Here is a 107,409-nt window from a genome sequence, read left to right as displayed (position 1 = left end):
AAACTTGAACCCGTATATTGAAGTATAACATACAAAGCAGTGCATGGGAAATAGAGCAATTGGGCACAGATAGGCAAATACACACTTATACGCACATATCACTACAAAACGTTAAGAAAACGTTCAAAAGTGAATGAATAAAGTCTGTGGTAATGTCCCTTATTTTATTCGGTCCAACGAGCACAAATTAGCAGAGCACATGTCTGGTCTTTATGAAGACGTATTCGCTCGTGTGTACATATTAGTCGGCTCGTCATTGAGTTCAGAACACAGATATGATGGGTGTCACATGATACTGGACATAATAAGTACACGTGTTATACAAATGAAAGTTCGTTATTTCTTAGTACTTGTCAGCAATTCCGCTGTTTTTGTATTAAACGTGTTAATGCTTTCAAAGCGTGCGACTGTAAAACTCTAGTTGCCCATGGACCCAGAAGTTTTCATGCTAAACGTTCTGCGGTCTAATGCCAACAGTTCCGATTTAAGACGACGTCTCGACGTGTCATGATGTGGACAGTCCATAAGAAGGTGAGATACGTCTTCATTTATAAATCAACATTCGCATTCGGGAGTTTCAGCTCTGCCAATTCTGCGCAAAAATTTTTTTTGTATGTGGTGCCTAGCCTCAACCAGTGAATTATAGTTTCCATACTTGCCAGCGTGATTTTGAATTCGATAAATGGATCGGTGGTATATAAGTCACAGTTCTCTGTATTTTGGTCAAACCAAACAGTTTTGCTCATTCTGAAAGTTGTAGTCTTTATAATACTACGCGATTCATTTTTCGAGATTGGTAAAGAAACCGTAACATCCTTACGATGTGCTTGTCGTGCTGCTTCTTTGGCCAGGTATACACTGAAATTTGATCTCATGTTGTGCCTTGTTTGCTTTGGTGAGCTCTTTCAGCGTTTCGTATGTCATACTATCACTAATTACTGTCGTGTTTGTACTATAGAATGATCTTAAAGCGGCCTGTGAATCACTGAAAGGTACCCATTTTCTCGTGTCTGCTGCCGAGTTTAACAACTTTATAGCATACAGAATAGCGAAAAGTTCAGCTGTAGTAGAAGACGTCGTGCGACATATTTTAAAATATTCCGGAATATTGAGTTGTGGTATAATAAATGCTGATGTTGAAGACGTTGTAATATTTGAGCCATCTGTTTAAATGTGTATTTATCCTGGATAACGCATGTGTATCTGATAAAGCGCTAATTGTTGAGCAGCTTGGATGAACATGTCTCTTTTTTTAATACCATCTACTGAGAATTCAATGCTTTGTGTTGCAACCAGCCATAGAGGATAGTCCATTTCAGAGCTCCAAAATTAATTTCCTGGTAGTATATGTATATTACTCTGCATTTCTTCATGAGCATTGCTTTTATCCCTTCGTAAAATCTCAAGTGCCAATGGGTGGTCCTTGTGTTGCGCCTGTAAGCGAAAAAAATGGCGGCATGTTTAGATTGTTCTCATTACTGGAAAGGATGGTTGTCGAGTCTCTGCTATGACAAGGCTGTTGGAAGTTGCTCGTGGAACACCTAGACAGACGTGCAGTCCCCTAGCTAATAGTCTTTGAAGTCGCTCCTCTGAAGTGCGGAAAAGGCCGTGTAAGTGTGTTGCAGAATATGCAACAATTTGTCATAATAAAGCATTGTAAACAGCGAGCATCGATGACACATCCATGCTCGCATACCTCATTAAGGTTCTCATCTGCTAGGCTGGGTGCCTTGGCCCACTCCGCTGGTGGTCTAGCCGCTCGCTGCTGTTGTAATAGTCGGGTATATTCGGCTTCCAGCGTGGTCAGGTTGTTCTACATGCACAAGCGTCTCTCATAATCAAATAGTGGTTTTGGGACGTTAAACCCCACATATCAATCAATCAATGTTCTACATGCACAGCGTAAGTGTCTCAGCCCCTTTGACGATTCTAATCCTGCGTACCGTCTCATTGATCCTGGCTGTGATACGCCGCTTTCTCTCCCTGTCTTCGTCTTGTAGTATTGCCTTCCACTCAATTTTTAAAGTGTCACGGATACATGGGGTCATGCCAGGCGCAGCCGCCACAGATGCCCGCAGTCGGTTTCTAATTCGCTCGACGCTTTCCTCATCTTGTAACAAAGCTGCATCGAGGCGCCAGCCCTGGTCAGTTCTGCGGGCTCCGGAGGAACCGCTCAAGGCGGTGGCGAGCGGGAGGTCGTCGGATTTCCTTGCTAGATCGGCGGGGGGAGAGAGGACCTCGCACGCAACCACCGAGGAGAGGAGGAAGTCGGGCAGGTAGGTGCAGTCTAATCTGCTCGCCAATAGCTGCGAGGTGCATGTCGGGATGAAAAGATCGCCGCGCGTGAGGAGCCAAGCGTCTGTCAGGCTGAGGTGTGTCAAGACCTTTCCGAGTTCTCTGGCGTCATAAGTGGACCCGCATTGACCGGGCCCCCTCACGTCCCACTGGGATTCGATGACGCAGTTGAAATCGCCAGTAGTACATGCGAAAGCGGCTCCAAGAGGTATGGGCGTAACGCTTGAAAAAAAGAATTGGTGTCAGCCCTCTTTACCGGGGCATAAACATTCACAAAGCGGCGCCGCTTTCCGTTCACGAAGAGGTCTAGTAAGAGTGTTCTGCCATTCGCGCCGAAGGTACAAAACGCCTCGTAGCGTAAGCGGCCTGAAACAAAAATGGCCCCCACGCCACTGGCCCTCGCGTTCGTCAGAGAGAAGGCGTCAACCTGGAACTCCATCTAGAAGGCGGCAAGGTGTAGCGGCGACCAGAAGTTTGTCTCTTGGATGAACAGGACAGTGATCCCCTGAGCTTGGGCGAACGCTAGAATGCTCTCCTGTTTTGCTCTGTCCCGGAAGCCCCTGATATTCCAAGAGGCGAATTTAAGATGAGGCATAATCTGATAATGTGGACGCTGGGGGGGGGGGGGGATGGGATGGGTGGTGGTGTGATGGCGAAAAGGGCACAAGAGCTTTGAAACGCATGCCTAAATCGGAGGGAGGCGGCTTGTTCAGCCTCTTCAGGGGAGTCACGGAGTGTAGCGAGGGGCGCAGCCATCATGCGCCAGTTGAAGGGCGAGAGCAGGCTGGAGGCGAGGAGGGAAAAACGAGAAAAGCGAGGGTATAGTGGCTAGAAGGCACGGAGGATGGAAAGGTAGGAGAGGGCATGCCCAGCCGGCGCGTGGCGTGAAAAATGTGGCGGAAATGACGTCATAGTGGTCATATTCACTGGGAACAATGGCGGCGTTGCTATGGTTACGTATTGCGCAGTGGAGCTGGTCTAGCAGTGAGGGGCCGCGGCTAGCGGCGGCATGTGTGCCTCCCCAGGTCTCGTGCTGAGCAGTGGCGGACAATGTCCGTGCGTTATTGGTTACGCAGCGTTCTCCTGGCAGTTACTGTACTCTTAGCAACGTTTACAAATCATGTTGTTTAGCACGGGGTTTCAACAGTGCGTAGAACGAGTGCATATTGATGTGTCATGTGGCGGATGACACGGATGAAGCAATTATTGTTCAGCGAAATTGCGTTGGGCACCATGACGAAGCGAAACGACGACGAACGCTTTGCAGATCAGTGACGGTTGGGCAGTACTCCTGCTTGTGACAACGAACGACGCAGTTGAGCCCAGCAAGACGCAATGAGGACCATGTGCACATTTGTAGTTTCGTGTTGTGTGTGTACAGTAACAATTTGCATGTGCGTATTATAACACCTTTTTTGTTCCGCTTCGTATACTCTCCCCCAGCATTGCATGTAATCTCAACGTAACAGCAACCGCGTTCAAGTGTTAATTGCACCATGCTCAAAGTTACCGCGGTCGCAGAATGCTGATGCCGGGGAGCTCCACGCGGAACACGGACACAGTTGCGGCTTCCCACACGTCCTTTATGAAGGCTGAAGGAATTTCGCTATTTCTTCCCAATTCTCGTGCCAGAAATGGCAATGGAATCTTTTTGAGGATGTGACTCTGATCGAACGCCAGAAACAAACTGCGGCTTGGGTCAGTGGGTGAGGCACTCGGGTTTCCGGTTGCCCACCTGATAATATTTCCATTGCAGCGACGTTTACTTTGTGGTTGTCCGTCACAACTAGAACTATCTCGAATTTCTTCAGTTTTTTTGACGACGTGCTTGGTCATTTCCGCAAGTAGTTCGCCAGTGCATGATCTGGTAAAGGAGTATCCCACTGTGATCCGAAACTTAGCGTGAAGGGCACGGATCAAAAAGCACAAAAGCGTGTTCGCAAGTTCACTTCTTTCCGAGTCTGACAACACTTGGTTGAGAGCACCCATGTCTATGTCCCCCAAGAAGGCGTATCGTTGTTTCTGGTATTCAAGCCTTTGCTTTGTTCTCGTTTCGTCTACGATGAGGCTAAAAATTTCGGCTTGCTCCGTCCCGAGGCACTTGATTTCAATGTTGAGCCTGTGCTCCACTAGCTCACTGAAGCCTACTTCTCCGGCAGTTGTTCCCATGTATCTTTGTAGCGTAGTTCTGCACGGGAGTACGAGGAGCTCAGTCGTGATATACTCGTTCGGCTTTGTTGAGAGGCTTCTCAAAATCACGCACTGCCGTATAGTGGTTTCGCACTACTTTGATTTTTTCATCTTGTAGTTTAGGTGTTGGTCGCTTATCACTCTGGCTTTAGTGCAGCCCTGATCACAGTCTCTGGCTACTTGAAGAAATTTGCTTCCATTGCACTCTTCCTTTAATCTATGCAGCTCTTTCAGAAATCGTAGGCAGCTACTGTTGCCTGCAGCCTTTCATTTCGTTGCTTATATACCATATACATTCGGACATGTGCTATTGTTGCATGCCAAAGTGCAGGTCTGGTCAGTGGCGAAAACAAGACGGTGTATCTTTTCATGAGATACCGGCTGAGAGCACTTCACGCGAGCGATGGTTAACGGCCATTTCAAGAGAAGAGTGGGTGCCAAACAGTACCTCAAACTACTCTGTGGTATGTAGTCTGCACTTTCTTCCATCTGACTTCAAAGACGGTTGCACAAGACGACTTCTAAAACCGGGTGCTGTTCCATGCGTGTTTGACGACCCGACTCGTGAGACTGTGGACATCGAAAGGGTCGCAGTAAAGCGGGATAGAAGAATACGGAAAAGAAAGCGTGAGCCTTCTCCAAGCAACGCCGACAGCCACGACGACAATGATACCGCAGCCTTGTCGACAGGAGGAAGCGAGATGGAGGCAAGTTTTCCTAAAGCTAACGAGTCTCCAACAAGCGAGAACATGAACCTTAGTGAACCCGGGCAAGAAAGTACCAGTTTATTGAGTGGCAACCATGACGTAGGTTTGCTCGCCATGACAGGGCCTGCAGTGTTGACGAGTTTAACATGCACCCAGGATGCAAACAAGCAAGATGTGCTGCTTGTCGTGGTTAGCACAAGAAAGAGCGCCAGAAAAAAGTGACCCAGCCCAGCAAGCGCTCTGTGAAGACTCAAACAGCCCTAAGTGAGCCTTCATCGCATTTTTTTGTTCAGCGCAAGCGATGACACGAAAAGGAACGCACTCTGAAAGCTAAAATTGAAAGGCTGCGAAAAACTGTGGACGCCTACAAGAACGAGCTCCAAAAACTTAAAGAAGAGTGCTCTGTAAGCGCATTTTTGGAAGTTGTGGCCGGCGCCAAACAGGGAAGCACAAAAGCTGTGTTACTGTTAGATCAAATGAATTACAATAAGAAGAGACCGTCCTGGTCAGAAACAACGAGGCACTGCATTGTCATTCGACATTTTTCTACCAAAGCATATGAATACATTAGGTCTGAAAAATTACTAACTTTCCCATGTCACACTACTCTTCAAAAGTATATTGGCAGCAGCTCTGGAGAAGTCGGTTTCAGCGAGCTTGTTCAACTGCGCCTCCAAACAGAACGGGAACGTTTAGACACGCCCCAGTCAAAAGTTTGCCGCCTCATTGTTCATGAGATGAGGATACAGCAAAAACTGCTGTATCACAAGCAGCGGGATGACTTTGTTGGCGACGTGGACATGGGTCCTGGATTTGAACAACTAACTCCCAAATCAGGAGAGTATCTGGCCAACTCGCTTTTGTGTTACCTTCTGTGTGGCCTATGCGCCAGGTTTTTACAAAGGGCTGCACCGGTCAGCAACTTGCTCTGGTCATAAGCCACGTGCTAAAAAAGACAGCAGATGCCGGTTTTGACGTTGTCCACCTTGTGACAGATAATCACAAGATAAACGTGGCAGCCATGGACATCATGTGCAATGGCGAAGCAGCTATAAGAGCTCCACATCCCGCCGATTCTTCTAAAGAAATCTACCTCTCCTTTGACCAGAGTCATATTATAAAAAATGTCAGGTCTCAGTTCTTGGCAAAGGACTTCGTAGAAGTAAGCAGGTGTCATCAAAGTATGTTAAACGATTGTATAGGATGCAGAAGCATTCTTCAATGAGGCCCGTGAGATTTTTAACCCGCAAGCTTGTCTACCCTTCAAATATCGAAAAAATGAGCGTTAGGCCTGCTGTGCAGTTGTTCTCGGCAGCAGTGACCGCAGCTGTCAGCTATCTTAAAGACCAGGCCGGACACACCTGTGACTTGGAGTTCGCGTCAGCGGGCCCTACCATCGAGTTCATGAAAATGATGCAAAAATGGTTTGCCCTCATGGACGTGAGCAACTTCCAAAAGTATATTCACTGCAACAACAAAGGCTCTCGGCCGTTCACAGACGTCGAAGACCCGAGGCTTGAATGGTTGGAAACTGTCTTCCTCGATTAAATCGATGATTTGAAGAATGAAAATTTGACAGGAAACTTTTTCAGTAAAGAGACGTATCATGCCATTGTCTTCGCAACTAAATGAAACGTGGACTGCATACGCCATTTGCTCACCGTGAAGCATTTGAAGTTCATGCTCACGCGAAAGTTGTCAAGTGATCTAATCGAGTCACTTTTTCGCTTTTTACGGCGAAGAGCCGGCAGCAACGACTTGTTGGACGTGAAGAGCACTGCGTGTGGTCTAGAAAAAATGTTGAAAACTGGCATCATTGCTGCTTCCAAAGAAAGCAACGTTCAAAGCTCGACGTCCTTTGCATTGAGACAACTTCTTCCTTCTCAATCAGGTCCTACTACCAACCCGGGTGCGGCTGAAAAGATCTTAGACATGACAGTTGCCACAACAAAGGAGCACTGCCTTTCGGAAGGACCATGTCGTTCGAATCCCGATGTTGCAAGCGTGGCAATGGTGGGAGGGTTTATTGTCCGAGCTGCAAGCGAGAGTATTTCCTGTCAGAATTGTGTCGCACTGCTGCAAGGGCCCAAAGCCAACACTCCCCTTCTTGGGCTTATCGCGCATCAGGACCGTGGTGGACTGCTATATCTAAGCCAAGAACTCTTGAAGCTTTTAGTAGGGCTCAGGAAGTTTGTAGACTGTGTTTTGGCGCACAGAAGAGACATCACAAAGCCCCTTGAAGTTTGCGTGAAGCGCACTGTTGAACTACTTGTGGTACTTCCAGTTCTGAGTTGTGCGAACGCAGACGTCGACCACCGAAAGCAGCTCTTCGAGCTCACTTCAAAAAAGTTCATAAAGCCAATGCTCAGTAATTATGCACTCGGTGTGACTGACAGAAATGCTGCTGTGAGAATATTGGAGAACAAGCCTCTCTTTCGAAAAGTGCTAAAGTTGTAACACAGCTTGACTCATTACCTGTGCGCAGGGCCGTACCCAGGAATTTTTTTCGGGGGAGGGGGGGTTCGCGTGTAGAACGGCTGCCATTTTCAAAGATTTATACTGGCTTATTTTCGTGAATAAAACAAGTACGTCGCTTACTTGTAATAATGCGATGGTACTTTTCAATTATTTGTACCCAAATAAAGAAATTGGTATGTCAACCTCAAAATCTGGTTCAAGCAAGAAATAAGTTTGGACAATAGCTCCACCAAAGCCGGGGACACCGCGACCAACGGCTCCTGATGAAGTAACACAATGTAATCGCGGTACAAAAACGGTGTGTATGTGTTACAAGCTGCCACTCTAGCGTCGCCAGCGCGAAGTCGGCGACGGGAATGACAGCAGATTAGGTCGTTCCGTACGTAAGCAGAGACAGTGAAGAGATCAGAGTCGTATGTGGGGAAAAACAAAACTCTAGTGATATTGCAGCACTGCAGAGGAATCTAGGAATATTGCAGAGGAATCTAGTACAACACTTAATACCAACTAACAAAATACATATAAAATCAACAAATCAGCTTACAACAGAGAAGTATTACAAACTACACAAAACTAACCAACAATAAAACTACAGATGATAAAGTCCGAAGGTATAAACAGGTGAAGGAATACCTGTGATGACCGGCAGCGTTGAGTCCATGACGATCGGATGCGAGAAGTCAGAGAGTTCTGGCACAACTGCGATGTCGGCGGTGTTGCAGCGCTGGTGTTTCCGGGAGGCTAGTGCTTGAAGCCGATCTCGGGCAGGTTGAGCTTACTCGAGATTCAAGTACCGATGCCTACGTTACAGATGTTAATTTCGCGTCACAACTAGACGAATGGCTAAGTTTAGGTGGCCAGCCGACACCGAGCCACAACCACTTAAGGAATACTTTTTGATCTCCTTCTACACCATGTTGGTCAGCAACAAGACTGCTTAGCAAGGCGAAATCCTGCTCTTAAATCGACCTCCGTGTCCCCTGATTCTCGTCCTGGAGGAAAAGAGACCTCTACATGGGTCCGATCATGCACGTTTCATTGTTAGAAACTCCACTTTAAAAATATATTGACCCCGTCTCTTTTTAATTAGGAGAGGGTCCTCAACTGAGCGAGAGTGACAACCTATTGGGGTTCTCTCATACGGCTTGTCCACAAGCAGTTTTGCCTGTGGGAATGGTCAGTTTCCTTGGTTTCAGCCGGTGTGTCTTGCAGTCTACAGCTAGTTCGGGGTGCATCGCGGCCTTTGACGACCCTGCCGACGCCGCCGTAGGTACAAAGGATCAAACATCGGCGACTAACGTTTCAAGAAGAACACCCCATTCAGTACTTCCCTGCACTAAAGGCCAGTCTTTTCATGAGTGAACGGTTCCACCGGTCAGCGGGGGAGTGTGGCGCCCGTTAATTTGCCGTTACGCCGGGTCGCAAAAATGGCAGTCCGTGACAGCATGTATGCAAGCAAACAGACAAGTCCCCCGACATTCCGATCTTCTTGTTACCGTTCACACATTCTGCTTGCTGGATAGTTTCCTCGTAATTGCGAAAGGATAGAAGGGTTGAAGCTTGGGCTAGCTGGGTTTAGCTTTTAATCGACTCTTGAAACATAGAGGGAAGTTTAAACGAGGAAGTTTTTCCTTCTCGGCAACTTGCAAAATTCTGTGAGGAATTGTTCTGGGGTCACTTGAAGTTCTCGATGGATGCTGAGCAGTGCTAGTCCGGTCGATCTGTCGTTGTTCATATGATTTCGAAGGTAGCTCTTCAGCCTTCTCAGTGTGGAAAAATTCCGTTCCGGGGTCGACGTCGACACGGGTAAAGTCGCCAGGATAGAAAGTAGGCTGTGGATGTTCGAAAAAAAGTCGTGGTTGCACATCTCTAAGGCCTGTAAAGCACAAGCTGGGCGATTCTTTTCTTCGATCTGGCAGCATTTGTTCACCCGCAGTGTTAACTATTCTTCGATGACATTAGCCGAAGTAATGTCGCCAAGGTAAAACTGCACTGCATCATCAATATCAGAAAGGCTAGCCGATGCGCAGAATTTCGGCAGCAGCATGTTAAGGCCAACCACGACCTTCTTATGGGCATCGAACCGGTCTCTTAATTAATTTTCGAAGTCAGCCAGCAAAGGCAAATACACATTCTTCCGGTAGTACTCTTCGGGAGTAGCAGAAGGTACGTTGCTTCTTTGCATCTGCCTTCCAGTGATGCGTGGTAGGGCCATCTCAACATTTGTGATCTTCAGCAAAGAGAGCGACTTCAGAAAAATTTTATTAAATTCCGTTTCCGCACTAGCCCTTTTTGGGGGAAGAACGTCTATAACATTCTTTACGTGATGGCACGCTTGAGCCAAGTCACAGTCAATTTTTTGAAGAAACTTGCAAAGTGGCAGTGTCAAAGAGAAGAGGTCGCTACAGATCTGAAGCGAAACGACAAACTCGGGCTTCGTAATGGCATTGAGCAGTTGAGAAGCTTTTGATGAAGTATCAGATGACGCGGCCTCTTCTTCCAAATATTTGAGGAATTGTACAATAGGCACGTACAGTTCAAGGAAACGCTAAAGTGCATCGTGACTCTCTACCAACCTTGTTTGGCAAAAGGAGAGAACTGATTTTCTTTTTTTGTGTTAAATCTTCTACTTTGTCTCGCAGTTGGTTCGGCCTCTGTGGCGAAGCTCTCATAAACGTACAGGTTAAGGATACAGTTCCCAAACAGTAGCGGATGCTGGGGAGTTTGCATGCGTGAAGCAGAGCAAGGTTCAACGAGTGGGCGCTACAATGCACGTACAACGCTTTGGACGCTGTTTGACGAATGAAGGCTTGAACACCGTTAAGGTGGCCGCTCATTGATGCCGCGCCGTCGTATCCTTGCGCGCAAAGTAGGTTCAGGTCAAAGCCATGACCTCTAAGGCTGTTCAGGATTGTGCTCGCGAGCGCCTTGCCAGTGAGATCGTACACGGGAACGAAATCTATAAAATCTTCTTCAAGAATGGGCACTCCTGACCTGTCGTGTCTAACGTACCTTACACATAGGGAAATGTGGGCGGTGCGAGATATATCAGTGGCCTCGTCAGCTAGAACTGAAAAACACGAACCTGAGTTGACGTTTTCCACTATCTTAAATTTCTTTGTATGATTTTACCACACAGGGTGATCAACTCATTTTGAATTTTTGGGCTCGTGTACAGCGCATTCGCCGGAGATGTTTCCATGTGAGCTCTCCAGGTGGCATCTCCACATTTTGCTCTCATCCTAAGCAGTGCGCGGAAATTGCCATCATTTTTGAATGGCAGCACTTCAGACATATTTATCGGACCAGAGTCGTCTGTGCCGTGAAACGGTACTTCTTGCCTGCCACAGAAAAGGATTGTTTCTATTATTGGCAGCAAGTTCTTGCGGTTTTCTTCCACCTGCTTTTTAAGGCCGTGGTCAAGTTGTGTTAAGATATCATGCTGTGAGCGGTACCGGACTGCTAAAAAGTTCTCCGATAGCGTTGTTGACAAGGCGTGATAACTGCTGCATGCGTGGCTCTTAAAGGCGTCCATGGCTTTCTTGTAATTGGTGAACTCCTTAGTTACAAAACAGCCCAAGCGCTGGTGCTCCGCTTTTCCTGCACACTCGCTTGCGAAGACTACGCAATATTTGCATAATGCTCCTTGAAGCTTCTCTGAATAAACAAGCCATGGGGGACGATCTACCCAGTGAGGTTGGAACTTCAGATTCCTTTTTCCTGTGGCTGGATAATCATAGTTAGCCGGAGGGGTCCACGGATTGAGCAGCAGCTCCTCCATCGTCTATGGATCATTTAAATTATTGCTTTTCGAGGCAAACAGTCCCAAGTCGAAAATATTCGCACTCGTCGTACAGAGGGAAGGTGAACCAGAATGTGTAGGTTCCATGCCACTCACCTTCCTTGGGCATTGCCCAGTGGTAAAGGCGTCACTTTGCCCAGCGTTGACTGTAGAACAAAGATCACTTGGAGTTGCACTGCGGCCACCATCATTTCCCGGCGGCGCATGGGTGTCCTGCTTGTGTTCGTTCTCAGGTGATTCATATAAACCGGTGCATTCTCCTGAGTCGCTACAGAAGTTCGGACGCGCTTGGCTTTCCACCAGTGCTGAGGAAGGCGAAGTTTTATCCTTCGAAGGAGGCGGTTCTTCTCCGTCCGCTTCATCGGTTCGAACTTTCTTGAAGTAAGACGCAAGAATCCTTTGCTTCGTTGTTGCAGAGTGTCTTTTCATTTTGCTGCCGCAATCCTGTGCAAGCACACAGAAGTGGCCAGTAGCTCCAAAAAGACGTTTGCGACTGATTCGACGGCCTGGCGTGAACGGCGAGCGATGTTTTCTTCCTCTCTTATCCACTTTACAGTGGCTATAATGTAGAAGTGTGATGAACGTGCCGGCTCCCGCGTGGCGAATGTGTTTTCTGAACGCCGCTACAGCTGGTGTGCATGCAGGCCCATTATTGTACTCCAGCTACCGCAAACTGGATTAACGCTACTTAAAGACCTTTTCACAGAAGACTCCATGGGCACTGCATACTCCCCTTAATATACGTGAACCCCCAAGAATGCACTGCCGAGACATTTGCACTCCCGTGGTACAGTCCAGAAAGGAGGTGTTGCTCCGTTCTTGTGAAAAAGTCACCTTTTCACAGACGGCTCCCTGGGCGCCTGCATAATTCTCTCTGGGCTGCGCTAATAAAATAGCCGTGACCCCCCAAAAATGCACTTTGTAAGCTGTGACGTCAGCCTCTGTACTCCTGCGCGCAGCCCAGCTTGGCGGCGTTTTTTTTTCTCCTGTGAAAGTTGACCGCTGGTGCCGGATTGTGTGCCGGCTGTATCCTCGCTTTGTGCGCTTTGTAGGGAGGCGCATATACCTTCTGTGTTCAGAAGAGGTAGATTTCCTTGCGTGTGGTTAAGGTTGTTCGAAGTTGCTCGGATATGCCAGTCTTTCAGTAGATGTCATCTTCGATGATTCGTTTCGGTGGCGAGGACTACAGTTTGAGAAAAGTTTGCCCTGCAGCCTGCGTCCTCGGAATGCGCCGCTGAGTTTTTCCGCTTAGGGGTTTCGTTCCCTGGCAACTTTGCGCACATCGTGTTGGTGTTGCCGTTGCTGTCGAACTGTTTACCTTCACCGAAGTAGACGCGCTTTTCGTAGGAACCCAAAGCCGACACGTGCGGTCCGCACAGACAGATAACTTCTCCAGCGGCAATGCACAAGGAAAGCATCTGGAATCAATAAAGGAGATTCTACGGCGTGAAAGACGAAAAAAAAAAGACTCGAAGGAACGCGAGGGCGAAGTGCAAAGCTGTACAAACAGGGCAGGTGCGCGTGCGGCAGAGGGGGCGCTGAGGCGTTCTGGTAAAAGGGTAGGTTTGAAGAAAGGAAGAAGAGGGAAGCAATGCCAGGGAAGTTGCAGTGCAACTTTGACAGCTGGTGGTAGCTGTGAAGGCGTGTAACTATTTTAGTATCACCCGAAAAGGTAAAGCCTCAAAACAATTTCGGGGGAGGGACGTCAGAACCCCCTCAACCCCCCCCCCCCCTAGTTAGGGGCCTGCCTGTGCGTGTTAATTTATGTTGCTGCTTGTGTTCATTTTTGCTTGTGTTCATTGCTGCTTGTGTTCAGATTTCTGAACATTCATATAAAAATCATTGCTCTCGTTTTTGAAGCTATTTATTGAATCTACCCAAATTTAACCCGGTGTAACAACTGAAAAACATAGGCACAAATACGTTCACTCCGATGTTCATTTCAAAGCAACGCGTGCAGGCATTTCGAAAGGAAACCTTTTGGCAGTGACGCTGAAAATACCAACGCGGTTGGCCTAGTCTGCACGTAATCTTCAGTGCGTTTTTGGAAGTTGCGTTGATTGTCGCTCCATGTACTATTTCACCACGACCGAGTTCTCGCTGCTCACAGTATGCCATTGCTTTTCTAGACACAATTAAGCAACATTTAAAAACGCGCTCATACAATCGTGCAGAGCACAGCGCGCGCCTGAACGTCAGCAGCAGCCGACGTGGTGTGGTACCACCCGCTGCCGTGATAATGGATGGATGGATGGATGGATGGATGTGGCTGTACCCTTTAGATCGGGCGGCGGCTAACGCCACCTAGCCGTAATACTTAGTGAACTAACCATTACATTTATCTTTTTTTCCTTTAAATAATAAAGTTGAGGATTCGTACTGCGCAGTGAAGGATTTAATTTTCACTCGTGCCTTGACTTTAGCCACCAATCAGATAACCTCCTTCTAGTTAAGTCTACCCGCTTAAAGTCTATTTTGCCCTCGCTGTCCCGAAATCCCAGTGCTTTGAAAAACTCTGCGCCATCATCCTGAACTATAGGGTGAAGCCCTTTACAGAACATTATCAAGTGTTCGGCAGTTTCTTCTTCCTCTCCACACGCACTGCATACTGTGTGTACCCCTTCGTATTTGGCCCGATATGTCTTGGTTCGCAGTACTCCCGTCCTGGCCTCAAACAGTAGAGAACAACCCCGAGTATTGTCATAGATCCTTTCCTTGGCAATTTCCTGCTTAAAAGTTCGATAGATCTCTAGTGCGGACTTCTCTATCATGCCCATTCTCAACACGTCAGTCTCCGTTTCCTTCACTTTCTTCTTAAACGATAGTTCTTTTTGGTTTGGCCACCTGCTGTTTTCTAAGTATTTACCAGTCAACTTTCTGGTTCGCTTCCTCCATTTTGTATCGACATTCTTCATGTACAAGTAGCTGAAAACATTCCTAGCCCAACGCTCTTCCCCCATTTCTCTCAATCGCTTCTCAAATTTTATCTTGCTGCTAGCTACCCTGCCCTCAAATGATGTCCATCCCATATCACCTTGTACTCCCTGATTTGGTGTATTCCCGTGAGCTCCTAAAGCAAGCCTACCTATTCCACGTTGCTTAATTTCTAATCTTGCTTGAATTTCTGATCTCATGCACAAGACCGCATTGCCGAACGTCAGCCCAGGAACCATGACCCCTTTCCATATTCCTCTCACAACATCATACCTATTGTAACTCCACAGTGCCGTATTTTTCATGACTGCTGCATTCCTGTTACCTTTAGTCGTCACGTATATTTCGTGTTCCCTCAGATACTCGGTCCCGTTGCTTATCCATACGCCCAGATATTTGTATTTTTCTGTTATCTCTAGCGTGACCTCCTGTATTCTAAGCTCACTACTTTCGTTGTCATTGAAAATCGTGACTGCCGATTTTTCCTTACTGAATCTAAAATCTAACCTATCTCCCTCATTACCGCAGATGTCCATCAATCTCTGCAATTCTTCCTTGTTGTTGGCCATTAGCACTATATCATCTGCGTACATTAATGCTGGTAGTGCCTGATCAATAAGTGTTCCTTGTTTGACTAAAGAGAGGTTGAAGCCCAGTCCACTTCCCTCTAATTTTGCCTCTAATCCTTGTAGGTACATCATGAATAATAAGGGTGACAGGGGGCACCCCTGCCTAAGCCCCCGGTTTACCTCTGCAGGCTTGAATACCTGTTTTTTCCACTTTATAACTACCTTGTTACCTTTATAGATACCCTTTAAAAGATTAGTGACTACATGTTCCACGCCTAGTGTGTCCAGTATTCCCCACAATTCCTCTTGAACCACGCTATCGTACGCTCCCTTGGTATCCAAAAATGCTAGCCACTGGGGCCTGTGTTCCTTTTCTGCTATTTCGATGCACTGCGTCAGTGAGAACAGATTGTCTTCCAACCTCCTGTGTTTCCGAAACCCATTCTGCAGTTCCTTCAGCACCCCCTCATCCTCTATCCACGCCTGCAGTCTTTCCTTTATAATCTGCATCGCCAGCCTGTAGACCACTGATGTCACTGTTATAGGCCGGTAGTTGTTTATGTCAGCTTTGTCCCCCTTTCCTTTATAGATCATGCTCATCCTTCTAAGTTTCCATTCATCGGGAACTTCACCATCGATTATTATTGTGCTCACTGCCTCTCTCAAAGCCTGATTAGACTTTGGACCTAATGTCTTTATCAGCCTAATTTGAATGCCATCTGGGCCTGTTGATGTACTACTAGGAACCCTTTTCTCTGCCCTTTCCCACTCTTGTTGTGAAAATGGAGCCATTGCACCACTTGATTCGTCTTTGTCTATTGTGGTGCATAAAGTACTTCTTTGTTGAAATTTTTCTGTCACCCCTGTTCTTATATATTCAATAGCTTCGTCCCCTTCTAGCCTAGCACCTTGGGCTGTAGTTATAAAACTCTGCTCTAGGCTCGTCTCATTTCTTAGGGAGTTTAGATGGTTCCGAAATTTCGCAGCTGCCTTTCTATTTTTTTTATGTACTTCTGCCAGCCACTGAGCTCCCTTCCTTCTAATCTTTTCATTGATCAGAAGGGATGCATCCCTTCTACAGCTTAGAAAGGTTGCCGATTGTCTTTCAACATCATCTGTCGGTTCACCCCGCTGCTTAGCATGTCTGTGTTCCCTAGAGGCTTCCTGACGTTTTGCTATGGCTCTCTTAACTTCCTCATCGCACCAACTTTTGGGTTTGTGTCTTCTTTTCCGGGGTGACTTGCCACGCGTCTTAGCAAGCTCTAGCTCAAAGAGTCTAATTAGATTCGTGTATGTCCACACTGTCTTATTATCCTCCGTGATTACTTTCTCAATTTGTTTAGTGGCTATTTCAATTTGCCTTTCTGGATAAAAATTTTCCTGTAGTTGCTCATCTTGTCTCCTTCCCACTTTCACTGCTCTTCCAAAACTTAGCTTGATACGTTTGTGATCGCTACCCAGACTTCTGGAGCCACCTTCATCTATGTGCATTCCCCTGAGCTTATCATACATGCTATGTGACATCAGTGCATAATCTATCGTCGACTGAAGTCTTCCCACCTTCCATGTTATTTGCCCTTCACACTTCTCGGTACTGTTGCAATTGATCAAATTAAGCCTTTCACACATATCCATGATCATTTTGCCTGTCGGATCGGTATACCCATCTATATCTTGCGCATTCATGTCTCCTAGTATAATTATCTCGCACTCTCTTCCTAACTCCTGAATGTCCTTTAATATACACTCTACCATTGCCTGGTTTTCCTCTCTGGCCTTTGCTCCCGTCCACAAGTACACGAAACCAAGGAGTGTCATTTGACCTGCCACTTTCCCTTTTAGCCATAAATGTTCCTTGCACTCCTGCTTGACCCTTTGCCAGTCTGTACTTTTATGAATGAATGCCCCAATACCACCTCCCTTTCTGCTGCCTTCTGTTCTATTACAATATTCCCACGCGTAGTCCGGATTGTTCGGGGGTTGTTCCATGTCCCTGAGATGTGTTTCTACAAAACCGTATACCATCGGCCTCTCTTCCCTTAGCTGTTCTTCTATCTCTTCCCACTTCAGCCTGTTCCTACCACCCTGCATGTTAATATACCCTATGTCTGAATTGGCTCGGCGCTCGTGGCTACGTCTATTTATGCCCCGGACTCTACCTATCTTAGATATTGGTGCCACTTTGGGATCGTATCTGTCCATACTACCTGTCGAAGAGTCTCCCTGGTTGTTTTCCCCGTTACTAGCTATCCTGCACCCCGAAGGGCTCGCTTGCCCCCCAAAAAAGCTACTGCGCGTCCTGCAAGTCGCCAACCCCCCTCATGACCTAGCCGCCCATCGAAGTGAATTCTGTCTCGTTGAAACCCCCCCCCCCCACCTATGCACCTCTCTGTTTATTTCTACCACCTCAAAGCCTTTCTCTCGACTCATCCGCCATATCTCTTGGTTTGCGTTGACCACCGCTCTTTGCAGGTTGTTATCAAGCACTGGTACCTCCGGTATCGTGCATATCACTACCTGCACCTTAGGAGAAGTGGCGCGCATGTCATCGACGCCTTTCGCCAGTGTGGCTGCTAGTCCTGCTGCATCTTCATTTAGGACATCGTTTAAACCGCCTGAAATTATCACGAGGTTTCGTCTATCAGCTGTCGTTTTGAGCTTTGCGCTCGCTTGCTTCATGACTGCTTCCAGCTTGCGTCCTGGGAACGCCCCTACTGCAACCCTCTTGTCACCTCTTACCCTCTCTTTGATGGCTTCTGTGCATCGATTTAAATTGGAGTCTCCGGCGATTATCACATGCTGTGACTTTTCCGGTGGAGCGTTCTGCACCTGGGGGCTACTTGCACCTGTGACGCCGGCTGCTTTGTCCCTCCCTGCCCCACCACTACATCGCTGAAGCTGGGCCTTGCGACAGTTGAACCGGCTAAACCTGTTTTTTCCAAGCTTGCTTGCTTTTCCTTCTCCACCGTTCTGGTTGCCGGTTCCCTACTGTTCTCTCGGTAGGTCGCTTCTTTGTTCAGCTTCGTTAGCGCTTCCTCGGCGGACTTCAGTCTTTCTCCCTTCGCTCTCGTTTTCTCTTGCTCTGTCGCCAACGCAGACTCGAGCTCGTCGATTCTCATCAGCAGTTCACTCTAGGCAACCATCACTTTCTCCATTTTTTCCTCGACCTCATATTGCCTACACTTCGCGTCAGCCTCTTCTCCATCCACTTCTACGTTTGGGTCCACTTTCAAACACACTCCACATCCTGAACACTTTACGGTCTTTTTAATCATGCTTTTCTGACACCAATTGTCCCTATACTCGATAATTACTAAACTCGAGCCCTGCGCTACGAGAAAAAAAAGAAAGTCCAAGCTCTACTACAAAAATTTGCGTGTTCAATGTACGTGCACCTCCCCCACGGGGTGGCAAAAGAAAAAAAAACAGCAACAAAAAAATTCAAACACACACACTCACACTAACTAATAAACACCTGGTGACTGGCCCCCGAAAAAGCCGTACCATAAAATAAGTGCTACAAAGATTTCAACCGCTGCCTTATAATTATAGAGACAAGCTCAAAACATGCAAAAACACTTATCTGCGCAGCCGATCCGGAGCGCTCAAAAAACACGTCCATCCACCTTGACATCCCGAACTGAACCGCCTCAAACCTGATGCACCGCCTCAAACCTGATGCGGTGCCAATAGTGTCGGTCGCGAGCGCCACCTCGCGGCGCTTGCTCAAAACTGAAGGCAGGCCAACTCCGCTGGGAGCGCGAGCCATTCCTCAGGCATCTTCCTAGAGGAGGTGTTCATTAAACTTTTCTGCTAGGTGACTTGGACGCGAATAATCACTTCGGTAAGAGGCATATTGACCGTTAATTTCACCTTTATTATTTGTTACGGCTGAATACTGCTTCTTTAAATGCGATAGCTAGAACTCCGAGCAAGGTTTGCGATTACTGTAAGCAGATGAGAAGAAAAGTGCCGAAAACCGGCGCGCGAGCGGCGGCGAGTGGCGTCTGCTAGAGCAATAGAGTTACTGTATATGCAACCTTTAGGTAGCAAAGGTAGCATACACAATAACTATAGTGCGTAGAATATGCTGGCGAGGGTGCCGTTCGCCAGCTTTTTTCAACGGAGGAGGGTGGCACAGATTTGGATGAATGCCCGCGGGGCGCGCTGCAAAGCGGGAGGGTGCTGACCGCATGTGTCGTCTGCTTCGCACAGCCGATTTACCGGGGTCGCGTGGATTTCTGTGTTCGTATTTTCAGTGATATTACCAAGTAGTGTGTTTGTTGTTCGCGTTATCAAAGGGTGAGTGAGAAGTTCTCGTGTTTCTGTGCCTGTTACAGAGGGAACTATGACGTGAATGATCGAATGTCGAAGTTAAAGCGATCGAAGGAAAGGACCTGCTTCGTACCGTTCTGTACAACTGCATGGTTACCGTTCGAACAAACATCAATTATCATTATTCATGGCCCCAGCAGATGAAGCAAGTCTCGGGGATTGGGAAAGACTAATAACTATAGGCGGACAGGAGACTGACTCTAACTGCTGCGGTTTGTGATAAACACTTTGATGAGAGTTTTATCGAGCGTGCGTTCACCATCACCATAAATGGCGTCGTCAACAAGATCCCCCGCGAATAACCGCGCCTCAAACCTGATGCGGTGCCCACAATATTGCCTGAATATCCTCAGTACCTCGTTCCGAAATCGCCAACAAAACGAAAAACAAGAAAGGTTTGCCTTCAGCATGCAGGCATTGCAGCAAAGCACCACAGCGCTAATACCTCGGAAGTGATTTCTACCATTAAATAATCATGTGCTGAGGATAAATCTTCTGTGCTTGAAGAGTGCGCCACATCCCGTGAATCAGAAACAGAAAACGTGCAAAGCACTGAAGCTCGATCAGCACCCACAATGCACCCATCGACACCCACTCTGAGACCTCAATATTCCTTTTAAGGTGCCGTTTCTGCCAGCAGAAAATGCAGGTTATGCCTACTGTGAAAGTGAAGTGAATAATTTGTCACCTGTTTGTAAAAAAATAACGGTAAACTTTGAAAAGCTTTGGCCCGAACGGCAATCAGTAGTCGCAACACTATATCTAAGAGGACAAGAGAAATCAAAGCAAAAAAAAAAATGCTCACACGTAGTGATGAGGCTGAAGCTCTCGTCAAAGATGTTTCAGTGACAGCTCTTTGTGGTGGTTGTGACTTAAAGCCAGTTCCGCCAAAACACAACTCATTCCGAAACAAGTTTTTTTTCTGAAAAATTTTTGTTGACAGTGCAGTCAGACGGAAAACCTTGCGTTTTTTCGAAAGTGCCGAAGGGTTCTGGTTCAAAACCAGACCTACAAGAGAAAGAAAAAGGCAAAAAAAAAATTCGCGAGAGATGATGCCGAAAAGAAGCACTGTAAGAACATTGCTCGCCTCTAATAGCGGCTTTGTTTGTTTGTTTTCTCGGACTCATGGCTCACACCCACTCAGGGGTATTTGCAAAGAAAGCACGGTGCATTTTTTCTGTGAGCATTACAACAGTGTGTAATGAATTTGTACTATATTATGACAAATGTAAAGAAGACCACATAAAAAGTGAGCAAACGGAAAAAAAAAAGAAAAGTCAAGTTGAGAAATTCAGAGATTTCAGATGTTGTGATTACCACTCAGCTGCGTTTACTTCACATCACCATTTAGAATTTTTGGTAATAAATAATAGTTATTTGATAGAAGATCACAAAGGTATACGTTTAGATGCCTGAATATAATCGCAAACGGCATTGAAAGCATCCCTGAGGCGATGTTCCAAAACTGAGGCACCAAAGCTTAGCGCAGTTTCCGCCGTCAATGTAGCGCCTATTTTTAGGAATGGAATAACTAGAAGCCTTTTTCTAAGTATAGCGTAACAGTGACAATACAAAAAATAACGTTCAATCGATTCCATTTCTCCGCAGAATTCGCAGAGGGGGGATATTGTCTGACCAGCTCTGTGTAGATACAGGTTTAGGAGGGGGGCGACATCGGAATTTGGTAATTAAAACTTCGAGCTTTCTGGACTGGCTCCAGTGGGGTCGCCATGGAACCTTGAGGGGGTTATATTTTGTCCATGTAGTTACTTTTTCATCATATCAGTGCAGATTGCTGATTTTCGATCTTTTATTGCCGTAATATATTCAACATCTGGCAGTACGGAGAACGTTGGGCCATCAAGTGTGGCTCGGCTAAGGAATCAGCCAGTCCATTTCTTCTTAATCCACAGCGACCCAGAACCCACAGTAACCTCACGAGTCACAACTGCGGTGGCACTAATGTTCTGAATGTCCTTAAAATTCGAGAGTTCTCAGAAGTTGTCAGTTCTGCACAAACTGAAAGCGAATCCGTCATTATGATAGCGTTGTTTTTATTTGACGGAAATTTTCGAAGAGCTAAAGTAATCGCCGTGAGTTCAAAAACTGGAGTAAAATCAGGCAGTCTCACTGAGAAGGACCAGTCAAGCGAATCAGAGACAATGCCTACACCTGCCTTTTGATCATTAAATGCGAAGCATTTCTTAGCATTTATCTATCTATCTATCTATCTATCTATCTATCTATCTATCTATCTATCTATCTATCTATCTATCTATCTATCTATCTATCTATCTATCTATCTATCTATCTATCTATCTATCTATCTATCTATCTATCTATCTATCTATCTATCTATCTATCTATCAATCTATCAATCTATCTATCTATCTATCTATCTATCTATCTATCTATCTATCTATCTATCTATCTATCTATCTATCTATCTATCTAGCCGTTTCCGTTGTGTGCATTCGTGGTCACTCCCTTAACTTGGCGTCAACCAAAACTAGCATGGGAGGGTAATATAGTTTGACACTTGTGACACGCTGATCAAGACATGAATAATATCACAATCCTGTCGCGTACGTCGTCAAACACTTCCCGTCAGACAGTGGCATTTACTCACGGGTGGGTATGTGCCACTGGTAAGTGGGTATGTACCACAGGTGATTGACACTTGGTATCTACCCAGAAACGACGAGAACTCACATGGGTAATTTTAACGCTTGGGCATTAAGCAATACCCGACATCGGTAGCATCGACCCAACGAAGGCATAGAATAAATGTCAGCGTTAAGGAAAACCTGACATAGGCAGCGTTGGCTACCCGACAAATGCAAATAATAAATTTCAGGGTCCCAGCAGGAATCGAACCCAAGAATTCTGCGAGGCAGTCAAGCATTCTACCACAGAGCTACTGGAGGTCTCAGAACTACTTTCCAAATAGACGCTAATCTTCGTGAAACATCAATAGTGGTTGCAGTGCTGCCTACCCAATTTTATAAACATTGCATAGTACTCCTCTCATACAGCCGTCACGTTGGGTTAAAGTATATTGTGTACGGTGCCATGTGCTGAAATTGATTTAAGTAGCAGTGTCAAGGGCCAGCATCATGGCGACCATCAGCGCTTCATATCAGCTTCTGTTGTTGCTAAAACACATTTCCAGCTGACCTCGTTGTCCAAGTGGAAAACTGGTTATATAAACATCTGAAACTTTTCAACATGGGTCTCTGCGTGCAACATTTGTACATATATCAAGCGTAACTTTATGATGTGTCGCTCAAAAGAAACATGCAAAATGGTCACCTTCCCTCCGCGTGCTTCACATAAAGTAGATTGCCAGGTACGTGGGATCTGCCGAATTTTTTTACTGAAGCATCTGTGGCTACTATATTTTGCGTTTCTGCATGCTCCAAGTAATCTAATAATATATTATTTAAAAATTTGAGAGATTGTGACTTGACGTTTGGGGAAAAATATCATTGGCACAGATGGTACTTCGTTATTCTCGTATATTTCATAATGAAAGAACGAAGATACATACAGACGCCTCGTGCACGGAAGAAGCGTCAGCCTATGCGGCCTCTATATCCGAAATTCAGAAAAAGAGAATGTACAAATTATTGCACATTTTTTATCGACTACAGCAGAATGGGTGGCTATCTTTGAAGCAGTGAAGCTTATCTGCGGGAATTCTGAGCCACGAAAGTGGCTGATATACACGAATAGCGAACTTGCCCTTCAGCTAATCAGAATTGCGAGATCACTTTACAAAAACGGTGAAATAGCACAATGTATAGCAGAAACTGTGGAATATGCCTCAGCGCAGGGTCACCACATCGTATTCCGATGGATATGCCCAGTCACATAGGAATAAAGAGAAATAAAGAGGCTGTGAGCTTGGCGAAGAAAGCAATCAAAGAAGGACGGGATTGCGCAACACCTATGTCTGGGGTGGATATTTGACATTTTATTACGCAAGGAGCTATATAACCATTGTTAGATTGAGAAGTAGTTTGATAGCCCTAAATAAAGGAAACAGTACTTTATGGAGTTGATCTACACAGAAAATTTTTCATAGCGACAGATTTCCCACAACACTTAGAGACATTAATCCCCAGACTTCGATTGGAAGTAGCACACAAACAGCTTCCTGCACAAAATGCATCGATCCAACTCACTGGAGTGCCATTGTGGTCATGCAGAAGAAAATGTTCGCCACAGTCATTTGGAGTGCGTTTAATACGCGAATGAAATAGAAAAAATAAAGAACAAATTAGCAAGTTTGGGCAGACAGCCCCTCACTATAAATAAATTACTTGGACCATGGCCTGAGATGCATCTTCAGAAAAAGGCGAACACCTTCCTGACATACTTTTTAGTTGATTGATTTGATTGATTTGTGGGGTTTAACGCCCCAAAACCACCATATGATTATGAGAGACGCCGTAGTAGAGGGCTCCGAAAATTTCGACCACCTGGGGTTCTTTAACGTGCACCCAAATCAGAGTACACGGGCCTACAACATTTCCGCCTCCATCGGAAATGCAGCCGCCACAGCCGGGCTTTGAACCCACGACCTGCGGGTCAGCAGCCGAGTACCTTAGCCACTAGACCACCGTGGCGGGGCGACATACTTTTTAGTGGAGACTAGACTGAATAAGCGCCTGTGATAGACAGCCAGGAATTGATATATATGAAATGTGTTAGTGCATATACTGACAGTAGAAAAGGAAGGTGTGCGTGTAAACAGTTACTGACAGTGTGAACTGCTGTCAGCAAACTGTGTATTGGCCTGATATTTGAACTGGTTTGAGTGTGCTATTATGTTTTTTTTTTGGATTGTTCGATTTCGAGTACCGTTCAGTTTTTTTGCTGCAGAACTTCGTGATATATTTTCACGGTAATAAATTCAGTGCAAGTAACAGTGTAGCAATCAACGGAACAGCTTCGATCGAGCAGCGCGAGTTCGTCATTGACTTGCTGCCGAACAAATCCTTCGACACACACAAGTAATAATGACACTAGCCACGCAATAGCCAGAAACCCACTACATGTTCGTGTCATTACTCCTTTTCTCGAAAAACATCGGCTCGATGCTTTCAAATGTAAGAAGGCAAGAGCAAGTCTTCAGCGTGAGTAATACGACTTCATCCTAACTGCGTGAACGATGCCTGGATGGGCACCACGACGGGAGGACTGCACGCTGGGCTCTGCGATAACTTCAAAGTTTAAATCAGTGAGGCGCTGAAGAACCCGGTAAGGGCCGAAATAACGACGCAAGAGCTTCTCAGAGTGGCCGCGTTGGCGTACGGGACTCCAAAGCCATACTTTTTCTCCGGGGTGGTAGGTGACTTCTCTCTGCCGAAAGTTGTACCTATGAGCATCGTGTTGTTGCTGAGAGCGAATGGGCAAGCGAGGTAGTTGTCGAGCTTTTTCGGCGCGCTGCGCATACAGGTCAGCATTTTCGGTGGTGGTCGTAAATGCGTCAGATAAGAGCATGACGTCTAACATCGTAGTAACTTCGCGGCCGTGAAGCAGGCGGAAAGGTGTAAACCCTGTAGTTTCTTGCACGGCGGTGTTATATTCGAAAGATATGAAAGGGAGGACACTGTCCCAGTTCCTATGGTATACGTCGACATACAAGGAAATAATGTCTGTGATGGTCTTATTGAGCCGTTCTGTTAATCCGTTATCTTGTGGATGGTAAGCTGTCGTTCGGTGATGTACGGTGCCGCTGAGTGTCATCACTTCTTCCAGTAGTTGGGCAGTGAAGGCCGTGATTCTGTCTGTTAGAACCATGGCCGGTGCACCATAGCGGAGGATGACAGCATGAATTAAGAAATCTGCGACATCGCTTGCCGTACAACGCTGGAGTGCTCTTGTTTCAAAGTAACGGGTTAAATAGTCAGTCGCAATTATTACCCAGCTATTCCCCGCTGTTTATTTAGAAAATGGACCTAGCAAGGCCATGCCAACTTGTTGAAATGGTTCTTGGGTAGGCTCCACAGGGTGTAAAAGACCAGCAGATTTCATGGGTGGAGTTTTGCGACGCTGACAGTCTCGGCAGGTTTTGACGTAGTGCTTCACGGTACGGGGCAGTTTGGGACATTAGTACGTGTGGTGGATACGTGCCAGAGTACGCGTGTAACCTTAATACCCGGAAGATGGTTCGTCATGGCACGCTTTAAGGATGTCGTCTCGCATCACAGATGGTACGGCCAGTAGGGCGGTTAGAGCGTTGGGATCAAAGCTCTGCTTGTACAGGACGTTGTCACGAAGGAAAAATGATGAAATTGTGCGCCTGAATGTTCGTGGTGGCTGTTCAAGCATGTCTTCGAGATTGTCGGTGATCGGGTGAAGTCCTGTGTCATCACGTCGTTTTTGAGCCAAGTCGGAGGCTGTGACGGCTATGAGGAAACTTTCGTCGTCAGTTTGGTCAAGAGGAATCGACTCGATTGGGGCACGTGACAGGCAGTCAGCATCGGCGTGCTTGCGTTCTGAGTTGTAAACCACCGTAACGTTAAATTTTTGTAAGTGGAGACAATATCGAGCAAGGCGGCCTGAGGGGCCTTTGAGGCCTGCAAGCCAGCACAAAGAATCGTAGTCAGTGACTACTTTGAACGGTAGCCCATACAAATATGGTCGGAACTTGGCTATTGCCTACACGACAGTTAGGCATTCCTTTTCTGTGGTGGAATAGTTCGTTTCAGCCGATAAGAACGTACGACAAGCGTAGGTGATCACTCGCTCGATACCTTCCTGTCATTGCACAAGGACGGCTCCGAGGTGGACATTACTTGCATCTGTATGCACTTCAGTGTCGGCATTTCCGTCGAAATGACGCAAGATTGGAGGAGTTTCGAGGCGTCATCGTAGCTCGCAAAAAGCTTCGTGTTGTTCTGGGGCCCACACAAAAGCAACGTTGTCTCTCGTGAGTTGGGTTAAGGGCACTGCTATTTTGGAAAAGTTTGGAACGAAGCGACGATAGTACGCACAAACGCCCAGAAAACGGCGTACGTCGTGTTTGTTCGTCGGAGTTGGGAAGGCAGTGACAGCCAGTGTTTTCTCGGGGTCTGGGCGAGTTCTGTCACTGTTGATGACATGGCCGAGAAACTTGAGCTCCTCGTAGCCGAAGTGGCATTTTTCGGGCTTGAGCGACAGACCAGCTGTTCGTCGCACCTCAAGTACTGGACGAACACGCTGAAGGTGTTGCTCGAAAGTTGATGAAAAAATGACGAAGTCGTTTAAATAGACAAGACAAGGTTGCCACTTGAGACCAAACAAAACTGTGTCCATCATTCGTTGAAACGTCGCGGGAGTAGAGCACAGTAAAAAGGGAAGCACCTTGAATTCGAAGAGCCCGTCAGCAGTAATGAAGGTGGTCTTTTCCCGGTTACGCTCGTCGACCTCAATTTGCCAGTAAACACTGCGTAGATCCATGAATAAAAAGTATCTGGCGTTTCTAAGGTGGTCAAGTGAGTAGTCGATGCGAGGAAGCGGATAAACGTCTTTCTTTGTCACGGTGTTCAGTTTGCAATAATCAACACAGAAAGACAATGTGCCGTTTTTCTTTTTCACCCACACAACCGGTGATGCCCATGGGCTTGTAGATAGCTGAATGATGTCGTCCGAGCAAGCATTTGTTGTACGTGGTCGTGGATGGCGTTTCATTCTCTGCGGGAAACTCGATAAGCATGTTGTCGAATAGGCCTTTCGCTGGGCTCTGTTATGATTCTGTGCTTTGCGACGGGTGTCTGTTTGATTTTAGACGTCGTGGCAAAGCAATCACTGAAGGAAAGCAGGAGGGAGCGAAGACTCTCTTGCTGTGAAGTCGACAGGGCGCAGTTCACATCAAGTTTAACCGGAGACTGTTTGTCATCGCGACGACCGGAAGAGAGTTGCGCGAGTGAGAAGCTGGCTTTCGGGCCTCCGATTTCTACGAAGTAAGCGATGACACACTGCCTCATGAAGTGCTTGTATTCATGACGGAAATTTGTTAGTAGAATTTTCGCAGGTTCTTGTGTCAATTCTATGAGACCACGAGTGACGCATACTTGACGAGACAAGAGCACGGACACATTGCCTTCCACAACTCCGAGAGCCGTTCGGTTGATGTCACTCAGCACGTTAACCTGAACACTAGAACGGGGTGGTACTGTCACTGAATCGTCGTATACACGTAATGCCATCATACGCGATTCACAATCCCGAGAATGTTCGTTACGTGAAAGCGTCACCTGCAAGTCTTCGAGATATAAAACAGCCCCATATTCTCGAAGGAATTCTAATCCCAAGATGACCTGCCTGAAGCATTTCCGCAGTACGACGAAAGTCCCAATGAAGGTCGAAGCGCCAATATGTACTGGGGCAGTGCAGCTCCCAATCGGCGCCACTAGACGACTACCCGCGGTACGGAGCTGCGGGCCGTTCCATGGCGTCAGCACATTTAGAGAGCAGCCGCGAAGTTACCACTCATAATGGAGTAATCGGTGCCAGTATCCACAAGTGCGGTGGTCGAGTGATTGACGACGGTTATAGAAATATCGGCGGAAATTGCTGTGTCACGTTCAAAAAATTTCGTGAGAGAAATATCGGCGTTGTCAACGTGTCACGGCAGAGGATGTTTGTCAGTTCGGTCAACAGCGGCCCTACCCCCAGAGGCCCCTGCCTTCAGTTTTCCTGGCGTGGGCCAGGACTCGGGGACTTGTTTCGTACACCAGAGAACGTGGCGTAATGACTATAGGCGAGCCGAGGCGCCGAATAGAAGGTGAGCGTGGCTAGTGGCCTCGTGCAGGAGAAAATGGCTTCTGCGCTGCTAGGTATTGCTGACACTCGCGAGGACGCTCCCCGTTGCTGGGTCGACGTGCGTTAGGGTGAAAGCCCTCAAGGCCCATGCTGTGATACGCACACTGGCGGTACAGATGGCCCGCTTCGCCGCAGTTGTAGCAAAGAGGCCTGTTGTCAAAGGTGCGCCATACGTCAGATTTACGGGCGACTTCACGGGAAACGTCATACCAGAAAGTGCTTTCGTAGTTATTCGCAGGTGCGAATTGACGGGGCGAGGATGAAAAAGTAGAGGCTGACCAGCGTCCGGTAAAGGGTTGAGGACTCCTCAATGCTACGGCGTAAGACAGAGCAGGAGATTCCGCACGCATTGGGAGCAATGGTTGGGTCACATTCGTCTGTTCTGCGCGAATAATATCTCCCAGAATCGTTGCACTCGGTTGAGCAGAAGTGGGACGGACTTTTTCGAGCTCCTCGCGGACCACGCTCCGCACAAGCTCGCGGAGTGCTAATAAATCCTGTCCACAGGTGAAATGTGACACCATGGCAACAGAAGCTTGGCAGTCGTACTGTAGAGAGTGTTGCTGAAGTGTCCGTTTCATGGTAGTAGCTTCCGCGATGAACTCATCGACAGTAGTTGGGGGCTTCCGTATGAGTCCAGCAAAAGTTGCTCTTTGACGCTTCGCAGGAGGAGTCGAACTTTATTTGTTTCATCCATCCCTGGGTCAGCGCGCTTAAACAAGCGTGACATGTCTTCGACAAACGCCATGTTTGCATTTGACTTCTGAATCCGGCTCTGCAAAGCCTACTGGTCCTTTTTTCTCCTTTCGGGATTTATGAATGCCTGGCATAACTGTCGCTGAAATTCTCGCCAGTTGGTGATAAACGGCTCATGGTTCTCTTAGCAGATGCGAGCACAATCTTCAAGTGCGAAACGAACGTAGCGAAGCTTCTTGGTGTCGTTCCATTAGTTGGCGGCTGCGACCCGATCGAACTTGTCTAGCAGTCATCTACGTCCACAAATACATCACCGTGAAACGGCTTCGGAGTGCGTGCTGTGTAGACGACGCTTGGGGTGGATACGAGTTGGTGTACGTTGCTCTCTTGCGTATGACTTGCTGTTGTGGTAGTCAGTCTTGCCGAGCTCATGGAACGAAATGCCGGAGGTAGTCCTAGCAAGTGGCGGCTGAGGCGAAGGGCCAGGTTTTCCTCCGGAATTGTTGAAATGGTGGCACAAGCTTCAAGCGGCTTGAGTTAAAACTAGCGAATTGGGATTGTACCCAGCACTTACACCAGTTTGTCACGGTTATAAAATCAGTGCAAGTAACAGTGTAGCAATCAGTGGAACAGTTTTGATCGAGCAGCGCGAGTTCATCGTCGACTTTCTGCCGACCAAATTCTTCGACACGCACAAGTAATGATGACACTAGCCACGCAACAGCCAGAAACCCACTACATGGTCGTGTGAATATATAGTAGCCGAGGCAATATGGACCTCAACATCTCCACAACAACAACAACAACAACAACAACAACAACAACAACAACAACAACAACAACAACAACAACAACAACAACAACAACAACAACAACAACAACAACAACAACAACAACAACAACAACAACAACAACAACAACATTTCTCCAAATTTGTTGAGAACCAAGAAGAGACTCGTGAACGCAAAAGAGAAGTTGTATGAAAGTGCAAAATGAGTGAGCGAAGAGGCATTCGAAAGTATTATTAGGTCTCTTTCCCCAAAACAACAACTCGCTGTCAAGAGCTTGCCGCATGACGGTAGTCACATAAAGACATGCAGGACAACGATGAGTGGATTGTGGAATGCATAGTGAAGATGCGAAGCCCGAAGTTGTGTGAACATCTCCGCTAAGAAGTCATCATGGTACTGCGTGGGTGAAGTTGTCTGCGAAGGTACGTACCTGCAGAGTTTCGAGGGTGATATTTGGCCTCAGTGCCAACTTTTTTTAATGATTTGAATGAACTATATGTGCTAACATAAGCTAAAGAGAAGCTTGTGCAAGTACTATTCGAGGCAGGGCATGCTAGCATCCAACGCACGCCACGGCTGTGCAACGTGCGTAGAAGACATTAAAAGCTTTCGGTTTAAAAATTCTGCCGCCGTCATGTATAGCGGCACTATTGTGTTTCATTAAAATAAATAAGCCTATGGTTGCTTCACTGAACAAAAAATATTCCGCTTCTAGCATCAAAACGGGCAGCGGCTCCCTTGCCGATGTGTGGATACATGGCGGGCTATGAGAAGTGAGTGGCGCCGCGGCACCCTCCCTCGCTGCAGCGCTCCAAGCGGCAGTCACCGACATTCATCCAGTCTGGTGCAACCTAGAAGGCCGCGGACGGCACACTAGCCAGTGTATTCTAGGCACTATACAGTAACTCCATAGGATGGATGGATGGATGGATTGATAAGGCTGCACCCTTTAGATTAGGCGGTGGCTCACGCCACCAAGCCGTAATACTTAGTGAAACAAAAACTAGATTTATTATTTTTTTCTTTAAACAGTGAGGTTGAGGAATCGTACTTTGCAGTGAAGGGTTTAATTTTCACCCATGCCTTGACTTTAGCCACCAATCAGATAACCTTATTCTTGTTAATTCTACCCGCTTAAAGTGTATTTAGCCCTCCCTGTCCCTAAACCCCAGTACTTTGAAAAACTCTGCGCCATCATCCTGAACTATAGGGTGAAGCCCTTTACAGAACATTATCAAGTGTTCGGCAGTTTTCTCTTCCTCTCCACACGCACAGAATACCGTGTCTATCCCTTCGCATTTGGCGCGATATGCCTTGGTTCGCAATACTTCCATTCTGGCCTCAAACAGTTGAGAACTCTCCCGAGTAATATCATAGGTCCTTTCCTTGGCAACTTCCTGCTTAAAAGTTCGATAGATCTCTAGTGTGGACTGCCCATTCCTACATATCGGTTTCAGCTTCCTTCACCTTCATGCGTGTAGCAATATTTCTGCATGGTATTCTTTGTTAGAAAGACAGAAAGCTTCAAACTAGTACATTTTAAGGGATAAAAATATTTTTCACCTTAAGAAGGTTACCTTTGCCCTGCCTTTACTGCCAAACACGTAGCACTAGGGCCCAGCGGTGGCTTCGCGGTAGCGAATAATGCATGTCATGCAACTGCGTGTCACTTTTTAGTTTTATTTGTAGAGAACATAAAAAAATAGAAAATATATCTTCAGCCTTGTACCAATAAAGGCCAGGTTATATTCAAGCGCTTCTTAGTCCTCTTGAGCAGAGTTATAATGTTGTCGAGGGTCTGCAACACAGAATGGGGTCTTGTGTGTCACTTATAATAATAAATACGCACATTCCTTATAATTATTACCGATATAGTTAAACTATAGTTTACCGAATTTTTTTGCTGTTGTTTCAAGGATAGGCTGACGCGTGATCGCTTACTATTGCTGTGCATGATGAAATGATGTATGCTAGGCACACTTGTTGGAGATCATTCGATATCATGCCCAAAAATGACACCTATTTCACATTGCCCGATCTGATTTAAACTTTGCTTGATCTTTTTTCTTAATTGTCTTATGGTGTTGAAATGGTTGAAAGCACATCGAAATTATGGCGAACGCTTTTAATTAAAACATCTTCAACACCTTCAGGCCATTAAGGAAGAGTAGGATCAAGTTGTTGGTATCCCACTGGTGTCCTTTTGTGGGGCAGGGGAGTAGAGGTATAAATATTGAATATGAAAGAAGTCTCTGAAGTGAGTAATCGATTCTTGACCAAATCCCCCTAAAGGGTAAGAGCCATGGCTGGGGATTCATCATCATCATCACCGCCCACCGGAAATGGTGACTTAAGTGTAGTTTGTGGGCCTGATATCGAATCATCTTGAATGTGTACCCCTAGAATAGATCATTTCGTCGTGCACAGCAGTCGTACCAACCTAACCTGAAACATCATAAATATGCCTTAAGTAAACTACACCTAAACTATGACAATAAATAAAATTAGGAATACGTGTATCATTATCAAAAACCAAACACAACATCATAATACTATGTTGCAGGTCATCTACTGCATTATAATCCGGCCCCTTGGGACTACGAAGCAGTCAAATATAACCTTACCTTGGATTGTTCAAAGAGGAGATACACCGTATTGCCCCCTTTTCACGTTTGTACAGCTGTAGTCATATGAAATATTAACAAAAGAACTCGCACGCAATGTTATGCAAAAAACATGCACTGAGACCTGGCGCTGGCATGCTATAGAGTGAAGGTGAGGCAAAGGCAAGCTTTCTACTACCTTGTGGTTGTAGACAGACAACTCCATACTCCCACAAAACAACAACCACAATTTTAAAACATTCTCAATATCTTAATAAAAAGCAGACTATACAACAATAAATAATCCAAATTTTCAATTTTATTGGTACACTGCGAAAAATGAGCCACAATGTGAGTAAAATCCTAACTTTCCGCAACTTTGTCACAATATATTCGCAAAGGTTTTGCTGGATTCACTCCCGCAATATTTTAATCACTGAATATGGAAACACATAAAACAGAAATAGTAAATATACTACTGGCAAAACAATTTCTGGTTTTTATGAAAATTGTTAAACATGCAGCATTACGCAACTTTTCACGATGACAAAAAAAAGAGAAGTCAAACAAAACTTGATAAACTATCATAGTAGTGAAATAGTAACACCTTGAGGTTAAGCAAAATTTTGTTTCGCAGCAATCGCTCAAACAAGTAATAGCATATAAATGTTTAGCGCGACACTTTCACTCTTGTGCTCAAAGTTTGATGTGCCCTCTAGGCAGCAAAACGTTACATGTATCTTCGATTTTGCGCAGTCCTACCTTCGACCTACCGAATACTTCATTTTCGGCAAGGGAAGATATCTTAAGCTGAATCAGCTGCTGACACAATCATAGACGCTGTGATGTACCCAACGCGTGACAGGTGGGCAATTTCAAACTACTCTGAACGTGCCGAATAAATCATGATCAGCAGCATCAGCCAAACTACGCCCATTGCAGGGCAAAGGCCTTTCCCATGATTCGCCAATCAAGCATGTCTTGTCTTTTCTGCAGCCACGTTACATGTGCAAACTTTTTTATCTCATCGGCCCACATAACTTTGTCTCCCCTTTCTGCGTTTGAATTTCCTGGGATTCCAGTCAGTTACCCTAAATGACAAGTGGTTATCCTGCCAACGTCCTTCGCCATGTCAACTACAGTAGTTGCCTCCCAATAAATATTGTTCGATTACTCAAATATATAGTCGCCTAATGCAAATTAACAGGTCTGCTTATTTTGTAATTTTGTACCACTTATCTTGTACCCCAGGTTCCACATAAGTGGTAAACCGTTTTTATACTACTTACATAAGTTATCTTGTACCGCAGGTCATATTATCGAGTTGTAGAGGGCACAGGTTCACTGGGACATTCTAGCCATTGAAAAAAGCAGGTAGGCCGAAGAATCTACAAGCGAATTTATTCGAGTCTTGTACATTTAGACATGTTTATGCATGCCGAAAAAGAGTATCCGACATTCAGGGACGCTTCCTATCACACAATCGAGCCACTTCCGAAATGAAAACTCACATCCAGCGTTATATAACACCTGGCAAGTACCATAGGCTTTAGCACATGGGCTCGTACAAGCGCCTATATAGTGTTATTTTCTTCGGCAGAAGCGCAAAACGTAGGGTGAAAGCTTTGAGAAAACCGTAAAATATTTTGTCTGGTGCATTGAAAGCTCGAGAATACATGTACCAGCACGTGCTTGCGCTCGTCCAGGTAAAACATCAAAGCATCCTTGCGCTTTATATTGAAGATGTATATTCTCACTCAGAGTGAAATATTCTTATTGGTTATATATATATATATATATATATATATATATATATATATATATATATATATATATATATATATACCGCAGGACTAATTTATTCGGTACCTTACATAACGCTGATTCTTTTTCAACAACAACCAACAACACCATCGCAGACGCAAAGCCGGTATTTCCGTGAAACGAGGTGTAATGCTACAGCAATAAAAGTGGGTGTGTTGATATGATGACCCAGAAACAATTCATTATCTACACATTTGTCCAGAAGCCACGAGACATCTCATTCTTAAGATCACCCCGCCGTGGTAGTGTAGTGGCTAAGGTACTCGGCTGCTGACCCGTCGGTCGCGGGATCAAATCCCGGCTTTGGCGGCTGCAGTTTTGATGGTGGCGAAAATGCTGTACGCCCATTTGCTCAGATTTGGGTGTACGTTAATGAAGCCCTGGTGGTCGAAATTTCCGGAGCACTCCATCATGGCGTTTTTCATATTCATATGCTCATTTTGGGACGTTGAACTGCACATATCAATAAATTGCAATCTCAATTTTAATTCGCGAGCATAGCTCTATTCGTACATATAGGTAAAACTCGTCAATCAGAGTATTTGGAAAAGCTTCCTGCACAAAGCAGTGACGTTGTAAGCTGGTAAAAAATTATCGAGGGCACATTTCTGAAATAATACTGCTCATTTTATGGCAAGCACACAGCATGGATAAAAAGTTCTTTCGCACAGAAACAGTATGACTACAGTTTTTTCTTTTAGTTTATTTCTTGTAGCTTCCTAGCTGACTTGTAAGCCTGTGCTTTTAAAAGACGCTGCTCGATATAAGGAGTAATTGATAGGCAGGAAAGAAATAAAAGCATGTCGAATAAAATCACCATTCGTTGATATCGCAAACAGAGTGTGCAACATGAGTATGCATTGAAGCAGGAGACGATTAATTATGACAGTATGATGAAATGGAATTTTTCAGGAAGCTACCTCGGTTATGTCGTTAGCTTTATCTCGATCAGCATCTTTTTGTCTTGGCAAAAGCCCTGATTGAAGATATTGATGTCTGCCAAGAATGACACGTGAGCATGATGTAGCTTATCAAGACTGCGCTTACAGCTACAAGGCAGGTCAGCGACTTCGAGTAGATCCCATCTCCTTCCGTTCGAATGTATCACGGTAACCGACCGAGAGGAAGGCAACCACTGAGCACCTTCACGCAAATCATTAAACTCGATCTCTATCGCGAAAAGCGTAGCGCCGTGAGCAACGTGCTTTCCGACAGTGACCACAAAGTACGTGTCTCTCATGTGCCACGTGGTCACATCAGCAAACGTACGGTCCTCCATCCCACTCGAAAAGATTTCGTCGGCATTTTTAAGTGTCAGATTATAGGTGACGCTTGGTATTTCCGCTCCAACTTGAGAGTTGGTTGGTTGTACTTGAGTCAAAAGACGAAGCCTATCGCGACTAGGATGCACGGGCTCACAACGAGCAATTACAGCAGGATGATCAAATTGACGCATGTTCTGACGTAACTCTTCGAGAGTGCCGAGCGTTACGTTGGCGTAATGTTCAAGCTTTCTAAGTATGACTACCTTCTCCGAGGACAGTGACAGGGCCGACGATGTGGCGTCGTCATCCGTGAAATTTTTTGACTTTGGCTGTCGTGGCAAACTTTCGGAAATCGCTCTTGTTACGACCTCGGTCAGGGTATCCCTCAGAGTAAGCGCTACTACTTTTTGCCCGTCAATGACTTCCTTTAGTACGGCATGCTGATGAGCGACACGTTTTATGAGCACAGCCATCTGGTCCTGAAGTGCAGACAGCTGCATTTCTTTGAGAATGTCTCTTAACTGCGCCTTATCGTGTTCCACATTGACGCTGGTACCTGCAGAAGCAGCAGCTGTAGTATGCGAGCGGTTCTCGTTGACGCTGGCATCTGTAGAAGCAGCAGCTGTGGTATGCGAGCGGTTATCGTTGACGCTATTATCTGCAGAAGCAGCTGCTGTAGTTTCCGAGCGGTCTTCATAGACGCTGGTATCCGCAGAAGCAGCAGCTGTAGTTTCCGAGCGGTCTTCATAGACGCTGGTATCTGCAGAAGCAGCAGTTGTAGTTTGCGAACGGTCCTCATGGACGCTGGTATCTGCAGAAGCAGCTGCTGTAGTTTGCAAGGCCGAGTGATACAACTCGGAGCACGGAAGTCTCTTGTCACACATATTAATGAAGTGCTCTACAGCGAGTTCGCGTGGCAGGCAGTGCCTTCCTGTTTCGCAACGCAGCAAGTGGAAGACGCAATCGTTCTCGTAGTGCTGCACAAGATCCTCAATGGGGCCCTTGAACTTGCAGCCCGATCTGTGATTCCAACAGTAAACCTTCAAACAAATAAAAAAACACACAGCGTTGGTTATCCCATCAACTTGGTGCTTTTTAAGACAACATGACTGGCCACAATATTTTGGATATTGAAAGAAAAGGGTTCTTTTTTTTCCACAGGTGATTGTCCATCTGAGTCAATAGTGAATGCTAGATAAGCAATGTAAATGTTCGCAAGAAAAGCTTGAATTTGTCGCAGTTTAGCAGACTATTTTCGGCATAAGGTTTTTTAAACTGCATGGTAAGAAATAACAGCTACAACTTGCATTATCAAAGCCCAGTCCTATACATGCAGAACCTATCACCCGGTCGGTGTGGTCTTGCAGACCTACAAAAATAGAAATATTGGCAAGAAGGCTAGTAAATATATTCGGAGAGCTATCGTAACGACCAGCCCATTTTTACACAATCATTGCTTGAATAAGAAATACTTGGCTTATGCCTGTTATAAAACTCTGTAAAAATCCGAATTGAAAACGTGTTTTCAATGACGTAGTGGAGCATTGATTGTGTTTTGTTTTACAACACGGATGGAATACTGTTATAGAGATCAATTGCAATGACACATGAAGAACGTGAAGAAAAGGACGCTGCTGTGATCTTGCAGTGCAATCCACAAGCGAAAACCAGGCACGAAAAGAACTGACAGGATAAGCGTAAACCAACGGACGTCACAGCTTGACAATTAACTTTTCTCAATTACAAAGAAATACGCAGCCAACTATCACACAAGTATGCATGAGCACTGACCAAGAACTCTCGCTCTTGTTGCTTCTTCGTGGGCGAGCGGCTCGCTATCTTCGAAAACGCGTCTGCTGGAACAAATGAAATGACCTTTGCGCTTTCTCTATATTCGACGCAAATTCGTGCTGAAAGCAGATGCAGAGCAAACCATCCACATCCCGAGATAAGTAAATGCGCGGACGATTGATCTTGCCATGTTGAGGCGCGTGGGCATCGGAATGAGTGGGGCGATGACCCTTAGAGCTCAAATAACGCGCTCTTCGCGCTATCTCTATTGTGATAAGAACACGCTGAGGTCACGAAGCTCTGATTTGATTGATTGATATGTGGCCTTACCGTCCCAAAACCACCATATAATTATGAGACGCCGCACTGGAGGGCTCCGGAGGTTTCGACCACCTGGGGTTCTTTAACGTGCACCCGAATCTGAGCACACGGGCCTACAAAATTTCCGCCTCCATTGGAAATGCAGCCGCCGCATCCGGCATTCGATCGTGCGACCAGCGGGTCAGCAGCCGAGTACCTTAGCCACTAGACCACCGCGGCGGGCCATGCGACCAAGCTCTGAGTACTGCCAATTTTAAACGGCGTTCGTAAATATCTCTTTCTTAGTGGGTTAAATAACGAACGTAGGTTCACCGAGCCAATTCACACTGCGGTGCTAGACATCTTGTTATCAACCACTGGCGACGGGAGTGCAATAGGTGACCGGTAAAATAGGCAATCACAGAGAACTGTGGGATACGATGGCTTCCAGTTCGATGCACCACACGCATCAGCACCGGCACGCGCGAATTTCGGTACTGCTACGTTGAAAAAAAGCTTCTCGCTGTGCAATGTCAGTGCTTTAGAAGTTTTTTTTGGCAAACGTGACTGTGACAATGACAAACTACGAAAGCCATGAACGGTCGGCAAACTTTCTCGCACTAAAATGATGTGCAATGCTTTTATGCTGCTCGGGGGTGCTCTCAGTTTGGCTAGCAGATCAGTCGATACGCAAAACAGCTTTCCTTGTATGTTACGGTACTGCAGATAAAAAGTCACCATTTTAAAGGTCTCAGGGGATAGGGGTTGCTGTAGCAGTTTGCTAAGAGTTCATTTCGGGATCTCTGCTACGGCTGAACTCGTCAGTTCATCAGCATGAAGCGCTACACTTATTGAGCACGTTGAAATTTTTATTTTTCTAGCCTTCATGCGCTATAAGATGCACTTCTTAGTCGAAGCCAGATGCTTATTTGAACGCTGATCTCGGTCAAGCTGCACGGCACGGTGGCACATAAGCAATACAGTCAGAAATAGATGGCGCCGAATAATCGAAACCCTACGCTTGTTTAACGCACTTCTTCCTTTGGCGGCCGTCCTGCATGGCGCACAGTTTGACCAAGATAAACACAAATGAACTCGTCCAGCGCTTCTTGTAAACTTACTCTTGAGGGAAGCTTTCGCGTTTTCTCTCTTGTATATGGGTGCCATGGCCGGCGCTCACCTCGTATGGCAGGTAGAGCTAGCCCGCGCGTTCCCATAATACTTTTGCTAGGCGCGCCTGAGCAACAATTTATTTCTCAATAATATATTCGCAGCAAATTCATGCGTAAGCTTTTTTTTAGCGTGGAATATACACGTAACTGTGATATATGGTTTTCGCACACTCTGGCTTCTAGGTTCCGTACTCAAAGGCAACCTGTCGCTTCACAGCCGCGGCCCACCTGATTTTTTTCTTCGTTTCATGGGAAATATACCTGCGTTTGCCTTTCATGCTCGAGTAAAAGCAGCCAACGACTGAACAACCGACCATTGCTTATCAGTACGAAGATAAACGGGTGGCCGCGCGCGCGAATCCGTAATAATCTGAGGCTCGCGGAGATGTCGTTCACCGTCGTCTACTCTTCTCGAACCGGAAGCAGACGGTGCATCCCACAATCCCTCGCTCTTTTACTGGTCACCCATTGCAGTGAAATAGCAGGGAAATGGCCATGTGCGATATCTAGCTCCTACGTGTTTCCAATGTACTTGGCGAGTCGGTAGCAGTTCGCAGTCCATTTCGTGCGCTGCTGCTTGGAACACAGGTGAAAATTCGGTACGTGAGGCACACAGAACTACAGCGCTGATCATTAGTTCCTTGCAACTTTTACTTGGATTTTCTAGTTTTGCTTCTAAATGCTGAATCTCCTAGCATTGTCCCCCGCACACTATTGCTTTTATGGTTTTATTTATTCATTGATAATCAGCAGCGCTGTGCATCAGCTATAGTTACGCCTAGTTCACACTGAAACATCCGCTTTCTACAGCGACCAAAATTCTCCCGCCGTTGAAACGCAGCGTCGTTCGCACTGGACGCGCACCGCGCCGCCGAATATGCCTTCTACCTCGGGGTGAACGTGGGATGGATGCGCTGTAACCCGGTTGTTGTCGTGGTTCGCAAATGCCGCTAGGCTATCCGGTGGTCTAGTCTTCGATGATTCTCGTACGCAGGAAGCAAGAAAAGATAGTACTGCTTACTTTGCTGGCAAGTGGCTGTCATGTAATGCATGAAGAGCATAGAAAGCTACCGACGCCAGCGGCGTTGGTGGGTTTGTTTTGCTCTACAAGACCGCAACAAAATCGGTCCGAGAGCGATCGGTGCGGAGAAGGCTCTTTCGGCGAATCTAGCCGCCACCGAACTGGATTCGGAGCACTTTTGGCGGCCGGAATGCTCGGTGTGAACGCGGCCTAAGTGTCATCTACCGGACAATTTTTTTTTTGCGTTTGTCACGCATCATTTGAACGGTAGCGGATTGCGAAGTACACAAAAGCCAGAAAATTCTACGTGTAGCTAACATAGTGGGTGATGAACCCGTTCGCTACCCGTGACGTCCTGACGCGCTCTACAATGCGAAGTCAAAGCGCCGCGCAAACGCGCAAGGCTGGCCCGATTTAGGAGGATTTTGCTGGTTCCGCCACATGCTTAATGCGACTAGAAGCGTTCGTTTTAACACCTCGCTGAGTTGCCGCGTGCACTGAGATGCACGGTACGACCGCGTCCAACCTTCTTTCATGGGAGGGGGGGGGGGGACGTTAGCTCCGTGCTCGTTACTCTAGCGACCATCCAGCGCCATGCGATTACGGATACTAAGATTGTGCCATCATCTGCTCCTGATATGTAGGTTTTTGAATACCACAGCCTTTCTTGGGGCACTTCAACTAAAAAATTTTGTCTGTGTCTGCCGCCCGATCCCGCCACCGGACAAAAGCTTACCACTTCCTCAACGTCCAGCCAATTTGAGTGGCAGCAAAAGTTACGTATATTTGAGCTAAAAATGAATACACAAGTATTAGGTAGTGTTTTTATCTTGAAAATGCATACATAAGTAATTCTAAAGACTGTATTGCTTATGGCGCTCTGCTGAGTATGTGACGCTTTGAACGAAAAAGCAAATGTTTTCAACAATTCGCTAAAACGACACGGTGCTGCCACCTACCAGTGGCTCTGCGTTCAACAACAACTTTCGGCTCTTGAGATGACTGCCTAATGGCGTCCATATCTTACGCAGCGCCTCCAGACTACCCAGACAGAAGACTATCGCCTTTCGACGACCTTTGCCAGAGAAGCACGCAAATGCACGGACAACCTATTTACTATGATGATTATTCTGATTGCGTCTTTGAAATCCCGTATTGTTCAAAGCTGCGCCCGGTATTGTCTCCAGTAGACCAGTCATGAACCAATCGCCGATTTGGCTAGCTCGCTCGCCTTGGCCTGTCTTTCTTTCGTCAACAGCAAACAAGGTGTTGTATTCTATATCCACGCCTATCTTTTATCCATAATATACAATTTTTCATTTCTCTTTGTTTCAAGTTGCCCTCATATTCCTAAAAACAAACACGCAAAGCAGTTGCGTCACGGCCAGACATACCCGATGTAGAGAGGGGGTAAAGCTCTCGTCAATATTAGATCTTTTATATATATATATATATCAGAGCTATCAAGATGAATAAAGATGTGAGCTCACGCTTCCCACATTTGACGGGAAAATGTTTTCTCTCGCGAAATGAAAGCACAGAAGTATCGGCATGAAATTCGTATTCGACGTTATTTTTATGATATCGCATGCTAACTTGCAGCACTCAATCACGAAATTAGATTCACGGTTGGAAAACCTGCACCTCTTTGCCTTGCATATTTTTAAAGTCTTGGAATCACTTACATATAGGACACAATCATGCATTCGTTGAGAACGAATCTTTGGTGGTTTGCATTCGGCTGTGGTACGTGAAACGTCTGATAAAATTGACTTCCCTTGCGAGAAAATCGCACTGCGAGTTCACAGGCAACTCTACCCACCCCAAGGTACCTTTGTAAACTCGGCCTTTCAAATCCCGAGTAATGCAAGTTTAGCCAATACATTAGCAATAAAAGAAAATTTGTTGTTCATTTGAGCTCATTGTTGAAGATCGGAACGTGATTACGAGATCAGGCCCCAGGCACATCGCTTTCAAGCGTGCCGCAGTGAAAAAAAAATATTTACAGATGCTTATGTAGCTGATACTGAATAAATATATCCGAATTTTTTTCTTGTAATCGATGGGCATTTCAATCAAGCCTTTGTTGCACTATTCAGATGCTTGGATGCGCTGCGTCATCCTACGCGCCTGCCACGCAATATTACATTTTTGGAGAGATTTCCTGCATGACATGATAATCGTATACAATGTTTTGCTTTCGAGGTAGTTCTAACCAATAGCGTTACTCTCGGGATCAACATATGAAGATGGCCTGAGTTGAATTCTGAATAGCAGTAAAGACACTACTTATTTATGTGACCTTTTTCAAGATTTTTTGGTCATGAACAAGATGACTATTTTTCGCTCAAAATTAATGACGCTGACACCGATGCCTGTGAACGAGCTCAAACACACCCACCAAACCGCAAAAATTTGTAGCGTCGTTTTAGATGGTTTTCAAATTATTCTGCACTGATGCTTTCTCTTAGTGGCAATTATTACCATATTTAATGGGTCTTGGCAACAAGAGAAACGCGAGCTAATGCGAATATAAGGTCTCAGCAAAATACTATGTATATCACTTCGCACTGTTCACTCTTCTTATGCCATGAAATATTTCTTACAGTAAAAGATATTTGTTCCTAATTGAAATAATGTGACAAAAAAAAACGTTGCCATAAGCCTTCCATCAAAGAACGCGAAAGAGTGTGGCACACTGATGATTTCGGAAGTCAAACTGTATGACAACATCAAGCCCAAATAAACCGTGCTTCTCAATTTTCGAGAATTTCTAGTCTCTGAACACACCTTGACTGATGAGGGGCACAGATTATGCTGGTGCACTTTAGCTCTAAACAGAGACGGGTTAAATATGCTGTTAGTTTTGAGTGCCAGTCCGCGGGCTCTTTTTTATTGTGTAATGAAAGGAGTACGAGTGCATGAACATGACATATTTCATAGGGCAAGTCAATGAAGGAATAAACAAGTAGTAGCTGTCAATGATGCTTTCCATAAAAGATCGCAAAACAATCTAAAAACTTACTATGCAAAGGGCATTGTCTTATTGCACTTTCCCCTGAAGAAACTCAACTAATACCCCCTGGTATGCATCAAAGACGCTAAGATAAAACAGGTAGCTTACAAATGCAGAGCCTCATACTCACTTTCAAGCGGTTGGCTTTCTTGGCGGGGAAGCTTATGACTGCGCACTTCGCTACCTTGAAGGTAGTGCGATCCACGGGGCACAGCCCGCTACCAGACTGGGAGGCGCAGTCGAGGCAGTACTCGCACAAAAAGTGCTTACATGGCAACCTCACTATCTTCTTCGGAATAAGTTCACAAACGCGGCATTTGCGCACCTCAGGCACGTCGTCGACCAGCCGCGTCGGTCTCCAGTTGACGCCGCTGACCGGGTGTCCGGTGAAGCGGTACAGGACATATTTTTCGTTGTCCTTCATGAATGAGTTTTAGCACCGAGCCCCAGACGGCAAAAGACGCGAGAGACGCTCGGCTAAGGCTGGCTACAGCTTCGGACTGACCACTGAAAAGTGGTGGCGTAAAGAAGGAATACTTACATTATGGTTTGCCTATTTATCGCGTTGATAAACGGACTGCAAAATTGAACAATCATGTGTAGCTGATACTCCGTGTCGCATCACATGGTAGTGTCTACGCCGAGAACTGATATGAAACGAAAAGCACTTTTCTGCAGTAACTATCTAAGGAACTGATTGACGCAAGCAGGCATGCGCCGATGTGGCAGCTAGTAAAAGAGATTGATGTGCACCGGTTACGGATGGTCATTTGAAAGTCCGCTTTATTATGTAAAGGTGGATAACTTGATTGATTGATTGATTTGTGTGGTTTAACGTCCCAAAACCACCATATGATTATGAGAGACGCCGTAGTGGAGGACTCAGTAAATTTTGACCACCTGGGGTTCTTTAACGTGCACCCAAATCTGAGCACACGGGTTTACAACATTTCCGCCTCCATCGGAAATGCAGCCGCCGCAGCCGAAATTCGATCCCGCAACGGGTCAGCAGCCGAGTACCTTAGCCACTAGACCACCGCGGCGGGGCAAAAAGGTGGATAACTTGGCGGGTCAAGAAAATAGGTTACGTGAAGCCTTGAAGTAAGAAAATGTCGGGTCATAAAATGCGAAGAGGTCATGCAGAACAGGGGGGGCGAAGTTGCAGATAGCTGGGAAGGTAGTTCTTTAGGCAATGGCCATTATGGACACGTAAGCAGCTGAAAAGCGCAATCTTGCGCAGTAATCAAACATAAAATCTTTCAAGGCTCGCTTAAACGAGTCTATTGCTAAAATGCAAACGTTCTTATTCTGCATGGAACGTTAGGTTTATTTCACCGTTGGCTGAGAACATTCAAAACGTTGCCACCCCGTGTGATACATAGGAGCTAATGTAAATGAGGGTTTCGGTTCTGGGGAACTCGACTTACAAGAAAACGATTTATTTGTGATTTATTAAAACTTATTAACATGACTGATTCATAATATTCGATACATTTGAAGGAAACAACTGCTAAGACGACAGAGAAAAGTATTTTGCTTTATTAGTGCTTCGGGTCCCGAAACGACGATATGATTGTCAGAGACGCCGTGGTGGAGGGCTCCGGAAATTTAAACCATGTGGTGTACGTGCGTTGGCATCACACAGTCTACCATTTCACCTCCATTGAAATGCGACCCCCACGACCGGAATCGAACCCGCAACCTTCGGGTCAGCAGCGCAAAAACCACTGTTCCGCGGAGGTGGTGGGGGACAGAAAGGCAATGTAAGAGAGGTAGTGAAGTTAAACGGGTTCTGACAAAAAACTTTTTACTTATTTTTTTTAATCAAAGGATAGGCCAAGCACCCAAGAGCATAGAAAACGTATACCGGTAAGCGCGAGTGCACCCTGAAAGAAATTGGCCCCGTATCTGCATATAATCTGCAATTGTCGTCGAAAGACGATAGTATTGCGTGTCGATAGAATGAACAAGACATTTATTTGATGTGCTGTGCGAAAACATCGGTGAATGTTAGTCTGGAGCCGCTGCGTTAGACTGTCTCGAACGTGCAGCGGAGGCGAACGAGCGCATCAAGTCACGTCACACGTGAGACATAAGCGCCATCTGGCAGTTGTCTTAGAAAACAAAGTGCGTGCCTCTGAGACGGCTGTGCGCGCCCATCTCAGAAGTGATGAGGTGTAGAACCCAAGGCGACGGGTAGGTGCCACCACCGCTTTGTTTTAGCAAAGCGTTTGAAACACTCGCATTTCCGTGCAAGTGTTGCATGGGCAGCGCAGCGTGATAAGCGCTACGGTCCTTATTTATGTACTTATGTATGCTTTTCCTAGTAAGAGATGCACACGCAGAATATATGCGTGTTGTGATGGTACCCCAGACATGTGCAATAATTGGTTTTTAATTGACAATTGCACAAGCATCAACGCTCAACCTTGAGCAGCATAAGTGGGCGCTGCGGGTGGGGTCGGCCGTTTCAAGTACCCGATGCCGTTAGGAGTGGACAAACAGAAAAATGTACAGACAGACAGACAGACAGACAGTCCAAAATTCTTGCATTCAAGGTCCCCAAGAAAGACTATCGTCTTCAATAATTACAGCATCCTTTTAAAATCTGGCTTCTGTTCCTAGTGTACCCTGACGTGGCGGAGGTATGTGTACACGCAAGCCTTCGTGACGTTTCCTCGTCAGCAGGTCGCTTCGATCGTCTGCTTCTTCTGCTGCACACCACATGTCTGGCAACAGTCGCGGCAGGAAGGCACAACGTTAAGATGGTTGTGGCAATGCAGTTACCCCCCAAAAGGATGAACCAATGACCCCTTTTCCTCCTTTGCGGCTTAGAATGTAATGCCGATTGGATGTAATTTGCCATACGGCTGTTTTAAGAGCCACCTCCACGCGAGGGAGTGACAAGGGGAGCCACTGGAGGGCACCCATTTTAGGTTTTTTGATTGATTATTATGCGGACTTTAACGTCCCAAAACCATCATATAATTATGAGAGATGCCTAGTGGAGGACTCCGGAAATTTCGACCATCTGGCCTTTTTGAACGTCTACCCAAATCTGAGCACACGGGTTAACAGCATTTCCACCTCCATTGGAAATGCAGCCGCCGCAGCCGGGATTCGATCCCATGACCTGCGGGTCATCAGCCGAGTACCTTAGCCACTAGATCACCGTAGCGGGGCCATTGTAGGTTTCTTCCTCGGATCCAGATAGTCCGATCGCTCTTGTATTTGTGGATATCACCGTTGCTGATGACATGATATTGTCACGGGGTCGTGACGTGGCCGAAGACAGGAGACTTCGTGTTGGGATTTACCTGTTTATTTGGGCGAACTTGTGCCCAGTAAACGGAAAGTCCAATTACAGCAGCAGTCTCACACAGATAGCAGTCTCGGACTGATAGCGGCGAACGGAGCGTCGGCCTTCGATCAACAACAGACAAGCGGCGAAGCGCGTCGGCATTTATACTCTTGCCGTCGAATGTTCTAGCGTTATCGCTGGCGGTGGCGTAGGTTTCAGAACAATCTGTACCGTTCGCACAGTGGGCGTGATCTTATCGAAATGATCTACTACAGTCCGGAACCTTCTCGAAAACTGCAGGCGCGGTTTGCGCTGAGAATCGTGTGGTGTTTTGGGACGATAACAAAAACTTAGGAAATGGAACGTGGCATTGCCCCCCTCTGAAAAAAGGCATCGTCCCGATGCTTTAACTGAAGATGAAGGTACAATAATAATGCAAGAAAGTACAATGAATAAATTACGATACAATAATACAAAAACACTGTTTCAGTTTGTTAACGCGCATGAAGCGGCTTGAGGCGCGCGGCATGGACGACTTCAGGTCGCGATCGGCGTCGTTGAGAGTTCGTGATGCCATCGGGAACAACCTCGTAATCAAGTGGGCCGAGACGTCGAACCACCCTGTAAGGTCCGAAGTACCGTCGCAGAAGCTTTTCACTTAGTCCACGTCGGCGTATCGGCGTCCACACCCAAACACGTTCACTGGGCTGGTATTCCACGAAGCGTCGTCGAAGGTTGTAACGGTGGCTGTCGGTCGTCTGTTGATTCTTGATACGGAGACGCGCAAGTTGTCGGGCTTCTTCGGCGCGTTGAAGGTACTCGCTCACATCGAGGTTTTCTTCGTCGGTGACGTTGGCTAACATGGCATCGAGCGTCGTTGCCAGGCTCCTTCCGTAGACCAATTTGTATGGAGATATCTGCGTCGTCTCCTGCACCGCCGTGTTGTATGCGAAGGTCACATACAGAAGAATGGCGTCCCACGTCTTGTGTTCGACATCGACGTACATTGACAGCATGTCGGCGATCGTCTTGTTAAGCCGCTCGGTGAGGCCGTTGGTCTGTGGGTGGTACGCTGTCGTCCGGCGGTGGTTTGTTTGGCTGTATGCCAAGATCGCTTGAGTTAAGTCGGCAGTGAATGCCGTTCCTCTGTCGGTGATAAGGACCTCCGGGGCGCCGTGACGTAGGACGATATTTTCTACGAAGAACTTAGCTACCTCGGTTGCACTGCCTTTTGGCAGGGCTTTTGTCTCGGCGTAGCGGGTGAGGTAGTCGGTAGCTACCACGATCCACTTGTTTCCGAAAGCCGACGTCGGGAACGGCCCCAGTAGATCCATACCGATCTGCTGGAAAGGTCGGCAAGGTGGATCAATTGGCTGCAGAAGTCCCCCTGGACTTGTCGGTGGTGTCTTGCGTCGCTGACAGTCCCGGCATGTCCTCACATAACGAGTCAAGTCGGTGGTAAGACGTGGCCAGTAGTACCTTTCTTGTATCTACGCGAGCGTGCGAGAAACACCGAGGTGCCCTGTCATCGGATCGTCGTGCAGGGCCTGCAGGAGTTCTGGTCGCAGAGCTGAAGGCACCACAAGTAGGTGCTCAGCTCGAAGCGGTGAAGTTTTTCTTTTGTAGAAGACCGTTTCGTAGAAAAAACAACGCAAGTGCGCGCTTGAATACCTTTGGGACTTCGGCGGTCCTGCCTTCGAGGTATTCTATTAGGGCCTTAAGTTCCGGGTCGGCCCGCTGTCGTTCAGCGAAGTCTTCGGTAGTTATCGTTCCCAAGAAGTAGTCGTCATCCGGGTCGTTGGGTAGCGGTTGGTCGACAGGCGCACGAGAGAGACAGTCGGCGTCGGAGTGTTTTTTGCCGGACTTGTAAACGACAGTAATGTCATATTCTTGAAGTCTCAGGCTCCATCGTGCGAGGCGACCTGAAGGGTCCCTCAAGGTGGCTAGCCAACACAAGGCGTGGTGGTCGCTCACAACTTTGAAGGGCCTGCCGTAAAGGTAGGGGCGAAATTTCGACGTAGCCCAGATGATGGCGAGGCACTCTTTTTCTGTTGTGGAATAATTTGCTTCTGCTTTGGATAGCGATCGGCTGGCGTAACTAATAACCCTTTCAAATCCGTCAGCCCTCTGCACAAGAACGGCGCCAAGACCTACGCTGCTTGCGTCAGTATGTATTTCTGTCTCGGCGAATTCGTCGAAATGGGCAAGTAACGGAGGCGTCTGGAGGCGATATTTAAGCTCCTGGAAAGTGTGTTGCTGCGGCGTTTCCCACTTAAACTCCACGTCGGTCTTGGTAAGGTTAGTTAGAATCATCGGCGATGCGGGCGAAGTTTTTCACGAACCGCCTGTAATAGGCATACAGGCCCAGAAATCGGCGCACGGCTTTCTTGTCAGTGGGCGGCGGGAAGTTGGCGATGGCGGCTGTTTTCCGTGGATCGGGACGAACTCCAGACTTGCTGATAACGTGCCCCAGAAACAAGAGCTCCTCATACGCAAATCTGCACTTTTCTGGCTTCATTGTGAGTCCAGAAGTCTTGATGGCTTGAAGTACAGCTTCAAGGCGCCGAAGATGCTCGTCGAAACTCGAGGAAAACACGACGACGTCGTCCAAGTACACAAGGCAAGTCTGCCACTTCAATCCTGCCAGTACTGTATCCATAACGCGTTGAAAAGTTGCAGGCGCTGAGCAAAGGCTGAAGGGCATCACCTTAAACTCGAAGAGGCCGTCTGGTGTTATAAACGCCGTCTTCTCTCGGTCTCTTTCGTCGACTTCCATTTGCCAATAGCCAGTCTTGAGGTCCATTGACGAAAAGTTCTTGGCGTTATGGAGCCGATCAAGTGCGTCGTCTATTCGTGGGAGAGGATACACGTCCTTTCTTGTGATTTTTTTCAGGCGGCGATAATCGACATAGAAACGCAGGGTCCCATCCTTTTTCTTCACTAACTCCACGAGGGATGCCCATGGACTCTTGGACGGCTGGATAATGTCATCCCGAAGCATTTCATCAACTTGTCGCTTCATGGCTTCACGTTCTCGCGTCGAAACCTTGTACGGACTCTGACGGAGTGGTGTGGCATTTTCTTCAGTTATGATGCGACGCTTCGTGATTGGGGTCTGCCGAAGTTTCGATGACGACGAAAAGCAATCTTCGTATTGCAGGAGCAGGGCCTTGAGCTGTTCTTGCTTATCGTTCGAAAGTCTGGGATTGACGTCGAAAGCTATGGGAGGGGCTTGGTTCCTCTGAGCGGGTTCCGCAGAATCGGCGAGAGCGAAAGCACTGGTGGCTTCGACAATTTCTTCGATGTATGCGACCGTTGTTCCTTTGTTCACATGTTTGTACTCATTGCTGAAATTCGTGAGCATAACCGTTGCTTTGCCTCCCCGCAGCTCTGCAATTCCTCTCGCGACGCAAATATTTCGGGTGACCAGCAGATGCTGACTGCCTTCAACGACGCCTTCCAAGTCAGGTGATTTAGGAGCGCCGACTGAAATAATGACGCTTGAGCGAGGCGGAATGGTGACTCGCTCTCTCAGCACATTAAGGCATGGTGTCCTGACGGCGTGCGCGGCGGTAGTGCTTCTTCTGTGGATAACGTTATCGACTTTGTTTTTAGGTTGATGACAGCACCATGGAGGCGTAAGAAGTCCATGCCAAGGATGACGTCTCTCGAGCAACGCTGTAGGACTACGAAGTCTGTAGGATAAATACGGCCGTTAATGGTGACTCTCGCTGTGCAGATTCCTGCAGGCGTTACGAGATGACCTCCGGCTGTGAGGATTTCAGGGCCTTTCCAAGCTTTCCTAACTTTCTTTAACTTCGCGGTGAACGACCGACTGATGACAGAATAGTCGGCTCCAGTATCGACGAGAGCGGTCACACTGTGGCCGTCGATAAGAACGTCGAGGTCGCTAGTTCGCCGTCTCGCATTACAGTTAGGGCGTGGCGTCGGGTCATGGCTGCGTCGGCTTGTTCCGCTGCTTCCATGTTGCGTCGTCAGGCCACCTTCGGTAAATGAGCTTTCGCCGTCAGGGCTTTGCCTGGTTGGCGTTGTGTTCGGAAAGCTCCGTCGCGGCGTCGTCGTCGTCGGAGGATCTTCGGTAGTTCGTCGCACAGCAACCGCACCTCCACCGGTTGCTGCTCTTAGTTTCCCGGATACGGGCTAGGAGACCAGCCCAGCGTAGGGCCAGAGTACTGCCGGTGGTGCGGTGACGTGCGGCGGCTGGGCGACGGGGAACGCGAAGGGTTTCGTGGTGTCCACCGAGTTCCTGTCAGGTAGTCGGCGATGTCACGTGGTCGTTCTCCTGGCTGTGGACGCGTGCATTGATGGCGAAGCCACGCAGTCCCATCTGTCGGTACTGGCAACGGCGGTATGTGTGTCCGGCCTCGCCGCAGTGGTAGCAGAGCGGGCGATGGTCAGGGGTGCGCCAGACGTCAGTCTTCCTCGGTGCACTGCGCTGGGCCGCTGGCGAACGGTATGACGTCGGTGGGGGTGGTGGCGGATGTGGCGTCTGTCGACGGAAGTGCGACGGGGCGGCGTTTTGGCGTGGACGGGGAGGAGCGTTGTGGCGCAGTGCAGCGGCGTAGCTCATAGCTTCCGGGTCGGGCAGTGGTGCGTGGGGAATTTGAAGTAATTGCCGAACTTCTCGCACAATGTCGGCGATTGAATCCACTTGAGGCGGCGCCGAAGGCAACAGCTTGCGAAGCTCGTCCCGCACGATTGCTCGGATCGTTTCACGCAGGTCTCCGGAGTTACTGGCTTGAGCAGCAGCGCAGTCTGCAGTCAGGCGACGATTATATTGTCTGGTGCGCATGTCCAGGGTCTTTTCGATAGTGGTCGCTTCGGTTACAAATTCTTGGACGGTTTTCGGTGGGTTTCTCATCAGTCCCGCGAAGAGCTCCTGTTTGACCCCTCGCATGAGGAAACAAACTTTTTTCTCCTCAGGCATGTCTGGGTCAGCGTGACGGAATAGTCGGGTCATTTCTTCTGTGATATGGCGACATTTTCATTTGGTAGCTGAACCCGGGTCTCTAATAAAGCAGCGACCCTCTCTTTGCGAGCGACGCTCGCGAACGTTTGAAGGAATGCGCCGCAGAAAACATCCCACGTTCGGAGCGTGCACTCCCGATTTTCGAGCCAGGTCCTTGCGGTGTCTCCCAAATAGAAGAACACACGACGCAGCTTTTCGTCATGGTCCCAATGGTTGAGGGCAGCCACACGGTCGTATGTTTCTAGCCAGGACTCCGGGTCTTCGAACGATGACCCATGGAAAATTGGTGGTTCCTTAGGTTGGTGCATGACCATCGTGGGCTGGAACGCTGCGGTTGTCATTGTCGCTGCAGTCGCAGTCACGGCCTTGGTCTTCCGCACCTTGTCATGTAGAAGCCCGTACTCCGGTGGTAGCCCTTGCTGTCGGCGGCTTGTTCACTGCTCCTGGTTGGCGTCGGTGTCTTCTCCGCGACGTGGGCTGGGTTCACGGCTTGATGGGGGCGTCCGGTACATGAACGAAGCAGCACCTCCACCAGATGTCACGGGGTCGTGACGTGGCCGAAGGCAGGAGACTTCGTGTTGGGATTTAAATGTTTATTTGGGCGAACCTGTGCCCAGTAAACGGAAAGTCCAATTACAGCAGCAGTCTCGCACAGATAGCAGTCTTGGACTGATAGCGGCGAACGGAGCGTCGGCCTTCGATCAACAACAGACAAGCGGCGAAGCGCGTCGGCATTTATACTCTTGCCGTCGAATGTTCTAGCGTTATCGCTGGCGGTGGCGTAGGTTCCAGAACAATCTGTACCGTTCGCACAGTGGGCGTGATCTTATCGAAATGATCTACTACAGTCCGGAACCTTCTCGAAAACTGCAGGCGCGGTTTGCGCTGAAAATCGTGTGGTGTTTTGGGACGATAACAAAAACTTGGGAAACGGAACGTGGCAATATACATTGTATAAACGGTATATGACGCCAAGGGATTTATAATTGAATAAAGTGAAGCTTCAAGTGGGTGGTTTCTGTGAGGCGACGTCCGCTTCCGAACCAACAACGAGATATAGAGCCGCGATGGCAGGCAATTTTGCAGGTGAACACACAAAGGCACCGACCGTTTCGGCGAATCAGCCCGTTTTGTTCTCACCTTTGCTCTTTGCATCGATGGCTTCGAGAATGCAATTTGCACGTGTAGAATCGTCATATAAGTGTAAAATGTTTTATCGTGTGGGCGCAAAGAAGCGCTTAACAATGAGCTAACCTTAGAAAGCGAGCAATGCTACCAAGAACGTCAACAGGGTTACGCTCAGAGTCGAGATGGAATGTGGGCTGTGGCGATGGTTGTCGCTCGTGGAGGAGTAGCGTTGTTGCCAATGATATTAGATAACGAAGCATGGCTGTGTGGGGTTGTTTATTTGGTGCTTACTAAACAGGACACGACGTCTTCCGAACGTGCAAGCTAAGGTGCCGTATGTGAGCGGAGACCGAGCGCTGACGGCTCGTTCTCCCCATGTGTCATGAATGGTCGTACGCCGCGTGCGCCGTCGCACACCGAATCGAATGCCGAATCGCATCGTGTGTCTTGCAGGCGCAGGTTATTCGTTGACAATCTGAAGTCGGTGAGCAATTGCGCGCTGTGCGCGTACGGAGTGAAAGGCAGTGAACAGAGTAAACTCCGCTTGGCTGGCGTCCAGGCTCTGCTTCAGCCGGTGTGCACGAGTTAGACGTACACGTGCCTCAGCGCCCGATCTAATTGGAAACGGTGGAACTTGCCCCTATTGTTCCTCGTTTCACTGGCATAAGCCAATTGACAGGTCACAATATTGGTGCCATGACGACTGATTGGAAAGTAATTAAACGATTTCTTTGCCCTCCGATAAGCGTATATCTTGTATTTGCGTGCAGGTACACGATATTCCATACTCTACTAACTCGCCTCACAGGTACGCTGGATGATAGTGACCGCACGGCACGAGCAGACGATGAAGAGGGCGACGTGCGAGTGCCATCTCTATGTTTTGGTTCTTGACGCCATCACAGCTTGCCAGGCCACTGCGTGAAGTCACCAGGATTAGTACTTTAGCAAGACGTCAAGTCGGTGTCGATGTTAATAGGTGCAGTACAAGAAACTTGACTTTGATATCAAAATAAAATATCTTATCAGAATTTGCTGAGCGTCCCACTTGTTCAGAGCCGTCTCTGTAAACAAGTGATTTAGGGCAGAGTAAACTCGCCTCAGAAAAAAAAGGCAGATCCTACGTACACTGGGAGTCGTTGATATGCGAAGCACGAATTAGAAAGGTTTATATATCACTTTAAAGTCAGCAGAACGTTATGAGGTGGAGGTATATAATGCCGTACATGACTTGCATGTCATGATTATCATGTTTGGATGTGTCGCTTACCTTCGTCCTCTATTCACGTCACATGATACCAAATTTACTATACGTGGAGCTAGTGAAACGGCCGTGAGAGCGTGGTATGTGGTCATGTTCTTACATGATACACGTGTCAGGATTATCATGTTTGCACCATTCATACTTTCATCATCCATTGACATCATGTAACACCAAAGTTGGTATATGTGGAGCTAGCAAAACGGCCGCGAGTGCATCATGAAGGACCCAATATACTCCAGTGCAGCGTTGACGCACGCACACACTGGGCACAGCAACGCTGCGTTAGCAAAACGCGAGCACCCTTCGTGTTTGAAGCCTCCTGAAGGACTCCCATCGCCCAGCGAAGACCCTTTCTGTGCACTGCCTCTAGGCGTTCGAACTGGCTTGGTGATGGTGATATCAGGGGAAGCTGATAAAGAATGCGGCTTGTTATAAGCGCATCATTCAATTTAAGCATGGACATAGGATTGTTGCCCCAACGGACCCCTGCCATACGACGAAGAGCGTTGATCCTTTGCACTGATGCAGTGACTATACCATCAACCGCACGTCGCCATAATAGCTTGTTGTCGATGGTAATGCCCAGGAAACGGACACTTGCTGCACAACGAATTGAGTGGTCTTGAATATTCAGCGACAGACGTGTTGACTTCCGTCGCGCTCCCGGGAAGAGCATGAAGGCCGACTTTTCCGCTGATAAAGATAGGCCAAGTGTCAACAAGTGACGCTCAATGATTGAAATAGCGCTCTGTGCTATCCGGGCCAAACGTTTGTGCTGGTACCCTGAGATCCAAATGCAGATGTCATCGGCGTAGATGGATATTTTAACTGCTTTCAGGGCTGAGTGCAGAGTGTCGGGAAGCCTGGCCATGGCAGCGTTGAAAAGCAAGGGAGATAGAACACTTCCTTGTGGGACGCCGAGGGAAACGCGTCTCTCTTCGCTCGTTACATTTCCAAGCTTAACACGGACACAGCGGTCTCTGAGAAATTCATGTACGAACCGAAGAGCATTTCCCGACACACCCATGGCTTGGAGCCCGTTCACGATGCCTGCCTGAAGCACACAATCATATGCCTTGGCAACGTCCATGAAGACGGCGAGTGTCGAGAGTCCGCTGACGCGGTGGTGTTCGATGTGGCTTAATAGGTCCAAAACACTGTCCTGGGCACTCAGTCGTGGGCGAAATCCGGTCATACACGGTGGCCATCGTCTTCCTTGTTCAAGGTACCAAGTTAATCTTGTACATATTAATCTTTCCATCAACTTAGATACGCATGATGTAAGAGATACCGGTCGATATGACGCGAGGCTCGCAGGATCCTTTCCGGACTTTAGGACTGTCACCACCCATGCTGTCTTCCAAACAAATGGGATCTCTCTTGTGCTCCACACATGATTAAATATGTCCAAAAGGGCCCTTTTTCGCTCATATGGTAGATTTGTCAGCATTTGATTGCTGATTTAATCGGGACCCACGGCACAGCGTCTTCTTATTTGCTAAGTGCCATATCCAGCTCTCGGAAGGTGAATGGCGTATCCATTGTGTGAAAAAACTGGGGTGACAGAGGAATCGCCGCTCCTGCTAATCTACCAGATGTGTACACGTCTGCGAAATCCTCTGCAAGGGTTCGCAAATCTATCCCTTGTTTCAAAGCGAGTGCTTCGAATGGCCTGTGTGTGCGGATCTTCCCAGAAAGACTATTTATTACTGCCCATATCTTTGTCAAGGGCGTAAACGTTGATAAACTCTCACAGAAAGCGGCCCATGGATTTCGTCTTAACTTTTTTGTATGGCGACGAATCGCAGCGTTTATTCTGTTGTATTCGGTTTTCGTAGATGGATTTCCTTTTGTTCTCATTATTTTCCGCTCCGCTCGTCTACGTACTGCGCAGAGGTTCTTCAATTTCAAGTCAGGAGCAGGAAAATGGTCGGGCAGTTCCAGCAATGAAGTTGCTGATCGCTTGCTTTGCAACATATCTGCGAACAGCTCACCAGTGGATTTGTCCAACAATTCTCTGTAGGTGTCCCAGCGTGTTACATTGCAGAATTGTCGACCAGCAGTTTGAAATCCCAGGATATTGGTGAAGATGGGGAAATGGTCGCTGCCCATCTTGTCAGAAGCCGTGGTCGATGATACCAGAAGGTCCGTGGAGTGAAGTACAAGGTCTATTGCACTCCATGAATCTGGTGGCCTGAAAATGGTAGGTTTATCATCGTTCGCCACACATAAGTCGGCAGCATCTGCAGCTGCTAGAAGTTCTTTCCCTTGAAAATCCACACTCTTATCTCCCCAGAGTGGATGGTGCGCGTTAAAATCACCACAGATTATTCGAGGAGCGGGACATCGAGTGCAGAGGTCCTTTAGGAAAGTCTCCATAGAGACCTTTTTTCGTGGGCTTATGTACACCAATGCCACACTCAGTTTTCGGTTTCCCAGGCACAGTTGCACAGCAGCGACTTCCAGTGAGTTGGAACAGAGGTCTTGCACTGGTAGGGTGACGTGAGGTATTCCCCGCCTTATGTATATCATTGCGATTCCATTTGCAAACGACGTTATGCTCGGGTTGCCGTGTCGGGTGTACCCTGGGAGCGTCCTTGCATTCGGTAGACCGGCTTGGGAGAGGGCTAGAATCGGTATTTGAATGTCGCGCAGGAAAAGGTTGAGTTCGCACAGGCGTTTTAGAAGACCGGCGCAGTTCCATTGCATTATAAAGGGCACTTTTGAAGGACGAAATAGACCAGGTGGGCGAGACAGTGCCATTATTCTACTGTGTGTTTGTGGAAACAGAGCAAAGTAACACTGACTCTAGAGCCAGGACTGCTTCCAACATATCCTTCATTGAACTCGCAGGCATCTTAGCGACGTGTGACCGTAGTGCTGTGAACAGAGCGCGAATAACGTGCTCGAGGTTTTCTTGCTGTTGGCTTCCAGATGGTACTTGAGATGGGCTCAGTGCATCAGCGTAGGTGCGCTTGGCGGACTCTTTCGTGATACATTTCTCACCAGCGTTGAGCACTTGCGTTGACTCAGTACCAGCTCTTGTCGGATTTAGGCGCGGAAAATTTCCTGCGTACTCGTTATCCGAACCGCCATGTTGTGGCGCGCCGTACGTCTTCTTTGTGAGCGATGGTTCGTTCACAGTCTTCAGGCCGAGGACAAACGTCTTATTTCTTCACTGCGCAGCTGTTCGTGCTGAACATCGGCCGTAGCTAGCTGGGTGGTAGCCGCCACAGTTTGCACACACAAGTTTTTCTTTACTTGTACACGTCTTAAAGTCATGAGGCCCACACAGCGCTTACACCTTTGTTCCCCACGACAGTGCTTAGCAACATGTCCAAAACGCTGACATTTAAAACAGCGTGGTGGTGTCTCCACGTAGTCTACCAGCTCGTGTCTGGTGAAGCCAAGGTTGATCTTCTCTGGACGTTCCGAATTGAGAGCGAATGTGAGAACTACAGAGTCAGTGCGCCTTGATTCCCATTCGGTGGATGAGGTTTGGACTCGTCGTATGATTCTTGTTGCATGGTATACTCCCTGAGGTCTCAGGTAGGTTAACAGCTCTTCGTCCGAATACCATCTTGGGACCCCTTTTATAATGCAGGTATTTTTCATGTAGCTGTGTGGTACACGGGCAGATATGGCAAGGCCGCAGATAGTGTTGGTTTCTAGAAGCATATTAGCTTGATGTTCTGTCTCTATATCCAAGAGCAGGGCTCCCTGTGCTGTGAAACGGTTCTTAACTGGGGCTCCACCGAGAATCGTTTCAATTTCCGAGTATAGGTGAATAGGATTCACTTGCCTCAAGTTAGCTCCTTCGGATGTTGGAGCACTCAACACAGGAATGCCCACCGTCTTGCCTTTGCGATGTCGCACAAGGCGGAAACCACCCTCGTCCATGTCTTGATCTGTGAGGTTCGCCCCGTTGTGGTCCCCGACGACAGTTGATTCGTCCTCTGATTCAACGCTGTGTTGTCGCTTGCAGTCAGGTATGCTTGCGCAAACCAGCTGGTGCTTCTGACCTGGTGTCACACCTTGGGAGGTCATGGCGGCGCTCTCCCTGATGCTTGTCTCGTTTCTTTTAGCACCTTTCGACGCGGCGGGTTGCGCAGCACCCGTCGGTCGCCGATACGGCAGGTACCTTTTCGAGTCGTCCGACGTCTTGAGCAGTGCTGAGCCGTAATATAAACAAAAATAAAGGATAAAAGCAGACAGAGCTACTTAGCCAAGCAGCAACAGCTTCGTCGTCTTCTTCCTCCTTTGTTTAGTACTCATTGATGATTGATATGTGGGGTTTCACGTCCCAAAACCACCATATGATTATGAGAGACGCCGTAGTGGAGGGCTCCGGAAATTTCGACCACCTGGGGTTCTTTAACGTGCACCCAAATCTGAGCACATGGGCCTACAACATTTCCGCCTCCATCGGAAATGCAGCCGCCGCAGCCGGGATTCGAACCCGCGACCTGCGGGTCAGCAGCCGAGTACCTTAGCCACTAGACCACCGCGGCGGGGCTTGTTTAGTACTCATACAAATACCTTGTAAATACTATGTAAATATCTGACATATAGATCTCTACATTTCATTTGTGTGTTCTTTGTTTACCATGTATTGTGCATATGTAGACATTGTTTTTGTAACAATTCCTGTGTAGTTGGGTAAGTTGTTTATGTTGTGTTCCGTTTACATATGTACACATATCTTTTTGTAACAACTTTTGGTGTGTCTGTGGATGTTGTTCTCGCAATGTTCTGTTGGATTGTAATTGATGTTCACTGTCTGTGAGAATAAATTTCTCTGAACAGAAAAGAAAGAAAGAAAAGTAAAAAGAAACAAACGGGCGTACGTAGCAAGCAACAGGCAACAAGCAGAAGAAGAGGAAGAAGAAAGGAGCGACGCAGAGCCGTCGGATGCGGACGAGTAATCCTTGCATTGTTACTGTAGGGGTAGATAAGACGCGCCGCCAGCGAAGGGGACCAAGGAAAAGTTATAAAGTGCCGCTTATATATTGCCGCTTACTCGCATCCCACACATGGATCGAGTTGAAGTTCACGTGGTTCGGCGGCTGGCACACGGCACCGCCCCCCCCCCCCCCCACACACAAGAAACATACGACACGCTTCAGCTTTAGGAAAATATTGGCCACCATGGAAAGCTAATGTGCCCTCTCCCCCCTCCCCAATCTGCCCTCTCTTGCGGAAAAGTGTACAACCCGTCATACCCAGAATGAATGAATAGATATTCTTTAAAGGATGAACTAACAAAAACGTAAACAAAAAATAATAAAAAAGTACTGTGGTTGTTGAAACACAAACGGAATGCGGTTTCCGTGTGTCCAATATATTCCTGTTTGCACACCTCACAGCGAATTTTGTATACCACATCGGCTGAGTCACAGTTAAGGTCGTCTTTAATTTTGTACACATAGCCTGAACAGAAGGTTTCGGCCGTTTCTGTGGTCACCATGTGTGTGCACACCCTGCAGCGAGGTTTTCCGCATGGTCTACTGCCCTGATTGTGGTCGGATTTGTGTGTTTTTGCCCTGACCAGTAATCGGATTTTTATTTCTTTGGCAAACCACCTTGGGCGGAGTCTGAAAAACGGCAGAGAGGTGACTACTCTGTTGAAGTATGTTGAAGTGGCGGCTTAGTATATAATGCACCCGAGGGACGGCGGCGGAGTATGTAGGATTAAATTTGCCCCTGAAGTTATACCTTTATTTCCACCTTTTTCTCCCATTGTTGATTCTCGGTCCAAAGAGCGAGCGCGCTCAATACCATTGTCAATAAGTTTTTCGGGGTAATTTTGACGCAAGAGGGCTGTTCTCAATTCCTGTGCGTGGGTGTCAAATTGCGTGATTTCTGAGCAAATTCTGTATCTGTGGGCTTGAGAGTAAAAGACAACTGTTTTGCAGTGATAGGAGTGGCTGCTGTGAAAATGCAGATACTGGTTGTGGTCTGTTGGTTTTTTATACAAGGAAGTAGATATGGTGGTGCCACTGAGTGATACAGTGATATCGAGGAAGTGAACACTCCATGAATACGTGCGCGTGAATGTCATAGAAGGATGCAGGGAGTTGAAATCGGAAAAGAATTTTGAAAGATTATGTTCACCATCAGCCCACATGAAGAATATATGATCAAGGAAGCGTCGTCGGTAGAATATCGGTTTGAATGGAATATTTTCGAGGAAAGGAATCTCCAAAGAAGCCATGAAAAATATTTGCGTAATTTGGGGCCATTTTGATTCTCATGGCAGTTCCGTTTACTTGTAGGTAATGTTTTTGGTCGAATTCAAAGCTATTATGTTCAAGTACAAGATTTAGGACCACATCTAAAGCAATTTCGTCGAACTCACTCGTCGATTTCCTATTTCCATAATCGGCGAACGTTCCTCGATGTGCTCGTGCACCTTCGCTGCACGGGTAGAGACTCTCTAACGCAGCGCTTACAGAATACAATTCACCCATTTTCTCTCGCGCGAACACAAAATAAACGTTTCGTTCACTCTCTGCACACGCAAGACTATCGTATTTCGACAAAATTTACAGTGAAACATACAGATACGGGGCCAATGTTTTCCGCAGCAATTTCCTGACCTTCTCCAGCTGTGATAAACCTTTCAGGATATGTTCCCTTTGGCACGTGCGATATTATATGCCAAAATGTACAAACACAAGGGATTTAGTTTTAATAAAACAAACTTTGAAATTGGCAGCCAATCCCACAATCACATTTGTGAACGGGGGGCACCCAGCGTATGTGACGTGACTACATGTATGGTCTCGGAGCTATTTATTCATATAAGCGGTTAAACTCCCCATAGAATCTGTGTATAAAAATTCAGACAAGTCATTGGCCGAGATGTTGGGAGTGAGCAGATGGTCGCGTCACCTGTTAATCGGCACATCCATTGTTAAACGCAGTATTTGTGTTTTATGTTGCCGCTTCTAGGTGGTGCGGCCTTAGATAAGTCTTGGAAAATCAGGCCAGCTGTGCATCCCGGTTTAAAACGTGGTTTTGCAACTGGTATGATTGAATAATTCTGGTCTGGTCATTCTACCTCTCCTCGCCCAGCAAACTGATGCAGCGCCCGCTTTCTTCTACCAGGTGACGACGACATGAGAACAGGTCGGTTTCATCAGCTTAATAATGCCTTAGTTGTCGTTGACCTTCAGTTTCACAGCAATAACGCGCAACGAGGAGATCAATGCGTGACAAGTATGAATGGGCAAAAGTAAGCTGCTTCGCTTGCCGCCACGTTAAAATCAAAAGTCGATACTTCCGTGCACACATAATAGCTGCACTAAGCGCTGAACTAGTGATAGTAAGATCAAACCAGCTGTCGCAGCTCAATTCCACGCCGGATGGCATCTTCAACTTGCATTTTGTACATTAAAAGGAGCACGTGTGCAATGTTTACACTTTGCCAGCTACGCTGGCACGCAGCCATGGTTTCGTGCAGCCATAATATTCCCACGCAGAGCAGCTGTCCGTTTCTGTCCTGGTTCATGGTTTATTGCTCATTTAAAATTATTGACGAGTTACTCGGCAAAATGAACCACCCTAGCTGCTATAAACCTGCTAAAACTATTGAAAAACGCCATTACCTCAATATAGTCAAACATGCAGCCGAGTTTCCCTTTAAGAGTGAAAACGACTTAGCAGCAGCAAAAAGAATTGCAGAGACATACCTTCTGGTGCGCTGTGCAATTGCTATCAACATCTACTGGTATAAAGCGTAAGTTATCTATGTACTCAATAACATGCAATACATTTTTCTTCAGCGAGAAAGTATGTGCATTTCAGAAACTGTCGAACCTATTGTATTGTCACGTGGTGGTTACTATGAAAGATGCGGTGGTCACTCTGGTAGAGAGATGAAACTATTAGACTAACTCGTGCCCTGAAAATTAACTCGGTGTACAAGCATGGCACTCTATTTTCTGATAGCGCCAATTAATATGGTCAGCCTGCGGCAAAACAATTTCACTTTATACATACGTGATCGCATTTTCCAGCGTTATCACTGTTGCTCGCGTAAGCCTACGATTGAGCTTACAGCGAGTACCTGCAGTACGCGCTAATTGAGGGTACTTTTATAATACAAGGCGCGTTTTTACTTCCGCACACCACAGCATGATTCTGATAGACGCAGAAGTTACGGACCCCAGAACTTTCGAACATGTGGTCTTCTTCAACGCGCATTGAAATTGAAGTACATGAGCGTCCAGCATTTCGCCTCCACCGAAAGTCAGCCGTTGGGAACCCTATAACGAAGCAATCAGTGACAGAGTTTACGAAACATTGCGGTGGGGCTTGCACCGGGTTGAAATAACTTTTTTTGTTTCGTATATGCACCCATTACGTGACCTTAAGAGAAAAGGCGCAATAAAGTGTGTGCCTTTTCTAGCGAGTGGCCGGCTTTAAACCACAATATCAATATTGTTACGAGTAACTTGTTTAATGAGCTATTTACAGCGCAGAGAACCCGACGAGCAAGATGGCGTCAGACCAGCATCCAACGGAAAAACCCACTTCGTCCTCCTCTTTCATGCAGCCGTGTTTAGCGGCTGTTTTGTATCATAACCCCCGGCGGTAGAAGCACCATCCCGGTGCTAAATTTACGCAGATGATGTCGAAGGGGGGTAATAGGGCTTTAGCCGAGCCACGTGAACCGTGTCGCTCGGAGCTGACGATGACTTTGTTGGATCGGTTGGAACAATCCCGTACGTGACGTCTGTCACTTGGCGAACGATACGGAATGGTCCAGTGTAGGGTGAAAACAGTTTTTCCGACACTCCCACACGCCGAGTAGGTGACCAGAGGAGCACGAGAGAACCCGGAGAAAAGTGCACGTCCCTATGGTGAGAATTGTAGAGCTGTTGTTGGCGTGCCTGTGAAGCCTGTAGATGGTTACGGGCGACTTGGCGCGCGTGGTCGTCGCGGGCAATGGCTTCACCAGCATATTCAGTGGCCGCAGGTAGTAACGTGTCTAAAGGTAGAGTTGGGTCCCGGCCATATAGTAGATAGAAGGGCGAATATCCGGCAGTGTTGTGACGAGATGAGTTGTAGGCGAACGTCACATACGGCAAATGAATGTCCCAATCATGGGGGTCTGGCGCAACGTATTTGGCAAGCATATCGGTTAGGGTCCTGTTAAGGCGCTCCGTGAGGCCATTTGACTGGGGATGGTACGAAGTAGTAAATTTGTGCTTGGTATGGCAAGACCTCAGGATTTCATGAACGACAGCTGATAAGAACGTGCGGCCACGGTCGGTGAGAAGTTGACGGGGAGCACCGTGCACTAATATTATGTCGTATAGCAGGAAGTCCGCAACGTCGGTAGCGCAGCTGGTCGGGAGTGCTCGTGTGATTGCGTACCGCGTCGCGTAGTCCGTGGCAACAGCAATCCATTTATTTCCGGCTGTGGAGAGTGGAAAAGGGCCCAACAGGTCGAGACCAACTCGAAAGAAAGGCTCGTTGGGAACCTCAATCGGCTGAAGGTAGCCGGCTGGGAGGGCAGACGGCGTTTTGCGACGCTGACAGGGCTCACGAGCGGCGACATAGCGTCGAACAGAGCGGGCAAGTCCAGGCCAAAAAAACCGACGTCGTACCCGATCGTATGTGCGAGAAACGCCCAAATGGCCCATCATGGGAGCGTCATGAAGTTGATGCAGGACAGTGGAACGCAGGTGCGCTGGGACGACAGGAAGTAAGTTTGATCCGAAGGAATCAAGGTTCCGGCGATATAGGATCCCGTCTTTCACCAAAAACATTCGTAGGGACGGGTCGCGAGGCGTTTGACTCCAGTTTGTCAATGATGGCTCGCAAAGAAGCATCCCGACGTTGCTCTTCGCCAATGTTTAACAGCTGCGACACGGAAAAAACGTCCGTGATAGCGTCAGTATCGGTTGCTTCGTCAACAGGGTAGCGGGATAAACAATCCACATCCTGATGTAATCGCCCTGTTTTGTACATTACAGAGAACGTGTACTCTTGAAGGCGTAGAGCCCAACGAGCGAGACGTCCCGTGGGGTCCTTCAGGGAGGCTAGCCAGCAGAGCGCGTGATGATCCGTGACAACACGGAATGAGCACCCGTACAGGTATGGGCGAAACTTGGCGACTGCCCATACAAGGGCGAGGCACTCGCGCTCCGTGATGGAATAGTTGCGCTCGGCTGGAGATAGCAGTCGACTTGCGTAGGCTATAACACGGTCGTGTCCGCGTTGTCTGCAATAGCACAGATCCTATGCCGTGTCCACTGGCGTCCGTGTGAACCTCGGTTGGGGCTAATGAATCAAAGTGAGCCAAGATTGGTGGCGTTGTAAGCAATGTCGTAAGTTGCGAAAACGATGACGCTTGGTCATGGCCCCAGGTAAACGAGGCGTCTTTCTTCAAGAGGTCTGTGAGTGGGCGTGCAATGGTCGCAAAGTCCTTAACAAAGCATCTGAAATATAAGCACAACCCCACAAAACTGCGGACATCCTTTGTGGTCTTCGGAACGGGAAAGTTCGTGACTGCGCGATTTTTCTCTGGGTCTGAACGCACGCCTTAAGCATCGACAAGGTGACCGAGCACGGAAATTTGACGACGAGCGAAGCGGCACTTGGAGGCGTTAAGCTGAAGTCCGGCTCGACGAAAAACGTCCAGAATAGCTGACAAACGATCAAGATGCGAGTCGAATGTGGGCGAAAAAACAATAACATCGTCAAGGTAACACAAGCAGATGGACCATTTCAGCCCTTGGAGCAATGAGTCCATCATTCTTTCAAATGTGGCTGGTGCATTGCAGAGTCCAAAGAGCATCACCTTAAACTGATAAAGACCATCAGGAGTGATGAATGCGGTCTTCTCGCGGTCCATCTCGTCGATGGCTATCTGCCAGTACCCTGATCGAAGGTCAATAGTTGAAAAATAAGTGGCACCGTACAGGCAGTCGAGGGCGTCGTCGATGCGAGGTAAAGGATAAACGTCTTTTTTGGTAATTTTGTTTAGGTGACGGTAATCGAGACAAAAGCGCCATGTTCCATCTTTCTTTTTAACAAGGACGACTGGAGAAGCCCAGGGGCTGCATGAAGGCTCGATAATGTTTTTCGCAAGCATTTTGCCGACTTCATGTTGTAATATTTCACGCTCCGACGCCGACACACGGTAGGGGCGTCGGTGAACGGGGGTTGCATGCCCAATAAAGAGTTGCTGGCAAAGTCGAAAATGCTACGATAGCCCTCAAGAACGTGGCAAAGCGCTGGAGCTTGCTCAGACGTGAGGTCTGATGACACCATTCGCTCGATGTCGGCGCCCCAAGAACGTGATGGAGTGGAACCACTGACTGAGCTGCAGCAATCGTCAACTCTGAAGGGCTCGACATGGTCATCTTGGAGAGCAGTAATTTTGGCCAGGGAAATACCCTGTGGCAGAACTTGGGTGGTGAGTGAAAAGTTGACCAGTGGAAGGAAGGGGCGGTTTCTCTTAATCGTCAGAATCATATGCGGCACAGCAACTCCATGCGTAAGCATCACTGCAGGAATCGGGGCCACCATGTAATCACCATCAGGTACTGGTGGCGTGGAGGATAAGTCGACATGTGTGACAGAGTTAGGAGGGAGGCGCGTGAAATCAATGCAGCAGAGGCTAGTTTGCGGTGGGCTGGTCGGGTCGGAAAAGAGGGGTAAATCGAGATGGAGAGAGCCAGCTGAACAGTCTATGAGGGCAGAGTGCGTGGCTAGAAAATCCATACCGAGTATGAGGTCATGAGGGCAATGTTCGATAACGGCGAAAAGAACGACAGTGCTTCTCTCCCCAATAGACACTCGCGCAGAGCACATGCCAAGAATTGCGGCAGTTCCTCCATCGGCGACTCGTACAGCTCGGTTGAGGGCGGGCGTGACAACTTTTCTAAGTCGGCGGCGAAGGTTAGCACTCATAATGGACACATGCGCGCCAGTATCTATCAATGCACTGACACGAACATTGTCGACAGTAACGTCCAAAAGGTTCCGGTTCGTTGTTAATGTTATTCGAGGATTTCTTACGAAGGTCGTCAACGCAGCTCCACCTCCAGAAGCTGCACGGCCTAGTTTTCCGGTCGGAGATGCTGCGAGTAGGTCGGGGAGGCAGCACGGCGTTGGGGGGGGGGGGGGCGACCGGGACTGACGACGAGCAAGGGACGGTGGCCGGTCGTAGCGAGGTCTGTTCAGAGGTGCTGTAGGAGCGGAAAATGTGGTCGGCGTTGATGGAGAAAGTGGTGGGGACGCCTGGCGAGCAGAAGTGGTGTGATACTGAGGTGCATAATGGGACGGTGGAGCCCAGCGGCTGCGGCAGTGACGAGCGATATGACCAACGCGTCAACAGTTAAAACATATGGGCCTGTCATCAAGAGTACGCCATTTGGACGGATTGCGTTGTATGCGAGGTGCAGAAGGGGTACGATAAGAAGGCTCAGCAGAGTATACGGTAGGAACAGGATGTAGGCCGACATTCGATAGCTCTTGACGAACGACCGCTTGTATTAAAGAGATCGTGGTCGGGGAAGGCGCAGGCGTCGGTAATGGCGTGGCTACCGGTTGTGCTGCCTCGACCTCTCGACGAATGATGCGTGTAAGGTTGTCACATCGAGGGGCCTGGTGGAAGGCGTCGTCACACGAAGAAGTGGCCGCTGTGTTCGGAAGGCGCACGATGCTTTGGGCTACGCGGCGGGCTTTAGCTTGTTCGAGACGTCGGCATTCTTTAAGGATTGTGTTGATGCTCGAGACGCTGTTAAAAACCAGCAGGTTGAAAGCATCGTCAGCAATGCCTTTCAAGACGTGGTTAGCCTTTTCGTCTTCCGACATGGACTGGTCGGCCTTGGAACAAAGGGCCAAGACGTCAAGAATGTAAGAGACGTACGATTCGGTAGAAGACTGGGCCCGTGTGGCAAGAGCCTTCTTCGCAGCGAGCTGACGACCAGATGAATCGCCAAACAGGTCACGTATCTTTTCTTTGAAGAGATCCCAGCTCGTTATGTCGGCTTCGTGGCTTTCAAACCATGTTCTGGGAGTGCCGTCCAGGTAGAAAAGCACGTTGGCGAGCATGAGCGTGGGATCCCATCGGTGAGTAGCACTGACGCGCTCGTACCGCTTCAGCCAAGTGTCGAGATCGATCGTACCATCACCGGAGAAAGTGCCGGGATCCCGGAGGTGCGGTAGTGTGACGTAGGTGGTGGCTTGGACTGATGAGGGCGGCGTAGAGGAAGTACCAGCAGTCGAAGCAGTCGAAAGGTCGCCGATGGTGCGACCGCTGCGCGTCTCCATCGAGGTACGGGGGTCGTCCACCTCCACCAATAATGTTACGAGTAACTTGTTTAATGAGCTATTTACAGCGCAGAGAACCCGACGAGCAAGATGGCGTCAGACCAGCATCCAACGGAAAAACCCACTTCGTCCTCTTTCATGCAGCCGTGTTTAGCGGCTGTTTTGTATCAATATTATAATAATTTTCTTACACCCGTTGGCAATGTACGCTTGTATCACGCATTATTAGTGCAATGTTGCATTCTATAATGTGAAGCTTGTTAACAGGACGCGCGTGTTTGTAAAGCATGTGTTGCGTTTACTACATTTCTAAGCAGAGTAAGTTATTTCCTTGTATTCGCAAGCAAAAGTGTGGCTCTGTGGCAGAACGCCCGCTTGCCGCGCAAACGACCGGGTTAGACCAAAGTAAGACCCAGGATTTTATTATCTCTTTGATTTTCATCTTTGAAGATTTCTCGGTCATGCACAAAACAACTTTTCGCTCACCACCGACTACCCCAATCACGGAATATCTTTGAAACTAGCCCAATAACGAAACCACATAATGATATCTTACCTGACGCATTGACAGATCGAGAATACAAAAATAGGCATGTGTTCATGTTCGTTGAAGTAAAGCCTTGATGCACGCTAGCGCTCCGCATTTAGGCGTAGATTTTCAGTTGAACCGAAATATTTATATTATTTTTTTCACTTACATAGGTCAATATTTTGCTCATGGGAAAGATGGCAAATATTTTTCAATGACAACTAACAACGCCATCACAGAAGACAAAGCTGGAAATTGAGCGGAGGGGGCTCTTTAACGCTACTGCAGTAAAAAAAATAGGTGTGCCTAAAATGACAACTCAAAGCATCCAACACAAGCGTATTTTTCAGGAAACCATCAAGTATTGCATTTTTATTATTGTATTCAGTGAGCATAGCTCTAGTCATACATAGGTAAAAATCTACATAATTAATGAACACTGCAAAATCTTCCTTTACAAAAACAGTGATAAAGTTAGAGAGTGAATAATATTAGAGGTCACTTTTCTGTAATAATGTTGCTCCTTTTAAGACAATCACACTACATGCACGATTGACGACAAATTGTGCGTAGAGGAGCAGTTTGAAACCTTGAAACAATACCGCTTTGTTGTAGCGCGCATCTGCTGCCTTTTGTTCGTTGATTTCTTGTAGGATCACAGCCGACTCGAAAACATATAATTTTTTAAAGACGCTGCTCGATATGTAAGGAAGCAAGTGATATGTAAGCAAGCAAGATGTAAACAAGCAAGCGATAAAAACACGTTTAATAAATGACCCTGAGTAGATATCGCGAAGACAGGACGCAACATTAATACGTGATGAAGCAGCGGACGATTACTCATCAGAGTATGATGAAGCGGAATTCTTAAGCACGTTCACTCGATTATGTCGCCAGCTTTATTTCGATCGTCATCATCTTGTCTTGGCAAAAGCCCTTCGTGAGGCGACTGACATCTGCCAAGAATGATAGGTGCGCATGATGCAGTTTATCAAGACTGCGCTTGCATGAACAAGGCGGGTCATGGACTTCGAGCATATCGAATCTCCTTCCGTTTGGATGCACCACGGTAACTGACCGAGACGAAGGCAACCACTGAGAACCTTCACGCAAATCATTAAACTCGATCTCCAAACCTAAAAGCATAGCGTCTTCAGCAGCAATCTTTCGTACAGTGACCACAAAGTAGGTGTCTCTCATGTGCCACGTAGTGACTTCAGCAAGCGTATGGTCTTCCATGGCGCTTGAAAAGATTTCGTCAGCATTTTTAACTGTCAGATTATAGATAATGCTAGGTATTTCTGCACCCACTTGAAACTTAGCTGTTTGTACTTGAGTCAAATGACGAAGCCTATCGCGACTAGGAAGCACGGGCTCACAACGAGCAATAACTGCAGCATGATCGAATTGTCGCATGTTCTGACGTAACTCTTCCAGAGTGCCGAGCGTTACGTTGGCGTATTGCTCAAGCTTTCTAAGAATGACTGCCTTCTCCGAAGACAGTGACAGGGCTGACATCGCGGCATTATCATCCTCGAAACTTGCTCCTTTTATCTGTTTTCGAAAAGCTTCAGATATTGCCGAGGTTACGACCTCGGTCACGACATTACTAACAGTAAGTGCAGACTTCCTTTGCCCGTCATTGAGTTCCCTTATTAAAATTTGATGGTACGCGACATCTTTAGCAAGCTGAGTCATTTGGTCCTGAAGTGCGGCCAGCTGAGCGTCTTGAGGAACGTCTATTGCAAGCGTCTTCTCGTGTTCCTCATTGACGCTGCAGTCTGGAGAAGCCACTGGAGTAGTTTGCGACGCTGAGGGCTCCGTCTCGACACACGAACGTTGGTAGGGGCACCCGTTCATTTTGTGTTCTACAGCCTCATTGCGCAGGATGTAGTGGTTTCCTGTCCCGCAATACAGCACGTGGAAGGCGCAGTCGTTCTCAAAGTGCTGCAGAAGGTCTTCTAGGGGTCCCGTGAACTTGCAGCCCATTGGTTCATTCCAACAGTACACCTTAAAAAATATAAAACAATGTTGGTTATCAGATCAAGTCGCTGAGTTTCAAGGCAACATGAAGCGTCGGATTGGTCCGGATATTAAAAGATAAGGTTAATTCATTGCCACAATAGTGGGTTTTTGTTACAGGTGATTGCACAACTCATGAACAGTGACAGCTCGATGTATATTGTAAATATTTTTAGGAACAGCATGAGTTTGTCGCAATTTTTTACATACAGTTTTTTAACTGGAAGTTGATGTAGTAACACAGACGCACGCTCGAGGCCAACGAAGAAATGCCCTTTATTCAGATAAAGCACGTGTTTAACTAGGCTTCCCTTTTACCCTGTGGTGGTGCTGCTGCAGCCACTATGTTGGTGCGTTAGCACAGCACAGGGAAATAAGTAAGAAGGGCTGCTACTTGCGTTGCGAAAGCCCAGCTCTAGACAAGCAAAAACTATTACTCTGGCGGAGCGATCTTGCAGACGCAGAACAATCACTACATAGGGAAGAAGACAACTCAGTATATCTGGAGAGGTGTAGATATGGCCATGCGTGTTTACGTAACTATCGATTCAATAAACATATATATGTTTTACGCCTCAGTTTTAGGATTCATTACCACTAGAATGTTAAACCCGTTTTCAGATATATGGTGAACCGCCGATTATGTTTTGTTCGATATAGAATGATATACAACATAGAATGATATAGAGAAACTAATGGCACGTGAGGAAAGGCACGCAGCCCGCGTTTTGCAGTGCGTTCTTCAACCCAAAAGGACGCACGAACAGAAAAGAGACAGGATGAGCGGGAATCAACAACTGTCTTCAAAACACAAAGGACGAGGCACGAAATGATCGCACAAGTATACAGAGAGACGAGTACTGGAAACTGTAGCCATTGTTACTTCTTTTTGTAAGAGTGGCTCACTACTTTCCCCAAACGCGGCCACTGCACCACATGAAATGACATTTGTGCTTTCCATAACTTCAACGCAAACCTGCGGTGAAAGCAGATGATGTGCAAGCCACCCACATACGGGAATAATTATATGCGCGGACGATAGACAGCGCCATGTTGAGGTGCGTGGGCATCGAAATGGGTGGGGCGATGACCCTTGAAGCTCATCTAATGCCCTCTTTGCGCTAGTTCGCTTGTGATAACAACACGGCGAAGCCACCAAGCTCCGAGTTCTGCCAATGACAAATGACGTTCGTAAATGGCTCACTGTCACTGAGTAAAGGAACGCATTCACCGCGGCCGAGCCCATTCACACTGCGAAGCGAGCTTATTCTGACTGAACATTCTGACCGCCGAAATCGCTCTATGCGCACCGATCACTCTCGGACCTATTTTTGCGGTGTAGGAGTGCCAGTCGAAAAATTTGAGTAAATGGGGCCAAGTCCAACTCGCTCGTCATGTCATAGTCTAGTAACGCGCGCTTAGCAGAAATGCTCATTGAATGGGGGCGCAACCTCCCCGTCCTGTATGACAAACAGCACACCAAGCAGACAGCTTGCTAAAGCACGACTCGAGGAATAAAATAGGAAACGAGCGCGGATTGATTAATAAGTAGGAGTTGCCTCTGCCTCTGTTGCTTCGCTCCTCAAATCGCGAGCACCTCGCGATGTAGTTTCCTTTCTCTTCCGAGTTGCGACCAGCATTGGAACACGCAAAACTAAGATCCAACTCTTCACGCGAGCACTGAAGTTGCGAGGCGCCGACAATATCCCAGGAACCACGCATTCAACCCGCGCTGAACCCGTGGTTCATGGTTCACTCGGCAGATGGCTATCCGGCGCTGCGGTGCGCGTCCAGCGTGAACGACGCTGCGTTTTGGCGACACGAGAATTTCAGTCGCTGTTGGAAGCGAATGCTTCCGTGTTAACAAGGGTTTGTTATAGAGTCCTGGCCACGCTAGTGCAATTGGAGTGTCATCGTTTAGGTTTTCGCGCGAGAAATTACGTCCATCCGTAACATCCATCTCGTGCGTGTTTCAAATGTATACGTTGCGATTCGGCAGCGGTTTAATGCTGCTTCGACCTGTGGGGAAAATAGTCAGTGAGGTACACAGAAGTACGGAGCAAAGCATTATTTTCTCGCCACTTTTACTTGCACTTTTTTGAAGTGCTCATCCGCTTAACCTGGCCACGAATGTGCTTTGCTGCTCTTATAGTTGTTTTTTTTCCAACATAAATAACACAGAAAATTATCGATGTGTGACTATGTAATCCGGCCAGACAATTTTTCATTTGCCACGCATCATTTGACCGCTCTCTCTTGATCTCCTTGTCAAGGCAAAAGAAATAGCAGCTGATTGATTGATTTGTGGGGTTTAACGTCCAAAAACCACCATATGATTATGAGAGACGCCGTAGTGGAGGGCTTCAGAAATTTTGACCACCTGGGGTTCTTTAACGTGCACCCAAATCTGAGTACACGGGCCTACAACATTTTCGCCTCCATCGGAAATGCAGCCGCCACAGCCGGGATTTGGTCCCACGACCTGCGGGTCAGCAGCCGAGTACCTTAGCCACTAGACCACTGTGGCGGGGCAAATGAAATAGCAGCTGCTGAGATATAAATCATCTGTTTTTTTAGGGATGAAGCTTCTTATAGCGGCACCCGTTCGTCCCTCGTTGTCGTAGTGTGTAACCAGTCTTAAGTTTTGACCTGCAAGATGGTGGCGGTTGGAGATTTCTCCTGTGCGTTGTTCAACAATAAAAATTCATAGCGTGCGCGTTAACTAAAAGCCAAATTCTCCGGTCTCTCATTCCCCTTTGCAGCCATTGGCACGTATATTGAGCACTATCTGACAAAGAAGGGGTTGCTACGTTATACTGGCCGGGCGTAACCTCCTTGGTTTTCGAAAGGTTTAGCGAGCGTTGGGCCGCAGTGCCAAGAATACAGTTAACTAGTCCATACCATGAAGTCGAGGTGGTTAAAGGTGGGAAGTAGACACGAAACGGAAGCCGTAAGAAAGTGTGCGTGTGCCACCTATTGTTTAGTCCTTGGAATGTCCGCTGGATGGCTGTGCTTCTATATGGCGAATATATGATAAAAAGATGCGAGATGGTGGTACTTGGAGTGTTGAATAGATGGACGAACGGACACACAGACAGATGCATGGACGGACTCACAGATGGCTGCACCGAAGGATGGACGAATGAGTGGGTGCATGGAAGAACGCAGGGACGGACGCGCGAACAGAGGCACGCACGGACAAATGGACGCACGAACGAATGGACGCGCCGACGGTCACACAGACGGACGCATGGACGGACGGAAGCAAGGACGAATAAACGGACGGATGCTTCGCCCCGCTCTCCATCTTCACTCCGTAGATATGCTGCCATTTTTTAACGTATGTGACGGTACAGCTACGAATGTCAAATGTAGGCACATACTTGCTAACTACGCGAAAGCGAGAAAAACGGACGTGTAGTTAACGTAGCATAAATGGACCCTCGAACAATTTTGACCATTTCGTATCAACACGTAGGACCTATAGACCAATCCCGAAGAGGCAGTTACAGTTCAGTTTGAGCTCTCTGCGTAAACTGTGCGATTCATTACAATGGTTTACGCAGAGAGCTCAAACACGTTTTCAATGGTTCATTCACAAAGTGACATGCTTTGCCCCGATAGCTTCACCGTGGTTGCTGATCTGATTGGCTGCGGAACACGAGGTACAAGCCTGTGAACACGTGGCATAAGCCCCAAGCTCCCTGAAGGAAGACGTATTATATGTGGGGTTTAACGTCCCAACGCCAACATGCGATTATGAGAGACGCCGTAGTGGAGGGCTCCGGAACTTTCAACCACCTGGGGTTTCTAGCATGCACCCAGGTCTCAGCACATGCGCTTACAGCAATTTTGCCGTCTTCGAAAATGCAGCCACCGCCCCCAGGATTCGATCCCGTGACACCCAAGTCAGCAGCACAGTGCTTTAGCCACTAAACCACCGTGGCGGGGTCGAAGGAAGAGTTGAGGAAGTTCTGGGTGAAAGGACGAGCGTAGGAGGAGGGTAGCTAACCATTACTCGTAGCTCCGTTAGTAACGGGTATTTTTATTGAATTATAGTACCAGTGACTTGCTCCAGTGGTGGTCTAGTCAAAAACAGAACGCAAAAAAGAACAGTTTTCAGGCACGCTTTAACCAGTTCGCTGTCGCAATGCGTTCTACAATGCAAGTGCTACGCATTAGGAATTTTGTGTGCAGCGAGAGATCGACGATACAGGAAACGTAAGTGACGCAGAAGAGCGCCGAGTCACAAATAGGACAGAGTTCGCGTTTTTCTCTGCACTAGTGTCATTAGGTGATACACTTCGCAACTTTTAAATGCGAAGCATTTTTTAGCAAACTTCAGCGACTTTGAGCGTATCTATCTATGTATCTATCTGTCTATCCATCTAGTCGCCTGCGACCTTTAGCTCTCCTGGCCGTTTCGGTAATGGTATTGATACCAAACATGGTATGACATAATATGATTGTATGAAGAACATATATGCCTAGTCATAACATGAAAGTCATGATACGTATGTCATGAATGTCATAATTTACATTTCATGGTCTTGCAGCTGTTGCGGTGGTTTCATTCACATGGCAAGTTGCAGAACCGGTATGGTATCACATGATTGCATGGTGAACACAAGCGACAGAACCTAACATGAAAATCATGACATGCGGGTCATGTAACTACATGACTACATGCCACGCTCATGATGCGCTCGCGGCCATTTCGCTAGCGTCCCATACCAAATTTGGTAAGACAGTACGTGAATAGATGACGAAAGTATGCGACTGGTGCAAACATGATAATCTCGGGATTCGTGTCAAGTAACAACATTACTACATGCCACGCTCATGATGTGCTGGCGGCCGTTTCACTTGCTTCACTTATACTAAATTTGGTATTGCGAAACGTGAATGGACGACGAAGTTATGATACTGGTGCAAACATGATAAACATGAGATGTGTCATGTCACAACAAAACTACATGCTACGCTAATGATGTGCCTGCGGCCATTTCGCTAGCTTCACTTGTACCAAACTCGGTATTACGTGACGTCAATGGATTACGAAGGTATGTGACTGGTGCAAACATAATAATCATGAGATGCGTGTCGTGTGAGAACATGACTACATGCCACAGCCAAGGCGCAAATACATTTTGACGTGACACGATGCGCGTTCTCACCGGCGTTCATTTGGTGGTGGTGAAACATTTAATAACCATTATATGGTTACAGAGGGTGATTGGGTTGGGGCCTCATCGGCCTCCTATCCTCACAGCACAAGGTGGAACCCTTATGCCGGAGCTCCATTGGCAAGCAACGCCGCCCGCGCCCGTCGAACCAGGGCTTTTTGGGCCTTCAGGTCTTGACAGCCGAGCAGGGTCGCCTCTCAGTCCTCTCTCGTGGGGTTGGGGAGGGGATAGATGGATTAGACTGGCACGCCCAGACGATGTGGAAGGTGTCAGCCACCTCACCGCAGAACTGGCACGTGCCATCAAAGGATGAATTGAAATGTTTTAGCAGTGCTGGGCACAGTACGGTATTGGTAAACAGTTCTAAAAGGAGGCACTCGTCAGCGCGATGCAGTCCCTTACAAGGGTCTAAATAGCGCCGGTGCTCCTCCTTGTAGTAATTGGTAATATCTTTGAATGAAAGGGCCGAGTTGTCTGATTGGGAGTAGGCTTGACGATGATATGTGGGGTTTCACGTCCCAAAACCACCATATGATTATGAGAGACGCCGTAGTGGAGGGCTCCGGAAATTTCGACCACCTGGGGTTCTTTAACGTGCACCCAAATCTGAGCACACGGGCCTACAACATTTCCGCCTCCATCGGAAATGCAGCCGCCGCAGCTGGGATTCGAACCCGCGACCTTCGGGTTAGCAGCCGAGTATCTTAGCCACTACACCACCGCGGTGGGGCTGGGAGTAGGCTTCCAGAGACAGGGAGATATTTTATTTATTTATTTATTTATTTCAAAATACTGCCAATCCCTCAAAGGGATTATTACAGGGGTGGGAGTTGATTTATACATGAATGTACAGAAGTAATGCGGAGAGCATATTATGCGCTCTGTAATAAATAGACATATACACGTATAAACGAAAAGACACACTCTAAATTTACACACAGCAAGAGATTAAAACAAGCATACTACATCCATATCACAATAACAATAACCAGAGTGACATGTGTCTGTGTCACACAGCTCTCTCCACGAGTTCAGAGAATAATTCTAGCGTAGGCTGAGTAACAGTAATTTCATCTAAGGCATTCCAGTCTCTTACAACTCGTGGAAAAAAAGAGAAGCGAAATACATTATTAGTAGGACGAAATTCTTCTAACGTGAATTTGTGTTTGTGTCGCGTTTCTCTGGCAGAGCTGTATGTAACAAATGACCTGGGGTTGATCTTAAAATTATTTTTTAACAACAAATATAGGAATTTCAATCTGTGCACTCTCGCTCGGTTAGACAAGGTAGTGAGACCAGCCTGCCGAAGAAGTTCTGTTGGGGAATCGCTACGCCTGTAGCGATTGAAAATAAAACGGACAGCTTTCCTTTGTACGCGCTCAAGCGCAGCGATGTTGTATTTAGTGTGTGGAAACCACGTAATACTGGCGTATTCCAATGTCGGTCGGATAAGACTGGTGTAGGCAAGAGAACGTGTTTCAAAGGTAGATCCGGCAAGCGATCGTTTGAGAAAGAACAATTTATTCATTGCTTTTTTAGAAATTTGCTGCACATGCGCATTCCAGCTTAGGTCACTGCTTATCGTTACACCCAGATATTTGTACTGTGAAACATTTCGTAGTGGGGTGCCGTTGATACTGTAAGGAAAGGTAAGTGTTGATTTTTTGTTAGTAATGTTCATGTAGACTGTCTTTTCTGCATTTAACACCATTTGCCAGTCTGAGCACCATTGAGACACTTTGTACAGAGAATTACTAAGTTTTGTTTGGTCATCTTCAGTTTTGATTGTGTGGTACAGTACACAGTCATCTGCAAATAATCTAATGTTTACGTCGACGTGCTTAGTAATATCGTTTATATATAGTAAGAATAGCATCGGGGCTAATACAGAACCCTGCGGTACACCAGATAGAACGGGAACAGTATCAGATACATGGGCATTGTACTGTACGTACTGATAACGGTCTGAAAGATAATCTTCAATCCAACGTGTGAGTGGTCCTTCGCCTAATAGACATCTTAGTTTATAGTTAAGCTTCAGGTGGGAAACCCGGTCGAAAGCCTTTGAAAAGTCCATAAATATTACATCTGTTTGTAGTTGGCTGTTAACATCTTTGGCAAAGTCATGAAGCGTTTCTACTAATTGAGTAACAGTCGACAGGCCACTGCGGAACCCATGCTGATTGGAGTGTAATATGTTGTGACTTTCGACAAACTCTGTTAAATATTTCAGGATGATATGTTCCAGTATTTTGCAAGATGTGCATGTCAGAGATATGGGCCTGTAGTTAGCAGGGGAAAACGTATCACCTGATTTATGCACGGGTATTATCTTTGCTAATTTCCAGTCAGCTGGAAGATGACCAACGCGAAGTGACTTTAAATATATTAGCTGAAGGAATTTGCTTACAGGCTCAGCGTACCGCTTTAAAAAGGCATTTGGAATGTCATCTGGACCAGTGCTTTTCTTTTCGTCGAGGTTTAGCAAGAGGGATAATACACCCGCCTGCGATATGAAGGGGGTATCTAATGGTGTATCTACGCCACTTGGTCTGAACTGGTCGCGTTGAAGTAGGCCATTATCAGCGGTGAAAACAGACTGAAAGTAGCTGTTGAAATGATCGGCTGTCTGTTTTCCTCCCGGGGTAGGCGTATAGGCTTTGTTAGTATGTTTCACACTTATGTATCGCCAGAACTTATGAGGCGCTGTTTTGATAAAACTGTGTAAAGAGTGACTGAGAAAGCGCTTTTTTGCCAAATTCACTTGTTTCTTAAGGGACCTAGCTAGTGCAGGGATTTCCGACGCAATACAACTGCGTGGGTGAACTTTCTGAGCTTTTCTGAGCCTTTTTAGTTTACGCTTCATATGAATTATGTCGCGCGTGATCCATGGATTGTGCTTTTTGATGCTTTTTGTAACTGTTGGAACAAAGTTGTCTATGCAGTGCCTGACAATATTACTGAATGTTGACCATATCATATTTACCGTTGAGTGTTCATTTGAGTAGAGGTCCAAAAAGTTGGAAAATTCGAGAGCAAGGTATGTCATGATGGCAGCGTCGTCCGCTCTTTTAAAAGCAGGTACCCGTTTTGTTGTAGCTTTCGTATGAATAGCGCTTGGATATTGCAAACAACACGAGACTATTTTATGATCAGATAGGCCTTCTAATGTTTCTACGTTAATAGGATATTTTAAAAAGTGATCACTTACAAAAAAAAGATCTAGAATAGAAGCGAAAGAGCCTTGATTACGTGTAGGAACTGTAACAACTTGTGTGAGGTTAAATGTGAACATGATATCAGCAAGCACGTTGCCAGTCTTCGTCGCCAGATTCAGCGAGTCCCATTTCACTTCAGGCAGGTTAAAATCACCTGCTACAATGATTTTTTTACCGCGAAGAGCGTGCGTATGCATATAATCGTACAGTGCTTCTAAAAATGAAACTTCAGCATCAGGTGGTCTGTAAACGACGCCAATGTAGGTTATTTCATCCTTGACGTAGAATTTACACCATACTGCTTCGATGTCAGATGCCATGGGCATAGCTGTGTAGGGAATACCGTGACGAATTAATAAGGCTACTCCTCCTCCTCTCGTTTTCCTGTCCTTGCGTAGAATCGCATACCCTGGCGGTACTACCTCGTGGTCTAGGATACCGGAATGCATCCACGTTTCAGTGAGCGCTACAATATCAGGTTGATAAGACAGTAGGACAGCTTCGAGTTCATGTGTTTTATTGATAATGCTTCGACAATTCACATTCAAAAGTGTCAACGTGGATGGTTGCGAGTGTGTCGCGTTTTTGCGCGTCTTTGTTCTTCGTTTTTTTCAGCCTCAACGATGTCATTTCGTTCACTGTCCCAGGAGAATAGGCGGCCATTTATGCGAACTTTATCGTAAACTAATGAGACCTTCTCATGGCGCTCACGATTGACTTTTGTTTTTTGCCACAACTTTCTTCTGATGTCACGAATTGGCTGGGAGAAGTCTTCGCTAATCGAGAAGCCTGTGTCTTTGAGTCTTGAACACCGTTTTAGGATGTTAATTTTGTCACGGTAGTCCAATAGCCTTAGGATTACTGGTCTTACTTTTTGTTCGTTACCCGGTTTTCGAGCACCGAGTCGGTGAATTCTCTCTATTCCTGAGGTAGTGAATTCTAGTATATCTTGGAATATATTTTTCGCAACCACATCGTGTAAAAGTTTAGACGTTTCATTCTGTTGTTCTTTCACACCATAAATGATAAGGTTAGATCGCCGGCTTCTGTTTTCTAGCTCGTCGACTTTTTTCGCCATAGCCGAGAGACCGTTTTCCAGCTCCGATATTCTTTTCGTGCAGTCTACTATTTGTTTTTCAAGCCCGCCGATTTTCTCAATCTTTTTATCTATTGCATTCAACTTTTCGTTGATTTCAGTTTTTCCGTTCTTAATTTCCTGAATGTCTTCAGCTATCAGTTTTAGCTGTTCTGCTACTGTAGGTCCCGGATTTTCTTCGATGTCGCCACCGAGAAGCAACAAAAATGTTAGAGAATTAATGACATCGTGTAACATTTCACACAATAGCGTTATGGACCGTGGGCACGGCAGCAAAAGTAGGCAGACGTCATCGCTATGATAAGATTTAGCGTTGCGTTTTCTCACCTGCATGAAAAACAGCAGCGGGTTTGAGCACTGCATCTTGGTGTTGCTGCCGAGCCCACTGCCACACGGTCCTTGCGGAGCTTGCTTTATAGCTGTGATCCTCGATGCCGATAGATCTGCCGGTTCCAAGAATTGTAGTGTAGCGCCGCCCGGGACGCCATCACATGGCCGGTAGCGAAGCACGTCATGGGGCGGTAGTCCTTCGATCGTCGTGTTAGGCGCTAAATGTTGCAGCTGTAGCGCATCCCATTGTGCCGCTGTTGATGATAACCGCAGCAAGCCAAGCAATATCTGCATGAAAAACAGCAGCGGGTTTGAGCACTGCATCTTGGTGTTGCTGCCGAGCCCACTGCCACACGGTCCTTGCGGAGCTTGCTTTATAGCTGTGATCCTCGATGCCGATAGATCTGCCGGTTCCAAGAATTGTAGTGTAGCGCCGCCCGGGACGCCATCACATGGCCGGTAGCGAAGCACGTCATGGGGCGGTAGTCCTTCGATCGTCGTGTTAGGCGCTAAATGTTGCAGCTGTAGCGCATCCCATTGTGCCGCTGTTGATGATAACCGCAGCAAGCCAAGCAATATCTGCATGAAAAACAGCAGCGGGTTTGAGCACTGCATCTTGGTGTTGCTGCCGAGCCCACTGCCCGGGAAGAGAGATAGCCCGGGAAGAGAGAGCGCGGGCGGACTGATCAGCCTGTTCGTTACCCCCGAGCCCTTGGTGACCGGGGGCCCAAACCACATTTCGCGGAGTTGGATTAACGTATCGGCAGCTAGGTTCCAGTATGCGCTAAGCAAGCGGAGAAGCCCACCCTAGCTAATAGTTCCGACAGGCCCCTCGTGAGTAGGTGATGATATGTTTAGAAGAGGGATAGGTGAGAGCCAGAGCGATGGCAATCTCCTCCGCATGTGTTGCGCTGTAGACTTTGAAAGTGAGCCCGTTGATGGTGTTTGTGTTGTGTATCACTGTGGCCGTAAACCAACCCCCATGGTGCGGGCCGGTAACGTCCACGTAGCACACGTGTTCCTCTTGTCCAAAGTGTCGCTGCGACGCTTCTGCGCGCTCCTCGCGGCGACTACCGTGGTTTTCTTTGGACATTTTGCGGGGAAGGGGTCAGACCCGGAGGGTGCGTCTCCAAGGTTCTGACACTCTCACCCTTTCCTCAATATAGTAATCGTGTCTGATGTGTATTTGGTCCAAGAGCGGCGACCGGAATGGGTCTGTGCAAGGCGCGTGTATTGGTTAACGAGGTAGGCTTCTCGAAGTTCCGGTAGGTATTCACCACGCCTAGAGCCAGAAGTCTCTGATTGGACGTGGTTATAGGGAGGTCGAGGGCCCGCTTGATAACTTTACGGTGGATGACCTCAAGTTGATCATCATTGTGTTTGCGTAGGTGCAAGTAGGGAGTCGAGTAGAGTATTCTACTCGTTACGAAAGCATGGGCAAACCGCATTGCATCGCTGCTTCGCAATCCGCCCCGCTTGTTGGAGACCCGGCGTATCATTCGGCCCACCTGGTCTCCCACCGTGCGAAGTTTGGCTATTTTGTGTCGGCCTTGCGTTGGTCGTGTATGAAGAGGCCAAGGACGCGGATCTCCTTGGCCTCACGGATCGGTTACGAGGGAAGACTGATATTGATTGATATGTGGGATTTAACGTCCCAAAACCACTGATGATTATGAGAGACGCCGTAGGGGAGGGCTCCGGAAATTTCGACCACCTGGGGTTCTTTAACGTGCACCCAAATCTGAGCACACGGGCCTACAACATTTCCGCCTGCCGCAGCCGGGATTTCAACCTGCGACCTACGGGTCAGCAGCCGAGTACCTTAGCCACTAGACCACTGGGGCGGGGTGGAAGACATATGGAGCTGAGTTGTGTCCTGAGGGGAGGGACGTTGTCACAGAACGAGCGCTAAACAAGAGCGCGCCGCCAAATACTTGCGACAACGGGCGGCAGAAACGCCGCTAGGTAAAAAGAAAAAAAAAGAAAGCAAACATCCAGGGCTCCCGAGCGCGCGCTCTCCCCGCAGAAGCACGGCTTCGCAGACGATCCTCCTCACCCCACATCGGCGGCCCAGCAAGGCCGCGATTTTTCTCGAACGAAGGAGGCGGGGTCAGACCGAGTGAATCATCCTCCGGAGAGGGCAGTCGAACCGTCTGGTGCCTCTCCCCAGCCTTCGCTGCGTATCGCGCCTACGAAATGACGAGAAACATCTGGAAAGTCGCGCGCAAGGTAAGTCGCGCGCAAGATTTAACCGAGCAGCCGAGACGAGAAATCAGGAGGAGACGGAAGTTAACGCCAGAGCGCGTAGGGATTCCGCCGTGTAGTCGGCGAAGGTTCTGCCCGTAGTGACAGAACAGGAGAAGACGGAAAGTTAGCGCCGGAGCGCGTAGGGATTCCGCCGTGGAGTCGGCGAAGGTTCTGCCCGTAGTGACAGAACAGGAGGAGACGGAAGTGAGCGCCAGAGTGCGTAGAGGTTCCGCCGTGTAGTCGGCGAAGTTTTGGTCCGTAGGGACGGCTCGAGCTACAGGCAAGAGTGTGGGTTTACCGCTATTGAGCGAGGACGCGTGGCAACAGCTGCGTGTGTGAAGCCGACGTGTTCGGGCGAAGAAGTTGAAGTTTGAAGAGTGGCCAATTGAAGACGGGAAGTTTCCTGGAAGAGAAACTTCAAGGGCTGCGGAACGACAACAACGCGGGACTTTGAGTGAGTGATTCTCGGAAGAGTATCATCTCGACTTTGGTTCCAAGAACTTTGGACTGAATAGGATTTCTATCGCTTTAGTCCTTAAGTGTCTTGGTTGTTCAATGCATGCGACTGCATTGTAGTGCGTATTGTTGTCCGTGTCCGTTGTTTCAAGTGTGGCTGATTGTATTGTGTAGTACGTTGATTGATTGGTTTGATTGGTGGCATATTGTATGTAACTAGTGTGGAGTGTGCATTTTTGTGTATTATTTTCGATCTGGCATTATTGAGAATATAATTTGTTTGTTTATCAACTCTCGGCTCTGTCTTGTTCTTTGGGCCACAGCCGGCGTCCGCTGGCGCACCAATAAGGACCACTCTTAAATTGTCCACGCTTTCGTGGTGCGGTTCGGGGGGCCGATACTTCGGCTCTTAGAATTAGCCCGGCGATCGCCTCCCTAATAAACAGGACAGGTGTGACAATTAATCTGGCGTCCGCGATACAGGACCTTTTGGTGCACAGTGTGTCCGAAGTAGTAAGAAAGAGCCTCGAGTTGGTGATACTGCTATCGGAACGATTCTGTGTGTTGTTCAGTGTTCTCGTTAACGAGTGCAGGGGAGTGTTCCGATAGACTGATTTAGGCAGATACTTTTTACACGCGGCAAGGTTTTAGTTGCGAGACACAATGGATCTCGAAAAGTTAGTTGCTCTTGGTGAAAAGATGGGTCTTTCTGGCGTCGAACTACGGAAGTGGGTCACCCAGAAGGAAAAAGAAGAAAAAGAGAGAGCCAAAGAAGAAAAAGCAGCCGAGCTGGAAAAAGAGAGGTTGGCGGTCGAAAGAGCCAAAGCGGAAAAAGAAGCTGAGGTGGAGAGAGAGAGGTTGGCGGCAGAGAGGGCCAAGGAAGAAAAGGCAGCTGAGTTGGAGAGAGAAAGGCTGGCCGCTGAAAGGGCGAGAGAAGAAAGAGAAGCAAAGGAGCGACAGCTGAAAGAAGAAAGAGAGGCAAAAGAGCGACAGCTGAAAGAAGAAAGAGAGGCAAAAGAGCGACAGCTGAAGGAAGAACGAGAGCAGCAATTGAAGTTGGAGCTGGAGCGAAAAAAGTTGGCAGCCGAAAGGGCGAGAGAAGAAAGAGAGGCAAAAGAGCGCCAGCTGAAAGAAGAAAGAGAGGAAAGGGAGCGGCAGCGGCAGCACGAGATGGAACTCGAGTGGCTCCGTTTGCAACAGCGAAGTGAAACTCCGGTCCAAGTTAGAGTTGAAAGCAGCGAACGGGAAGATCACGGCTTCCGCTTGAACCCAAGCAAGCTGCTCGTAGCGTTTGATGAAAGGAAGGACGACCTTGACGCGTACCTTCACCGATTTGAGACGATTGCGAAGAGCCAGAATTGGCCGGAACATCAATGGGCAACCGCTTTGAGTACTTGCTTGAGTGGTGAAGCGCTCAGTGTGTACGGTAGGCTGACGCCGACCGATGCAGCCAACTATGCAAAGGTGAAAGCTGCTTTGCTGAAGCGATTTAGATTTACTGTGGAAGGATTCCGGGACAGATTTAGGACAGGAAAGCCAGCTGATGGTGAGACGGCTACGCAGTATGCCGCCCGACTTTGCCATTATTTCGACAGATGGATTGAACTTTCAGGGACAGCGCAGGAGTACGATGAACTTAGAGAGCTCCTAATTAGAGAACAATTTCTTACTAGTTGCCACCCAAGCCTGTCGCTTTATCTGAAAGAGAGGAAGGCTGAGTCATTTGAAGGAATGCTTGAATTAGCTGATCAATTCTTAGAAGCGCAAGGAGGAACTAATTTGGCCAAGGTCAAGAAGGATTGTCCCGATGATTCGAAGAAATTGGCTCCTGAAGAAAAGAAGCGTGCACCAGAGAGCATGCAGCGATGTTTTCTGTGTAACCGAGTGGGTCATCGCGCGAAAAACTGTCGAACGATCTTTACGAGCCCTACGGCAGTCAAATGTTTCAAATGTGGTCATACTGGGCACAAAGCAGACGCATGTCGAAACGGAGTGAGTCAAACTCACCAGGTATCCTGTGTGCAAGCAGCACCGAAATCTGATAATAATGCCGTCACTGATGGATTCGTAGAGTTGAAGAATGGGGAGAAAATTCCTATTGTGGGGGCTGTAATGTCAAAACAGCCAACCGGTGTTACGAAGGGAATGCCAACGCTTCCTGGTAAGATTGCAGGCAAGAAGATTACGGTTCTAAGAGACACCGGTAGCTCCACGGTTATCGTGAGGAGAAATTTGGTACGGGAAAGTGAGCTAACAGGCAAAACAAAACCGGTTTGCTTAATTGACCGTACAGTTCGGATGCTTCCCGAAGCAGAGATTGAGGTGGAAACCCCGTACTTCAGCGGAAAGGTTACTGCTTTATGCATGACGACCCCCCTGTATGACCTTGTCATCGGAAACATCGACGGGGCGCGAGGGCCAAGTGATCCAGAATGTTTGGGAGAAGACCCGAAGATAGAGCCTTCGCCAACACAGCGACTGCGAGATACAGTTGAGGAGCAGCCCGTGACGGATCTCACTAGAGCCCAAGGCGAAGCCGCGGCGCAAGAGACAGCGAAGGAGAAGACGATCGTGTCGAATAATTTCACGGGCCGAGCAACCGGACTTACGTCGGCACGACCTCAACCGACCGACAGTGAAAAGGAGACGGAGTTGGCCAGCCGGGCAAAATGTAGAGGCATGATCAAGCGGGTAAATAAACAGACAGGACCCGTCGAATGTAATGACGCGTTAATGGTGTCGGAAGAGACAACGATGGCTGAGACGACACCTCAGATATCGTCGTTGGAAAGAGCTCGCCGAAAAAGAACGTGGAAGCACAAGAAGAGATCGAGCGAGCACCGCAAAAGGGGGCGCAAGCGCTGTTCGAAGTACTCAGGATAGGTGCTGAGGTGGAATCAGATTGTGTTTGGCAGGGCTGAGTGACATATGTTGTGTTAATGTTCTTGTTATCCCGTGTCTCAAGTGTATGTCGAGTGAGTCAGTGTTCTGTGCGATGGTGTGATGTATAGTGTTGTATAATTGTTGGATAGACAGAACTTTGTACGGTTGTATTGTTTAGAATGTGTGATGAAGTGTTGTAGGCATGTACCTGTGGCTATATTTCATGTGTTGTGGAATTGAACTACAATGTACGATTGTATTGAGTGATATATTGTGAATGTGAAGTGTCATGAGCGACGGATTGTGTTACAGTCTGTGAGAATGTGTGGTGACTGTTTGCGCTCGTCTGTGTGGTTTTTGAATATTATGAGATAATATTCTTAAAGTGGGGGGCAGTGTCACAGAACGAGCGCTAAACAAGAGCGCGCCGCCAAATACTTGCGACAACGGGCGGCAGAAACGCCGCGAGGTAAAAAGAAAAAAAAAAGAAAGCAAACATCCAGGGCTCCCGGGCGCGCGCTCTCCCCGCAGAAGCACGGCTTCGCAGACGATCCTCCTCACCCCACATCGGCGGCCCAGCAAGGCCGCGATTTTTCTCGAACGAAGGAGGCGGGGTCAGACCGAGTGAATCATCCTCCGGAGAGGGCAGTCGAACCGTCTCGTGCCTCTCCCCAGCCTTCGCTGCGTATCGCGCCGACGAAATGACGAGAAACATCTGGAAAGTCGCGCGCAAGGTATTTAACCGAGCAGCCGAGACGAGAAATCAGGAGGAGACGGAAGTTAACGCCAGAGCGCGTAGGGATTCCGCCGTGTAGTCGGCGAAGGTTCTGCCCGTAGTGACAGAACAGGAGAAGACGGAAAGTTAGCGCCGGAGCGCGTAGGGATTCCGCCGTGGAGTCGGCGAAGGTTCTGCCCGTAGTGACAGAACAGGAGGAGACGGAAGTGAGCGCCAGAGTGCGTAGAGGTTCCGCCGTGTAGTCGGCGAAGTTTTGGTCCGTAGGGACGGCTCGAGCTACAGGCAAGAGCGTGGGTTTACCGCTATTGATCGAGGACGCGTGGCAACAGCTGCGTGTGTGAAGCCGACGTGTTCGGGCGAAGAAGTTGAAGTTTGAAGAGTGGCCAATTGAAGACGGGAAGTTTCCTGGAAGAGAAACTTCGAGGGCTGCGGAACGACAACAACGCTGGACTTTGAGTGAGTGATTCTCGGAAGAGTATCATCTCGACTTTGGTTCCAAGAACTTTGGACTGAATAGGATTTCTATCGCTTTAGTCCTTAAGTGTCTTGGTTGTTCAATGCATGCGACTGCATTGTAGTGCGTATTGTTGTCCGTGTCCGTTGTTTCAAGTGTGGCTGATTGTATTGTGTAGTACGTTGATTGATTGGTTTGATTGGTGGCATATTGTATGTAACTAGTGTGGAGTGTGCATTTTTGTGTATTATTTTCGATCTGCCATTATTGAGAATATAATTTGTTTGTTTATCAACTCTCGGCTCTGTCTTGTTCTTTGGGCCACAGCCGGCGTCCGCTGGCGCACCAATAAGGACCACTATTAAATTGTCCACGCTTTCGTGGTGCGGTTCGGGGGGCCGATACTTCGGCTCTTAGAATTAGCCCGGCGATCGCCTCCCTAATAAACGGGACAGGTGTGACAGACGTACGTGCACAAATTCTGACTTAGCCGGGGCACAGTGGTGTCCGCAGTAGCTGCGTAGTCGTCGACTACAGTCGCTGCTGCTTGCAGGCACGACTCCATGTGACCCAGGTTACCTTGCGTGGCCCAGATTGTGATATCATCCGCGTAAAGATAGTGATGTATCCCTGGTAGAGAAGCCAATTTAGGGGGAAGACGAGGCATGGCTATATTAAATAGGAGCGGAGAGAGGACCGCGCCTTGAGGAGTTCCCCTCGAGCCGATGACGTATGGCCCATGTTCCTCATCTTGTATGCGTATGTAGGCTTGACGGTCTGTAAGAAACTGTCTAACCTAATTGAATGTTTTATAACCACAGTTGGTCTGACTGAGGTGGTTAAGGATTACCTCATGCTTCACGTTGTCGAATGCCCCTCTAATGAATGCCCCCACAATGTCAGGACTACCTTGTCATTGTGGGGGCATTCAACAGGATCTAATATGTCATGGTGGTGCTGTAGAAGTATATCCTGGGCTGACTTCTGAAGGCGGAAACCAAACATGGTGTCCGCAAAAGTGTGCTGTGTTTCTAGAAACTCGGAGAGTCTGTCGCGTACCATTGTTTCCATCAGCTTGCCGACACAAGACGTGAGGCAGACGGGGCGAAGGTTCTCCACGTCAATAGGTTTACCTGACTTCGGGATGAAGGTCACGAGAGCTGATTTCTATTCAACAGGGAGAGGAGTTTCTCCGTCCCAAATGCTATTGATGTATTTGAGGAGCGTGGCGTAGGCTGCATCGGGAAGATTGGCCAACAGTTTGAACGTAACCTGGTCACGCCCGGGTGCAGTGCCACGCTTCATCTTGCGTAAGGCCGCCTGGAGGTCGTGGAGCTTGAACGGGGTGTCCAACTGCGTGTTCTTTTTGCCTGCATAAGAGTATGCGGCCGTCCGGGGGTCCTTGGTGCTTTAGAGGTATAGGTCCCCGAGCGTGTGTGCCAGCTGTGTTGTCGGTTCATTTCGTCGCGTCACGCCGGCGTTGCCACGTCAGGCACCGGTCCTGCCATGTACTCACAGGCGCACGCCGCGCTGCATTGTTTTAACGCATGTGCGTTTCAGCGCGTCTGGCGTCCCTCCGTCACGAAAAGAGGGAGACGCAGTGTTGTCGGAGTAACTAATCGGCGCGAAATGCAGCATGTCGCATTTCGTGCCGGTTGCCGTCGGGCCGCACCGACAGACACTGGCTGCGCCGGTCGCGCCTGGAGTAGCGTCGTTGTGTCGCGCCTGGCGTAGCGCCTGGCGTAGCGTCGTTGCGGTAACGTAGTGTAGTTATGTCTAGCGTGCGCGCGCACCCATGGTACTTTGGATTATAATAGACCCTTCACGATGCGCTCGCGGCCGGTTTGCTTGCTCCACATATATCAAATTTGGTGTTACGTGACTTCAATGCATGGCGAACTATATGACTGGTGCAAACATGATAATCCGGACACGCGTGTCATGTAAGAACGTGACACGTTTTCCTAGCTCCCATATACTGAATTTGGTATCACGTGATGTGAATAGATGACGAAGGTAAACGACACATTCAAACATAATAATCGTGACACGGAAGCCATGTACGGCATCATTTACTTCCACCTGGTAACGTGCTGATTTTAATGTGACATATCAACCTTTTTCATTCGTGCTTCGCATATATCATCGATTCCCACTGTACGTGGGATCTGCCATTTTTTATATTCGTTCTTAATATTTCCGTGCTATTTTGATACGCTTCTTTTATACAATATTTGTTGTTTTTTGTATTTTTTTCACTGGCGACGCAGTGCTTGGCTGTGTCCCGTCTTCCGTATTGGTCAACCTTGCGCTGTACCCGCAAATGCTGTCATACCTACTAGTTCAACTTTCAACACTCTTCTAAGCGCACCCAAAGCGCAACGCTGGTGTGTTTTAGGGTAGTTTTACTGGTTCTACTGCTTGCCTGATACGTCTACAAGCATTAATTTTCACCACTCGCTCTATTGGCACGTGCCTTGAAGAGTAGGGAACGACTGCGTCTAGCCTTCTTTGCTGGGGGGCGTCACAGAGCCGCTATCGCTACTCTGCTAACCATACGCCGCACGCGAGATAGTTGTTTCTTATGTTATCCTACTACTGCCGCGGGTATGAAGGTTTTTAAAAGAAGATGGCGTTTCTTGAGATACTTCAATAAATAAATGTTTGTTTGGCTTTCTGTTGCTCTGTCTGTCACACAATTCAACCACACAGGGAAAGTTCCACTGTCTGCGTTTATACATGTAAACATTTTCAATCAAAGTGAGTCTGACGCAATTTCGAGGTAAACATGAATACATAAATATTAGGCTGTACTTGCCTTCATTATTTAGTGTATTTAAATCTAATTCTTAAGACAGCAGTACTCATCACTGCACCGATGATGTGATACTATGAAAGATTGATTGATTTGTGGGGTTTAACGTCCCAAAACCACGATATGATTATGAGAGACGCCGTAGTGGAGGGCTCCGGAAATTTTGACCACCTGGGGTTCCTTAACGTGCACCCAAATCTGAGCACACGGGCCTACAACATTTCCGCCTCCATCGGAAATGCAGCCGCCGCAGCCGGGATTCGAACCCGCGCCCTGCGGGTCAGCAGCCGAGTACCTTAGCCACTAGACCACCGCGGCGGGCTAGTAGGAGAAGTCAATGAAGGAATATACTGGAAGCGATTGCGAATGATTGCTGCCATTAAAAACCGTAAAGCAAACTAAGAAACAGTGTTACGAAACGTGCACTCTTCCAGCTGAAAACTCCGCTCATGCCCCTCAGTATGCCTCAATGAGGCTAAATTAAAACAGGTGGCTTACAGAGGTAAGGAATTTTACTCACTTTTATGCGGTTGACTTTCTTGGCGGCGAAGTTTATGGGTGTGCACTCCGCCACCGTGAATGTCTTCTGATCCTCGGGGCACTTCCCACTGCCAGACCGGGAGACGCACGCAAAGCAGCATTCGCACAAAACGTGCGAACACGGCAGTTTCAGCGTCTTCTTGGGAATGATTGCGCAAACGCTGCACATGCGCACGTCAGACACCTCGTCGACCAGAAACGTTGGCCTCCAGTTCACGCCGGCGACTGGGTGGCCACTAAAGCGGTGTGGTCTTTTTTCCATTTGCAGCACGAAAGCGTTTCAGCACCGAGCCTAAGGCCACAGAAGAGGCTAGTGACGATTTGTTAAGGTTCGATGAAGCTTGGAACAGGTGATTTCAAACTGGTGGCGTACGCAAGAAATACTTACGTTAAGGTTCGCCTATTTATCACGTTGATAAACGGAGTGCGGGACAGAACAATATGTGCAGCTGCTGCCCAGTGCCACGTCACATGGTAGTGCCGGAGCCAAAAACTGATCTAAAACAGAGAGCATTTGTCAGCTAAGAACTATCTAAACACCCGACTGACGCAACCAGGTGTGCGCCGATATGGCAGCTAGTAAAAGACACTTATGTGCACCGGTTACGCATGGTCAGTTGAGCGTTGGCAATAATACACAGAGATCGCAAACGAAGTGATAGAAAAATATGGCATAGGCGACGCTACAAAAATATTTGGCTAATTGTACGCACTAAGGAATCGACGTTATGCGAAGCATTCGTAAGGAAGGTGACCGTGTTGCGATTTTTTTTCAGTGAGCGAAAAGTCATGAAATGACGCTAAGTATATGTACAAATATTGCGCGTACAGACATATCTGGTAGAGTTGCAGATGTTTATAGAACCAGTTGTTTGCACTTGCGCAACTATATTAACTGGAACATGCGTATTAGGAACACCAGAAGCTGATATGAAGCGCTGATGTTCGCGAAGGTTCTGGCCCTGGACTTTGCTACGTGAAGCAACTTCAGTGCATGACACCTAACAACAATTGACGTTAACCGGACATGACGGCTGTATTAAAGGAGTTCTTATGCAACGTTTATAAAATTGTCTCGACAGCACCGCAACCACTATTGACGTTTGACAGAGATTAGCGTCTATTTTAACATATATTTGAAAAGTAGTTACGAGACCTGGCGTAACTTTGTGGTAGAATGCTTGACTGCCACGCGAAATTCTTGGGTTCGATTCCTGCTGGGAGACTTAAAATTTCTGCTGGGAGACCTAAAATAAAATATTGGGCCACGTCTGAGGCATCATTATTGTTGTTATGATCGCCCATGCCTCCCTACTACACAAAAATTATGATTATTTATGAAGTAGTGGGCACCCTACAAGTGTGCTTTTATCACGTACCCAAAGAGTGCTTAAAAAGGCTCTAAAAATGCCGCTTTTCAAGCTTTCGCTATGGCTGGGCTGAGCGTTCCACGCAGACCTGGCGCTTTTTTACAGCATAGCTACCTAGCTATACCTATCTTAAGAACGAGCGAGTACACGTAAAGAAAATTTAGGACCACAAGAACTCTCCCAGGGGCGCCATGTTGTTTCACAGCATGCCTACGAGCTGTGGCACACGCCTGCAACATATTGTGTGGTCCATTTCGTTTCTGCATCTTCATGCGCACTTCAATATAGCATCATGCTTGAACATCACGCTAATTAAGAAAAGACTACTTGCGCGTCAACGACTTGTCTTTAACCTGGCACTCAAATGGTCAAAGGTGTCCCCACCTAGCTACCGCGTAGGTAGCACTCACTCGCATGCACACTCATTTAGACAGGCTAGTCACTACATTTATTCTTGCCAAATGAAACGACTGGTTTACTGCGTTATCAAGGTTGGTATTGTAAAAAGCTTCCATTACACCGCGTCTTTGTCACAGCCGTTCGGGTTCTTTTCTTCATTGCATGACGCGACCAGCAATGAAGCACGTGAGCACATTTTGCGTGAAGCAAAGGGATGTTTGCCCCCAATAAATCGGCGCTTGCGTGAGCACCATAGCACTTTAAAATGTGCGTCGTTCTCCCTTTTGCCTGCCCACCGTGAGGCCTGCTGTCGCACCTCGGAATTTCGTTACCCGACTACTGTTTACAGAAAGACGGATTATCGCATAGGAGAGATAGCGGAAGGTTTTGCTATCTGCAAAAAAAAAAAGAAAATGATGACGTGTGTGTTAGCCCACCTTCAATTTTATTGCTTCATTGCGATCTGACGAACTCAAAAAACGCAAAAATGTTCTATGAGTACTCTTCTCTCAAGTGCATAGGTTGCACGTGCATGATTTGTTTAGGCAGGCTCCTTAAGTCTGCCAACCATCACTCCGGGCAAAGGCACGCCTTCGCCACCTACCACGGCAATGACAGCAACCTGGCACGTCGCCTTAACGCAGCCCTGTGATCCCAGTAACTTTACTGAAGACAACAATGCGAATGTGGACAGGTGGCTCTGTATGCACGAGCGCGTCAGCAAGCAATGTGGCTGAGACCCAACCGTTATACTTGCGAATGTCATATTCTATCTTGTAAAGACTCCTAGCATCTGGTTTGTGGCCTACGAGCAAGAAGTCACAAGCTGGGAAATGTTAAACAACGGCTTCGCGACCTTTTTGGCTATTCATTTGGTCTACAGCTTGATGCTGCAAGGCAATATGTCATACGTACACGGACATCCACCATGCCCTGCTTGACTTATATTCAAGACATGTTATCCTTGTGTCAAAAGGCTAACCCCAACATGGCACAGGCTGGCAAGATATCGCACATTTTCAAAGGTATCGCCGACGATGCGTTCAATCTGCTTGTTTTCACAAACGTAAGGGCCATCGACGCCGTATTCAAACAATGCCGCCGTCTCAAGCAGGCGAACAGTCGACGCATTTTGCACCAGTTACACCGCCTACCCAACACCGCTGCAACGTCGTCTTGCGAAGTCACCAGCCGAGCAGTGAAAGACTTTCTCGTGCCGAAAAGCGCCATTGATGTCCGCAGCTTTGCGGGGCTCTGCTCCTACTTTTGGTGGCTCATCTAGAACTTTGCGGAAATTGCTTGGCCTTTAGCATATTTACTGCAACCAGATGCGATCTTTAACTGGCGTCTCTCGCAAGCAGTAGCTTTCTCCAGTCTCCCCACTTTGGCCACTTCTCTTTCTGCTTTGGCTCACTTCGACCCTACTGCACCGGCCGAACTCCACACCGATGCCACTGGTTACGAAATAGGCGCTGTGTTGACTCAGCGACAACGTGGGCAGCAGCCACCTGGCAAAAGCTAAGCTTATGCCAGGTGGCTGCTGTCCCCATCGGAGTGAAATTATTCATTGACAGAGCGCGAATGCCTAGCGCTGGTGTGGGCAGTCACGAAATTTTATCCTTACATACGGTCGAGCATTATAGTTCTCACCGGCCACCACGCTCATCGCTGGCTCACCTCCCTGAAAGATCCTACAGGTCGTCTCACTCGCTGGGCACACCGCCTCCAAGAGTATTTTTACACCATAGTAGATTCCCTGTCACGCTTCCCTGTGGCCTACTGGAACTCTACGAGCACTGATTCCGTTGAATGCGTCCTTTTCATATCTCAGCTGCTTTAGCCCGGTGACGAACAGTGTCGCGATCCGGATATCATTCGCTTAATACAACAGCTTGAGTCTTTCACGTACAACACTTCTGTTCGCGCGTTTACTTTAAAGAACCACACCTTATGTCGGCGCAATTCATCAACCGCTGGTGACGACCTACTTCCAGTCGCACTGAAGCTCCTACGCTCCAGAGTCCTCCGCGAACTCCATGACGTGCCAACTGCAGGTCGCCTTGGTGTCTCGCACGTATGACAGCGTGCGCCGCCGCTTCTACTAGCCTGGTCTTTCGCGCTCTGTACGTCGTTATGTCAACGTTTGCGAAATTTTCCAGTGCCGCAAGAAGCCGTCGGGACGCATTGTAGCCGGCGCCACGCATTCCCACCAACCTCTCCTTAAATACATTTAATAAAAAAAAAAGCCGCCGGGACTCTTTGCCGGGAATCTTCAGCGCATCAACATGCCATCGGAGCGCTTCTTTCGTGTCGGTTTGACCTTCTCGTTCCCTTCCCAACATCCGCCACCGAAAACAAGTGGGTCGCGGTTGCTACAGATTGCGCGAATCGCTATGCAGTTAAATGAGTCATGTCAACAACCTGCACTACAGACGTCGCCGATTTTCTACTGCACGATCTCCATTTAGGGCACGGTGCCGCGTGTCAACTGCTGATAGACTGAGACCGTACATTCCTTTCTAAAGTGGTTGACGATATCTGGCGTTCCTGCTCTACCCAACATAAGCGCACGACATTGTGTCCCCCCCCCCCCCCCAGCCCCGAGAAATGGGCTCATAAAACACTTAAACTACACCCTGACGGATATGCTATCGAAATACGTCTCAGCCGATCATCGTTACTGGGGTCTTGCACTACCCTGTGTAAAATTACTCCCGGCATGGCGTTGCTGAGTACTCGCCATTTTACCTTTTGTTTGGGCCTGAACCAACATTGCTGTTAGATACCTTCTTGCCGACTGCTGCGAAGTCTACGTCTGAATATGCACGCAATGCTATTGCCTGCACTGACCATGCTCGTCCGTTTGCCCGCAGGTGAATAATGGCTCCCCAAGACGCGCCGAAGCATCGTTATGATGAGCGGCATCGCAACGAAAATTTTCAATGGGTCTCCTCATTCTTTTTACTCCCCTACGCGACGTGCCGGCCTGATGATGATAATAATGATGCCTTGATTATGGCTTTCATACAAGCATTTTACTCGTCTCACAGACCCTCACTGTGTGCTTCGCTGAGTGACGGATGCAACATACAAATTTTTCCCGAATATCCATCAACCTCTTGTACTCTGTTTTCCCGGGACATCGTCCATGTATCAAGGCACAAGCGTTACGACACTGCTCCTGCTGTTGCCCCGTAGGCTCCCCGGGTCGGTGCTTTTGTCGCCGAGGATTGTGTTTCGTGGTTTCAGCTAACGGTGACAGCGCATAATGGGACATACCCTCAATTGCGCCTCAGATTGGAAGTGAAGAGACTGACGTTGTTTGTGAGCTTTGTTGTGGCTGCGGACTGTCTGCTGTGATTTCGACGTAACAATATCGCGATTATTGCTACAACATGAACGTATCATGCTAATTATATACTAATCAATATTTCAAATGAATCTTGATATAGATATACAAAATACGGCGTGAAAGACAAGAGGGTGGTCTCTAGCACTGAAGTTGCAATGTTTCCAAAGTCATGGTTATTGACCTGCGCTCAGTGCGTCAACCTTCTTTGTGCACAGGAATGAGTCCTCTCACCGCCACACACATGGCTTACACGAGCGTGCACATGAGGGCAACGTCCTGTTTAGGCAGGTGTTTAGTAATTCAAAGTACCGTTTGTGACTGTGTGACCTGCAATGAAGATAGATGTTACAGCCTCGCAGTCATTGCCAATCGTTGTGATATCAAAGTGAATAGCGCTAATACTATTAACACTTTCTTCGAGCAAGTGACAATGACGGTTGCCATTGCAACCACCTTGTCTTCAAATTCCACAGTAAAAAATCATTCACCGAAGAAGATATCATGTTGACCCAATCGGGAAAGAACAGGCCATTAGCCTCATGTATTGTTTTTGAAGAACCTTTGCCCTTTTGACTCGACGTTGATGATGATATAGGAGCTACATGTCTTTATGAGTGTGAGATATGCGCGAATGCTTGTCTATATGGAGAAATGTGCTATACCTGGCGCTGATGGCAGAGATTAGGTTATTGCATAAATGACGAGGCTAAAAAATTACAGCATATTCATGGATTTAAGGATGATGACTGGGGCGAAGTGGCCGTCAATCCGCCCGTGGTTTCGTCCATGTGTCCGAACATCTATACGTGCGCCCGTTTGCGCGTCCTTTCGGGCATCTGTCCGTCCATCCGTCAGTTCATTCGTACGTGCGCCCGTTCGAGCGTTTGTCCATGCGTCCGTCTGTGCGCCCCTCTATGCGTCCGTTCATCAATTCGTCCATCCATGTGTATGCCTGTCTGTCCATCTGCTTGTCTGTCTGTCTGTCCATCCGTGCGTCCATTCATTCATCTAGAGAACACTTGAAGCACCGCTATCTCGCTTCAAAGAACTCAACACTCGAAGAACTAAACTTGAGGCGACTACCTATTACATACATCGAGGACGCACGATCCACGGCTTAAGGAGCTTGGGCTCTAATATATATCCCCTGTGGAACTGCCACTGGTGCTTACAAACGATAACAAGAGACGAACGGGTGACTCCATAAGCAGCTTCGCCCCTAAAAGTTCCCGGCCTGCCAGGTTATAGCGAGCCCAGCATGTTGATGTTAAAATTTATTTACTGAACTGATGTGAATAGTTTTGACAACTGTTTTTTTGTCACAGGTCCCGTTAATTAGGGACGCGATGGCCGGGATAATTCCAAGGGCCAATGTAACTGCCCCCCAAACTGCATCACGAAAGTTCGGCCAATTTAGAAGTGGTCCTATTTGGCGTGTCAGTGGGTGCTGGCGGTGGTCCAAAAAACAAGTCAGAGCCGAGAGTTGATAAACAAAACAAAATTATATTCTCAAGTACGACAAATCAAACGATACAGAAACATGCACACTCGGCAATAGTTCAGTACATTATATCACCAATCAAAAAATGGACTACCCAATATAATCAGCTACCCTGGAAACAACGGACACAAACAACAATACAAGCTACAATGTAAGCATAATCATCAAACAACCAAGACAATTAAAGACTAAAGAATTCGAAAACTTATTCAGTCCAAAGTGGTTGGAACAAAATATGAATGATAGTTTTCCCAGAATCGCTCACTCAAAGTCCAGTGCTGTTGTCGATGCGCTGCCCCCGAAGTTTCTCTCCCAGGAAACGTAGTATTCATGTCCCCACTTCAAGCAACAAAATTCTTCCCCGGAAATACGTCGGATTTCCACGCGCTGCGATTGCGGGACGCTTCTTCGCTCTCTGGCGGTAGACACACACTGTTCTTCTGCTGGTAGCACCAGCCTTCAACCTTCAGGTGGAAACCCTCTTCATCACCTGCTTTGTCAGTAGCGACAAAAGCCTTCGCCGACACGGTGGAATGACCCTACGCTCACTTGCGCGAAAATTCTTTCATCTCCCGCCTATGCACACTGGCGAAAATTGTCTTCATCTCCTGATCTCCCTTCTCAGCTGCTCGCCTAAATACCTTTGGCGCTAGATTCCAAAAAAATTCTAATCGTTTCGTCAGTGTGATGCACAGCCAAGGCTGGGGAAAGAGCGAGACGTTTCGAGGACCCTCCACGATACGTGACGCAACTCTACATCACCAACCCCATTTCCTCCCAGATTTTTCAGGGCTTGCTCGGCGGCCAATGCGAGGAGGTTGGTCGGCAAAACTACGCTTCCGAGGAGAGAGGTGGTGCGCCCGGGGTACAGTGTACTAGAAGGGGGCAGTGGAGTGAACGAGGTGGCCGTGCTGCATCTCGGCTGATTCTCCGGTGGGTGACAGCAGCGGCGGCGCTGTAGTACTATGGTACTGAAGATCTTGGGGGCATCTGTATTGGTAGCGCGCGTGCCCGAGCCTGCGAAAGCGTGTAATTATTCATCTTTAGTGAGTCTAAAGAGTTTCTGAGCCTTTATCAGTGGACGCACCTGCTACGCGCCATGGTGCACGAGTGAATATGCAGGCACGCCGAAATTGCGTCGATACATTCACTGTTTCAAGAGCCTGCCCAACTAGAAAAAAACTGTTGATCGGAATAAGCATGGATCTGCCTAGCTTTTTACTCAATCAGCACTTTGAGCTTCCTTACAATATAAGTGGCTACTGGCGAACTACAGAGAGAGGAGAAGTATCAAAACCGTGAATAAATCATGAGCTCATCTTGTCGGCAGTCTCTATGATATTCAGAGCAAAGTGTTCCTCATATGAGCCTACATGCGCTCAAGTGTTTAACGAAAAACCCGAGTATAAGTAACGTTGTCGCAACATTATTCGAGGATGACTCTGTTTTATCATGCCATTTTCCGGAAGATAATAATTATTGCTTTTCGAAACACTTATTACATTATAATCTTATAAAAACAACGCACAAACATATTAAAAAGTACCAATTGTTTATATAGACCACTGTTTGATCTGCGCAAATTAACTGTAACCAGTTCTCATTTTTGATCAGCAGCTTTAATTGTGCTGCTTTCCAAGTATTCTATTGGCGGAACGCCATTGCAAGCGAGCAAATTTATGACGATGTTTTCTGCGACAGGCATAGTTTTATTATTAAGTTTCAAAAGTGTAGGCAGGCAGTGGGACATCTTGTTTGAGAAATGTACCTTCCTTGTATATATATATATATATATATATATATATATATATATATATATATATATATATATATATATATATATATATATATATATATATATATATATATATAGTCTAGTAGATCCTCTGTGAGTGGTCACAACGTGGTTTATTTCGACGTTTCGGCCTAGAGTCTGGCCTTCATCAGGAATAAAGATACAGTTTGTCGGTGCTCAGCTTTATACGATCTCAAATCAGAGGGCAAGGTAAGAGGGAAAAAAAGAAAAGAAAAAAAAGAAAAGAAAAGAAAAGGAAAGAAAAAAAAAGAAAAGAGAGAAAAATAATATACGGTGAAAGCCTACCCTCGGGTGCCCCCCTTCCACTTTTCCCTCCACTCCCCCCCATCTCTCTCCCCCCTCTCCCCTTCACCTTTCTGATGTCAGCGGTCTGTGTATGTTTCCGTTCACTAGCGCATTCCTCCCGATCAGACGGTCCCTCCTGGCACTGGCGGTTCGGTGTGGGGCAAAAAAGAGCTTTTCAGGAAGTCCTAAGCCTTTAACTGCTCGGGGTCCCGTAAACAATTCGTCGTAGAAGGACGGGGGCCGCGTATTGTGGCAGAGGCTGGTCAGCGGGCCCCGTCCTCTGCCACAATACGCGGCCCCCGTCCTTCTACGACGAATTGTTTACGGGACCCCGAGCAGTTAAAGGCTTAGGACTTCCCGAAAAGCTCTTTTTTGCCCCACACCGAACCGCCAGTGCCAGGAGGGACCGTCTGATCGGGAGGAATGCGCTAGTGAACGGAAACATACACAGACCGCTGACATCAGAAAGGTGAAGGGGAGAGGGGGAGAGAGATGGGGGGAGTGGAGGGAAAAGTGGAAGGGGGGCACCCGAGGGTAGGCTTTCACCGTATATTATTTTTCTCTCTTTTCTTTTTTTTTCTTTTTCTTCTTTCCTTTTCTTTTCTTTTCTTTTTTTTCTTTTCTTTTTTTCCCTCTTACCTTGCCCTCTGATTTGAGATTGTATAAAGCTGAGCACCGACAAACTGTATCTTTATTCCTGATGAAGGCCAGACTCTAGGCCGAAACGTCGAAATAAACCACGTTGTGACCACTCACGGAGGATCTACTAGACTATATGCAACGCTACGGCCACTCAACCACCATGCCTGCCTATATATATATATATATATATATATATGGGAAACAAGTGTAAACTTAGGGCTCGTTTTTTCGTGTTTAGACACAATATTATTGAGATCTAACAGACAATATTGCCAAGGAAGGTATAGGGGAAGTTATTAGGATAATTGTAATGTGAATGAGAAGAAAGAAAAGTGGGTGAAAAGATAACTTGCCATGGGTAGGATCTGAACGTGCGGCCTTCCATAACGCGTTCTATGCTCTGCCTTTGACCGACCACGACAGCTATCAACCCAGCCACTTTATTGGGTATCTATGTCAATTTAAACGTGGGAGTGTCAGTCAGTGCCACTAGTAGCCATGACGGAGAGTGTGGCACACTCCATATTCGAGCACACGGGCCTACGGCATTTTCGCCTCCATCGAAAATGCAACCGCCGCAGCCGGAATTCAATCCCGCGACTTGTGCGTCAGCAGCCGAGTGGCTTAGCCACTAGACCACCGCGGCGAGGTTGATTTTGCGTATGTTAGAGCGCAAGCCAAGGTGACAATTTTTGTGTAAATGTGCGTCTCGCAGAAAATTATGACCACCAAGAACGGAAAGTCATTCTAAAAAGCGCGATTAACCTCTTATCGTTCGGGTCAAGTTCGTAGTCTCTACATTCGTATTTTTCACTGTGGCCAACAAATATTCGCAATTTCATTTTTTCTTTAACTGTGCAGCTTAAAGCTGGGTGTTAGCCACTGTAGTGTATCACAGCTACACTTTATGGCGCTGCATGACTACGAACATGGATCGAAACTATATTCTGTTATTTACAGCAGCCGACAGTGCAGTAAGACGGTATAGTTAGAAAACTGGGATATTTCATTTAACGTGCGCCCAGAAGCAATCTTGGCTGACTTGAAGCCAGCTGGAACGCTCCTTGTCTAGCTGACGCCCTAGCCATGATTTCCTCTTTTTTCACGGCAAGAATCCGACCTCAACCACATGCGCACGCATACTCGTCCTGAGCTTTTAGGGCCGAAGCTTCTTTTAGCGGCATCTGTTCGTCCTTCGTAGCCGTTGTAGTGTGTAACAAGTATAACATTTTGACCTCCAAGGTGGTGCCGGCGAGAAATTTTTCTTCTGTGCGTTGTTGAACAATAAAAGATAGGGCTCAATGTACATGTCAATGGCTGCTAAGGGGGAATGAGAGACAGGAGCATTCGGCTCTTAGTTAACGCGCACGCTGCGATTCCCATTTGCAGGCATTGGCATGTACATTGAGCACTATCTGACAAGAAAAGGTTGCTACGTTATAATCGCTGAGTGTAACCTCCTTAGTTTTACAAAGGTTTAGCGAGCGTTGAGCAGCAGTGCCATGAATACAATGAACTAGTATATACCATGAATTCAAGGTGGTTAAAGGTGGGACGTAGATAAGAAGTGCAAGCCGTAAGAAAGTAAAAGCCAAATTCTCCTGTCTCTCATTTCCCATTAGAAGACATTCGCATGTACATTGAGCACTATCTGACAGAAAAAGGTTGCTACGTTACACTTGCTGGGCGTAACCTCCTTGGTTTTAGAAAGGTTTAGCGAGCGTTGGTCCGCAGTGTCATCAATACAGTGAACTAGTATATACCATGAACTCGAGGTGGTGAAATGTGGGAAGTAGACCCGAAGCGCAAGCCGTAAGAAAGTGTGCGTGTGCCACCTCTCGTTTAGTCCTTGGAATGTCCGCTGGATGGCGGTGCTTCTATATGGGGAATATATAATGAAAAGATGTGAGATGGTGGTACTTGGAGTCTTGAATAGATGAAAGAACGGACACACAGACAGATGCATGGATGGACGCATGAAGGGACGCAGGGGCGCATGCATGGACGAACGCAGAGGCGGACGCACGAACAGATGCATGCATGGATGGGCGGATGGACGCATGAACAGTCACACTGACGGACGCATGGACGAACGGATGCAAGAACGAATTGACGGACGAATGCTTCGCCTCACTCTCCATCTCCATGAATATGCTCCATTTTTTTGCATTATATATATCTCACTACCAGCCTTTGCACGCCTTCGGACTTTCACAATAGTTTTCGCAAACCAAACCAAACCAGGCATTTAGATCGTCACGTGCAAAGAATGAATCAATTACAGACGTGGATGATGCAGAAAAGGGGCAGCACGCGACAGAGTGACGACCATGGCGCAGAGAAAAATGTATCACTATTTTGAAAACTCTTTATTTAGGAATCTTAGATACTATCGCCTGTACCCTCTTTAAAGCTCAATCTACCAGCTCGTTCCATCTCCGCCTCAGCCGCGTATGTGAACAGCACTCGAGAACATTTACTGGTGGGTGGAACACTGCATGCTCAGGTGCACTTCGCGAACGCATTTACAAATTCTTTTTGATTGATTGATTGATATGTGGGGTTTAACGTCCCAAAACCACTATATGATTATGAGAGACGCCGTAGTGGAGGGCTCCGGAAATTTAGACCACCTGGGGTTCTTTAACGTGCACCCAAATCTGAGCACACGGGCCTACAACATTTCCGCCTCCATCGGAAATGCAGCCGCCGCAGCCGGGATTCGAACCCGCGCCCTGCGGGTCAGCAGCCGAGTACCTTAGCCACTAGACCACCGCGGCGGGGCAAAAATTCTTTTTTTTTTTTTCCCGGGTACAATAACTGAGTGGAAGATTATGATGTGATGGACATCATAACCCTCATTATTATTGAACTTTTATAGCGTTGTTCCGCATATATTGACTGTATTTCTGTAATATTGTGTGTCGTTTTCCTTATTCTTTCCAACGTTTAGCCAAACGCGTTTACTGTTGTACCACTTTTATAACCCTTCCTGCTTAGACTACGTATCTGCAGTATTGAATAAATAAATAACTAAATGTATAATATCAATTTGGTCTATTCCAATCTTTAGACTGTGATGTCAATAATGACGCAGAAAATGGAAACTTGTCGAGATTATGTTCATGTAACTGATATCACAACAAAACACCTCCATCGGGCTTTAATGGAAGTTAACGCTAATCTGTTAACAATGTGACACACGTGAAGGAAGCTGCACGTGCATTTCATTTATCTCGAAGCAAAAGCCACTAGCACTACTTATCTTCTCGCTGTGGTGGTGACTCTTCTTCCTTTTAGCCTGAATTAGCAGGTATACAATCGCGCACCTTCACCCTTTTGAAGTAACCCTGTTATGCTAGAAAATAATACATTTTGGTGCGAAAGAGGCCAGAACAGAAAGGTTCGAGGAAGAAATTTTTGTGGGATAAGGGGCAGCAATAGGAAAGGGCAGAATAGCAAATCTTTATTAAATCTAGGAATACAATGCGTTAGATTAACCCAGAACTGAAAATCATTTTTTCTCCGAGGTACAAATTGAACAAACATTGAAGACATTAGCCATTACTTAGTTGTCAGGAACAACTTATTGCTCTCCCACAGCATTGTACTTTGTACTCTAAATATTCGAACATTTAATCTATAAACTCAGACATACGATGGGTTCTTTGCCTCGTAAGCAGAGCAGAGTCACATGGCATTGGCCCCGCAGCAGCAGGTGACTTACTCCCGTTAGCAAAAAAAAGTGTACTCTTCCTGCTGGCCCACTGCTCTTCCTGCTGGTCCACTTGTGCGCCCTGAATCAGGGCTGGGCAAAGATACTTTCAAGTTGTATCGCTATACGATATATTATACTGAAGGAAAAAAAAAGCATTCAAGATAGGGTACAAGATGCTAACACAAAAATTGTATCAGATACGACACTTGCCAAATACATCACAAGAAGCTTCAATACATTTGCGCTATGATTGTTATCAGCCCGCAGATATGTATTTTAGCAAATGACTCTGCACAAAACTTCTGGTTGAAGATTGCCTAAATCTGACCAAGTTCGCTTTAATGAAAGGTTCATCTTGCAACAGTCAATCCCCGGTGCACAGTCTGTTTCACACTAAGGGGAAATATCGGAGCATGTGGCATCGTGATGCGGCCAGTGCAGTAGCCGCGCGTGCGCAGTGGCTTCAGGGGCGAAGTGTTTAGCAACGTCGCGTGCTACGGTAGTGCGCACTTGTCGCATTGTCAGCTAGCGGGCTGATCTTTAGGCTACTTCGGGAACTCGGCCGACATATCTCATCACTCACAAAGAAAACAACTTGATTGATCAATTCACTGTACGTCTCACTGCCATGATAGTGAGCACCCTCAGCGCTGAAATGTTAACGTGGTGTTAAGTAAAGCTGGAAGCTTCACGCGTGTGTTCCGGTGCTGGCGAGCGAGTCCTGCCTGCGTGCAACGAAGTGTCGTCGAGAAGCCCGTTGAGGCCCTTATCTGATTTGTGGGGTTTAACGTCCCAAAACCACCATATGATTATGAGAGACGCCGTAGTGGAGGGCTCCGGAAATTTCGACCACCTGGGGTTCTTTAACGTGCACCCAAATCTGAGCACACGGGCCTACAACATTTCCGCCTCCATCGGAAATGCAGCCGCCGCAGCCGGGAATCGAACCCGCGCCCTGCGGGTCAGCAGCCGAGTACCTTAGCCACTAGACCACCGCGGCGGGGCAGGCCCTTATCTATCTTAACATTTAGAATTCCAGAATTCGTTCCCGTTTATGTATTGCGTTTAACCTGCTTAGCTGCATGGCAGTCTCTGTAGAGGGCTTCGATTTTGTTTAGCGTGAAATCAATACCAAGCGCGCTATTGACTCATTATGGTCCTTCCCGTTGCAGCGTGCTGTGGTAGACACAAAAAGAAGATATTGTTACGCACAAGGAGGACCAGGACGTATACGGCTGAAGGGGCCGTTTATTTTAGTCGCAAAGAGAAGCGCTGGAGGGGCCAACAGGTTGATCGCAGTGTTGTCGTCTTCCTTCTTTCTCCTGCTTGGGGCAGCCAGCATGTTCACCCATCTTCATTTTCTTCCCAGCCATGCGCAACATTATATACGTGAACCTGGTCCCTACCATGGCGCTTCAAAAAAAAAAAAGAAAGTATGTTGTGAAATACTGCTTCTAGACGCTCATTCACGACAATGAAGGCTGGGATATTGGCGTGGGAGTAATTGCAAGACCTCGGACACGTGAATCCCCGCCAAGAGCACGCAAATGTGGCTCAAGGCTGAGGACAAATAGCACAGGAGACAATGGACAACCCTGACGGACCCCCCGCGTTATGAAAAAGGCAGCACTTTCCCAGCCATCCAGAACTAGTGTGCTTTTCAGACCACTGTATGTAATTTTATTCACTTTCACAAACGAATGAGAAAAGCCGAAGGCTGTGAGCACATTAAAGATATACGCGTGCTCTAATCGGTCAAACGCTTTTTCCTGGTCCAAAGACACAAGGCTACCACGCGCAGATCGCGACAGAGTATAGGCTGTGATATCACTTGTGGTAAATGACAAGCTGTGAATTTCTCGTCCAAGTATTGATGAAGTCAGATAATGACCTACCAGGGTGTTCTCAAACGTTGAACGGCTCCTCAAACGTTGAACGGCTACTGCCGCGAATATCTTATAGTCTACGTTTAGGAGCATGATAGGTCTCAAAATATTCATGATTAACAGAGGAAGCATCAACTTTCGGAATAAACACAATGCGTCCATCTCGAAAACTGGATAGAAAGACACCATCCTCATAGCATCGCCGTATAACCATGGTAAAGGTAGAACCAATTCTATTCCAAAATGTCAAGTAAAACTCAACAGGAAAACCGTCTAGCCCAGGGGTCGTTCCACGTTTCATAGTTTTCAGTGCCGCCTTTACATCTTCAGCCGACGGAGGGATGTGCAGGCAATCCGCAGCTTCTTGAGAAATACGGGGCAAAATTCCAAGCACTGGTGGTGTTTTATCACAGCCCGCATGGCCGAACATGACATTGCTTCAAAATGCACCAAGAAAACAGATCGAGCACGCGTAGGTGCGCAGGTGGTATTTGTGCTGTCATAGAGGCAGATGGCTGTGATTGCCCCCCCCCCCCAAAAAAAAAAAAAAAACGAATGTCTTGCGTAACGCAGCACCTCGGGATGTGCACATGGGTTGTGCCTACAGCGCCACGCTACTGCCGCCAGGGACGAAGCAGCAGTGAAGCGCTGAAAGCGTTCATCGAGTTCACGCTGCCAAGCTCGCATCAGAGGAGAAGGCGTTTCGGCGCGCAAAGCAATGCGTAACTTCATCACAGTATCAGCAAGCCCTTCAGAAACGCGTCGATGAAGCGAACGCCCCTCTACTGAGCAGTGCAAGCACCACTGTCTTTTAAGCGCATCCCAATCTTCAGGACCAGACGCCGTGAGTAACACACGTATTGCGCGTGACAAATCTGGTCTTGAGCGCGCGTCCTGCAGGATGCGAACATCAAGACGCCATGGCTTTTCAGAAAAAGAAAATGGAACTTAGAGCTTCAAGACAATAGGCCGATGATGAGATACGTACACAGGAGAAGGTAGGAAGGGCGGAACGCATAAATCGGAGACAAACGCCTCTAACGCTCGTGGGATATAAGCCCGGTCGAGCTTGCTGGAGGATCGTCCGCGTCGCCATGTCCAAAGAAAAGCATTTCCGTGCACTACATTGTGCGCATCCATTAATGAAAAGTGGTGGAGAAGGCGTCACAGCTCGCGTGAATTCTAAGCAGACCGGCCACAGCCAGGATCTTGTACATCGGTTCACGTATTTAGAACCAAGGAGGATTAAAAAAAATTCTGGAATGAAAATGACTGCCCAGGAGTGAAGCCGTTCACTGACAAGATTGTGGCTGTGTCAGCCATCTTATTAGGGGCATGATAAACTATCACCGTTCAGCGAATAAAAACGAAGCGTTTCGCTGGCACGCCCAACAATTTTAATGTGGGAACTTTTCTGGTCACATAGTGCTCCAAGTGCGTCTTACAGTTACTAGTTTTCCTTAGCGAGCCACTAATTGGAGGTTTAGTGCTTTAAAGATTCAATCATCTATACTTGTTTCTGTGTGTTAGTTCGTCGGAAACAACTATCTTTTAACATGGAACTAACGCTGCATTTACATAACATATCAAACCCACTTGATATTTAAGTGGGCACCATCAGAAAAGAGCATGTTTCCGCCATCTTGGCAGTGAGAAAAGATGGCTTCACTTTGGTAGAGTGTACTAGAAGGATCTGAGTGGGACGGACGGAGCGCTCTTGGCGAGGCGGCACTCGTTGACGGAGTAGAGGGCGCTGCGGGCGAAGTGGGTTGGTCGCGACCAAGCGTGGCGGGGCGCGCCGGCTACGCTTTCTCACGTTTCGCCCTGTTTTTCTATTTACAGGATCTACATACCGACATTAGAGTAGAAGAAAACAACTGAGAATGAATTCAAAGTGAGGAGGAGGAGGAAGAAACTTTATTCAGAGAAAAAAAATTGAAATGCAGGCAGTTTGGTCGGGCCCTCAGTCCAGGGCTCCGCTGGCACGAGCGGCTCGTTGAACCTGGTCAAGCAAAGCTATTTGGCTCTGCTTGTCCTCGTCCGCAAGCCATGCCTCCCACTGCCTGTGAAACATGTGTGGTTGTTTCGTGATGTGTGGGCTGTCGATGTGTGTGGGCTTCTGGGTGCACTCCCATGTTATGTGGCTGAGTGTTGGTACTTGTGAACACCACGGACAGGTGTCTTTATATCTTGCGGGATATATTCTACTTAGATGGTACAAATTGGGAAAGCTATTGGTTTGTATGCGTCTCCAATCCCTGCTTTGCTGGCTATCCAAGTCCTTATGTGGAAGCCCATATTCCTTTCGTTGCTTCCTTTGTTGGAGGAGGATGTCACGCGAATTGGAAAGAGGTTCAACGTCGTGGCCTGCCGTCGCTCGGTTGGTGATGCCTCGAGCTATACGGTCTGCCACGACGTTCCCCTCCAAACCTTCGTGAGCAGGACACCATATAATGTGATGGTCTCCTGTCATGGGTTTATTTAAAAATTTATACGCTATTTTAGGTAGCGTTCCTCGGAGAAACATTCGGCATGCCGCCTGTGAATCGGAGAGCACAACCACTGATTCTCCCCTGATTTCTGCGTTGGATATGGCTATGGCTATTGCTGCCGCCTCTGCCACTCGTGTGAAACAAGTTTTAACCGACGCCATTGTGGTGTGATTTTGTGCTACAATTGCCACTACATGTGACCCTCTGCTCGCTTTACTTACGTCTGTAAAGACGGCTTCCGAGCTATTCTGAAATGCTTTGCGTAAAGAGTCTGCTCTCGCTTTCCTTCTTCCTGCGTGATACGTCGGATGCATATTTCTGGGAATAGGCGCTACAGTTAAATGTGTGCGTTTTTCCGCATCTATTAGCACCGTTTCCTCGTCACAATATAACGGTCGCAATGTATATCCCATCTTTTCCAGAATTCTTCTCCCATGATAGCTTGAATTGAGCCTTTCCTTTTGAGATAAAAGCACCGCATTCGCATACTCCTCAAAGGTATTGTATATGCCCAATTTCTCTACCCTCTCGGTTTTGGCATTTTCCGGAATCCCCAATGCTGCTTTGAATGCTTTCCTTATTATTGTGTTTATTTGCTTTGTCTCCTGGTTTGTCATTGTCTGGTACGGTAGCGCGTACGTAACTCGGCTGATCACAAATGCATGAACGAGTGCAATGGTTTCTTTCTCCTCTAGTCCCATTTCGCTATTTGCTATCCGCCTGATCATCCGGGCCACATTCGCCGTGGTTCCCCGTAGCCTTTGTAGTGTGTGTGACGTTCCCGAATTTCCTTGTATCCACATGCCAAGCACGCGTATTACATCTGCCTCCCTGATTTGTCTCCCATCCAGCAGTAC

The 107,409-nt window shown here is 47.5% G+C and overlaps 2 protein-coding genes across 2 annotated transcripts; both read right to left on the bottom strand.

Moving 5' to 3' along the window:
* Positions 1-34,455: 34,455 nt before the first annotated feature.
* LOC119180414 (uncharacterized) lies at positions 34,456-43,150 on the bottom strand. The gene is made up of 2 exons (XM_037431608.2): positions 42,734-43,150; positions 34,456-36,343 (listed from the first exon to the last, which is right to left on the bottom strand). Exons 1-2 carry the CDS (start codon positions 43,025-43,027, stop codon positions 34,964-34,966), a joined length of 1,674 nt encoding a protein of 557 aa, XP_037287505.2. The 5' UTR covers positions 43,028-43,150; the 3' UTR covers positions 34,456-34,963.
* Positions 43,151-67,860: 24,710 nt separating this feature from the next.
* Positions 67,861-89,486, bottom strand: LOC119180415 (uncharacterized). Its single transcript, XM_037431609.2, has 2 exons — positions 89,072-89,486; positions 67,861-69,118 (listed from the first exon to the last, which is right to left on the bottom strand). Exons 1-2 carry the CDS (start codon positions 89,351-89,353, stop codon positions 67,994-67,996), a joined length of 1,407 nt encoding a protein of 468 aa, XP_037287506.2. The 5' UTR covers positions 89,354-89,486; the 3' UTR covers positions 67,861-67,993.
* Between the last annotated feature and the right edge of the window lie 17,923 nt (positions 89,487-107,409).

The sequence above is a fragment of the Rhipicephalus microplus genome, chromosome 7 (genome assembly GCF_043290135.1).
Source record: "Rhipicephalus microplus isolate Deutch F79 chromosome 7, USDA_Rmic, whole genome shotgun sequence".
Taxonomy (NCBI): Eukaryota; Metazoa; Arthropoda; class Arachnida; order Ixodida; family Ixodidae; genus Rhipicephalus; species Rhipicephalus microplus.
Note: the sequence above shows the minus strand (reverse complement) of the source record. Positions and strands in the feature narration are given on the sequence as shown.

What these genes read in the sequence shown, in the direction of transcription:
- LOC119180414 (XM_037431608.2), bottom strand. Translation starts at nt 43,027, where the DNA reads ATGAAGGACAACGAAAAATATGTCCTGTACCGCTTCACCGGACACCCG. An exon ending in AGAAAGCCAACCGCTTGAAA is followed by an intron (nt 36,344 to 42,733) that starts GTGAGTATGAGG and finishes ATTTGTTTGAAG; the next exon opens with GTTTACTGTTGGAATCACAG.
- LOC119180415 (XM_037431609.2), bottom strand. Translation starts at nt 89,353, where the DNA reads ATGGAAAAAAGACCACACCGCTTTAGTGGCCACCCAGTCGCCGGCGTG. An exon ending in AGAAAGTCAACCGCATAAAA is followed by an intron (nt 69,119 to 89,071) that starts GTGAGTAAAATT and finishes ATATTTTTTAAG; the next exon opens with GTGTACTGTTGGAATGAACC.